Raw genomic sequence first — 107,134 nt, forward strand, 5'->3', positions numbered from 1 at the left:
TGCCCCTTCTCTCAGGCCCACAGCTGCTAAAGCCACCCAGCTCTGCTCCATTCCCGGTCTATTGCCCAGTCGTGTGTATTTCAGGTGAGCAAATATTGCCACTTGTTTGAGAGTTGGGTGCCTGCCCCTCTCAGAGGTTGCGTATTGCAGCCACTCGCAGGAAGGAGGTGTGAGGGCCATGGGAATTCCACTCAACACAGCTGGAGCTGTTCAGATCTCTGCGATCTTGTGCTTCATCCAGCCTCTTTATCCTTCACCTCACAGTTCTTCATCTCCCGTTTCTTACACTGAATTTCTTTACATGCACATCTTTTGGATAACCAGAGCACCCTACAGTGTTTATCATAGTTCAGAGGCTAATGCTGCATTAGGTGTCTTGCCCAAGTTGCTTTGCCATTTCAATAATTTACACTGTGTACAGTACACAGTAAAACAGAACATTGTTCCTCCAGGACCAAGGTGCTTCATAAACTGACTCACCTACACAAACTACAGGAGTGCAAACATTTAACAATGCCAGGAAAGCACAGGAACAACAAACAGTGAATGCTAGGGAAGGGACATAATGTGGCTTTGACCAGTTTCCACTGGGAGTAATGTATGTTAAGTGCAGTAAACTCATAATCTTAAATTGTAATAACTGAAAATATCAGGAAACTAGGGCTCGACCAAATGTTTGGGGACATGTTTGAGCTGATGGCATTCAGCTATGAATCCATTAGTAAATGAGTTACTGATGTGGGATGATTAGTCCTGAATCACAAACACCACTTCAGCTCATGTTATTCTGTCTCTATAGAGAATGCAGTTTCATGTGTGCCACCAAAGATCCCACCAGTTAGGCCAACAGACTCGTCATTCAACACAGTGCAGCTCACCTCTTTCTTCAGTTGGGAGCAGGACTGGGTGAGTGTTACGGGCGTGGAGATGGGGAGACAGGGCTGGGGAGACTGATTTAGTATGAATAGCTTGTTAAAGGTTTGCCTGCTCTAATAATAAGTCAGCTACAAGAGAAACATGTCAACACTCTGATTTTCTGTGAAGATCTTTAGTTACTACTGTGGACTAAGTTAACTGGTTTATTTCTAGCATTCACAATCTAGACCTATGTTTTTATTGTTGTTGTTGTTTTATTTGAACATTAATTGGCTGTTTCACACTGTTTTTATTTATTTATTTATCTATTTATTTTCATATCTGGAAACTAGAAATGGTTTTAGGAAGCTAAACATGATGCTCCAGCAGCAATCCTTATTTGCAGTTTGCTGATAGCACGTACCCTTCACTTCTATTTTGGAGTCAGGGCAAACAGAATATAAAAAATTTAAATAATAATAATAATATTAAAAATGTGCTAATAATTTGTTGGGGCTCTGTTGGTCACAAGCCTTTAGAATCTCCCTCCCCTGGATGGTGCCCTGGCTGAACTTAGGTTCATATGTAGCTGCTTCAATGTTTTCCATTTTGTTTTATGATGGTCTGTGGAAATTTTACAAGCTGTAGATGCACACCTGGACATCTGTGTCAACAGTGGGAACATCTTTAAGTAGGGGAATTCACTGGAAGTGGTAGTTTTATTCCTTTCAATTCTGTTCCATTCAAGAGGTATTAAACTTTTGAATCAGCCTAGACGCCTGAGAACTGACCGTCTGTATACATCTCCAAGGTGGTCAAAGGTTCTTAAAGTTTTCAGAGTGGTGTGGGTCAGGGTTTGAAGTTGAAACAGTGTTTGACTGTAGTGGTTGGTGCCTGCTTCATTTCAGACCCTAACATGAACACTGTTACTGTAATTGTTACTTGCTTAAAAACGGTGATGCCAATCCTAATCCGTACACCCATAGAAACGGGTCACACTGATTTTCATTTATAGCCTCTGTTTATTAATTCACTTCTGAGACTTGGACAATCTGGAGAAATGGAGAATCGATCTTATCACCTACTTGCCACTTTTGGAACATTGTTGTCTGCAATCCACATTTACAGAGGTGTGAACAGCCCATCACAGCATTAAAGTCTCACCTGGGCCTTAATGTGGAGAAAACAATTGAAGGACAAATTGACCATATGTTCCTCATGAGTGCACACTGATGGATAAATGATGGATCCTAACACCTTGACTCTGCTTGCTGCAGAGAATGAAGATGTGCGACAAGGGTGAAGGCTGGAGAATCACTGGAGTACAGATCAGTGCACTGAAGAATCCCTTCAGAAGCTTTTATATGTAGACATCCCTTTAGATCTCAGAACTGGGAGTCTGTCTGGCTGCAGGAAAGAGACCCTTGGCAAAAATCTCCACGTGTTTTCCTGCAAACAAAATGTCAGTATTTAAAAAACATAAAGTAATACACAGAACCGTGCTAAAGCTTAAAAATATGAAGTATAATATCAGCCAATATTAGAGTTAGAGGCTGGTTGTATTTAAATCTAACCACAAGTACGTAATCACAAACACATTAAATTATGTTTTTTGGGAGATTTTTCCCCCTACTTACTTTTCTTTCAGTTTTCCTTATATGTGAATGAGCTTGTATCCAGTCTCCTCCAATATCTCGTGAAAAATTGATTTACCAGTTTAATGGTTGTTGTTACCAAAATAACAATCTCATAATTGAAGGCTAGACTAATAAATGGAATTAGACAAAGAAAAGCAAATAACATATTAAAGAAATAGTGATCTAATAAGTCTGTTTATGTAATAGTGCTTTGCAGCATTTTCCCCAGCGTGCTCTCTCACAACCAGCTTGTTTCAGAGCTGTGTACAGAGTGGTGTGCGTTCCTGCCAGACGTAGTGTTAAAGGCACCCAGCTGGAGCATGGAAGTGCCTCAAGAGTCAATCAAAGGAGCCCACCGGCTTCTCTAGTGGGGGTTCTCCATGAAATAGATCCTGCACTACTGCAAATAGCTCTCACCCTTCCCAAATCAATCTGCTCCCTGAGCTCGTTTGCTTTTTGTGTGTTTGCTTGTTTGTTGGCTTGTTTGTTTGCCGTAATTCCTGTCGGTAGAGAGCGAGTGGAGGAGACATCGCACAGACCACCCCAGAGCTGTCGGGGGGCTGCAACCTGATCTGCTTTTCCACTGCTAGCCTGGAACCAAACAACACCTGATTATGCACATACACATTCCTGTACGGCAGAGAGAGAGAGATGTCAGGTAATGAGACCAGGACCGTCAAGTCAGTTAAAACTGAATATCACTTTAGTATTTATTACGGCAGGTTTGTCATATCACTAATGCTGTTTAAAACATGCATTTGGGACCATAGGTTTTGTTATGGTCTTGACAATGGTGTGTAATAAGCACTATGTAAACTCTGTGAGCAGAATGACACCTAGTGGTGGAAAAATAAAATACATGGAATTGTGCAACCTCTCACAAGTGAATGAGGGTGGATGCTTTACTAAAGTATATATATATATATATATATATATATATATATAAATGAATATTAAAGCTTTTTCCTGTGATCTACGGGATGTCACATATGTTCTCTTCCAAAAAACATTTTTTCTGCTTACATTCTGTGAACAATTCATAATGAAAGACCCCATAAAAACAATAAACAATAATGTTTATTGCCTTTTTGTCATATCCTGTGAGCTCACTCTTCAGGAGACTTGTTCATCTGTAGCCATTATGCTAAATGTTAATGTGCTTTATATTATTGTATTGAATTTGTGTTTTAATTGTTTTTAGAAGACAGCAGGGATACAGATATGAATACAGCAGTGATGTGGTCTCTCAATATTCAACTTGTCATGTTTGTTATATATTTAAGAAATCAGGGTTAATTCTTATTCATTCTAAATCAATTCTAATCACAGTTTATTTGTCACATACAAAGTTTTACATGGTAGAACTTGCAATGAAATTCTTTGACAACTGTCCACACATTCATTCATTCATTATCTGTAAGCGCTTATCCAGTTCAGGGTCGCGGTGGGTCCAGAGCCTACCTGGAATCATCGGGCGCAAGGCGGGAATACACCCTGAAGGGGGCGCCAGTCCTTCACAGGGCAACACACACACTCTCACACTTACGGACACTTTTGAGTCACAAATCCACCTACCATTGTGTGTTTTGGACTGTGGGAGGAAACCGGAGCACCCGGAGGAAACCCACGCAGACACGGGGAGAACACACCACACTCCTCACAGACAGTCACCCAGAGCAGAATCCAACCCACAACCTCCAGGACCCTGGAGCTATGTGACTGTGACACTACCTGCTGCACCACCGCCTGTCCACACATGTAAAAAAAAATAAATAGAAAATAGAAATAGAATAAAATATATAGACATTCTCAGAATAAATTACACTAAGCTAAAAAGAATTTAAGCTAAAACTGTACACCAAAGACACAAAAATATGATGTATAAAAATGTATAAATGTATAAAAAGTATTACAAACAAGTGAGCCGTGGGTATGGCATACAGATGAAGTTAATGGGCTGGTGCCGTTCGGCTACTTCCCTCCCTTCCTCTCTCTCTTTCCTACTTCAGTCCCCTGCTGTGATTAGACAAAGTTCTAATGAAAAAACTCAATACACAATAAATTACAACATACAGGAACTACTCCAAATACAGAGTGAACGTATTCCAGTCTAACAGCTGCTCCAGCAGCGCGTAACCATCAGAACCGACTACGGCTCTAGGTAAAGTGATACAGCTCATGAAGAAATAGAACTCCAGCTTTTTCCAATCTAGCTCAGCGCTCCACACAATGTGCCAACATCTGGACTTCATCATGCATATTTACACAATATGTGCATTATGAACCTTTTTGATCTCAGCATTTCTCCTCAATCTCTCCAACATTTAATGGACTGCCAAGCCTTACATCACAGACCAGGCTCAATCCACAGTAGTAAATCTTGGCAGAAGACTACAGGCCATGGGCCGTGCCTCTATTCCCCTGTGCTTAGATGTTCCTGAAGCATTTCCACCAGCTCACTTTCACTCTTCAGCGGCGACACTCCGGACAATCAGGAAAACGCCAGTTCACCACATGCCAAACCCTTCAGCTGTGAAGATGGAAGCTTTCAGCCTTATTACATTCTTTATAAACGAGGTTCTTGGCTTGAATCTAAAGTCCTAGGAAGACCTTTAATTGCTATGGAATCTTTTCATTATGTGGAGGGCCGTTCTTATGTGTTCTTCAGAGATTTTTTTTAAAGGGTCCACATCCTCCATATTTTTGTATTACACCATGTACTTTTCCTAAAATCCACAAGGTGGTGTTTTATTTTCCCAATTCAGCTTTAAATCCTTGTTCTAAATGATTAACCATGCCTTTTTTCTTACTGACTCTTTAAGGTAGATATGATGCAAGGGACATCAGTTCTAATGGGCTGCTAGGACAGTAAATTCAGGCTGAAAGCTTAGAAAACTTAAAGTAACATTCTTCCAGAAAGCTTTTCTTGTGCTCTTTATGTTTCAGTGTGTGTTTCCTACAGCAGCTTTTTGTCAGCTTCGATTCTGGAATTTCTACCCGCTTCCTACCAGGTTTTCAGACTGCATATTATACCATACATCAGTCACTGCATAGTTTAAGACATAGTTGCTTTGCCTTTTGCAGTGTAGCTCACCCCTACAAAGACCTGCTGTCAGTCAGATTGTACAAGGTGCCTGTTTCTGCTGATCTAGGAGCAGTGGAGTCAGCCTGCTCCTTATCTAAATAGTCCATGATATAAACCAAACTTCTCCTCACTTCACAAGCTCTGGTAATGGAATGGGGCTAGAGCCAATTTGTCTGCCTGCTTTTCCTCTCTCCTGAAGATGAACACTTATCAGCGGACCATGTGGCGTGGCTCACATCTTTAAGCCATTTCAAGAGAGAGCAGATAAAGCGGCTCATTCTGAGCTTACTGTGGCCCAGGGGGGACATGGCTGAGACCCCCTTCTCATCTACTGCAGATTCAGTAACAGACTTTAATTTCAAAATACTCTTAGCGATGGGTGGACCCCTGCAATTTTAAACAAAACACTGAACTAAGCCAGACTTTATATATTTCATTTTTTTATTCATTGATTGATTGTGGGGAGTGTTAGAAAAACATGAGGATTTTTACAAATGTATTTTTACAAAAAGGCTTTCAAATAGAAATCAAACACTTTCTTCATTATGATGCCAGATTAGAACCTCTAACATAAGCATGTTAGTGTCCAGTTCTGTAAAGAACCTTTAGAATAAATGAGGTTTATGAGCATGTGGACCATTTATAGGCTCTTGAGTCTGCCTTTTTGTATTGTGTTGAAATGGCAGCTTGGAAAGGGAGGGTTTTTCAACTGGTTGCAGTCTGAAGCTTCACAGCTAGATGAAACTAAATCTAACGCACTGAAGCTTTAATGTGAAAAGGCTCCAGTAAAAACCTTTTAAATTGTGAGACTTTTCTATAAACTTTTAACATAGTATTCATTCTTACAAATCTGAAAAATAGTCAAGCATTTCTTTAGGGCGCTAAAGCTCAGGTTTAATGCCACTCCCTGTAAATTACATCTGTGGTGGTCTTGCTCCTCATTATTTACTCAATAATGCAAAGTAATTCTGTTAATGCGTCCACTCCTGTAATACTAGCTTTAAAAAAAAAAAAAAAAGTGGTCACATGAAATGCTCGCAATCAGCTCAGAGCAGGGCACATGTTAATTCTGACTTGGGTTTCTGAGGTACGATCTATTTACGTGTATGCATGATGCTAGCGTGTGTTGTATGCGTGTCACTGTGCCCGCTGGGTTAAGTTAACTGCTCCATAATAGTGGCACCACACGTCAAACACAGTCTGCAGCAGCTGGATGCAATTGTGTAACCACTGGCCATCAGACAGCAGGCCCACCCCATAATACTGTAATGAGAGAGAAGAAAACACGTACAGCAGTGTTCACCAATTCAACACGACTCGTGATTATTCATATACACGTCTTTACAAAAAGTAATCTTCTTAAAATATTGCTATAGGAAATGCACTGTAATTAATGCATTGTTAAGTCAAAGACATGATTCACAGACTCTTCATTTACTGTGAACTCTTCTAACACCATCACAGAGGAAGTAAATATGCTCAGACTCTTAGGAAAAATGGACTTTTAAAAATAAAATAAAATACAAACAATAATTTTTCTATCTATTTTATTTGGTAATGTAAATATATTTGCTAATTACTAATATTAATCTTATAAATCCTAATTCTGACACTTTATTTCCCCTATAACTCACTGCTCTATCACTGGAGAAGATGGCTGTTTTTCCACTCTGATTCACCAACAGTTAAAACCATTGCTTTTTTTAAGTTGCTGTTCTTACAGTGGCTGTCTGAATATTTAGATATTTCCTAATATACTTTAATAGCTTTTGCCAACTTTTTCCTATGGTTGCTTCCCTGGACCCCCAGTGAAGTTCTTAGTCAAACCAAAGTTATGCTCTTGAGGACCACCCTTTAGTTCACAATGGTTTTAACTCTTGACCTGTTCATGGACAACTGGAACATTCTTCAGGAATGAAGCTGAAAGTCTACTCTGTTCTCTAAAACCTCCCATAAACTCTTTGTTGACGTTTAGATGTGGTGATGTGGAAGGCCATGAAGAACAATTAACTTTCTGAAACTACTCATGAATTTGTCTAGCAGTGAGGGCTTTGTTCTTCTGGAACACGCAAACATGATGAAGGGAGTTTGTGTACCGTAGTGTGCACCTGGTGCTATTATATAGACAAAGCCATCAGCAGACCTCACGATCCTCTCGAGATCTCTGCCCTCACAATGACACGTCTGTTTAGCTGTTTGTAAAATACATTGTGGGTTGCAGGCAAATCTTGGCTAAATACAAATGTAAACACGTCAGAGACAGAATCAGAACTGATCAGGCCACATTTTTCCATTTTTTTTTATCAGTCTGGGTTTATGGAATTATGTCTAACATTGGCAACATTTTCAAATTATATTTATTAAATTCAGAGTTGTTCAATTCAGAGTCTGTCAAAGTTTTGAAGTATTTGTTCTGACAGACTTCTACCCACTTACTGAACTATGCTAGAGTAAACATGATGTTATTTAGTCAATTAATAGAATTTCCAAGCTGTCTTTCAGTAATTTTTTGCCAAAACTGGAATTGTTTTGCCCTTTCCTGTCTAAATGGCCATTTATTTAGGTTACATTTTGAAGATCTGAAATTAAAACACATATAGGAGGAGCATAGGTTTAGTGTATACAATATTTAGAAGTGATTCCCTTAAAGGGCTCTCATAGAAAAGTGGGGTTTGTTAGCTCACTTTGGTCCAACTGAAATTCAAACTAAGATGCAATTATTAGATTCAGTGATAAAGCTGGTGTTTCTGTTATTTTGTCCACAACCTGCAGATAGAAATCTATGTATAACTACTTGCCTCAGGCCATAAAATAAAGAAAGAAAGAACCTGCAGAAGACATAGGAAGTAGAGCATTTATTTGTTTTTGTACTAAAATATACAAAACACTCACACCTGCCAATCCAGCGGCAACACAAAGTAACTGTTATAAGGATCCGGAGGAGCAAACATGGCTTCCTCTCCCAGATTACAAGAACAAATAGTGACAGAAAAGCTTCCATCTCATGCAAACTTGAAAACAGGCAAATGAGCCAGCTCAAAATGGCTCCTAATTCTGTGCTATGGTAAACCTTCATATGAGAGTGTGTATTGTTTAGCTAACTGTACTGGATAAAGAGAAAGCTCATAAATAGGCAAATCTCTGCACGCTGCCTCACTGCATTCGTTCCGTCCCACAGTGCACCTCCAAAGATGACGAGTGTATTTTACGGCCACATCTCATAGTGATATGAATGAAAACAAGATTTTATTGAAGTTAGTTCAGCATTTAAGACTGAATTTAAGTCTTTAAAATTCCAGTTCTGGAATGTAGTAAAAACCTCCACTGTGTTACATTCAGCATACAGCTCACATGAAGAAGAAAATATAGTAGTATAATACTGTTAAACCATGTGTTATAGCAGATATGAGACATGTTTTTCTGCGTTTAAAAGGGGTTTTCATTGGAACAAATCGTATGAAATCACTGTAACAGGCGGTGTGCTTTTTAAAGAACTCTAACATCAGTCTGTTACAGAGGATCGTACTGTGTGTCATTTCTGAAGTCTGGAGTCATAGAAACTATTATGTTTGGTCCCTTGCAAAACAATTCATCCCCTCCTTAAAATGTTTCCACTTCAGCATTTTTACCATGAGAAAAGCACAAAACTGTGGGTCTGAAAACTGTGTACCTGCCGTAGAGTCTTTAAGGAGAAGAGGGAGATACTCTAGAAGAAGTACTCTGTGGATGTTTCAGCCTAGTTCAAGTTATTTTTCAGTGCAGTGTTGAGAGTAAAGTCTTGAAGCATGGACTCACATACTGACCCCTAGGGTTTAATATATCACGAGTGATGTCAGGTATTGATCCCAATAACGCATCCCAAAGGTTCTGGCTGGTGCTTCACCACTCCAGAAAACACACTGCTCCACAGCCCCTCTGGTGCTTGGCTTTGGAAACAGTGACCTTAGACTCGCGCAGAGCTTCTATCACCGGTATTTTTTCTTAAAGAGGTTACACAAGTTGTCTGCGTGTGTAACTGAACAGCTCTGTGCCAGTTAAGGTAACTATGTTTACTCATTTGAAGTGAGGTTGGGACGTAGTGTTTTAATAACTTAAGAGGGCTGAATGCTTTCGTAAGGCACTGTATAAGAAAGGCTTTGTCTGTGTTTTTGGTCCTTTTCTCACATGGACTGTTGTGATATGAGACTGTAAATGTCCTTACAGTACTTGACTGGATTCAATGTATTTTACCAACTTTTGCATTGTTTTTAGTGTAAAATCTTCTCCTTTAGAACCAGCGTAAGAAAAAAAATGCATTTTCCAGTTTGATTACAAAACACGAGGCTCTGCAAACGTAGCCCTCAGATAAGTAAAGTTCATTTTCACACCCTTACTCCCAGATTTGTAACATCCCCCTGGTGCATTTCCTCGAATTAAGAACACGATGATAAATGAGGAGCAAACACTTGTGAATGAATGAAACCTTAACATGAAGGGCAGCCAGTGCTAGAGAGCAGCAATGAAACCCATAAAATACTGCCACGTACGGTTTCTGTGCTATTGGCCTTACAGCCAAACACCCCTTCATCATTAAGTGACCTCGGATGTGTCAAAGTCACAGACTAACAGGGCTTTAACACTGCTGCTGCTGCTCCTTGTACTTTGCAGTGCATTATCCTGGTTTTGTAATTTGGACCCTCTCCACCGACCCCCTTCTGTCCTGTCTCAGCAGAGTGCTGTGTTCTGATGTGTTTAGCTGTAGTTCTTTAAGGGGATAGCACCTCCTAGTGAGAGTCTGACACTGTCCTCCAACACTTGATCAGGTCCATGAGGTGACTAGGGGTCTTCGTCCATGTCGTCTAAGTTTGGAGCCATGATGAAGTGTTTAGGGTGGATGAGACTGTGCTCATCGGCGTATTCCTCCCAGCGTGCGTCATCGCTCTCGTGGGTGATGTAGCGCTCCCCTCGCCGCGTCTCAAACTCCCGCAGGTCCAGCCATGTCTGGTAGTCCTGGGAATACAGAGGAAACTACAGTGATACATTGGTCTGAAAATGGTAACTGAACTGCATTGATGTTGGCATTGATTATATTTTTTTCTCAAAAAACAAATTGGGCAATTTTTTAAACAAATGTATAAAATCTATAAAAATATTTTAGGAAAGGGGCGGCATGGTGGCGCAGCAGGTAGTGTCACAGTTGCACAGCTCCAGGGGCCTGGAGGTTGTGGGTTCGATTCCCGCTCCAGGTGACTGTGAGGAGTTGGTGTGTTCTCCCCGTGTCCGCATGGGTTTCCTCCGGGTGCTCCTGTTTCACATGTTGGTAGGTGGATTGGCAACTCAAAAAGTGACCGAATGTGTGTGTGTGTGTTGCCCTGTGAAGGACTAGCGCCCCCTCCAGGGTGTATTCCCGCCTTGCGCCCAATGATTCCAGGTAGGCTCTGGACCCACCGCGACCCTGAACTGGATAAGCGCTTACAGATAATGAATGAATGAATGAATTTTAGCAAAGGCAAGTTTATTTATAGAGAACCTTTCATACACAAATTCAAAGTGCTTTGGTTTAATGCTTTTTGGGTGATATAATCACATCTTTCTGAAGGTGGCAATTTCATCATAGGTTCTTGAATGTTTTAATAATTACAGTCTTTGGAACTCTTTGCCTCAATCTCTCCATCTCTGTTCTTCACTGTCTTCCTTTAAATCTCTGCTTAAAATTTTTCTCTTCTCTTTATTATTGTTCATTTTTTCTCTCTCTCTCTCTCTCTCTCTCTCTCCCTAACACTCTGTAAAGGGTCCTTGGGTTTGTGAAAGGCACTATATAAATTGAACAACTTATTATTATTATTATTATTATTATTATTATTATTATCATCATCATTTAAAATAATATTTAGTAATGCAGGTTCTCAAATGCTCCTAAACTTTGCACAAAGCCTTTATTCATTTATCGCTTATCCAGTTCAGAGTCGCAGTGGGTCCAGAGCCTACCAGGAATCATTGGCTGCAAGGTATGAACACACCCTGGAGGGGGGTGCCAGTTGTGATGACAGTGACCAGAAAATTTACAGGTGTCAGTGCATATGCACAAGCACAAAAAAGGCGCCAAGTGATATCATATCACTAAAATTCCAATACCCCACCGATAATAATAACTAAAAAAATCCACATGTCGGCAAATAATATATCAGCCACCGATATATAGTGCATCACTAAACATAATACAGAAATCTTCGTTTACATATTTATTTTTCATGTCATTTTCTTCACATAAGTTCACTGGCTACATTGAAGAGCAACTAAAATTTTACCTTTGTGACCCCTGATGCCTTTCCCTACCACCTTGAATATCCATACAGTGCACCACTGTAAATAAAACTCACCAAAATAGTCTAAATCTCAACATTTCAGTTATACAGAAGATCTAGGAGGCGTGCTGTAGAGACAGTGTATGCTGTGTTATCTGACCTGTAGCCATGGGTGACTGAGGGACTTGTCCACACTGTACCGCTTTCTCATCTTCACTTGGAGAAGGTTGTTGATAAGATCGGTTGCTGTGGGTTGAAAAAGGGCACATGTTATTAGTGGCCACACAGAAATCTAGAAAAGTTGAGATCAAAATGACTAAATGCATAAATCCATGAAGAACACTGAAAGGCTTTTATCAAAGCCTCTGAGTAAGTGTAAAAAAGGTCAAGACGATATCAAAATGTCACATGATAAACATGTTGCAGAAGGATCAAACGGTGACAGATACCACAAACTCAATTACGATAAATAGAATTTCCTGTCAAAACTCTGATAATATTTCACTTCACTGATTATGTCATGACCTTGAAAAACCTTAAGAAAGATGAACAAATGTGCTTTTTTAGTGGTGGGGTTCTGAGGGGGCACATTAGAGAGTGACTCATTAGAGCATAAAGGTCTGAGGCTGTGGTAATGTAAGCAGACTTGGGGGAGGGCAGCTAAACTTCCTGTCTAATACACATCTACTGTAAGGCTCTCTACTTCAAATATAGCCAAGCATGCACTGCAATTACACACTAACATTAATATTCCAAACACAGCGTCTAGACCACTTGTATATCATTAGACTTCTTTTATTTATTTATTTTTTTAACATAATATGTGAATCACAGTCATCTTCGGTTTGTATTCATAGTGGCCAAAACCTCAGTAAATGTATGTTCCCAGCATGCTGTCCAGCATAGATTCAAGTCTATGTTATAACACAGCAGAGAGTGTACTCTACCCAGAAACTCAAATTATAGGGTAAGCCACATTCTGTAAAATAATAAAATGCTAATCCCTTGTCTAGACTACAATTGTGATTGGGTAAAAAAGTGGCCTTCCTAATAGTTCCCTTGTTAAAAAACGCTACACTGCAAGTGTTTATAAGACACAATAAGATCATGTATAAATGCTTCAAAGAGCTCAGTAAAAAAGCTCTCCTAATGTATTTAATCTTCAATGAACCAATTCAAGCTGTTAGATATGATAACTGGAACCAGAGCTAGGCCTCAAAACTCAGACTACAGCACCTCTAAAACCTATAACACTTAATAACACCAACTTTTCCCTTCTATAAGACTCTAGAAAGTCACGAATATTTTCAGTCTTTTCAAGATTTTGTAACATCTGACTTGAGTCACTTAAGTATTTAGCACTTCCAGGCTCATAAAACTAGTCCTATCCACTGTAAAGGTCAAAGTTGTTGGCTGATTTTCACTTTCAGTGTAAAGTTAATATTCAGTACCTTCAGTATTCAGTGAAGGCCTAGCTAATGGAAGGGCTCATTCAGTTTCTGTCTAGATAACCCAAGATAAATCTTGATTGGATAACTATCTGTTTAATATTTGATGTATTTAACCTTTTCTAAAAACCTCAGTGAAATATGAGTAGGACTACAGTAACTGAAGTTGTTCCCTTACCTTCTGTGGAGATCTCCTTCCAGGGCATTGGTGGGTACATGAAGGCCGCGTTCTGGATCTGGTCATTAATGTCCTCATCTTCATTAAAGGGGAAGGTGCCGCTCAGGCTGACATAGATGATGACCCCCACTGACCACATGTCCAGGGAACGGTTATAGCCTTTACTGCGCAGGACCTCTGGAGCCAAATATGCTGGAGTGCCCACAACTGATCGCCGGAAGGACTTTTCACCGATGATTCGAGCAAAACCAAAGTCACACAATTTCACCTGAGGAAACAAGCGTCCAGATCAGGCTGAGCTCAGGTAGCTGCAGTCTTTTACAGGGCTTTATAACACAAAATCTAAAAGCATTTGCGTGCTCTGGTCTAGTTCCAGGTTTAGTTGATTTTTAATGCACAGTTACAGTTTATTAGCTGACTTCAACGTAGTTGTTATATTTTAGGTTTATTTCCCAATATTTTATGCTCCACAAATCGAACAGAACTTGTGCATTAATTGTTTCATTGTATAGGATGTGATAGTTTATGTTACATTCACCAGCACAACATGGCATTAGACCAGGGGTGTATTCCAGAAAGCAGGATTTCTCAGTTAGCCAGTTAATTTAAGCTCAAATTTGAGAACCTATCTGGCTAAACTGAGAGATCCTGATTTGTGGAATGTTCAAATGTCAGCATTAAAATGTAAACATAGTACAGTAAATATCCTTGCCTGAGGAAAGGGTTCTGCAGAGGCCAGGAGCACATTCTCTGGCTTTAGATCACAGTGAACAATATTTTTGAAGTGGAGATGTCTCAAAGCAACAAGTATCTGTTTAAAAAAATAGAAAGTTAAAAATGTAAACTAAGTGAAACCTAAATAAATATGTAGTTAATAAGCTCTATTTTATGTGCAGTTTTACACAATCACATACTTATAGGATTTATAAAAAAATCACATTTTATGGCACATGTTGAAAACACATGCTGGGGCAATCAAATTCACTCAAATTCACCATTTGTTTTCATTGAAACATACACCCATCAATACACAGTCAGGGGCCTCTTGGCCACATCTGAACTGCTCTGTGGCTGCTAATTGGTGGCTGCAGATCCATAGCTAATGGATGAGCTCCCGTTGCCCCAGCCCCTGAGGGGCCCCTGAGCTCTAATCTGTCCACAGACCCCAGCACTGGAACACAGAGCAGAGCTACAGCCTCCTGATGAGATCCAGAATACTCTGAACACAGCCTCACTCACAGTATTGCAAGAGAATAAACAAGTCAATAAAAAAAGGACAAAGACAGACTGTACTCTCAGAAAAGGAGAAATCTAGAAAGACACTCATGAGTTAGCATTAGAGTAGGATGTGAACCTGTGTGACCAGGAACTTGGTGATGCGTTCAGGGAGCCGGCTCTTCTCACTGGACAGGATCATCTCCAGCATGTCGCCGTGCAGCTTCTCCATGACAACGAACACCCGCTCCGGAGTCTCAAACATGCACTCCAGGTTCACAATACCAGGATGATGCAAGTTCTTCATGAAAAAAGGTGGATGGGCATTGTTGTTATATTAAATTGTGTCACAATTCGCTTTTTGGAGAATAAGATAAATATTATAGTGACCAGGATTAGATTACAATTAAAACAACATGTAACCCACAACCACTGTAGTTTACCATTACCCCAATGTCTAACTTCTCTTCTGCTTCACATAGATTATATATATAAAAAAATAAAATAAAAAAAATAATTGTGGCCAAATTTGAACACCCCCACCCCCCCCACACACACACTCACACTCACATGCAAAATATCTACAAAACATGCATATCGTGTATTTTAACATCTTCCTGTTAGAATGGAATATGTACTACTTATAATAATGCTACATAAAATGTATATGTATGTTACCACTTAGCATTAAACAGAATGTTTATAATAAATGTATTACTACAGTCTTATTAAAAATGTAAGATCTTACCTGTAAAATGGCTACTTCATTCCGCAGCTGACTCTCTTGTTTGGTAGGGAACCTCATTTTGTCGATTACCTTTATTGCCACGTCTCTGCCTGTCTTTCTGTGTTTTCCTTTTTTGACGAAAATTACAGTTATTTAACTGTTCAGAACAAGAAAATCAAGAGAATCATAAAAATTATGAGACAGAATAAAACTTAATGACTTTTTACTCAAACCGTACCTCCATATACGATACCAAACTGTCCTGATCCCAACACCTCATCAGCAAAGATCTGGTAAACAGAGCTGATATCCTGAAAACATGGGAGACAGACCAATGCTTTTAAATACTAACTTAACGAAGTTATCTTAATATCAGTTGCTTGTAGTGGTTTTCCTGAAGCTTAAACATGGCAAGGTACTTCCTCTTCTTAGTGAAGAGGTTGGTTAGTCTGATGCAACTTGTTGATGTTGACCGAGAGGTCTTTTACAGAAAATGTAGAAGTGAGGTTTATGGTAGGGCCAATAATAGCGGTACGCTCACTGTGGTAACCTGGGCAATGCTAACAGTAAACACACACTCACCACATTCTCCTGGATTTGACTGTTGGATACAGAAATGCTGATGGACAGTTCCTCTGTAGAAACACAAGAAAAGAACATTAATACAAATGCTCTTCTTCTTCAGCACCTGACAGTGTGTGCAGTTAGATTAAAGCAGACTAAATTACAGAATTAATTAAATTACTATGAACTGACTAATCATAAGTTACCGTAGTTTAAAAAAACAACATCTTCAACACTCTAGGAATGCTACTAGATATTAGAGCATTACTGTAAAAATGACTGCATTCAGTGAAGTCAGGAACCAGTGTTGAATAATTAGGTCTTATTCTCACCAAGGACCCTACAACTTATTACATAAGTACTGGATGCTGCAGTTTCACGCTAGAGATTGCAGTTCCAATACCCTACAACCCTTCTATAGCCAAAGTGTGGCATCAGGTATAGTGACTTTAGAAGGTACAGCTGCTTTAGAGAATCCTACTCTACTGGCTATGATTTTTACCACAAGGAGAACTGTGCACTTCAGAGTAATCAAAAAGGTAGCTTTCTGGATATTTATTTCTCATAGTAATGGTTGTCATGAGTGCTTTGAATTCAGGAATGGGAGCTTTATATTGGATTCTTGTTAAACTACTTAACTCTAGAAATAGCATGAAAATCTAACGAGTTACTGGAGCACAAAATGGCCGACTTGAGCATGCAGTTGTAATCTTCTTCTGTAGAACAAGCACTTTTAGTAGATATTTTTGTGTTCCCAGACCATAATACAGCTTCATGTCAGAAGAAGGCCATAGCACTGGAGAAAAGGACAGATATTGAATATAATGTGAAATAAAGCATGTATAATGTACTAATATTAATAGGGATGACTGATATCAAGCCTGGTGGAGGATTATTAATTTCAGGACTTTGACAAAGTTCCTCTGACCTAATGAGAAATTAAGTGTGTGTGGTTTCTTATCTGGCTCTGTTGAGTCTCTTTAATCTGGTGCATGTGTGGTGGTAATTTAAATGGCTGCATTATAGTAATAAGGAACATACTTGCCATCAGACAATAGTCAAATCCTGTAAATCTGGCTTGAACACAGTGCACAGGTGTTAGAGTCAGTAGGTTTGGTTCTGATAATCTTGCGCTCTGTAATTTTATGCAATTTGCCTGTGGAATGGAGACAATCATTCTGGAACAAGGACATCAGTAAATGTCATCTTATCGAGCTGGGGAATCTGATTTGAACATTTAGTAGAAAAGCCTCACGTTCTTTTGAAAAGGTTTCAGTTACTGTTTAAGCTTAACTTGCAAAAATTTAGTGAACATGAATTTGGTAATACTGCCTTCAATGTGTACTTTAAATGATTAACAAAATATCCTTGAAGATGTTTGAATAATAACAATAATTAAAAACATGAAATTATTTGAAAGGGATTTTTTGATCATTCTAGTGGAGAAACATCTTGGGAAAAAAGTGAACAATAAAAGGAGAGAAACATCAGACAACTGTGATCTCTGAGAAGTGTGATGCACAGCAGTGTGAGGAAATCAAGCATGGGTGTGCAGAATTATAGAGGACAGTGTAGTGAGCACCAACCTCTGAGGAACTTTGAAGAAAAGCTCTTCATCTGTGGCATTTATATTGGGCTATTTTAACCTGGGCTAATAATGAGTGATAAACAGAAAAGAGTAGCTCATCATTATATACCCCAGTCATTTAGTGTTTGTGCAGTCTCTCAGCTTAAAGGAAAACAGGTTCTTACCTGGAAATAATGGCTTTGGCAAAATTACTTTATAAAAAAAAAATGCAATGTATTATTATTGATATTCAGACATTGCATCTTTTATTTAAGGCCTGCTGTTTTTGTTCATTTAATTGCTCACTAATGTCAGTTTGTCATCACTCAAATGAATAGCCATATTTTGCATCTCTACTTAAGTTATATTCGCATTTTGAAACTCCTGAAAGGTATTAAATTTTATACTCCACAAAATACAGGAATAAAACATGTGTTGTGCCTGATTAAACCCTGAGTAATAGCCTTGTCAGTGGTTCTTTCTGTTTTGACATAGCAAGATTTCAACAGCTATTTCATATTTTCAGCTATTATAATTTGACCAATTAAACAGGCCCAGACTGTTTAACTGGTCAGACTTCAACAAGTAGTGTATTGGAACTAAAATTCCATTCCAGTACTGCAGCATGCCCAGGTGATCACAGATCTGAAGTGGGACACGTTCTGAAAGTGATTCATATTTCCACTTGTGAAATGTCCTTTTGTCCTTTTAGAAACTGTTCAAACGGTGAGTAATTCTCACCAAAACCTTGTTTAGCAGATTTTTAAAACCTCAAAAGCCATGAGTAAGCTCCAAGTGTGTGGAAGGTGGTACTCACTGTGGTCTTTGCCCTGAACAGCAGCAGAGCCCACACTCGGCTGAGGTGTGACTGGAACAGGCATGAGGGCTTGGCGGATGGCCTTCTCCCAGCCCTGAGCCACCTCCAGGCCCACCCCAGAGGCAGCCAGCACAGGGTTGTGAATGTGAAGGTGGGCACCACCAGTGTTCTCCCCCACATAGTAAACCATAGTAGCAGTGATAATCTCAAAGCAGTGTGGGTTACTTCCCAGTGCAAGGCTGCCAAAGTCCTGTGCTGTCTCCACCTGCAAGATCTCAGACAAAGGGATCTCCTGAAAGAGGAACAGAAGACAAAGCCAATCTGTTATTTACAGACATCCAACAAGAAATTCAGATGGGGGAAAAACATATATGAAATATTCAGGTGATTCAATTTCTTACAAATGCTATTAATGACATTTGTATTTATAAAAATAAAAGAGGACATTTCATACTATCATTTCAGCATGATTATAAAATGTCTCTGCAATTACTCTTTTAGCAGAAAAATAATATCAGCCTTTGTTTTCACTGTTTTGTCATATTCTGACATGAAACAAACAAAAAAGAGCAGACTCAAACCTGTTAAAACAAGTTAAAATATATTATTGTAATAACTTCAACTATGCCATGAATGTTATAGCTTTTTAATTACATACAACATATTACAATTAATATTACAGCATATTAACAATGAATAACCTCGTATTAACTGTCTTTCAATAATGATTAAATGTAACCACATGTAGAAACACAGCCTTGTCTTCAGTCTGTTGAAAATAAAGTAATATATATTAAAATATTAAATCATACAAAAGCAGTTTTATGGTGTTAGTGTAGACCACAGGCAAATGTGTATGTGCTGTTAAAATTTAGGCAGTATGCATTTGAATAAATAAGAAAGTGAGAACTTTCTTGCAGAGCATACCTTGAGGTCCTTGGAATACAGCTCCCTTTCTGATATCACCAAGTCCAGAGTCTTCATTCTACCTGAGAATGTGCTTCAGTCCAAGCTCATGTGTCTTATGGCCTCTTTGACATTTCAAAGTCAAATGAGACAAGCTTGCTCCTGACTGACTTTTTAAATGCCGCCCTCTTTTCAGCCCACAGTTCAGTCTCAAACGAAAGAGAGAAATGGTAGCTGTGACCAATAGTGGTCTTCTCTCAGCTTCAGATCAAGTGCTTGTGGTTAGAATGTGTACCATGTGACCAAGCCCACTGAAGTGCTCCATGATTACAAGGCAGCACACCAAAAGCCTTCACAACTGTGTGTGTGTGTGTGTGTAAATGAGCCTGAGTGTGTGTGCAAGCATGAGCCAGGCAGGCTCCAGCCAGAAACAAACAGCTTAAAGTGTGCAGGGGGTGGTCACTACACACTGAATGGGAGTGGTCTGCCTGAGGAGCATTTATCTGGAGACAAGAATGAAGCCCCCATACCCCATAAAAGAGGCAGAGAAACCAAAACTACAGGCCTTATGTCTTCAAAAGAACACACTATGACTTCCAAATGTCTGAGACAGAGGCAGTGTATGAGCTCGTGCCTGACATATGACCAAAGGCAAACATGCAATTAACTGTCATCTATTAACAGTGGGGCCATACACTGCGGTTTATCACTTGAAGCTATTATATATATATATATATATATATATATATATATATATATATATGATTTCATAGTATCTACAGAAAAAACCATAGTAGTTATGGCATAATATATAATATGTACAGAATAGTGAGTGAAAGTGGCTGTAGCGTGGAAAAGTGGTATATTCTTAAAAATTGCTTGAGTTTGATGTATAAAAACAACGAAAAACAGCCTGTTCTGAATCCACTGCTTTTTATGCTGAAACAATCAACATGTTTATGGATATATCCATCCTCATCTTTTCAGATAAAGACAGTATTCCACCTTTATGGAACACTGTTTCCATTCTGCTGCCATCCCGGTAAAACCTCTGGGTATTATTTCCATTCACACTAGATCACTTTGAATGGGAAGAGATCTATAAAACTAAGATTCACAATATGTTTCAAAATGCAAATCAAGAATATTTTGTGATATGGACACTTCATGGTTAACTATAGTATGATAACACTAGTGTTGAAGGGGTTAAACACAGAGAGTCTGTTTCAGTACCTCTGACAGATCTAATGACTACTGAGTTGAGTAAAGTGTGTAATCTTCAAAGGCCAGAGGAGTCGGAAATACCCAAAACACACAGGGTCCTGAATGGAGTTGTGAAACTTACATTGACTTGTTTCATACATTAATATGACTGACCTTTGAGAAGGGTAGAAGACTACAGTATCTGTTTGTAAGTATTGTGGCATTCTGTATCCACACAGACTCCTCCAGAAGGCAAACTTCCTTTTTGCTTTGGAAGGAATTTTTCATGTTGAAGAGTATGTATATTTATATTTCCTGATATATGAGGAGGAATTACCCAGCTTCTTATTACAAACTGTGAATACAATCAATTTGTATTCAACGTTTCATTTACTGCTCTTCACTGAAAACATTTTGGGGCACTGTAACTTGTTTTGTACTGTACTTGAGTACAACTGAAACTAAATACTTGTACACATTTTTATTGTAATATTTAGACCTTTATACAAATATTGGAAGAAGATTCCAATATCATTATAAATATAAATATTGTTAGTCTTTTGTTTTAAATTTAAATGTTTCACCAAACGTAAGTGTTAAATGATAATGGCTATTTTTGTGTGTCATTAATTAGTCACTTCATCACACACCAAGAATGTTGATGATAACATATTTACATTTTATGTTAAAAAACATAAAGCTATATATAAAATCTACTAACACACTGATGTTTACTGTTAGTAAGGTTTCATGCTTCATACATTAATTGAGTAAAAATAATAATATAGTACTTTTAGTTAAGTACAGAATTTCTGGATTTTGTCCACCTTTGATAACATCCAAGACTCCAATGCTCAAAAGTGTATTATGGCATAATGAATCACAATACAGTGTTCTCCCGGACTGTGCTCTGGTTTCCTCCCACAGTCTAAAAACACTGGCTACTCAAAATGAGTGTGTGTCGCGTCCCCTCCAGGGTATGTTCCTACCTTGTGCAAAGTGATTCTAGGTAGGCTCTGGAGGGAATCTGGGTGGAAGTGTGTAATCCATTTTTTTTAAAGCAAAAAACTTTAAGATGATGGAGACTATGGGGGGTTCAAGAGGTTGGCCATTGTGTATAGTTTGAGAGTGCTTGAAACTGAAACATTTTTCGACAGAATCGCATAAAACACTGTAAAATATATTTAATTTAGAATAGCATTTGTGTTTTGATACACTGTTCCTTGGAAAAATGAACACCTAACAAACATTTATGGGGCAATCTATTAATTGCAAATAAAAAAGTTATAACTAAGAGTTGTCCGACTCCTGATCCTTTTGTAAAAGACTGGACAAATCTCTCTCAGACTGAAAATTTCAGATTATGTAAAATTATGGTCACCTATTAACCATATCCATTACGATGAACTTTAAACAGACTAACAGACCAGATTTAATTGAGATACAGTATGAATGAGTACTCCCCCTCTAAGTCCCCCAGATTTTTTTTAAAGGTCTCATACCTCTTAAAGAAGGGAAGAGGTATAGAAAATAAAATATGAATATAGATATATAACTGAAACATGGATTTGTATCAGGTCAATGTTCACAGCTATATGTCTACACTGAAAAAAAAACAATAGAAAAAGAAAAAGAAATATTTAAATAGTAAAGCAAAAAGACAATAACGACACTTGTAAATGATGTGTAAATGAAGTGGTCTGCAAATCAGTCCTACACACTTCTCAACGCTTGTCTAGTGTGGGCTTTCTTTGAGTCTGGTTGCACTAGTGAGAAAGGTTAAAGACTCACTGGAGTTCCCTCATAAAACACACAGGGGGCTGCCCACAGAAGAGCATGTGTCCATCGCTCTGAAAATCTGATGGTTTTAGAAGTGCTTCTGTGTGGGTGCTGAGGTCTCTCTAACTGTCAAATGTAATCGTTATACCACAATATTAATAGATACTCCAACATTAATACAGACAAAACTGAATCAGTTCTTTTTCACCAGACATGGTCCAAACTGATGCTTTGCCATCACTTATACTCATGAGGAACTGCCTTAGGCACTGGTTTGTTATTTGTCTTTAACAAGGCTCTACAGGGAGATTCAAAAGCATATGTTTAAATCCAAAAGCTTACATTTATGAGATTTAAAAAGTGTAATTACTTGTAGCCAGCTAGATATTAAAGGGTTTAAGGCTAATTTGACAGAGTAGCACCACTTGTCCATTCTTGCCTTTACAAACACTCTACAAGTGTGCTGCTCGAAATCTGCACTATTCCAGTAGTATTCTGGCTGGGAACCAACAACTTTCAGAAGATTTTGACATTTTTTTATGTGATTGTTAGTTATCTTTAACTCCACCTTTTTACCGTTTAGCTGAACTCTATCACACAGGATGCCACCAGCACCAAAGGTGAGAACAAGCACATGCTTCCTTCAAGACAAGTGATGTCTACCACCAGCTATTTTTGTACTGCCACCATAGCAGTGTGACAAGACAGCAGCAGAGGAGAGTGCTGAATGTCTATAAGCTGATAGATGCCTATACTGGCTGGCACCAGGCCGTTGGATGGCTGAGGCTTCACATGGGATCAAACCAGCATTGTCCCCATGAACGCTTAAATTTCCTAGATACACTATATGACCAAAGGTTTCTGAACACGTGGTTATCCAACACATCTTCTAAACTGAAAAGTATTTATATGTAGTTATTCCACCTTTACTTTAATAGGAATGTTTTAGGCTAGAGGTAGGAATCTGATGGCATTCAGCCACAACAATACTAGGGAGTTCAGGTACTGGTATTGGATAACCTCAGTATCTTATAAATAAATATATAAATAAATATCCAATTAATAAAAATGATACTGAATAGTGCTATGTCACTCCAGGGAATGCGGTTCCACTGCTCCACAGCCCAGGTCTGGAAGCCTTTTTACCCTTTTAGCCAATGTATAAATGTATAGGAAATGTATAGTGTGTCAGTCTCAAAATTTAAAGGAACTTGTAAAATGGCAGTGTAATCCCATATTTGAATTTAATCTATGATTCTGGGGACATGTTCACAAACAGGTGGAACAGTGTTTGAGGGGAAGAAAAGGACTGTTGTTTGTATGTGGCTAAAGTTGAACTTTTTTGTAAGTTTTTATTCACTGTTTGAATTACCACATTACCACAGAAACTCGTTACCCAACGTCTTTAGATTTAGCATCGATGGGTCTGCATTTACTTTCATGTGGATAACAGTCTCCCAAATATAGTGTGTTCCACCTTAAGCAATCTGAAACAGCAAAAATATTTTTACAAACATGGAGCAGGAATTGAGCAATATTCACATCTTTGAAGTTCTATCCTCCATCTAAGCACCTCCAGATGCCGTTTCTCTGCCATGAGCAGAACGCAAAAGAACGCTAGCATGCCAGACCAAGACGGTTCCATTATTTTTTTTTTACCTATTTATTCACACTGGGGCTTTGTAAACACATTAGCCCAGCCTCCAGCGCACAAACAGATTTGAGAGCTCTGAATTTCATAAAAAGTGTTTTTTGATAAAAAAAATTATCTCCCACATATCCTCACTTTTAATCTCAAAATGAAAGTGAAACACTTAATAGATCTCTTATCATTTGCCAAGCTACTTCTGAATATTCATTTACACAGAGCATCAGACAAAGCGATTTCAAAATGAAAGTGTAAAATTGCATTTTTTTGCTCTTTTTCTTCTTCATAATGCAACTGAATTTGCATTCAGCATTGTATCTTAATACCATGGACTTCACAGACTTAAATGTGTCATACTACACCCTTTTTCTACAAGTTCACCAAGGACTTAATGACATGTCACTTGCTTTGATTAAAAGACCATAAGGATCAATCCACACTGTAGTGTTCTCCCCTGTCTTAACAGCCCTCTTCAGAGCTACCTGTTTCAGCGCCTGTTTCTTTACATGAGAATAAGCCAGTTTTTAGGCCAAAAACCAGTACCCAGGCGCGAGGGAGAAGAAACACTGGTTTTCTGGCATTTTTGCTTGGTTCACTTTATTCTCCATTCTTGTTTTTGCCATATTTAGTCAGTACTCGTATTTCTGCAATTACAGTGTTTAACTGGGTCATTACATTTCACAGTTTGTGGGTTGGTAATACATTTAAAAAGTGATGTTTTCATAATATAAGTTTACAGCTGTGTTTACCCAGAATGAAATTAAACAGAGCAATAACTCAATTTCTGACATTTACTGTGTGTTCATACATGACCCGAGAAGAAAGTATAATGGACCATTTTGTACCTTTTTAGAATTGGGTCAAAAACCAATTTAATCTGAACCAGAACCAGAAGGGAAGATATGTGAATCTGTTGACCTCTCACACTCAAACATGGAATTCTTTGCAATAGAAATGGTTTTAATTACGGTGATATGATTTTAAACACATTATGCTGCAAATTATGCATACTGAAATATCTGATATGTCAGTGACTGACATTTGTTGCAGGCACTGCCCCCAGTTAAGTATTTCCTCTAGGACTTATTTTCTGATCATTGTTCTAATGGAAATTCTTCAATCTTATTGACTGAAATTAAGAAATATATTGTATTATTAATATTGGCCGTATCATCCAGTCCGATTGTCCTAATTTCTAATCACTCAGTTAGAAACACAGATTACTGCTTTCATCATAGAATGTAAAAACAGCTCAAATCTAATGACTCATGAACAAAACTGTTCTTTTAAAAATACTCTGGTGATTTGGGACAATAGTTTACAGTGAATGAAATATCTGCCTAAATCAAGCTCCTCTGTAGCATGAACCACTAGTAAGTTATGAATCATTGTCCCTGACTTTTTAATTAAGAATTCAAACAATTCTAGTCAATTCTGCCAATTTCATAAAATAATAATACAGCCAGGCTGATTAAAGAAACAAGTTATCATAAGAAAGTAACAGGATTTCTGTAGTTTTTAAATATAAATAGGGTCACCTCCACCCTGTGATTATTATTAAGAATTAAATCAGCTGGATCCTACTGATTTGTATCAATCTAGAACAAAATGAAAGGTTTAAATTGGATGTTTGATTTATTTAAAAGTTTAGTAAAATTAATCGTGACTTGCCATCCCTGCTCTAACTCACCAGGTAGCTCTAGAGTTTACTGACCCCAAGTCTAATAATCCTACATTTTTTTCCCTTTAGTCATGTATAAACACAGTGAGCTGCAAAAGTCGACTTTTGCTCAGGTTCACGTTATTCGGTTTAATCACGGCTGTAAAGTTTTCAGAGCCATTTTCCTGAGGTCTTTTGAGGGGGATGCATTCGCAATTTTTGACCAAGGACTTTCCCTTTCAATCCCCCTCAAATCAAGCCTTGATTGTAAAGTTTACTCAAATCAGACAAACAATTTTCTTCCTAAGAAGCAAAACTGTAATCAGATAGACTGTTAGTTCAGTTATGGGAATTATCTGAATTTCACTCGTATCAGAGGCTGCAGTACATTGGTGCTAGAATGTCCTTAGATGCACTGTGACTATCAGCTTTGTCAGTGTTGACAGGTCTTCCACTCTGACTACAGTGAGATTTTACATCATATAATGTGAAACCAGAGCGGCGGAGGAGGGGACATTTCATGCCATTGACCACAAGGGCGGACCAAAAAAAGCAAGAGCAGGCTTCTACTGACCTAAGACTCATTTGAGCAATTAACATTTGACTTGTTTACCACATAATGAACCAAAGAAAAAATGTCCCTTTCACTCACCTTGTAGAACTTGGCTCCTGAGTCATTCTGGAACAGTGTCAGGCTTTTGCTGTCCAGCCTCCAGTAGTGTCTCTTTCTCTGAGAGAACAAAGACATTTAAAAAGTTTTCTTTCTAGCAACTACTTTAAAGAGCTTCAACAAATTAATGTGGTTTAATAAAGGTTTTAGTTCTTTCTTATCCTCTATTATCCTGTCCCAGAACAAAATGACATCTCCAGAAAAGCAGTTTAACAGTCACCATTAACTGTCAATCATTGATAAAGCAACACAATTTAATTTTATGTCATGCTGGATGATTTTTAATTGTTAACTGTTATGAATTTTAATTATATAGAAAAAAGAAAACTGGAGATACAATATTTTGTTGTAACACTAATATTACCACTTCAGTTCACTTGAGTAAGCAGACAAATTGTGGGAGATCTTACCAGGTTGTCTCGACTGGTGTAGTGCACCATCCAGCCCTCCCTCACCACAGTGGAGCTTCTCCTCTTGGTGTGTTTGATGGACTGAACCACGCGCATCAGTGGAATATTAGTGCTAGTGGATGGACTGAAAGAAGACCAAAGACATCAGAGTGAATTAGAATAATATGAACTGATTCAAGGACAGACTTACTGTCATTTTAAATTTAATACATTTTAGACAAATTAGTTCTCACTCTCAGCAAAGTATTATACACGGGCTAACCTGTCAAACATCATGTCCAGACTAATTTATGTGATTTATTAATATTTAGATTTTCTGACGACCTTTTATGCTTTTTACTGGGCAATGCGGCAAAAGAAATAACTTCATGAAACTTTAAGACGTTACAATATGCAATAAATATTTAAATATTTCGTTTTTTTATTCAAAAAAGTAAAAAAATAACAAAAACAATAGTTCCCTAACGTACAAATTACCATGTTTTACTTATTATATATTATATTATATTATATTATATTATATTATATTATATAAATATATGTATTTTGTCCTGTTTTACAGATACCACTATACCACACATTATATAATCTCAAAGGGCTATTGTTGTAGATCACACGGCAAAAGCAAGCACAAATGTTAACCCTTTACTATGAGTCATTATACATAAAGTTACATAAAGAACTTTAAAGACTTATATAACCATTGGTTGTCTTAGTTCACAGTATAAACTATTATGACCTCTAACGCTAATTGAAATAAACGTCTGTAGATGTTTATGCAGGTGTACCTCATTTGTAATGAAAGGCTTATGTCAGTGTCATGCAGGTTTATGAACAATGACATACAGTGAGTTACTATATAAACATGCTGAATTTTACATCTTGAATTTTCAGGCCTGGGCGGGTGTTATTTAAACCTTTACATCATTCAGAAGAGTGTGTACAGACCTGATCTGAGGAGTTTTGGCTGCTTCCTCGTCTTTCTCCTGGTCTGTGAAGGGGTAGCCCTGGAAAATCTTGTCATCGGGAGTTGTGGGTTCCTCAGAGTCATCCAGGACTCTGCTGTTATCACTGTTCACATCACTGCTATCCACTTCCATAGTGGTGTCTGAATCTGGACCTGGACTAGCTGGCTCTGAGAGAACAGATATATTTCATATGTACATATTTATATAGAGTCTGAGTTGTGACACACACATAGACACCAAATACACACAATATGACCAGGACACACACTCATGCAACATTTTTTCTGAAATTAACAGTATTAATAAGATGTTTGTCTCTACACTTCTGGAAGACAAACTATATGCTGGAACATTGCTGTGAGGATTTATGGCATTAGTGAAGCCAGGTACTGATGTTGATGATTAGCTCTGGATTACAAACACTTTTCTTACTCAACCTAGGCATATCGAGAAGTTATTGCAATTTCAACTGCTTCACAATGCATTGCCAGGTGGTGTTAAACCTCTCTGGCTGAATCTTAGAACTGAGCACAGTGACCAGAGCTCATGTGCAGCTTTTCTAGATCATCCCAATTTGTTTCATGCTTCACTATGGAGATTAAATAAGCCGTATGCGCCCAGATATTCATCTGTGTCCACAATGGGTGCGTATTAAAGTAGCTAAATCCACTAATTATTAAGGATGTCGCCAAAATATTGACTTTATAGTGTGCCAGTAAAAAGCTAATGTCATACCTCCATTGAAGACCACTTCCCCAAGACAGTCTTTTGGTACCTTAGATGCACATCGCTTGTGGCAGTTGAATTTACAGTCTGAGGGGGCAAAAAATGCAAACACAATGAGACTGTTTTACTTTTCACAAGTGAGACCTGCATGCGAGGTCTTCATGACATTTTACAACAGAAACAACATGTCCTCAACAATGGTATATTTAATAAACTATAATATAATTCCTGTTCAGGGAAGGACCTTTCCATAGCGTGGCAGCATGTTACTGTTACTTATCCACTGTAACTATACTGACATTCAAAAGATTAGAATCAATATTTTTAATAATATTACAGTAATCTGTTTGTAGACAAGGGCCTATAATGATTGAATTTCACAGGTTTCACCAGGAATAACAAAGAGGTTTAACAAACATGTGAAGGACACCAAAATCCCCATTTGAACTCACTTGTGTACAACTGGCCTACATTTCTATTTAAACGACGGTGTGTGGGGGCTCACCTTTGCACTGCATGCCCTGGCGGAAGAGGCCTTTGAGCAGGCGTTTGCAGTACTGGCAAATGGTGGGCCGGGTGTAGGTGTGGATGACGAATGTATGGGGCACTTTGACCCTCCCAAGCACCATCTTCTCCATCCAGATGGGCCTTCCGCTCCAAGAGGGGATCCGCTTACCTGCTTCCTGATGAGAGCGCTGCTGTTTTGGGGTAAAGAGGGTGAAGAGGAGAGAAGAAAAAGACTTAATAGATTGAAAATTCAAGGTTTTGTCATGTCACTCCTGGATTACAAATTACTGTTCAAACACTTCATTAATAATAAGGAATGAGGGAGGAAATATCATCGCTGTCCAAAGAAAAACATTTCAATTTTTGTTGATTTTTTTATTTTTAATTACAACATCATTGTATCTTAGATGCACCAAAATTACATGGACTTAAATCTTTTCACTTTGATTTACACTGAAATTGACTGTTTTTAGCACATGTTTTTATTCAGACAAAGATGAGATATGGGTTATATATTGTTTGATTTGTATGGGTTGTATAGGCCACATTTTCTCAGAATTACAAAGAGAAACCTTTACAATCTGAAGATTATCAATTTATTACAGAGCATTTCCTGTGTTGTTAAACTCGTGTTCTGGATTATTTGTTATAAGGTTCATATAAGAAGCTACACTTACTGTTAAAATCCAAACATAACATCTTTCAGCTTTGTTGCATTGCTGTTCTAATTGTTTGCGCTTCAAAACTACCCACGTAGCTTTCATATAACCTGACTCAACCCTTAAGAAGAAAAAAACCTCCACCCTAGCGCTGTCTATGCACACACAGTCTGGGCACAACAACACAGAGAGGAATCCACAGAGGCTTGATTTGATTAACTTAATTCCATTTCCAATGACCTTTCATAAGGGTGAACACAACAGAACATGCTCGCCTCTGGGTTTATTCCAGACAGATAGTTGCACAAGGTTTGAATCCTGGCCAGTTATGAAAAGCTCACATTTCTTATCATCTTGCAGGTTATGGTACACAGATCAACCATAACATTATGGCCACCTCCTTATTTCTATACTCTCTCTCCATTCTCTCAGTGCCACTGACCATACATGAGCACTTTGTAGTTCTACAATTACAGACTTTCTTCAATGGTCAAGGCCACTGCATAGTAGGTATTATTTGGCTGGTATAAGTGGATCAGACACGGCAGAGATGCTATATATCCCCTTAATGTTACTGCTGGACTGAGTACAGTCTAAAAAACAAACGAATCCAACAAACAGCGTCCAGTGACCGCTGATGGATTAGAGGACATCCAAGGCAAACTGTGCAGCAGCAGATGAGCTACTGTCTCTGACTTCACCTCCCCAAGGTGGCCCCACAACGTATGTGTGTTTAATAGATTGGATAGTAAGTGGACACGGTGTTTAAAAACTTCAGCAGCCCTGCTGTGTCTGATCCACTCCTACCAACACAACACACAAACCCACCACCGTGTCAGTGTCACTGCAGTGCTGAGAATTATCCACCAGCCCACAATTACCTGCTTTGTGATGGATTTTGGCGGTCCTAACCACTGAAGAACAGAGTGACAAGGAGTAAACAATGCATGCAGAGCAACAGGTGCACTATACTCTCTGATTATAGAACTGCAAAGTGCTTCTTTATTGGTCATTGGAGCTGAGAGAATGGACAGTGAGTGTAGAAACAAGGAGGTGGTAAGAATGTAATGGTAGTTTAGTGTACATCTGTGCAAGAAAGGGGGCTTTTAATATGTGCTGTTTAGACACTAAAGAAAGAATGGCTCTAGGACTGTAATCACACAAATTCCAGCATTGAGAGACTGCCAATTAACTACACTATGTAACATAATATATTGTACACTAAGAGTGAATTATATCCTGTAATTCAGAATGCATGCCATCAGCATCCTAAATCCAAGTACTCCAGTTTAGGGGAGCCAAAATAGGCAATGAAGCTAGCTGAATTTCCTGGAAAGAAAAGGAAAGCATACTCAGATGTGTATTAATTCCTACAGCAGTTAGCCTACACCAACTGCGCAGGGTCAGGTTCATAAGTTTATAATATGATTTGCAACGCTTAGAGTAGTGCCAACAGTCAGGCTTTAATCACTATTTCAGTTTCGGAGCAAATTCAGATGAAACACAGACCTCTCACTTTGCGCAGGCCAAGCATTTCTCTATTCATTACACTATATACTAAGTAGCCCTGCTGAGACTAGGCAAAGAGAACATATGATACTTTGATTAGAAAAAAATATGGACAAGCTCTAAAGATTAGTTAGTTTTATACTGAGTGAATTGTTAAATGTCCTACATGTATCTCTCAAACATACCTTGCATGTTTAAGGGTAAAATCCTATCTCAAAACTATTACAGGCATCAGAATATATTTGTAACCCTTTCACCACAAAGGTCTCGGTTAACCAGCTAAATATTACTTAACAGGAACACTGTGCAAATCTGATTGTGTGCCGAAGTATCGCTGCAAAAACCAAGGCCACCTCACCTCCTCCAGGTTGACCACAGTGTGCTCTGTGGGCAGGGCCCTAGGGACAGACAGCGAGGGGCCGGGCAGAGACACATTTGACAACCGTCTCTTCCTCACTCCGCTGCAGTTGTTAGGAATCTTAAAGGCACACCTCTTGTGATAGTTCAGCCCGCAGCCTGAGAATACAAGAACAGTTCATATACAGCTGAGTCAAGATTTGTGCAGCCATGCTCAAAAACCATCATCATCATCATCATCTTTTCTGCTTAATCCATCAGGGTCGCGGTGACAACAGGGTGAGCAAAGAAGCCCAGACCTCTCTGTCCCCTGCTCCTGAGGGATTCCCAGGCATTCCCAGGCCAGTATAATAACTCCAGCGTGTCCTGAGTCTACCCCGGGGGCCTCCTTGCAGTTGGTCGTGCCTGGTATACCTCCAGTGGGAGGCATCCACGAGGCCTCCTCATCAGATGCCCAAACCACCTCAACTGACTCCTCTCAATGCGAAGGAGAAGTGACTCTACTCCGAGCTCCTCCCTAATCACTGAGCTCCTCACCCGAACACGGAGAGTACGCCCAGCAACCCATCGGAGAAAGCTCATTTCAGCTGTTTGTATCTGCAATCTCGTTCTTATGGTCATTACCCAGAGCTCATGACCACAGGTGAGAGTGGGTACGTAGACTGACCGGTAAATTGAGAGCTTTGCTTTATGGCTCAGCTCTCTCTTCATCACTGGTACAGTGATCGCATTACTGCAGACGCTGCACCTAACCTACGGTCAACCACACGATCCCTCTTCCCATTACTAGTGGACAAAACCCAAATATCCCTTAAAAATGTTCACAAATGAAAATAAATGCACATCATCTAGAGTTTGCTAATGAGTCTATGACTTTTTCATATGGCTCTATACATTCATAACAGGCGAGAATGGACATGCATGAAAATTGTTTTCCCACACTTAACGACATAATTAATATCATTTAGATCTTCTACAGCTCTATGTTTCCATAGTAAACAATAAACAAAAGGAAAACAATCATAACAACAGATGAAACAAAACATTAGAAACACCATGTATGTTCTAAGAAACAATGGGTAGAGCTATAATATTCCACCTTTGAAGTACTGCTCACTGTAATGCTGGAATAAAGCCGAGTGATTCAGTACTGTACGCGCAAACAGCCTGATATCACTCTTCTTAGTAACAAGCAGTATACAGTGATCTAAGAAGTCAATAATGGAGTGGGCTTGAATGAGTTGTGTCTTTTGTTCTTTAGTCTTTGTTATCCTATTCGTCCACTAGAGGGCTCCATACCTAGTGTTCTCTATGAAGACTATCACAATCTCCAGTGATCACACGATGGAGTGGCTTAGGAAAAAAACGGCAGGGCTTTTAGATCACATTCAAAACAATTTAGATACGGCTTTAGTGAGATTAAGTCAGTATATTAAATATATATTTCATAAGCTGCTTTGCTGGCATATTCAGCAGACTCTCCAGGGAGAGAGAGCATGATGCAGCAGGCTGTATCCATCAGTGCTGCTTATTATTACTGCAACAGCATGCTCTTCACTTTGCTGCCTTTGAAGGCCATGTCCAACACTTGGCATACAGACACTGGGCTTCATTCAGTAAGCCCATGATTTCAGCTTCAAAAGCTGGCTGGACAGACGAGTGGACAGGAGGCCAGTGCAGCAGGACAGCGCGTGTCTGAGTGTGTGTCCTCTGCCAGAAACACTGAATCGGGGTGTTGAGCGCATGGGCTGGGAAACACTTGATGCTTGTCCTTTGGTTTGCAGACAGCCTGTGATCTGAGGTCTGTGTGGCACACATCAGACTGCACTGTTCTTGTGTATGAACATGTTATCTGTAAACACATTTCAGGGTAAAAGTGACAGGCCTTGTTTGGGCCTTAAATGGGGGTATGGCCAAATATCAAAGGCCCCATTTCAAAAGTAATCAACCAGATTAACATTATGAATACAGCTTCAGCTTTACTGCATGTCCATTACATTTATATCGGTGTTCAGTTTACTAACTTGCCAGTGAAGTAGAATGTTCAGGTTCTTTATAATCATGAGATACAGGGACTTGTGCCAAACCACCTGGTTCATAAGAAATCAACACAGTTGGTAGCATTTAACCATTTGTCTTACAATTCATATTTTAACCTCATTTGTTATTGTGTTAATTGAGTGTGTTCTTTACCTTCACATTTGAGGCCCTGGCGGACGAGGCCCCACAGCATTTCCCCACAGTAGTCACAGAAGGTGGGGGCCTTGTATGAGTGGACATAGAGAGCATGAGGCCGGATCTGGAAGTCTTCCACTGTAGCCTGAGCTGCAATTAAAATGCAACTTAAAACAGAAACCAACCAAAAGGATGGACCAGAAGCCCAGACAGAACTAAACCAAACGACACATGAATGAAACACAAAAGAGAAACAGAACACACAGAAAACTATTTAAGGATTAAAATGTCAGCGATGTGAGAGAAGTTAGATTCTGATTTGATGCTTTGATTCTGATACTGCATTTTCACTTCAGAAATGGTTAGACACAAGTAGTAAATCCCAGCTGAAAACACTAGCAGGTCAGAAAGGATCATTAGAAAATAAATGACTGAAGAGATGCTTTACACATTGTTGACATCTTGAATGAAAAAACATTTTTTTGAAATGCAGATTATTCTTAGCTGTGTGTAAAATCCCCAGCAGAACTGCTGCAGTGCTGCCAGGCCGACCCAAAATTAGATGTGGGCCTTTTATGAGAATTTGACTTTGATACTGAAACCTAAGTAAAATAAATTCATACAGTATATTCATTCATTGTCTGTAAGCGCTTATCCAGTTCAGTGTCACGGTGGGTTCAGAGTGAACCCGGAATCACTGGAAATAAGGCAGGAACACACCCTGTAGGGGGCGCCAGTCCTTCACAGGGCGACACACACATTCACACATTCACTCACACACCTACACCTACAGACACTTTTGATTCGCCAGTCCACCTACCAACGTGTGTGTTTTTGGACTGTGGGATGAAAGCGAAGCACCCGGAAGAAACCTACCCGGACACAGGAAGAACACACCAAACTGACAGTCGCCTGGAGCGGGACTTGAACCCACAAACCCAGGACCCTAGAGCTGTGTGACTGTGACACTACCTGCTGCAGTATACTGTATGTTTATTGAAAAAAATAATTACTCTGCACACCTGCCAGTTTGCAGGTTGTGATTCTTGTCGGCCCAATACATCTAACAATGTTGCATATGAGTTTTGCCATATTTGTTGGCTGTCTTCACCACCAAAACAGGCCCACAGCTTTCTTCTGAAAGCAACATTTCAGTGCTTTGTGCAAGTCTAGGTAGACTCTGAACGACCAATGGAAGTATTTAGAAAGTAGATGTAGCCAATAAACGTCCAGGCATAAATACCATAAATATTTATTTGTTTGTTTTATTTATGTAAATATGCTAATGTTGCAGAAACATTTTCAGATCATTTAAAATATTCACTGCTGTTGTAAACCATTATTAATAAGGTTTATGTTTTCAGGGTTGGCACGTCCTGGGGTTGTGGGTCCTAGAGTAGTATCTTGTCATGGGGCCCAAAATCCCTGGCAGCACCCCTCTGCACACAGTGTAATATAACATTCACACCACCCACTCACAGTCCGTTTTCTGCCCAGAGGCCTTGGCAGCACTTCTCTGTGATAATGCATATGTGACACAGCTGAGGGCTAAACCACAAACAGTACAGTACAATAGATACAAGCCTCTTCTTTAGCTTGAGTCAGACAAAGTGATTCACAGATGTGATTCAGAGCAGAGTGGAAGACTTTTACAGTGCTGAACAGATATCAAAGTGATTCTTCCAGATAAAAGTGATCTTTTCTGGGTGATTCATCAGGTATACTATAAATCAGCGGCTGATTATAGGAAATTCTAAAACTGGAAGTTCTTCCTGGACATACATTAATCCTTTTTTTTCTTTGTTCTTTGTAGTGTAGTTTCGGTCCCATAAACCATCTCAAGCATTTGATACACTGTAATACAAAGGTCTGGTGATAAATGGGAGATCTGGACAGCAAAGAAAGTATCATGAAGGTGCTAATAAATTACAGAGCTTCTAGAACTGGTTCTATAATCATTTCATACTCAGTATAAGTGTCACCTAACACCGTATAAACTTTCTACAAGCGTTCTACAATAATATCTCTGCTTCCTTCATGACAATAGATCAATCAAGCACATATCCAATGTCAGGGGAAACACCAGAGGGCTTTGTACTGAAGTCTATCTCCAGCTCCTCAATGTGACAACTTTTGTGACTCATTTATTTACACTTAATGTTGACCTCAATATTTATTATATATATTATTATTATTGTTATCATATATGGAGTCTCCTGGAAAATATTGCAGTTACAACAAATGGACAGACTGTGGCGCCGGGCTTTATAGAGATTGAGTGAGAGCTGATATTGCACAAGAGTAAAATGCTTAAGAGCCTGAACCTCAGAGATATGACAAACCTCTTTTCTAGCAATCTTCGTCCCACCCTCACAATGGGTCTGAGCAGTGTCAAGGCAATAGATAAATCAGGAGTATGAATACTGATGAATGTCAGTACATCTCTTCACTGTGTCTGCATATCTCAACACTGAATATGACCCTCAAAAAAGAGAAGTAGGTAAAGAAAATTAATCTTGCTTTACATTCACTGAAGCAAAAGCCATTTTCAGGGTTGAAACTTCAGAGTAAAATCAGACCTTCTGAAGAAAACATCCCAGAGCACTGTCTGTACTTTTATTATTACTTTTCTGGCTGTTAAGGCATTTTCAAAAGTGTTAAAGTGAATAAAAATGTTCAATTGTATATTGACCCTTAAAAGCCAAACCCAGTAAAAGTCTCCCTCAAAAATGTATTTCATTTTTTTTATCTTTTGTTTTTATGTCCTTAAAATGTGTGTCTCCATAAATCATTTTGTAATAATTAATTTGAATAATTACACACATTTTAATCACTAAAGAGCATAAGCCTGCTCCTCATTGGACAGAATATTATGTAGTCTTGGGTTTAGCATAGCAAACATCTACCAATATAAAATAATACAGAAAGATATATTCTGACAAAATGTATTCAGAACTATTTTAAATGATGTAAATCATGTCATCACAGGAGTGAGACTGCGACAGTGGCCACGTACAGTTCATATTTTTTAGTTTACCATTCATTTTGCACTATGGATTTCCAAGACCCTGTGTGAAAGTGACAGAATGTGCACGAGAAGCCTGCTTCCAGGGCCCTCCTCCAACCGACTCTGCTGCAGTGATGAAAAACCCAGAGTAACTACAGAAAGGCAGACAGACGGAATACAATTTGACCTGTAAAGTTTAATGGCAATGGCCTTTTAGCCCTAATAACTCTGGCTGACACATGCCACAGTCTCATTGCTGAATCTCTGGTCACAGAAACAGGACTGAACACTGAGACTGCAGACTGACACCTGCACTTTCATTATCCCAGAGACAGCTGTACAAGCGGAACAGCTTTTGTAGTGGAAAATCATTTCTAATGTCATTTCTTCAGATAAAACTAATCTCATCTGGATGATTCATTCCGGCATAAATCCATGGCTGATTGGGTCAAATTTAAAAGCTTTCTGACAGTTTCCTGGACACACAACAGTTCCTATAATCTGGCCCAGAAGACTCGTCTAGAAACCAATGTGTCATTTTTATATCGTATGAAATGTTGACTTTCCTGGGCCTGAAGAGACAAGCTGTGATTGATTGTTTGGTGCTTGTTTTAATGTTCAATTCTGGTGACAAACGGAAGCTCTCCCTTATGTTATCTTCTTTATTTTCTTTTATTCCCTCACGGAAAAAGCTGTTACTGTTCTATCTTCTTTTTAAGAGTATCCACTATTAAACCTCTCATACAGGGACCAGCTGTGGCCTAAAGGTTAGAGAAGCAGGAAAGGTCACGGGTTCAATTCCCTGGACCAGCAGGCACAATGGTGCAGTGGGAGTGAAAGAACAGAGTAAACATAAACTTAAATATTCACACACCACTGTTAAATGGTGTAGCCTTTTATACAAGCCCTATATTCACTGTGAAAGTACATACTGCTGTGTCATCCGTGGCAGCGAACACACATACAATCACTAGGGGCAGTGAACTCATACCTGGAGCTAGAGGTGGGCGATACCGGGAGTTTTGGTATCGATTCGATACCAAGTAAATACAGGGCCAGTATCGGCGATATTGATACCGATATCGCTCGTCTTCACCACGTGCACCCATATGGCATTATTTTTGTGCCACAATTCTGCACACGCGTGCAGATATTTCGAGCGAGTAAGAAGGTTTCTGCGTGCGCCCGGATATTTTTGAGTGAGCAAGAAGGTTTCTGCGCGTGCGATGTCTCTGACCTCATTGTTTTTTTTTGATGTGTGTGTGTATGTGTGTGTAAAACTCAGGAGGGTTGCTCAGGTGGGTTGATTTAAACCTGCCTTCCTCTCTCTACATGAACAGTTATTGAACTGTAGTATTAAGCTTCCTCTAGAAAGTTATTTACTGGTCTCCGGCCTGTATGTCCTTCCCACTTGGCGGTCAAGCCATCCAATCAGAAATGACCTTTGTCATTTGATGTTTCTTATTGGCTGAAACTGAGGCACATTGTAATGGCTGTAAGTGTGGAGCGAGCGCGCGGGTCAGAGACATCGCGTGTAGGACAGGAGAGCAAGATGTGTAGGTAGTAGCGTGCATTCAAGAAACCTCCTTGCTCACTTAAAATATCCACACGCGTTCATGAAAACCTTCTTGCTCGCTCAAAAATATCTGCGTGTGTATGCAGAATTTTGGCACAAAAATAACGACATACACCCACAGACTTTAGGGGGAGAGAAAAAAGCTTGAGTATCGATCATTTTCCACGAGTATTGATCAATACCAATACCAGCATTGGTATTGATATTATCGATATTTGGATCGATCCGCCCACCTCTACCTGGAGCAGCAGGCAGCCACTTGAGTGAGTGTTTAAGATTAGCAAATTGTAGCTTTAGCAATTTAGCATTAGTGTAAATAGCAGACATCTAAGTTAAACCGTATCTACGCGTCGTCTCCCCACATTCACCCACCTACTCTCCGTTATTCCACCCACCCCCCACCTCCCGTCATACAGCCAGTGCCTGTGTTACTGCTCCAGCCAGTCATTTATTACTGTTATCACTGTTTCTTTTTTATTTTTAGTAATGCTACATGTGGTTTTTTTTTACTAATTTGAGAGTGTTGTAAACATATATCAGTGCAAAAAGGGTGACTTTCGGGGTGGGGGCTGGAATGCATTAATTGCTTTTCCATTATTTTAAATGGGGAAAATTGACTCGAGAAACAAACTTTTCTACTTATGAACTGGGTCACGGAACAGATCAAGTTCGTAGGTAGAGGTTCCACTGTAATACAGGATCTAGTCTATAGGCTTCCCAGAGTAGCAGAGGCTGTTGCTGCAGCAAAGAAGGACAAACTTCCTTTTAATTCCCCTTTTTTCAAGAGGAATGTTGAATGGGCCGGTTTGCAAAAATGTTTGTCCATAGACATGTACGTAGAATATATTTATTCTAAACATTGATATCATAAGCAGTATTAAAGTAAGCATTTACGTTATTGTTTAGCATTGAATTATGTCTATTGTAGACATGAGGTACCCAAGCACTTAGGTGGTGGAACATTCCTAACAATAACACGACTGACACATCACGTTATTAAAGATGACCAGTACAATAAACTGTAGATATTGCTGTTTTGGTTTTTTTTTTTTCATGTTTTTACTTAATTTTGTTCTTGGAAAGGCGAATAAAAACAGGAAAGATCCTTATTTTTTCCCCAAAATTTCCCTTAGTTGCCAAAATAGGCAGAGAAATCTTTAGCTCGGTTACACACTTGGGAGCAGGCTCCAAAAAGAGACAAAGATTCTTTAGCTTGATCAAATCAGCACGGTGCGAGAGAGAGGGAGTGCTCCTCTTCAGAGATCAAAGCTCTAAAGTGGAGCGCTGGAGCTGCCAGCGAGTCACATGCCAGGCAGCAGTACAGAGCGCTGGCGCAAACTCATAATGAGGCATTCATAAAAACACCACATAGGCTACATTATGTAAAAACCATGACCCTAATGTCTCAGAACTCATCAAATGCTCATGAAGTGCCCAAGAACTGCCAACACACATTAATGACCAGTAATGTGGATAATGGGGGAAGGCAATACAAAGTTTGACCAAAAGGACGGCCCAGACCCTACAAAATATATAACAATGTGGTTAGGCAACACATGATCTTTTCTGTTTAATTTCTATGGCCGCTTCTTCAAAAGATGCGTTGAAAGAACATCCCGGATGAAATTTAAGTCATACCAAAACAAGTTGAACACATTTGAAAGCACTTAAAAGGATAGGAACAAGACAGTGTGCTGCAGGAGCCAGTGTGGAGGGTTATGAGGGACAAGAGCAGGCCATGCTGGATGTCCTGCAGGGCCAGCGTTCTCTGACCCTGCAGAGAGCCACTCGCACATCCCTGCTTTTCTCCACAGTAGAACAACTACCGTCACTTACAGCAACAAAAACAAGCTCTCTGCCTTTGAGCCCAGCGCCAAGCCAAAGCTGCCTCCCCTCTCGCTTGCTGTGTGGCCTGTTTTCCTTCAAACATGCTTTATTACCACAGCCAGCGCATGAATCCAGGCCCAGTCCAAAAAACAGTTGTGTAGCACAATACCTCTGCATGTCCAGCTACAATGATTGGACTATGGTGCACTTTGGTAAAACTACTGGGCATTTAACACACACTGTCCATTAGGAAAGTGCTCCTCACTGTCTCCACTTCACACATACTCAAAACATTTAATGGAGGTTAATATAGCAACATTTATTTTTAAAATGTATTCTGTTGGACACTCTGTAGGTTTTAAATACAACAAATTTACTCTGATCTCTTAATAATCCAATTTGATAAAGTTTTCTTTAGGATACAGTTCAAAATGCTAGGAATTTTCAATATTTTTTAATGATTTCAAGTAATTCATTTCAGTTTGGATTCTCTGGAAAGTCTCATATAAACATCTAGAATTATCTCTGACTTTGTCATGACTGCATTTGTTTATATTTTTCATTTGTTCTCTTTTAAACCTGAAATATAAAAAATGATGTATTTTACTGAATATCATTCATTCATTCATTATCTGTAACCGCTTATCCAATTCAGGGTCGCGGTGAGTCCGGAGCCTGGCCAAAATCACTGGGCGTGAGGTAGGAACACACCATGGAAGGGGAAGCCAGTCCTTAAAAGGGTGACACACAATCACATATTCACACACACCTACGGACACTTTTGAGTCGCCAATCCACCGACCAACGTGTGTTTTTGGACTGTGGGAGGAAACCGGAGCACCCGGAGGAAACCCATGCGGACACAGGGAGAACACACCAAACTCCTCACACAGTCACCCGGAGTGGGACTCAAACCCACACCCTCCCTAGAGCTGTGTGACTGCGACACCACCTGCTGCACCACAATGTCATTGTAATCTGTAATCCCAGAATTTCACATCTGCTCCTTCAGATCAAATCATCACAATGCCATAATGCATTTTTACATCTTTAGCGTTGAATGATGTAGTGTTGACTCTTGTGAGCGAGAGTTTGCTGGGTTTGATGGTATTGCACAGGTCTAGCACTAGAACCAATACACAATCCTGGTTTGTGTTTAGTATTCTCGAATTGTGTGAGGAGGATATGTAAGGCAGGTGTGCTGGATTACTCCCTGTGGAGACAGCACAGACAGGAAAATCAGCACTCACAGAGCAGCACAGTGTGCAGGATGCAAAAGCCATTCAGGACAGGAACAATGAGGTCCATAACCGCCCTTAACACCAAGAGCCTACTGTACATGCAAAATGCCGTTTTCACCCGACTTTAACATTTTCATTTTCAAAAGTGTTTGGAGTTTTATTTAAGAGTTTTACAATATACTGGTTTAGTGCTTATGTTACCTTTGCAGTTCTTGTCAAAAAAACAGAGCAATAACCCCCTGGGTCTGCATGTCTAAATGTAAATATCTCAACACATGGAGTGTTTTCTATTAACGTGAAGCCCAGCTGAAATTGATTGTGAACGGTGGCCCTAAGGGATCTCACATGTCAGTGTTCACAGTCATTTAGAACCTAGCAACCCAAGCTTTAACTAATGGTTTACTGACAGGGAACATGTGGTATATGTGTTGTGTGCTGTATCCTCGACAGTCCATACATTCAAGAACTTTGGTCTAGTATGGTCAAGTCTAATCTCTGAAATTTCTAACAGAATGGACTCATTAGACCTGGCCAGCTGTTTGAACTCATGCACACGAAACAGGAGTTCCCTAGTGTGTGTGTTTTTAAAGACACAGATTAGCTAATAGTCAAATTTACACAATTCTGCCCGTACCACAAACGCAGTCACCGAAACAAAGACATATTTAGTGTTTTCAAAGATTATGTACTAGAGCCATGAGACTATAGAAGTGAACAAGTAATGAAAGTTTACATCTGTTTGGAAACCATGCAGTGAGAGGGTCTTAGTACTTGCCTTAAGTTTCACAATTACATTTTGACTTCTGAGTTCAATACAGTGCTATCTCATTAGGTCCCGTCTTATGTCAGACAGCTTGTCCCTCAAAAAGCCTCAACGGCAAATGTTGCATGTTTTAACCAAGGAAAATGCTTTGGTTGCTTCCAAAATTTGTGGGAAAATATATATTAAAGAATTAACTTAAAATTTCCTGATTTCAAGGTAAGTTGCTACAGCTAACAGTTATTTATTTGGCTCCTTTCTGATTGGCTGTGCACACACACATGCACATTTGTTATAAGACTGATAAGAAACACGTTCAATTGAAAGAAAAGGTTTTGTGACTTTTTTAAAAAGACATGCAAGAGTCTTCTGTTGGTGTTTTTCAATTGCATTGAACCTACACGACTCGGCTTGGCTCTTTTGTTTTCCACGGGGCCAAACCTGGCACCAGGTCCCTGGAACAAGGTTCTTTTTTAGCCCCTCCTCCTTACGGTTCCATCTGAGCAGAGTGATGTGTAAACTGAACTGTGATGTGTAAACCCTATAGAGCACTGATTGGCCTGAGAGCCCTGTCAATCACCACAAAATGCAGAGCTCTAGCAAAAAACTCGACGTTGTTAAATCATATAAAATCAAACAAAGTTACAGCAGCTTTCACATTAGCTTTTATCTGACAACAGCAGCTCACAACATTACCCCCGAGTTGTTTTGAAGAGGTTCAAATGCTCCTTTGGTCAAAAGCTGGACGTGCAACAATGAAAACTGATCTGTTAGAACTGGGGCATGGAACAATATTCAGTCCAAAAAACAAAAACAGCCCGCAAATACACAACGTCTAACGTTACCGCCGGCATTGTTGTGGTTTTCAAAGAATGCGGTTCCTGTTAGAGACGTGGTTTTGAGATGTCACCACCTCCATTTCGCGGGGGAGCTGTGCTAGTGGAAAAGTGACCATCTAAAACAAGTCGAGCCGTGTCGAGCCAATCCCATGCATTGGAAAAGCATCATTTGTGGCACTTGGTAGCTCCTAAGACACATATTAGTGTGTGCTTGTCAACAAATCAGGTTTTGACACCTGACTGTCAAACACAGTAGACCCTGATGTCAGTCAAATTGCACTGTCCTTTCCAAGCAGGGGGTTCTCTGTCTGTGAGTAACCAAACACACCAGACTCTAGGCAAACCTTTGGATTTGGTAAACTACATTATGAATTTGGTTTCTGAACGAATCAGTGCATCAGTGCCCAGGACTCACCTGAGAGAACCACTTCAATCAGATCTCCTTCATGGATGTCCTCGGCTGATATGAGTCGCTGCAGGATGTTGTCAGAGTTGAGGTCATGGCGAAAAAGCAGAATCTTGTCGTACATACCAAAGAATCCACATTCTGGGAACTGCAGACAGGAAGGAGAAGTTTGTTAACAATATCAGACTTCTGTATCCATACCAGGAGGATACTAGGAAGGTTCTAGGAAGGTATCTCACACTCTATGCACTTCTAGTGAACAGTTCTTAAAAGGGGAATTTTTACCATAAACAATTCCCTTTTGCAATATTTTATAAGATTGCATCAGGAAGTATCTAATATTATTGTGTTCATGTATCCTATTGGGAAAGGTTACAATTTTTCTAGCCTTTTTCCCCATATTTTACAACCATTCAAAAGTTTGGTTCCCTATTATCTGACAGTTTCTGAAATCAATATGTAAAGCAATTAAAGATGACTTCCAAGTTTCACAATTTCAGACATGCAGAATTACGATAAGCTGAGCACACACACACACACACACACACACACACACACACACACGCTGCACTGTTTTTGTGGAACAGTTCCCCTTATGAAGAGATTACCCAAGCTAGGAGGCATGCAGTGCAGAGAGCCTGGTGTTAAATACCCAGAATATTCGTTGTGAGGAGAAGGACTGAAAAACATCTGTTGAAAGCAAGCCCTCAGTGATGAGTCACCCCACTGTTCACCACTTCCTCAGGCTACACTTCTCTCTCCTCTTAACAGAACACACGCTACTGATCCACTGCACCTATGGCCAGAGACAAGGCTCAACAGGCATGTATTAAACACGTGCATAGTAAACTCAGCCATTCTGCATTCTGATTGTGTTTTATGCCAAGGAAAACAGATCATTTTATTATGTAGACTGCACAATTGTTGCTATTCATTAGGGTATATATTATATATAAGTTTCCTTTATCTCTTAAGGTGAGAGTAACAAAAAAATAACAGCTGGATTTCAAGTTGCTCTGGCACTCTATTTCCTCCTCTGTAGTATAGGGGACAGAAACAAGCATGAGCTAGGACATGTTGCAGTTAAAATCATTTAAAATGGTGATTTATTCATTCTTTCATTCATTCTTTGTCTGTAACATCTTTTTTCAATTCAGGGTTCAGAGCCTAAAAGGAATCACTAGCTGTAAGGTGGGAACAAACCCCGGAGGGGGCAATGGTGATTTAAATGTATGCAAGTCAAATAATAATATATAATAATAACTGTATATGAAATAATGTCCATGACTGTGTTTTATTGTAATCTGTGCTAATATCTTCTGATCTAAGCCAACTAACAGGCAACTAACACTGGCCAACAGGACACTTATTGATGTGGGGAGAAGGAGGGCCATCCTGATCCTACCCAGCCAATGTGAGCAAAGCCAATTGGGCTCTCTTGGAATCCTGTTTGGATTTATTTAAATGTTATTCAATCAGACCTTTCTAGGTATTTGTCTTTCTCTGTTTAAAGTAGTTTGAGCTTTTCAGATCTCAGGGAATAATATAAAGAAAAATGTCACTTTCAGTGTAGACACAAGCAACAAATGAATTAGACAAATAATCACTGCTGGAGAGAGGCTGACGATGTGTGAAATGGCTGTACAACTCCAGTTCACTTCAGTTCTGTGGATGCAGCTTAGTGCTTGAATGTAAATGTTTCTTTTTGGAACTTTCCTGATGATTTTTTCAATTTTTTTTAAATAAAGCTAATTGAAAGTAAAAGCTAGTATACACATTATATTCATTCATTCATTTTCTGTAACCATTTCAGTTCAGTGTTCAGTGCAGTCACACAGCTCCAGGAACCTGGAGGTTGTGGGTTCGATTCCCGCTCCGGGTGACTGTCTGTGAGGAGTTGGTGTGTTCTCCCCGTGTCCGCGTGGGTTTCCTCCGGGTGCTCCGGTTTCCTCCCACAGTCCAAAAACACACGTTGCAGGTGGATTGGTGACTCGAAAGCGTCCATAGGTGTGAGTGTGTGTGTCTGTGTTGCCCTGTGAAGGACTGGTGTATTCCCGCCTTGCGCCCGATGATTCCAGGTAGGCTCTGGACCCCCTGCGACCCTAAATTGGATAAGCGGTTACAGATAATGGATGGATGGATGGATGTTCAGTGCAGTGGACTTGTATATTCATGATAAAGAAACTTCTCAACACAGTACACAAACATATATATATTAAGAATGTTGAGTCAACGTACAGCCAATTCTCTTATTTTGTTGTTGTTTTAAAAATGATGGCGATCATGGGTCAAGCATGTAAAGGAGATCACACCCTTCTTAGAACAGAGCAGAGTGAGAATCAAAAGTCTCATGTGTGATCCCTGCCAAGATGTGACCACAACCACCGATACTTAGTCATTTCCTCTTCTCAAGAGTCACCAGAAATCCCACCTGTCAGAACAGCTTTACACAACACCATACAGACACCAACTGAAGCAGCCCTCAGGTTAAACAGCACCGCAGATCTATTCTATTCAAGTTCCTCAATAAATATGCCTCGAGTTCTACAAAATATTACTACCATAAAAATGCAATGGTAATTAAGCTAAGAGTCACTGAAAATGGTCCGCCACAACACTGAAATATAAGGTGATTCAGATTGTTGAGGGGTGCTTTATACATAAGCGTCAATCAAGGTGTGACAATGTCTCCAGTGTGATGTAGCCTAGCTAACCATTTTATTTACTTTACAAAACACCAGTAAGTCTGCAAGTGTTTTTGATTTTATACATACTATTCAAGGTAAAATAATAGTAAATATACTATGAGGAGAATAAGAATATTCCTTATTTGATAATACGTTTACACTCATACTTTCAACTTCGTGTATATGTGTATGTGCAGGGCGTGACAGACTGAAACAAAAAATATGAGTTATTTTAAAATGTATAATGGCATCATTATTTAAAAGGAACCAAGATGTCTTCGCTTAGTGAAATTATACAGCTCCGATATGAAGGTATATCATTACCACCCACCACCCCCTTAACCCCTAATAAGGTGCTAGTGCTAATGTCTTTCATCCTGACTGTAAAATCAAATCTATAATATCCCCATCACTAAAGTCCCTCTTTATTATGCTGATTTGTATGAAAATCAGGGATGACTAATTTCCTACACTGACAGCTGCTTTTCATGTGTAGTCCTGAATATAAGGACCGTGGGCTTGAAAGTGTTCAGGGAGGAAGAGAGGCAGAGAAAGGAATGTATGGCCAACTATGTTGATCAAAGCCGGATTCTGATGAAGGCTCCTGACAGGGCACGCCATGCTGCCAATAAACAGGTCTGGAAAAAAACGTCATCCACAGCTGTTTCCCTGCTGAGTCCCAACACACAATGCCCTGTGAACAATACAGCCTGCAATGCCAGGGCCAATGAGGCTCACGGGCACTAGCTTACGCAGCCCCCCCAGTGTCACCTGCACCTTGACTGACCACAGCGCAGCTGGGTGCCGACACAAGAGCAGGACAGGCCAGCGAAAAAAAAAACAATCCGAATCTACATTTCATCACACCATACAACAGATGTGTAAAGATACTGGCATTCACAATAACATACAACACTGAGCAAAAGTCATCCTTCCGTTATCACACTCATTCATTCATTGCCTGAAATCGCTTATCTAGTTCAGGGTCGCGGTGGGGCCGGAGCCTACCCGGAATCACTGGCTGCAAGGTGGGAAAACACCCTGGATGGGGTGCCAGTCCTTCAAAGTGTGACACACGCTCACCCATTCATTCATTCATTGAGAAGTCAATTCACCTACCAAATGTTTTTATGACTATGGGAGAAAACCCACGCGAGCACAGGGAGAACACACCAAACTCCTCAACTGTCCGGAGCGGGACTTGAACCCACAACCTCCCTAGAGTTGTGTGACTTCTGTGCCTTTTTCAAATGCACTCATGAACTAGAAGTTGGTTGCATTGTTTTTTTCTCCACAATCTAAAACATCAGTGTTGGCGAGGCCTGGAATTGTCTACTGATCTAAGAACACCACCGTTTTTGTTTGATTTGCAAAATTGACTGTATTTATGTCTGTTTAGCACTAATGACTTCTTGAGAACTAATGACTTCAGTCTGGGTCAGTAGGCCAAGTTTTATATCACAAATATATTTACAGCATACTGTTTATTTTAATTCTCATCGCAAATGTCACAGGGGAACCACTGGTCTGGAGTCTGTTCCTCCCATTTGGTTTCTGGTTCCACAGAGTGTGACGTGTCCCCTTGCTTAGGGGCAAGGCTGCGCTTCTCCTGATTGGTTGGAGGTTTCCTTACCAGAGAAGTTACTTTAGAGATACTTGGGGATCTACGAACCATAGTTCCCCTTCACAGCATAATGTCTCTTAATTTCCTTTTAAAATAATAAATAGTGGTAGAGGAATTAATGGGTAAGTAATTGGTGATTCAGAAGCAACATATTTATTGTACAGTATTCACCAACTACCTAAAAAAGTCATACATTCCATTAGGCAATGAAATACTGCTTTGCTTAAGTAGTCCTCGTGGGCTTTGTGTTTTTAAAGGCACAAATTGCAAAACAACTTTAAAAATGGCCGATTCATGTTTAAGACTATACCCCTGCAGCCAGGGCCCGTCTTATGCCTCGATGTGCTAAATCATGAACACATTCGTCTGTGTCCTGGCTTACACAACTCCATTTGACACAGAACGGCCCTGGGCCTAATCTGCGTGACTTGAATCCCATTATCTTCAGCAGATGAATGTACATCCCCCTATTGACTGAGAAGTCTAGCTCAGGCTGCTGTGGCTGTGCAGGGCTGAGGACGCTGGAGGAGCATGAACACAGCAACAATGGCTCCACTGTTGGCACCCTGCTCCTGGCTTTCATGTACACATGGAGTTTAGGAGAACAAAGAGATCGAATTCCAGACAGGGAGCCCCCAAGGCTGTTGACTGAGATGCTTCTGAAGAGAAGACTCACTTTATGATGCTGGAGCGCCTCTGAACTCAGTGTTCTTCTGTCAGGATTTTCATTTCTCTGAACTGGTGTAACACTAGCAGCAGTGGGGAAAATCATATGTGGGCCTCAGAATCCTGTGCTCTCACTGAGCATTAGAGGAGGGATCACAGGAGGAAATCGCTGGGGTTACTGTTTGTCTGTTAATTAAGTATAGTATCCAGCAGAAAACGTCTTGATCCTACTGGAACCAAATTACTTTATCCATTATGATTCTTTACCTATTCCCTACATGCTTCATAGCAAATATTTTGTTTAATAGGACACTGAACGACCTGGTCTTTGACAGATATAAAGCCATATGTGTTAGCTATTTTTTTACCTCATATTTTGTGTGATAAATGAACAAATGAAACAAATCAGTACTATTAGCCACAGTGGCAACATAAATAACATATTTACTCTGCCAAACTGCCATTCTGAATTCATAAATGAATAAAGATGTTGTATGTATGGGGCGGCACGGTGGCGCAGCCACACAGCTCCAGGGACCTGGTGGTTGTGGGTTCAATTACTGCTCCGTGTGACTGTCTGTGAGGAGTTTGTGTGTTCTCCCCGTGTCCGCATGGGTTTGCTCCAGGTGACTGTGTGAGGAGTGTGGTGTGTTCTCCCTGTGTCTGTGTGGGTTTCCTCCGGGTGACTGTCTGTGAGGAGTGTGGTGTGTTCTCCCTGTGTCTGTGTGGGTTTCCTCCGGGTGACTGTCTGTGAGGAGTGTGGTGTGTTCTCTCTGTGTCCGCGTGGGTTTCCTCCGGGTGACTGTCTGTGAGGAGTTTGTGTGTTCTCCCCGTGTCCGCGTGGGTTTGCTCCAGGTGACTGTGTGAGGAGTGTGGTGTGTTCTCCCTGTGTCCGCGTGGGTTTCCTAGGGGTGACTGTCTGTGAGGAGTGTGGTGTGTTCTCCCTGTGTCCGCGTGGGTTTGCTCCAGGTGACTGTCTGTGAGGAGTGTGGTGTGTTCTCCCTGTGTCCGCGTGGGTTTCCTAGGGGTGACTGTCTGTGAGGAGTGTGGTGTGTTCTCCCTGTGTCCGCGTGGGTTTCCTCCAGGTGACTGTCTGTGAGGAGTGTGGTGTGTTTTCCCTGTGTCTGCGTGGGTTTCCTCCGGGTGACTGTCTGTGAGGAGTTTGTGTGTTCTCCCCGTGTCCGCGTGGGTTTGCTCCAGGTGACTGTGTGAGGAGTGTGGTGTGTTCTCTCTGTGTCTGTGTGGGTTTCCTCCGGGTGACTGTCTGTGAGGAGTGTGGTGTGTTCTCTCTGTGTCCGTGTGGGTTTCCTCCAGGTGACTGTCTGTGAGGAGTGTGGTGTGTTCTCTCTGTGTCCGCGTGGGTTTCCTCCGGGTGACTGTCTGTGAGGAGTGTGGTGTGTTCTCCCCGTGTCTGCGTGGGTTTCCTCCGGGTGACTGTCTGTGAGGAGTGTGCTGTGTTCTCCCTGTGTCTGTGTGGGTTTCCTCCAGGTGACTGTCTGTGAGGAGTGTGGTGTGTGCTCCCTGTGTCCGCGTGGGTTTCCTCTAGGTGACTGTCTGTGAGGTGTGTGGTGTGTTCTGCCTGTGTCCGCATGGGTTTCCTCCCACAGTCCAAAAACACATGTTGGTAGGTGGATTGGCGACTCAAAAGTGTCCGTGTATGTGTGAGTGTGTGTGTTGCCCTGTGAGTGACTGGCGCCCCCTCCAGTGTGTATTCCTGCCTTGCGCCCAATGATTTCAGGTAGGCTCTGGACCCACTGCGACCCTGAACTAAATAAGCGCTTACAGATAATGAATGAATGTTGTATGTATTTAAGAAATAACTGGGTCTTTAACTCAGTGAGCCATACATATTATTTATATATTATTTATATATGATTCTGTAAACAGGTAGCAGCATTTAAATGTAAAAAATCATAAATTTGCCAAAATCAAAATCAAAATTTCCCTGATTGCATATTAGGAACAACAATTTGCCGGTTATTTCTTGGTACAGTTGTCACTGTACATCTATAGTTAAGCATTTAAACTGAATTAACTTTTTTGCTTTTATTTGACATCACTTTCAACCAGAATGATTTTCACCACTGTGATTTTTCCTTTGTTTGTTTTAATCATTTTCAGCTAATTACCACGGCAGAAATACATTGTTACAAAATATCCTGTCCTGTGCCCACTGATGAAGGACAACTGGACGACCAACAGATGAGCTAACCACAAGGGACAATGTTTAAAAACTCAAGCAACACCGCTGTTTGATTCACTCATACTAGCTCAACACACACTCACACACCACCACCACCACCACGTCAGTGCCACTGCAGTGCTGAGAATGATCTACCTGCTCTGTAGGGGTACTGACTATTGAAGCACACACTACAGAGTACTGACTGTAGAAATAAGGATGTGGTGGTAATGTAAGTCCTTTGTATAGAATTTTTCATGTTAAAGACAATTATAGATGTGTTCTCTGTAAAAAAAAATGACCTCATTTTTATCAGATTTTGTTTTTTATTTTTAGTCATTTTTGAATTGTAAGAGGTGGTATCAGAATAGGAACTGTCAAATAAGAAACCATATCCAATTCTAGAGATCACTAGAGTTCAGCAGATGTGAGGTAATGTACAGTAGAGCAGCAGGAAGGTGATTTTTCAGCACTGCATTGACTGATGAAGGTTTTGTGAAGGAAGCAGAGTGAAACCAAAACAGACCCCCCCCCTCCCCAGACCCCTTGAACGGCTGAGTCCAGACAGTTTCAAAAGAGCAAAGCTGCTTCCACACGTTAACCTCTGTCATAGTGCAGCAAGGATTTACAGCCTGGGCCTGACAGTGCATGCATTTGGAAGGCATCCTTCCTGTGTGAGATTTCAGTGCAAGGCTTTCCTCTGGCTCTCCTGCTGCTGCCTGGCCTGGACCCTGCACTTCCACAGTGGGCAGCAGGCACCTCCTGTTGGCACCGTCCACTCTTCCTTCACTCTTCACATGTTTCCCATACCAGTGCCTCAGCAGCTGGTGCCCAGGTCTGAGGCTGAGTGCAGACCAGAGCTATGCCATGAGCCACTCCACTACCAGGAAGCAACAAGGAAGCTGTAAAAACCAGCCAAACTGAGTTAACAGTTTGTACACACAGAGGGTACAGAGAAGCATGGACACCGGCACAAGTAAAGTAATGAAGAGGATACTGTAGGTTACAGCTAGGCCGGGTTTATTTTGCAACATTTTGCAGACACCGGCTCCTCCATGTTTCCTACCATCTGTATTCCACGTTTCATCTTCATTAACAGACTGTATTCAGCTGAGAAGAGTCATTGGAACAGTGCTGTGAGCATTTGATTGCATTCCATGACAAGAGCATTATTAAGGTCATATACACCACTACAACTCATCCTCGGTACTGGGGCTCCATCGTGCCAGAGAATGTAGTGTGTCTGCCCCACAACCCAGTCCTATGGGGGGAGTTTATACCTCTTTAGGTGACACATGCCACTGGCCATGGTGACTGTAGGGTTAGGTGCTGTTTATTAGCAATGCTTTCCTATGGAAATTACACAAGCAGTGTGTGTACAGATGAATACCTTACAATACTTCTGAAAGTGTGAAAGTAAAATGTAAAATTAAGCTGGAAAGTGAGTTGTTGCTTAGTAAATAACAGCAAGGGACTGTGCCTCAGGAACTAATCGTTGCATAATGAGTATCATATCTGCAGTACACAGTCTAATAATACATTAGACAAGAGCAAATAGTTACATCCTGGAGCATTACAGGCAGAGGACTCAATTTAAGAGGTATAAAGTCTTACAAAATCATGCAATTCAGAAATGATGAAACTTAAAGTGATCTAAAAATGATCTGTGCTTATGACTGAGAGTTGAGTAGAATTCTATACTTCCTTTGTATTAAAACTAAGAAGTGTATTATTAATTTAGTATTTTATAAGAATTGGCACAATACACTAAAAACGGGAAAGATCTGTTTCACAGATGGTGCTCAGAAAGCCAAAACTCCTTTCAACATTCTTAGAGTCACTTGAGGCAACTGTACACATTTCTCTTATGAGACAACAGCTCTGAAAGGAAAGGGAAGAGGTTCAACACACTAGTATGACAAATATGTCTATGAAGGCCACTTATCAAGCCTGTGGCTCAGAAAAAAAGTATTGTGTTATAATCTCAACTGCCTAACGGACACTTTATCACCTAAAGAAATACCTTAAATGCAAGTGGGGCATTTTAGCAATGAAAAAAATATACTAGCAGCAGGTATATACTGATCATTTTGGATGCAGTTTGATGCAAAGGTCTGCCTCTGCACTACTAGATGTTTAGTGGATTTTCTAATGGGAAATCTATACATAAAAAAGTGTTCATTCATTTTCACTCAGTTGACAAGGAGTGTTCTAACATTTGCTTTATACGTCTCATTATCTTCATCCTGTTTTTATGAGTCTTGAGTGGGTACTGCATTTTCTAGTGATGTGAACTCAAAAAGGTTTTCGAGAATTAAATGGCACTAACGCCTCGCAACAGGACAGCTGTACAGCAGCTCTGTAATCTCTGTGGCTCTAGCCTGAGCCTGAGGAGGCTGTGGGCCGGTGCAGCGCATTACATAAAACTATTTGCTCACCATCGGTCTGCCTCAGCCAAGCAAAACACAGCGCAGCTGGAGCATAGGGACCAGGAGCGGCCAACTCTGCAACCCATCTGCACCATCATTAGCCTTCATATGGTTCACATTTCACCCAAGCTGCCAGTCTACTTATGAGCCCGACCAAAATCTCTTTTGCTCGCTCGCTCTCTCTCTCGGCTGCTTGCTCCCTCCCCTCTGCAGCCCTCAGCCACCAGGCTAATCTCCACTTCGAGAAAAACCAAGCAGAACATCCATCAAACTACAATTCCAGCTCAGGCTTCTCTTGATCTTCTTAAAACACATTTACTTAAAAATTTGCTGCACTTTACTGGATTTTGCTCCAGTGCAAAAAAAAAAAAAAGCTTTAAGCTCCCTTCCTTCTGTTTTTTCCCCCATTGTGGGTAGTATTCAAATGGTTTCAGAATTCACTTGCCTGCGTTCATTGCCCATTAACGTTAGACATTAACAATTTTCAGACGGTTAGTTGTATACAGTATACTAGCCAATGTAAACAATCTGCATTTTGTTTTATCACAGAGTGAAAAGGCCTGTCACAATTATTATATAATTGACTGATAACAAATATTGGAATAATTGATTGCAATTATTTAAGCTGACCACAGTGATTTAAGACAACCTCATTTAGCCTCTATTCACATGTTCATATTGTAACAAACAGAATGAGAATTGTGGCTGAGGAAAATACATGTAAATAAAAGAAAGTTGAAAGCACATTTATTGAGGCGAATTGGAGTCTAAACATGGATATGCCTGGGTGTTATGGACAAAATGTTATCTCAATAATATTTCTAAATTGATCCATAACGATAATCATAGTAATATATAATTGTCACTGTTTTAATGCAAATCCTTCTAAACATTTTGTGTGAATAAACCATGGATTTAATGTAAATGCTTTAATTATTTCAAATGTTCAAATATTTATCACCACAATTACCCAAATTCACAAGGAAAGATTTCACTGGACTAAAAAAGGTAAATTTTATTATCCTGTTCAGATAATGAAAAACTGCACAGAGAGACCCTATCGTGATTCTCTTACTTTAAAATAAAACAAAAAGCTAGCTCTGCTCTGGAAAATGTTATATTTAATTGTGTCTAAACAAAAGAAGAGCCATTTCTTGGATACACTTTTTCACTATAACTGTAAATAAACATATGTTAAAGCGGTCTGTCATATTTATGCCCTTGTTTATGTTGCTGTTGTTAGCTGATGCTAACTGGCTAATTAGATCTTTGGCCACTCACACTCACAGTCACTCCACTGTACCTCACGTAGCCATTTACAAATACTTTAATGATATTACTAAAGTATTTGCACTGTATCATGTCCTCTACACAATATCAGGTGTCATATTTTAGTAGTTTGCTATCTGCTAATTTAGCTCATAAGCTAAAGCTTCACTGCTGAAAAACACACTAGTTATCCACACATACGTCACCATGAATCAGTTTGTAGTCCCACTCATAGTCAGGCCGACCCATAATTTTTACCTGCAGTTTCCTCAGAGTAGTGATGTCACGATACCAGAAATTCATAAGTCTGTACCAATACCACTAAAATTCCACAATTCTCAATAACAATATCAATATATGTGTCTTGGAACGCTGAGTGCCTAAGCTACATAGGGATCATATTTTAATTGAATTTTTAATTTTTGTAAACCTTTTGCCAGTATTCATTACACAAACATGAGGATTACTAATGAACGGTTTAAAGGAAAGACTCAAATTTGACCCGTTTTGAAGGGGACAGCCTAAGGTATTTGCTGGTATACGTTGTGTGCGAGTCGCTTCTGGGCTCTTCAGGCTTCGTGACACAGCACTTTTGTTTGGTTGTCTGATGCAAACGCTAAATATTTCCATACGTAACATTTATTTTTCAAACAGTCGCAACGGACCTTATTTTCCTGCCAACAACATTCCTCGTGTTCGTGCTGTACTTTTAGCTTTTTTCAGCTTATTAGCGTGGAGGCTTATGGTGACCTCATGTGGTCTGGGAGATCTGTGAAGCCTTCGGTACCTCTGGTACCACAGGAAACAAGAACCATATCGTTTTCAGAATTTAGGCATCGACTTGGTACCGAAGTATCAGTTCTTCTGACATCTCTACCTCACAGACCGCATACGTTCGCACTCCACACTGCTCAAGAGGTAAGATAATTAACTTTACAGGTGAAGAGATTCAATAGGCTAAAGCCAAATGCTGAATATTATGTGTTCTAATGACGGTTTCCATTTAACACATTCTAAGTGAAAATATTAAAGGCTCTATCAAATAATGTTATGAATGACTTGCCTATCGCTATTGCTATTGTTTTATCACCCAGGCCTATGCATGGAACACCTTAAAAACCACTGTGTAATCCAAGACAAGTGTGAAAGGGGTCTTCGTACTTAAAGCCAGACATACTGACCTCCTCTACTTGGTGATAGACAAGAATTTTTCACTAGTCATAGCCATGTAGGCCAAAGAGATGTGGTCTGTGTTCTTTCTTTTGAGAACCATTCAGACTTCCTTTCTAAGCAGCTATCAGCTCAGAGGATCACTTAAGTCAACGGGCAGACAGGAAAAGCAAGGCTAACAAAAACACCTCCAAACACAGAATTGTCAATCTGTCCAAACTATGGCGATCGATAGTAGTACCGCCACAGCTCAGGAGGCTGAGAAAGGCCAGGCCTCCATATGGTTTTCATTGTAGTAACCTGCCGCTATTAACATAATGGGAGGAAATCTCTCCATTTTCGAGTGCTAACAGTGGCTCCATTGTTGTGTCTCCGTGACATCTGGGCATTTTTTTTCTGCTGGGAGAACTTGTGTCATAAAGCGCAAGACTGTAAAAAAGAACCTGACGAAAGAACCAAGGACGAACTCTTGACTCCTCTTGTTCGATTCTGGACGACAAGGGGTCAGAACCTGACACAGTGCCAGGCATCTGCTTGTGCTTAAACATATGTCATGGAGCAAATCCTTTATGTACACTCTGTGTCTGCCTGAGAGACTCCAAACGGAAAGATTTACATACAACTTTGAGAACAAGCTGCTGAGTCAACAGAGGGGTCAACGTGGCTACTGCTGTGCTGTAAAATATACAAATGTCTCCACTGGAAGAGTGTTAATGACATTTCCAATTTTGCCTGGAATGGTAACGGTGAGCTCATCACTGCATCTCTGAGACACATTTGGGTTTATTTTTACTGGGCTCCAGGGCATCCAGGATCATATGCTACAGAATGTACTGCCTCTGTTTTCTATCCTGTCATCAGGTGTTATTTATGATAAGACACAGTGGGTGATCTACTTCATTTAAGCCCAAGGAGCCTCTGGGAGGTCCAGTTCACACCTCACGCTGGGTAGTAAAGGTTTACATTGATACCTGCATTGTATCAACATTGACAGATGTTTGCTTTAAATTTGCCGCTATGGGCAAGTTTGGATTTCACCAAGATTTCAACCTGATAATTTTATAATGTATTTATTGCACATGGGAAAGGCAGACTGTAAAGATACAGAAGCAATTGTTATATTTCTATTTGGGTCTTTTCTCAGTTTTTACATTCACTTTATATTGTAAAGAATTTAGATTTTTGTTTTAGTTCAATATTCCCACTGTAATATGTGTTGCAAATAGTGCAGTGGAAATTAATATATTAACACACGTCAACACCCACAGGAACAAACACACAAACATACACACACTCCACATTTGAAACATGAGCTGCGCTGTTAATACTGTTAATTTTCTCTATTAAAGCTTGTGAGTCCAATGCTAAAGTTCTCCCTGAAAAGTTTTCTCAGAAGATAAAAAGATTCCTATTCAAATATCACCCAAACTACACTGTGATATTACAATAAAAAAGAGAAAGATTTTCTGTAGCCAGTTTGCCATTAATATCACACTATACATTTATCTCCCTCCCAAAAAAATACAACGAAGTGCTGGCATTTTAACTTTATTTTTTTATATTTGCAAACTGATAGATTTGATTTGTATAAAAATAATTCCATTGTGTTGAACTTACATTGATTTTGTTACATTTAACATTTATATTTACCTTAAACTTCAATCTTAAGAAAGGACAATGAGATTAATTCTGCATTTAATTTTTTATTTTTTTCCTAATAGATCACCAGCACTATATAAAATTACAGGCAAAGTTTGGAAAACACTCATGCATTATTTGGGGGGGAAAAAAAGCTATTGTTGACTAGACACACACACTCATCTGGAACATCTGAAATAATGCAAAGAATCTTGATCAGTAAGAATGTTTATTTGCATATTGCAGGCTCCAGCAGTACTGATATACCAAATGTAAATAATCACAATAATTTAACTGAGCCATTTAACTAAGGGTGTAGGGTGCATCCCTAAAGTATAACACTTTCACATCTGTCCAAGAAGTTAATAAATTGTCATTCCTCCTTTGATTACACTTAGAATGAGGATCTGAATCTAAGAATTTAATGGTCTGTGAAAGCAGGGTCCTAAATATTGAACTAGGGAATGGTGGTTTTATTAAGAGTTAAATACCTAAACCGCATCAGCAGTTACATTGTAATCTGACTGACAGAAACACTGTTGTGCCACAATGGTAAACAGACCAAGAAATGTCAAACAAAAACCTTGTTTTATTTCTTAATTTGATAATGGGTGATACGCAGGAACTGAGTAACTGTATCTGGTCATATTGTTGGAGACGTAAATCATGACCTCAGTATATAGATTATTTTTGCTGAATTCAGGAAACAGCCTTTGTGGATGAAACAATGAGGAGTTTTGTGAAGTCACTGGACCAAATGAATTTGGCAGGATTCATAAATCTGCAAAAAGCAGTGTTATTGTATCACACGGCAGCAGCAGCAGCTCAAAGATAAATAACCCCACACCCTACAATGAAATGTTCTAAATATCACAGATTAGCAGATAACAAAAAAGATAAATTCACATTTAAGAGTTCATTTATGTTACACTGTTACATTTATTCTTTATATTTAGTTCATTCATTTATACTAATTTAATTTTGTGAGTTAATTTATATTATGTTATTACCCATTTTAGGATGCCTTTCTCAGAGTTCAGATAAGACTCAGAATAAGGGAGCTCTTAAAGTAATAGCAAAAGAAATCTGGCAAAAACCTCATTTAAACAAATCTCCCTTTCATCAAGTGTAATCAGTTATGTTTGTCGCATTGCATAATTTTCTAATTTCGTTTGGTACATAAGTAAAATAAATTAATGTTAAAGTCCCTACCAGGCCTTGGACACAGAACAATGTACTCGGTCCTGATATCAGTCCTGATTGGCAAATAATCTAATGCTGATGTTTCAAATGTGATAATCACAATCCAACACTTGTTTTATTCACATTCACTGTTAACTGCAAAAAATAACTGAGCAGTGAGTATGCTGTTAAACCTTGCTTGTTTACTTCAATAACATTAATGAAATTTAGATTGAAATGTTGAAAATATTTTATGTGATTTTTTTTTCACATTATTGTTTTACACTGTCAGTTTTCCCTCTAAACATGCATCTTTGTTTTTCACAGCAGGGACAACACAACACTTCCCTTTTCACGCTTCATTGCTCACTAGCAGCTCAACACCATGACACCACATTTCACAAACAGAGTTAGTAATGTCATATTTAATCTAATAGTTACAAAAATATATGTTAGAAAATATGTTATTTGACTAAATAAATAAATAAGCATTTGTTTTCATGATGAATGCCCACTCGTGTCTATGTAATATAATTTTTTTTTTCTTTTTACTTCTGACATTGTGGCAATTTATTACAGTACATTTGTCCATTTTGTACATTTGTCCATTGTGAATCTTTTGTACAATACAAATGGACACATGCAGTAAATTAAGTTATATCATTGCATAGTTTGAGGGATGTGTGATGTTTTAGACACGTAGTTTGTGGAAATGGGCACAACTATTCAATTAACCAACTAATTATGAATGTTCTGAAAATCACTTAATACATTCAGGCAATTCATTGTATGCAAATAAGTTTTGTACCCTTACTCATTCTTATTCATTTTTATAAATTACTCAACTAATTTACACTGTAAAACAGAAACACATAGCTATAGAAAAGAAAAGAATACGGACTGCTGCGGGGTGTTTCAGCAAGGCAAATGAATGAGATTCCTAATGCATGTCACTTGTAATAATTCCACTGTAAAGGTGTCAACATTTTGTTTTGTTCAATAAGTAAGTGTAATTTTTGTATGAATTTCCATGTTCTACAAATACAAACAAACACAAAAAGCTACAGGTTAACTTTAAGTCACTACTGTAGTATTAGGTTGATCATATTTGTATTGCTTACAGTTGAACACTAAATTAAATAATATTAAATTACCACTATTCAAATTTGACTTAACTGTTTATTCCTAATTGTTTGCACAGTGCTAAGAAGCAGACATTTTATTACAATACGTGATTATTGCCGTGGCTCCAGCAAAACACTGGTGTAAGGGTATGCATGAATTTCACTTTAGGTCCAAATGTTGCTTTAAGGAAAACCCCGATCCTCCCGCCTACATGGAGTTCTTTGCCAGCAAACTCCCTCCATGCACACAGCCATGTCCCATTCATGCTGCCAGGGAAGCTCATATCCACGTGGCTGTGGTGCAGGCTATGATTCTTACACACACACACACACACACACACACGAATACACACACACACACACACACACGAATACACACACACACACACACACACACGAATACACACACACACACACACACACACACACACACACACACACACACACACAAACTCAAAAGCAGCTTTGAACTTAAACAGTGGGTAATCACCCGATTCACTGTTAGACTCAGACACACACACACACACACACACACACACACACGTTTGTTTTCATGTATTATAGGGCCATTATACAGATTTCAATTTATTCTGTGGAGATTTACTTTATTCGTAGGTACTACTACTGTAACCCTAACTACGTCATCTTAAAATGTAAGGATGGCAACCATTTACCTCATAATATGAATGTGTGGACACATTTTGGTCCCCACAACATATTCCTGGCACACACACACATATACAGCCTGCTGCTGGCTTCTGATGAGTCACACTGCCATGATGCATGATTTCTGACTTGTGGGAGTGAGTTTTTCAAACTGCTCCTCCATGCACTCAGGCAGGAACAACAAAAAAGTGAAACTGCAGATGGTAGAGATTAAGCCCCTCTCTTCACAAGAGAGCACTTCCCCTTGCTACTCAGCCCTCTTAGCAAAGGATCTGCAGACGAACATGGCCTCCACTTTGCACTTTGACATATTCACTAATGTGTGAAACAGAACTAATCCTGACCCTCACTCACTCTAATAAAATGCTCAGAGGCTTTGCTGAAAATGTATTAATATAGAGTTTCTGAGTCAACAAAATCCTTTCTGTAGATTACTATGAAATGTTACTCTTGCACACACACACAAAACCTGCCTTTTCCATCCAGCCCAAGCTACAGGCTTAAACCAAATCTGCATTCAGAAACCCACTCCATCATTCCCTCAAAAACAGGTTTTAGTGTGGACCTTGGTTTCTAGGAAATGTCAAGGTGAATTTTTTTAGTAACCATATATCCCACTAGACAGACAAATGAAATATTGTTTCTTCCATAGGAGTAAGCAGATGCTTGCTATATGGGTCTTTGGGGTAGGGCTGGGGGAATTTATTTCCTGTTCATTTCACAGTTAGTTTTGGCCAGTAGGATTATTACACTCTAATTTCCATGCTTGCTTCTTTCTCTCTCTCTCTCTCTCTCTCTCTCTCTCATTTTTAATGTTCTCCACATTTCTCACTCCCTCCTGACTTCTTTGCAGCCTGCTTCCAAGTGCCTGTTACCCTGGTTACATTTTAATGTTGACAACTATCCTCCCGGTGAATCTGTGGGCGAGGAATGCTTAAGTTTCTCTCACAAAACAGAAGGCAGATCACCCCCCCCCCCCACGTTTTCCTGTAAGCCAGATCAATCTGATAGCAATTTCCATGGAAACCAAAATGGCTGGAGGTAATAATGTAATAAATATTCCTTAAAAATTCCACACAATGTCGACAGACTGTGGGCTCCATTTCTAGGCAGTGGAGTAGCTTACGTGTCAATACAATTCATTAGGCCTGTCATAACCTGGATGGTTTCATATAGTGAATAATAACAAGCTAGGAATAATACTGAAATAAATACACTTAGATTAGCAAATGTTGTAAAAATACAAACAAGCGGAGAAATTCCAAAATGTGTTTCCTTAATTTTCAGTTAAAATTTTGTTTTCTTGAGTAGACCGAGTGGTGTTTGAATTTCAGAAGATTACTGCCATGGCAAACACACAAAGAAATAAATTAAACTTACACTTCCCTGAAAATTTGTATTATTTGTTAAAGCTTGTCAATAGCACCATGTAAAATGTGCTCAAATATGTAGTTATCAAATGTTAATACCAAAGTAAAATAAAATGAATGTGACATTTTTAAAGGTGATGCTGAGACAGGCAACTGATTTTCCATTGCACTTGCTCATTTAGGGTATGACCACACTTACAATGCTGCCCATACTGACCAAGGGCTAACTCTCCTTGCTAACACCTGCAGAAGGAAACTAAATAACACATAAGAGACTAAGGAACAAGCATAAACATTAATAAAAGGAAGAAAAATAAGATACAGTGTATCTAAAACAGACATATCTAAAAATGCCAGATTTCCTTATTAACTGTTAGAGAAGCCACAAATGCGTCATAGGAGCCATGATATCAAGTGCTGCTGTCTCCCTCTATTTCTCTCTGCTCCTGTGTGTGCCACTTAACCTCCATGGCCAGGAACACCTCAGCAATAACTCTCCAGTCATCAGTGATTGCTCTCGTAACTTAATTACTTAATCTCACCCAAAATTGTAATCATTCTGCAGTGGCACACGTGACTTTCAAACGCAGGTTCGTCTGCTTGTGCAGTCTTTACTCAGGCAACTGAAATCACTGCCCTATCCCACACTGAGATGGTCTGTTAACTTGCTTGTATGAAAGACATTAATATTCGTCCATGCAGTCTTTCCAGCTGCTCTGGCGTTCCAAGACCGGGCACAAGGGTTTAACATTCATAAAAGCGCTTTCTGACAGATTGTGAGAATTTTATGCTTTTTTCCAGTAGCTTTGCCAGAAAAGCTACAAAATTTCCTCATCTCAGCTAGCTTTATCATACCTCCTGACACACAGCGAGATGAGGGGGCTGTTAAGTGCAGAGCCAAAATACATTCCTGTCACCATTCAAATTTACACTGAATTGACGCAGACCACGCAATGGTTACTTCACAGCAACAGTTCTGGAGCCAGTGAGATATTCATGGTATTTTTACAGTGCTTCTTCGACAGCAGTACATTTCCATTAACTCTTTGGAGTGATTGTTGTGATAAGAAAATCACCCAACACTTCAGACAAAAAAAAGGATTCTTGGTTTTGAATGTATCTTTGTACTTCCACATGCTTCAACAAAAACAAGCCCAGGGCACAGTGACAGACCAGGACAAGCCACTCATGAAGATGGCAACAGTAAAGAGAGCAGACGTGCTGAAGAAAGAAGCACTCTGGCTTATTCCAGTTAGTACAGAATAGGCATTTAAGGAGCATTTAAGGTCATTAAGTAAATCTAATGTATAGAAAAACGATGCTGGCCTTTTACAGTTAATTCTAACTCTATTTTGCTGGCTTCAAATGTTGGATTTGATAGGACCTCAGCTCTTGGAAATGTGAGGAATGCTGCTTGCATGTCAATGTTAGCGTGCTGAACTTTTGTCCTGTGACTGCTCCCTCTGTGGCAGCACAGCAGAGCCAGGGCGACACCAAAACAGGAAGTGCTTCACTATCAGATGTTTATTCCTCTCATCATGAGCTACAATGTCCATCAAACACCAGGCACAAAGCACGAAGAGGCTAAGCACTACACAGCTTGAGACAGTCAGCTCAGTTTACAGACATCCTGCCTGCCTTTTTGAGAATGGATGTGTTATCTATTTCAGTGAAAAAAGTGATTTATTTTCACTAGATAACCGTATGAATGGTTAGAACCCGGTGCCTACTGTATCCATTTCCCATAAGGCAGTGGACATAACCCCACTTCAGGCATCATCCATAAGCAATGTAGCATAGCAGATCTCTGCTTTTAGTCCCTCTGTGTATCAGAAGGGCACAGGACTGATGTATGTCCAAGTCGTGTGGTTTGTGCGTCCAGCAGAAAGTCAGAGGCAGCCTCATGTGGTTTGCTTAGTGCCCTTCCATGACAGTGAGTGCAGTTCATTTGAAAAAATAAATCTGAGAACCAAAAGTTCATCCAGGAGCTGACACGTTACCGATGAAACATTGTGGTCAGATCCAGTTCAACTCAAAAAGCCCTGTCATTTGGAAGTTCTCAAAACATTTTTCTTTCAAAGCGGAATGATCACATTTTTCTCTGTTATTACTTCAGGTTTTGAATTTGTTTGAAATGGCTCAGGCTCAGCTGACCATTTAGCTCTTATCGCAGACAAGATATTACAGAAACCATTAAAAGGACTTACAGCTCCAAACGGTATGTGCCTTTGGAACACTTTGCCATGAAGGGCATTTTCTGAAAAGTACAACAGCAGGTGGAAAATTACAAGACAGTTTTTTTGCTACATAACACCACAGCCATTAGCAGTGTAAACAAAGATTACGCTGGTGCCTATGTCTCTCTGATATATAGTGTGTTCATTCTTATTTTGAAAATGACCTTTTGTAAAACTGGTACTGCAGAAAGGCAATGAAGCCTCTGAAGAAACATAATGCTTTTGATCGTGTGTTTGGGCTGCCTCATGATAACAGGCACATTTAATTAACTAAACCTTTGTGCATTACATATGCTTCTAGTTGACAAGGTGGCTATAGAAACTTACAATTCACAAATCCACATATTTAAACATTTCTGTGGACAAATGGGAAAAAAACCCACTTGAATCTAGTGCTGCTAGATTACATTTACTATTGTTTCTTTCACACAACATGACAAGACCCACATATTTTGAACATCTAACAAGCTCTAAGTCACCCTATGAAAGACTGATGCCCCCTCCAGGGTGCCTTCCCGCCTTGCGCCCAGTGGTTCCGGGTGGGCACCGGACCCGCCCACGACTGAACTGGATAAACTGTTTCAGACAATGAATGAATGAATGAATGAACAAACTCTAAGTGAGGGAGGTGAATGACTAACAGTTCTAAACTGTTAACAAAAACATCTTTGTGCAACCACAGAGGCGTACAATTGGTCAGCAGCCATCAGAAAATATTTATCAACTTCACACAAAACTCTCAAATGATATTCAGATATGTGACATGTGAACTTCAGAGACCTTTAACACTGAAGTGACAATATGATTCATTTCCCAAATGGTAGGTGAGATGGAAAACTTTTATATACATACACAATGAATGATTGAATTAATTTTCATTAATTCTGTAAGCGCTTATCCAGTTCAGGGTCACTGTAGGTCCGGAGCCTACCTGGAATCACAGGGCGCAAGGCAGGAATACACTCTGGAGGGGGTGCCAGGCCTTTACAGGGCAACACATACTCACACATTCATACCTGGACAATTTTGAGTAACCTCCCAATCAGTAGCTTAGGAAACCGGAGCACCCAGAGGAAACCCACGCAGACTCTGGGAAAACACACCAAATTCCTTACAGACAGTCACCCAGAGCAGGACTGAACGCACAAACCCTGATTTTTTTTCTTCCAATATATTTTATCTCTATTTTACCATTATCACAATTTTTAACACCACATTTCCTATCACCCCAACTGTAAAAATAACCATATTTGTACATTTCTGTTCTATGAAAAAAATTCAAATTTACCCACTCTGATAAACACTCTGCATATTCTGATTCTAAATTATCCTTAAATTCTAAAATATCAGGATTCTCCTTAAACCACTGCTGCAATAGGTCTGTCAAAATAAGAACACATGGATACAGAGCCAACTCCTTCTTATGTTAGATGAATGACTCTGTTATTAATAAACATCTGGTTCCCAAATGTAGTAGCTCAAAAAATCATAGTAACGGAACCACCAATCAAGCAAGCAAGCAAGCCAGTGATCTCATTTTTGCAAGCATGAAAATATGAATTTGTTGAACTGTAAAGGTCAGAGAGGATGTTTGTAATATCGGCAGATGAACGTATGGCTTGAAATGTACTGTTGAATCATTTACTTTTCCTGGCTGCCCTCCAGTCTCGTAAATGTAATGCCTCAAGGGACAAGAAAAATCACCCAAAGGCATGTCTAATGAGATAGCAGAATATAAAACACTTTCCCTGCGCCGAGCTGACTGGACCAGCTCTAAGCAGGAGTGTGTGTGTGTGTGTGTGTGTGTGTGTGTGTGTGTGCGTGCGTGCACACTCGTATGTGTAAAGATGGCCAGGACGATGGGAGAAGTCAGAGTCATATTTTCCACTGATATCAAAGCCATATGATCCTGCCGGGCTGGATCTCAGCAGATGGGGTTTTTACCTCATCCCATGGGTTTTTGAGGGAAAGGATACAACAGCTCACAATAACATGAGCTGGGCACCACTGCTAGGTTTTTACGCTTCAACTGCAACTGTATGGTCAGCTGTATGGTCTGTATGTACATGAAAATCACACTTTGGGCCTACTGACATGAACATTTTGCCACAGGTAGGAATAATGACTTTAACCCTATTAAACTGAGCATCACATTCTCACTGTTATTCCAGTCTTAAAAAATGGACATAGAGAGGCATATAAGAAGGTACTTGGATGAGCATTATTGATTAGGTTCTGCTGTTACACAAGGCCAGGGTTCTGGGGTTTTGGGTTAAACCCCGCCTCGGGAGACTGTCTATGAGGCATTTGGTGTGTTCTCCTCGTGGCTGCATGGGTTTCCACTGGGTAATCTGGTTTCCTCCCATCATCCAAAAACAAACATTGGTAGATGAATTGACTATTCAAGCGTGAGTAAATGTGTGAATTTGTGATGCTCTGTGATGGACAGATGCTTTATCCAGTGTGTGTTCCTGGCTCTAGACCCACTGCAACACTGAACACGATCAAGCACTTACAGAATATCAATGAATGTAGAAGTGGATGAAATTGGCGAAGTTTTTATCACTATACGTTTCTTGATTTTGGTCGTTATAATTGAATTGTGATATAAACAATATATAAGCCACAGAAAAACTAGCAAAAAAAGACAAGAAACATGGCATCACTATGAAACATAAATCTCTTGGCTTTGTCAATATTAATATTCATTCATTCATTCATTCATTATCTGTAAGCGCTTATCCAATTCAGGGTCGCGGTGGGAGCCTACCTGGAATCATTGGGCGCAAGGCGGGGAATACACCCTGGAGGGGGTGCCAGTCCTTCACAGGGCAACACAGACACACACACACACACACATTCACTCACACACACACACGGACACTTTGGAGTCACCAATCCACCTACCAACATGTATTTTTGGACCGTGGGAGGAAATCGGAGCACCCAGAGGAAACCCACGCAGACACAGGGAGAACACACCAACTCCTCACAGACCGGAGCGGGAATCGAACCCATAACCTCCAGGTCCCTGGAGCTGTGTGACTGCGACACTACCTGCTGCACCACCGTGCTGCCCTAATATTAATATTTTTAAACTAAATTTAAAATTGTTTGCAATGGCCTGACCTGAGGTTTTGCACTTAATTCTGTCGAAATGTAGATTTGAACAACCTCCATGTCTCGCATTTCAACTAAACAGCTGTTAGTTTCAGAGAGACACTACAATCAGCCTATACAATTTTAGCACAGACTCAGTTCAGCAGTGCGCATACAGAAGTACTAGGCTGTACTACTTTCAACTTTTAAAAATAAACCAATGACTTCCTATGTAAAGATTTGGCTGGAAAAGAGAGCCTGCTCCCTGCCACTCTGTGAAATTCCTGTCATCATGCCAACACGAAACATATCAATATTGGATTTTTCCCCCAAGCTCGTCTGAAGATAACAAGCTAGCAGGCATCGACAGACCTCATAAAGAACAACAGCATTACACTGGCCTGAAGGAATGTGAACTTGACCTTAAATGCACCAAAGTAGAAGAACACAAAGCCTGGCAGTCTGTGCTAGTAATGCAGTGTGTCTGCTTATGTAGCAGATTAATATGGAGCCGTGCAAGGTTACAGTGTGTCTCTTATCAGAGAGCAGGAGCGCATCTTGTGCTGATAAAGGGTCATGTCAGCACATGACTGCCAGGCAGCACTAGCTGAGAACAATGGCGCGCTTTGGCGGGAGCTATTCAGTCTGATCTAGTTTTTAAAGGTTGGAACTGGGTTAGTTAAGTGTATTACACAAGAAAAGCCATTTAAGTGCTTTGGTGCAAAACCTTCTTAAACCACATGTTGCTTTGATTGTTTAAAAGATCCATAAAGAGAACCTGCAGCGGGTGAAAAGATGTCTATCTGACTGTACCATTAATTTTGTTTTTAACTGAAGCCTGCATCAACACCCACACCTGGGCTGCTTTGTTTGTGTCTGTGTATTTCCCGTAGTGGATGTGAACAGATTTAGAACTGATGGAATGAAAATGTGGTCTTTAATCAGTGGCTAATGCCTCTCATTGCTTATCCCCTAAAGCGACTTCCTGATGATTAGAGCACAGGCCAGACATTAGGCTATTAGTCTCACGCTTTTACATAAATTAATATAATGGAAATCATGCAGGTAGCCTGCATTTCATTAAAAAACATAAGAAAACTATATAAAACGATGCTTCATTCAGCCAGGGGTTTAACAGGGGGTTGTCCAGTTTTATACCTTCTGTATAAATTAATTGTTAAAATCTAATTTGATATGTCAATTAGAATTTGATATTAAATTGTCCATCCTAAAAAAATGTCCTAACTATAATTTTTCACTGCAAAGGTGATAGGAGCCAGTCAATGGCCCTTAGTTCTAAATCGCATAAATCTTTTTACATTAAATGGTTATGAATACATTCAGATGCTTTAGAGTACAACGAAATGACTGTATATAAATTGTGGTTATCAGGAGCTCTTGTTCCTCTCATAACCACTGTAAAGAAACATGAAGTGGAAGCTTTCTCTACAAGCTCCACATCAAATCATTATTAACAGCTGTTTACACTGTAGTCTAAAGTACCATTTAAAAACATTTCAAAGGTTTGACTTCTTTAATGGATATCATCACCAATATTAACTGATTACCATTTTAAATGATGTCTTGAACTGTTCAAAATCAAAATCATTCCACATTTGCTTAAATAACACAGCAAACAAAAGCAATGTTATCTCAAATAGCCAATATCACAGTAATTCTTTTTTCGTAACGACTAATGAAAACGATACATTTACAGCTCCAATAAGATACTATACAACTTCATGTGCAGCTATAGCTGGTGCCCATGACTAACTAGAATCCTGGGGGCAGGGGTAGTGCTGTCCTCCTCCCTCAGTCCACAGCTGAGGTGCCCTTGAGCAAGGTACCTAACTCCCAAATGCTCCCCAGGTGCTGGAGATGGCTGCCAGCTGTGCTGGCTTTGTGCTCACTGCCCCTAGTGCACTAGTTTGTGTGTGTGTGTGTGTTCACTGCCGCGGATGTCTAAAATGTTGTATGTTGCACAATGACCATTAATAAATGCACATTCGAAACACACATACACAGTAGCATAGTGAGTAACACTGATGGGTTGTCTGCAGAAGATTGGGGTTTGATTACCTGCTCAGACTCTATGCTTGGGCAAAACTATATTTACCTACCTATGTAAAGTTATAAAACTGTAAGTCACTCTGATAAAAGAATCAGAAAATGCCATAAATGTAAATGGAAAACTGAATGTGATTCATTACTAAATTGTTCCTTTCATTCTAAAGTGAGCAGAACCTCATTTTGGTGAGACGTTCTTATGTTCTGTACCTTTTGGTCGATGATGGAGCAGACCAGGTCTTTGACAGCGTTGAGAGACAGGTCATGGGGCTCCAGGTTGACCGTTTCTCGGGTGAGTCCGATCTGCAGGAGGAAGGACACTCCATGGAGGGATCCTCTGGAGAGAGTGGGGCTAGGGGCACTGTGGCTGCCATTGGACAATCGGCCATAGAGGGCCACCGGTGGACTGGGGGAGGGCGAGGGTGTGGGGGGCGTGGGTGGGTGCTGAGAGTGGAGGTAGGCTTTAGGGAAGGGCGTCAGAGGAGTGGAGCTGCTACAGGCAGACATTGGCTTCTCCTCCTGCGGTTGAGATGACTGCTGTGTAAAACTGGAGGCGACAAGCTTAAAATCCGTGGCTTTCAACACCACAGTTTTTCTGAGTCAGCTGGTGCTTTATGCAGACATCTGATCTTTATACGGTGCATCAACAGTGTCTCAACTGCTGCAGGCTTACACAGGCCTTAGCAAATGCTGAAAATCTCAGTTCTTCTCACCTTTCTTTGTTTGCTGTTTCCCCAGCTACAATAATAGTTTGATGATGTAGGGAGCATGCTCCAGAGCTGGTGCCTCACACCTCAGGGTCTCAGCTGCTCTGCGGCGTACATACTGGACTGATTCATGTCCCCAGCTTGAGCCTTGATAGAGCGACAGTCATCCTAGGGCTGGTTTAAGTCTTCAACAGCCATTCCATACAATAAGCTCTATTTAAAAACAGATAGCATCAAAGCATTTAATCATGAGAAAAGTTTGTATGTGCAGCTGAAGAGTTTAAAAATTAATTACAGAGCTCTTTCATACACGTTCCCCCAAGATAGATGCTATAAACTTAGATGAAATGTCAAATTGCAGCTGTCTGAAAGCAAAACCTAGTATCTACAAAATGTATATATAATTTAATTTATGATTTTCAAGGTAATTATGGAACACTTTCGTTTATATTTCCATACAGAACAGCTGTTACTTTTATTTTAGATGCTGGTGGGGCATGTTAAAATATGTTAATCACTACCCTCTTAATTAAAGATATAAATATTTGTTTACTTTTTCCATAATTGGTCATTCTTCAAAAAAAGGCAAAAAAACTAATTTTATCCAAAATTGTTCTGAACAGATGTTTGCCATTTTGTAATGAATGTAAAAATGTGTAATTACAGCTGTTAGCAACAGATAGCAAAATGAACAAAGTTACCAGGTTGTTTACAAGCTGCTAAAAGCCTGATTAATAACAATAAAGCATTAATGTGTAACAAGAACCTCTTGATGTTTCAGGAGAAAAACTTCATAAATACGTCATAAAGGTTCATCAAGGTGCATAAGGAATCAACAGTGGAGGAAAGGCTCTTTGTTTACCTCTGAAAGATCGACTATTCACACTCAGTGTTTTCTGCTGCAGCGGTTCTAAGCTACAGCTAACATCTGGAACCACAGCCATTCCACATCTGGAGAGGATCCTCCCACTTTTGATCGCGGAGCTGGCAGAGGACCACGAATGCCAGCAAAACAAGTTATACAATGGCTTTGTTTGCGCTCAGTAAAGAGTGCACAATGAAATAAACTCCACTAACTAGAGCTGGGTCAATCCCAGCACACAAACCCTGCACACTGACAAGCTAGGATCCCTCCATCTGAAGAAAATGCGTAGTTTTCTAAACAAGTGGACGGCGAAGAGAAAAAGTGGAACCCGCGCGCTCAGTGGAAAACAGAGAAACGGCGTTTAGTTCTCGGAACTTCTGCAAGAACAAATGAGTATAAAACCATTAAATCATGAACTGTACCTCCTTCAGAACGCGGGTCCTGGACTTGTGTGGCTTTTGAAAACTTTTCCTTGGTTTGCTCCAGGTGGCGGAGAGTAAGAGGGAGTGAGAGAGAGAGAGAGAAAGCTACTTCACGCGCATCTTGTTCTGTCCTCAATGGCGACGACTCCCTGCATCTCCGCGGAAAGAGCAGATACAGAAGACGAAGAACGCCGTTTAAGAGAAAGATTCGGAGTCTATAAAGGCGCTAGGTTTGAGTTTTTTCTGCTAATGCAGCCCGCGCATGCCTGTCCCGAGCGCTGTTTCCGTTATGTGAACATTGTCCGTCAGCGGAGAGCGTTTCAGCGACATCTACTGACAAAACCCATATACTACAGTCAATAAAGGAGAAGTACACCCCCAGACTGCCTGTTCCCTTATTTCATACTCGGCCCACATCTTGCCTTAAGCCCTCAAATCTTATTTGAATCGCATTTTCTTGATAGATACAGCATGAAAAGAGAATTTAGACTCAGCTCACGTCCTTTAAATGTACAGTAACCCGTCAGAATTGTTTCTGAATACGTTGTCCATGTTTTCTACAACATTTACCATATAGGTGCACTTTGTAGTTCTGCAATTACAGACTTCAGTGCTTCTGTTTTTATACATATTTTTCTGTGGTCAGGGCTCCCACAGAGCACAGAGTATGATTTGGTGGTGGATCATTCTCAGTGCCACAGTGATACTGACATGGCGGTGATGAGTGTTCTACTGGTACAAGTAGATCAGACACAGCAGTGCTGTTGGAGTTTTTTAAGCACTGCACCCACCCATTGTCCACTCTATTAGACAGTTACCTTTTGGTCCACCTTGACGATGTCAGAGATGGCAAACTAACTGTTGGCTGTCCTCTTTCTAGTCCTTCTTCAGTGGTGACAGCATGCCGTTGGCTGGATACTTTTAGTTGGTGGACTATTCTCAGTCCAGCAGTGACAACGAGTGCTTTATAAATTCCAACAGCACTGCTGTGTCTGAAACATTCCTACCAGCAAAACATACACTAACATGCCTCAGTGTCAATGTAGTGCTTAGAATGTTCCACCAGCCAAATCATGTCTCAGAAAAAAAGATCACTGTGTAGATAGCCTCAGGGGTACATTTCAGTAACTTTAGTTAGGGAATCTAATTGGACCATTCATTATCTATAAGCGCTTATCCAGTTCAGGGTCACAGTGGGTCCAGAGCCTACCTGGAATTGGGCGTAAGGCTGGAATACACCCTGGAGGGGGCGCCAATCCTTCACAGGGCAACACACACAGTCGCACATTCACGCACACCTATGGACAATTTGAGTCACCAATCCACCTACCAACGTGTGTTTTTGGACCGTGGGAGGAAACCCACACGGACACAGGGAGAACACACCAACTCCTCACAGACAGTCACCCGGAGCAGGAATCTAACCCACAACCTCCAGGTCCCTAGAGCGGTGTGACTGCGCCACCGTGCCGCCCCTAATTGGACCATATTATATATTAATTGTACATTTTACAGTTGTCATTTCATACACCACATTTCATCTCCAGGACTTATATGATCTTCTTTTATATAACACTGTTCTATTTACATTTTACAGCATTTAGCAGACTCTCTTATCCAGAGCGACTCACAAAAGTGCTTAGTGTTCAGACAGAATGTGTATCGTAGCTAGTACAAATAGGTTAGAGTCCAATCTCCCTCTGAGCTCAGACTCTTGTCAGAACAATGGCCAGTGCTGATACCTAGAAGGAACAAAACGTAGTAAGTGCAATACACAATACAATCTAGTCAGTGCTCAAACCTAGAAGGACAAACTAGTCAGTGTTCATACCCAGAAAGAAAGGAGTTAAGTGCAATATAAGTGAAAAAAAAACGTGTTATGGTGTGCACTTAGATCTTTATGTAAAGAAAGATTACAAATATTTGCTTTTGCTTCTGAAGAATACAGTTTACTGTAACTTTATGGAACACGACTGTACTTTAAAACCACTGTTGGACCTTTTACACTGTGCCTTTTGTGACCATAATGTACCTGCACCGTTGATTTTTTTCTAAGCATGTACCTGCTCTGTGTTGGTTCTGTGGGAGAACTGACAATTGAAAAACGGGGCGAAAGTGAGAAAGAGTATACAAAGCAACAGATGGACAAATATAAAGGGTCAATTTGATGTTTAATTTATTTTCTATAACCTTTTCAGCCTGTTCAGTGTCATAATGCGTCCTGAGGCTACCCAGAATCATTGGGTGCAAGTGAGGAACACACACTGGATAGGGTACAAGTCCATCACAGGGCACCACACACTCATACACTCACTGTCAAATTCACATAGCTAAATCGCCTACCATGTGTTTTTGGACTGTGGGAAAAAAACTGGAGATCCTGAAGTCATATATTATTTTTTAACAACATATAACTATATTTAAAACTGTAATAAGTATAAGAATTAAATGCTAACATGTATATAATGCTAAAAACATTTTAAATGAAAGCAAATTATCTTGCATGGACATGTTTTCTTTATTTTAGCAAAATAAAATTACAGGCAATAAATAGCAGTTAATACTGTGGAAAGGAAGGATCAATCTTGTTAGCCCATGACATAAGGCCTCCACTGATGTCTTTCACAGATATTGGCTCCACTTCTGATCCAGACATCACATTCAGGACCTGCACAGCCTTTTGAGAATCGTTCCCCAGTTTACACACCACAAAGACTGGCAAAGACGAAAGAAAAACAACAAAAAAACGTGTGGTTAGTTCAGTCTCTGCCCCTATAGCCCTTTATTCACAATGCAAAAAGCAGTTCCAATGGGTGGGGATATGATTTTTTTCCATTTGTGGTTCTGAAAACTAGTGGGAAATGTGCTAGTAGCGGAGTTTTTTAATGCTAGGCCCATTACCCAGCATCTACCTTATTTCAAGCCATGGCATTAAGTAATCTTATCTTAATCGAAACAATCTAGTTTAAATAGAGCTTCTCATCTCTAATAAAAACACACCTCATACAAGAGCTTGATTATGGAACAGGAGGCCAGCTGTTTCTGATGACCAGGCTATTTCTGTGTTGGAAAATGACTGCTTAGCAACGCCATCACCTCCATCCTCATTGGTCATCCAAGAAAAGCAAGTAGTCTGGTAAATGCAACGTTACAAAAGCCTAATTAGCCTGAGGAAACTCAGATTACCCCTCTTTTGTTCCCCAAGTTCATAGCTGGCCCAGATACCCTGCGCTAGGTGGCTGTAGGCATTTGGAGCACAGAGGAAACGCATACTGTATACACAAGATAGGATCATTTAACACACAAGGCTCAATGCACATCACCTTGCACCAACAGGCTCATTTGAGCAGAGAGAAGCACAACAAGCAGAACAGAGACAGAGCAGGAGTAGCATTAGGCGATACCACTGAACACATCTTTTTTATATTAAGCCTGACATTAAACGTCAGCACTGGGGTTTGAATATAGGTTCCTCCCATAATCATCCTTCAAAATACAACTATTTTGACTTAACTGCAGTACAAGTTTCATGAGACAAATTAACCCTCCTCAGTGATCCAAGGTGGAAACAAACTGAAATTTCTCTTCTTACATTTCATTTATTAGTTTTCATTATAAGATAAATGTATTATGTTTTGGCATTGTCATATTACCAAACCTTCATAAATTATTCATCATATAAAACATAAATGATAACATTTTAGCCATTTTATGAAACACTTTTTTAATTTGACCCAAATATAAAGCAAAATCTTCATCATCTCCGCTTAATCCATTTCAGTGTTGTAATGGCAGCAGGGCAAACAAAGAAGCCCCACCATCTCTGTCCCCCACAGCTTCCACCAGCTCCTCCTGGGGGTCCTCAGGCATTCCCAGCCCAACCAGGAGATATAATCCCTTCAGCGCTTCCTGGGTGTTTAGTCCATACAATCCTTTTTGGGGTGAGCCTGACATTTTCAATTGGATCAAACAGCTTAAAGGCTCTAAACGCTGTGGACATTTATCAGCCTGTTAAATACAAGTATGTAAGCAGCTGAGTAAGTGACAATAACGATGTGACTGAGGGAGTTACAAACTACGCCAATGTGATGTTTTGCATCTTAAACACGTACTGCAAAACATTTGTTCATTACCTGGTACTTCTGACTCCCCAGTTATCTGCTGTTTTAGCTCAAGGATCTTCTCCTTCAGCAGACTAACATCATCAGTCTTGCGCTCCTCTAAACTGGAAAGTGGAATGTCTTTTGAAAAGAACATACACAAATACACAAGATATTTTATATATTGACAAATCAGAGCCGAAGAAAATATGGAATCACCCCACTCAGATTAAAAATTTGTAGGAAATAAACACATCACAGATATGACACAGAAGAAGCATGCCCCAAAGAACTTATTTGAATAAATGGCAAATTTCTTTCCAGATCCAGTAGAGGTACAAATAAACGTAAATAAATAATTAACTAAAATACAACGTGAGAAAACATACTGATTGAAGTTGTTAGGCAGCAAATATCCACCTCCACCTTTGGCCGCACATCAAGTAGGAGATGAGGAGTGGCACTGTCCACAATGGATTTATACTCCTGCAGTTAACAATGGTTATGTTTTTTTAAGTGGTCTGAGATTGCAATGGAAACATTCTTTGGTTGTTTAGATGTGTAATGAATAAATGATTGTAAGAAAAGAAACAAATTCTAGTGTCATACATGATGTACGCTTACATATTTCATACCTGCACAGAGATTCTCTGTTCTGAGGTCAGGAGGTTCAGTCTTCGACACTACAAAAGGAGAGAGTGCTCGATTGTAAACATGCTCATCCTTCAACATAAGTCAGGAAAGTGTGCACTTCAAAGAGGGACTTAGGGATACAGAAAAGGACTGGTATAAGTCCACCCTATATGCTGACCATTGCTCTGACTTACAATTACACATCCTGTAAGGGTCACAGTGACCTCTTGTGGACGTTTATTGATTATGCAAACAGAGAGGTAATGAGTATGTTCAAAGCCCAACAGAATAAAGCAGTGGTGGTGAACAGAGTACAACAGATTTTCCTGCTGTAATTTAGCTACTAAACTAATACTGTACTTAACTGAATCTGGTGTGTTTACGCAGAAAGATCATGTACCTTCCATTAAGCACTGGTGTGTTTACCTGTATGATCATTCCTAATGACAATATTGTTTTGGAATGATATAATATTGATAATGATAAATAAAGTCACATTAATGTCAGCTAAGAATAGTTATTGGTAATTCAGTTTATTTGCATTGTAGGTCAATATTAAGTATGCTCCATTATAAAATACTCGGTAAAGTTACACTGGATTAAACATGTTTCTAGGGACACTATAATCAAATGTTTGTGGACATCTACTCAGTCAATATTTCTTTTAAAAATTAATGCTATCATTAGGTAGATTCTCCATTTTTATTGCATTAACAGCTTCTACTCTTTGGGGAAGGCTTTGAACTCGATGTTGCAAATTTCTAGCCTTGGGAACTTTGGTGAGGTCAGAGACTGATGTTGGACAATAAGTTGTGGATAATAAACTCGGCTCCAGCTCATCCCATATATATTGACTGAAAATCCACTCCTCCAGAGAAAACTCAACTGATCCACAGAAAAATGCCCCAATGGTGGGGGCTTTATTATCCCTCTAGTCCAAACTTGGCATTGAGAATAGTGACTTTAAACTCATATGCAGCTGCTCCATAGCATTAAATTTCAGTTGACATCTTCCTACAAAATTATTCAAGCAGTGTACTCAGTTGAAGACAATGGTCAGCAATGGACAGTAAAAACTAAATGGTAAATAAACAAAAAAAAAAAGCTGGCATGTTTACCACTGGGCTGCATCGCTCCTTTTTTAACAACACTCTACAAACATTTGGGAACCAAGGAGACTAATTGCAGTAGTTTTAATGAAAAAAGCTTTTACCATTCACTCTGAGATGTTCTTTTTAATCCCAATCATGTCACTGGCCTGGTTCCAAAAAAACCTAATTAAATTTTTTATAGCATTACACAACTTTAACAGTCTTTGCTTGCTCTGTCCCAACTATTTTGGAACACGTTGCTGGCATCAAATTCAAATGGGAAAGTCATTTTCAAGAGAAGTACTGGAAACTACTTTGTGATTCTCACCTTATCTGTCGCAGCTGAGCCACAGAATTTCTCATAGTCCTGCAGCTCTGTTACTGTGGGTTTCTCTCCACACACAGCACAGCCTGCCTGCCTGGCTCTCAGCTTTATGGAACGAAAACGGCCCTCCTGACCATCAAACATCAGCAGCTGCTGCTTAAATGAAGCTGTATCAGTCAAAGAATCATTTTAAAATACTGTGCAAAAAAATAAATAAATAAATAAATAGTGAAATACAAATCACTCATTTTTATATAATAACAGTAACAGAAATACACATTATTAAATTATTTAATTACAGAAAAAAACATAAATATTTTAACTTATGAACTTTTGCTCCAAATTTAATTTCTGAAATATATATTAAAAAAAAAAAAAAAAAAAAACCTGGGACAGGAGTATGTTTCATCACCATTTGTTTTATTTGTGCTTAACTGTTTGGGGGGTTGAAGACACAGCTGATTTTTTTGTCAAACTTCCATTATACAGTCTTCAGATGAATAACTATCCTTGTTTTTTGCTGACAAACTTGGCATCTTCAAGAATGGAGGATATAATGCATTGTATAGGGTGGATATCTGGAAACCACTCATTCACCCTAGGCAACTCAGAGTTGATGCGGAAGCATCGTTACATCTCCATTCAAGTTTTTGGAATATTACACCACATTTGTAGTAGCCTAAAACTGTCACTGTCCCATCCCTTTTGAAGGGTACCCAGGTGTACATTTACAAGAAAAACATTGTTTTTATTTTGTGTTTGCTCTAGTTTATATTGAATTATTGGTCCAAGACAGTTTACAATTTTCCTGTATTTATTGGCATTTCACATGTAATCCCAACCTGGGTTTAAATGATTATTACATGGGTATTCAATAAAGGATACATCCTTGCCCTGAGGCGATCTTCAGAACCTCTAAAGCTTGAAGACAGCCCATGATTCCCGGAACTGAGTGGAAAAAGCACATGTGTCTTATATAGTAGAGGTTAAGCCTTAGGTTTAAAAACTCAGAGCACCTATAATTATCTATGGCAAACATTGGCAAGAATAAACATTTGACATAAACCTAGTTTATTTATACACATACATATTTACTCCACACAAGGGGCCAGTCTTCCAAACACACACTAAAAAGGGCTTTCAGTGGAGAATCCTGATAGGCAGTGTGCAGATATTTTAACTGGTATCTGCTCAATGTAATGGGATCTTTAACAGTAGAAGGATTGTAACTTATAAAATCAGTGAAAATACGTTACAGATTAGTTTCAACAACTGTAACAATAAAGTGGACTACAACATGTCAGATATGCCGGGTGGCTCAAACTACTTAGAAAGACAGTTTAAAAGTAATGAGAATCTTGAAATAATTGTATTCAGCACGAAGCCCCTTGCTTTTCTACAACTGTCTTATCAGATGAGAGTAAAAATAATTTTAGACTCACCCACTCCTAACACTCCTCCATCAGAGCAGTTGGTAACAGTCTCGGGCGGAGGAGGAATAGGATATAAACATCTGTAGCATGGCCCTCCTCTGTAGTTGTACACAGTGAGCTACAAACAAAAAGGAAAATACCAAGTGTTGAGACTTGTATTCAGTATATATTTGTGTGAAATTGATATTCACACAAATGTTTGCAGTGCTAATACACACCGATGTGGTTGTTGGATTCATTTTGATCTGAGAAGCAGCCTTACCTGTCCCTCCATTCTTAAGGCGCTAGCAGACACTAAAGGCTTGCCACTCAGAACACAAGCGTCATTGACAAGGTATCGTGTGGGCACGTTATCTGAACAGTCAGCCACAATGTCATACATGAACGACAAATAGTTAAGGTCATTACAAAAGGATTCAGCCATTTAAAAGATATTTTAAGACACATGCACATTAAAGGATACTGTTGAATGAGTGGTATGGCATTCTCAGAAGAGAGCTGGAGATGATATGGCACACACTGCACTGTATGATTCAACCTGTTAGAACAGTTAAGTGAACTCCAAGCACATATTACAAACTGCTAGGAAATGCTGTGTCTAAATATTTACTCACACTCAGTCTAATTATTAACTTCAGTTATTATTGCAATCACTGATTACAGAGGTTCCCTTTTTCCTCACACACCATGTATAATATCCAATGAAAATAATTGCCAAAAGAATCAAACAATTTTGAGCAGCTGTCCTCAGCTTAAAATCACTATGTCCAAAGTCAAGTGTTGACTAGAGGTGTAACATTCCCTAAGCGTTGGGATACAGAGCAAAACTACATGCTCTAGAGTAATGGAGTTCCATCCAGCTCCATTTGGAGTGGTGTTTCTAATACAGAACAAAACAATCCAACAGCCCTACTGGACCTATTCTTATAGCTGAGTGCAATCAAATTCTGAATGTGTGTCTCAGTTTTATGAAAATGTAGTAAATACATCCAATTCGCTTTAGGTTGTTCTCTTTAAATAATGACATGGTACATATTTAGTGTAAAATTAACAAATACCTGCTTAGGGCCTGTGCTGCAGACTGGGTTTTGGGCAGTCCCTGAGTGTGCTCTGTATGCAGCACCTGTCTGTGTAGATTACTCAGCTCCACCTCATCATAATCCAACAGCCCCAAACGTCCTGAAAACATAAAAAAATAATAATCACGCCTTCAGCTAGGATACACTGGCCTAATGACATTACCATGACCAATATAGCCATACATGTTTGCAGTAGTTCCCAAAGTTGGGGGCAAATTAATACATACATAATGCCTTGTAATAATTTTACTGTAAAGTGAAATGATTTATGAATATATTATTGCATTGTTCAATAAGTTGCAGTTTTTTATGAATTAAAATGTTTAAAAAAAATTCCAGTGGAGTGTGAAGGGCTTCAAAATATTGTTTTCTACAAAAGGGAGCACTGGCTTAGAGATTCAAGCGTAGCGTCGCAGTCACACAGCTCCGGGGGTCTGAAGGTTGTGAGTTCGGCTCTGGGTGACTGTCTGTTAGGAGTTTGGTGTGTTCTCCCTGTGTTCGCATGGGTTTCTTCCAGGTGTGGCAGTTTTCTCCCATAGTCCAAAAACATACGATTGATGACTCAAAAGTGTCCACAGGAGTGTGTGCATGTGTGTGTCACCTCCAGGGTGCGGACCCACCACAACCCTGAACTGGATAAGCGGCTACAGACAATGAATAAATGAAATATGTAGTGTCATGCCTGGCATAGTCAGTGGTACCTGCCATTGTCTTACAACACAACGTTGTTTTCATTACTTTAATCTGACTTGAAGATACCTCTAGTATGGTTAATGTTAATACAATGTTTATGTCTGCAACAATTTACCTGGATGTATAGTAATGTCATGCTCACCCATTTCTGTAATATTCATTTATTCAGTTATTTTATTAGGTGGTGCTGTAGTTTGCGTTTAAGATCCAGTTTCATAAAGATTCTTTTTTTTTAATGTGGGTTTTGCATTTACCAAAACATAAATGCTCTATGATTAATATTGTTAAACCTTATCTTCAGACAGCAGCAGCGAATACTCAGTCAGTTTTGTTGTTGAGACATTCTATCAATTTGAAACCAAACATTTAAGAGAAGAGTGGTATTGTGGAACCTACCTATTCCAGCTGCAGCGAGGTACTGAGCTACAGGACAACCTAAACCTCCACATCCCACCACCAGAACAGAGGTGTTTGAAAGACTGATTTGACCTGAATAGACAAGAAATGAAATAACTGGAGTGATTCGTCTAATTAGGTGAAAAAATGGATTCAGCCCATGTTCATTTTAAACTAGTTACCTTTAACACCAAGCTCTGGCAGCAAAAGCTGCCTGCTGTATCTCAATATGTCCTCATTGGTTAAGGCTGTTTTTTTCAGAGGGGTCAAAACAGACACTTGGTCTTGTATGTCTGCTACTAAAGGGTTAGCCTGCTGGAACAAACAGAGAAGAGAAGGGCAGCTTTTCAGAACACGGGGTTGCAAACAGAAAACTATAGTTTTTAAGGAAATGTAAGATGGCAAATAGGAAAATTAATTTATTTACATTACATTTTTAAGGAAATGTAATGTGGCAAAAGAAAGGAACAGTACCAGCTTCTTGGCAAAAGAGTGCAAACTAGCTTTTCAGAAAAGCGTGTGTACAGAGCTCGTGTTCATGCTGAGCGAGTGAATGCAGCTCAGACCTTTTGAATTTGTTCGACTCTCTTTTTTAAAGCAGCGATTTCTGTGTCTTTTTCCAGCAGCTGTTTCTTCAGGTTTAAAACCTCGTCCTCCATAACGAAGAGTAAAAGTTAAATGTAATCGGACTGAAATGAAAAGTGCAAAACTCTAAGATCCCCTGTTACTCCTAACTGCACTACAGACCCACGCGCAGCAGTTCCTGTTTTGCATACGTCATCAAACACGTCTTAGAGGTCATGTGCCTTAACCAACCAATCACGGAGCAGAATAATGTCCCCTTTTATTCACTCTTTTTTTTCAAATATATATTTGAAAAAAAAAAAAGAATATATATATATATATATATATATATATATATATATTTAATTTTTTTATTTTTTTTTTATTTTAATTTTTTTCAAAAATACTTGTTTCATTTTTTGTTTGTTTGTTTTTTTTACCAGAAAACTTCTGAATATGGGGTTTAGTCTAAATGTTAATCATTCATTTATTCATTATCTGTAACCCTTATCCAGTTCAGGGTCGCGGTGGGTCCAGAGCCTACCTGGAATCATTGGGTGGGAATACACCCTGGAGGGAGCGCCAGTCCTTCACAGGGCAACACACACACTCACCCATTCACTCACACCTACAGGCACTTTTGAGTGTCTGTACCTAACAACGTGTGTTTTTGGACTGTGGGAGGAAACCGGAGCACCCAGAGGAAACCCACGCAGACACAGGAAGAACACACCGAACTCCTCACAGACAGTCACCCGGAGCGGGACTCGAACTCACTACCTCCAGGTCCATGGAGCTGTGTGACTGTGACACTAAAAATTATTATTAAACTAAAAAAATTATAAAAACAAACGTATAACATATTGCCTCTTGCGGAATAACTGTTTCTATATACTCATTCTTACATTGTCCGTAAGCGCTTATCCAGTTCAGGGTCGCAGTGGGTTTGGAGCCTACCTGGAATCAATGGACCCAAGGCAGGAACACACCCTGGACGGTGTGACAGTACTTCACAGGGTGAAACGCACATTGACTCACACACTCACACCTATGGACAATTTTGAGTAGCCAATCCATGGAGGAAAACCGGAGCACCCAGAGAAAACTCAGGCAAACATGGGGAGAACACACTAAACTCCTCACAGACAGTCACCTGGAACGGGGCGCTGTCCCTATGTAGTAAACACAAAATGAGCAAATCATTTAAATACTATGTTTAAACTCTTAAAAATATTTTGCTGTGTAAATTAAATGTATAAAATGTTTATTTAACTTTATATTTAATAAAGTAATGATTTTTATATTGAAGGTCTCTTTTAAACTCTTTTGATGAATAATATGGGGTATTATAACCACATTAATTTATGATTATTGGAACTTTAAAGTTCTTAAAGATTGACTAGATTAGAATGATTGATTAATCAAGATATAGACTGATTAATCTATACAGACAGCCATAGCAGAATGCAGTATTTGAAAGTATTTGAAGAACTATGATCAGTCTGTTTTAACCAATCACATTTATCCCTGCCTGTAGACTGGTAACCAATTACATTCCTTTCATTAATTAATTAATTAATTCATCCAGCTCAGGGTCACTGTGGGTCCAGAGCCTACCTGGAATCATTGGGCGCAAGGCAAGTATACACCCTGGAGGGGGCCCAATTACATTCCTTCTGCCTCAAAATCAGCACTGCCTCCAGAACCATTTTGAAAAGAGATTTTTCATGTGTTGACTCACTGTCCAGTCTGTTAGACACACCTAACTTGTTGGTCCACAAGGTAGATGTAAAGTCAGAGGCAGTAGTCCTCTAGTCCTTTATCAGCGCACATAGGGCATTGTTAGCTGGATATTTTTGGTTGGTGGTTGGCAGTGACACTGAGGGCTTTAAAACCTCCAGCAGTACCGCTGTGTCTGAGCCACTCGTACCAACAGTAACACATCACAACCACATCAGTGTCACTGCAGCCCAGAACCCAAATTGTACGAGCTCTGTGGTGGCCCTGTGTGGGTCCTGAAAGGGAGCAAACAATGTGTACAGAGCCACAGACAACAAAGTGCTTCTGTTGAGTTGAGAGAATGCACACAAGGAGTTGGTCATAGTGTTATGGTTGATCAGTGTAAATTGCATAAAAGTACTAATAATATTTACCTAATCCCACTGTCGACTAAGAAAATGGCTTGTTCAAATCATTTTGCTTTAGTAACAAATTTTATAACGACTAGATTTTTATTTGTTTCTTCTCAGTTCAATTAAAGTTACATTAAACTCTACCTTTGAGTTAGAGGTCAGAGGTTCTTGAACTTTTTTATATATGTGTCTTCATGTATTTATTTATTTATTTATTTATTTATTAAGCAGTAAAAATATGTCCCAATTCATAATTTCAGACTGTGAATTTAAAAAAAAATGTTGAGGAAATATTGCACGCTCAGTCATATGGTTTGCTCATTTGAAAGTATCTGGTCTCAGTTGATAGTAGCTGGTGCTCATTCACTAGTATTTCTATTTGGAATTAAAGCATTACCTCTGATTTCATTTTATGGACTGCTTACTTGATAATATCTGAGGTTCATTAAATAGTATAAGGTTTTCATGCAATACCTGATCATTTCTGGTTCTCCCTCGGTATATGGTGCTCACATGATATTATTTTGGGGTCACTTGATAGTTTGAAGTGATCACACGATAACACCTGATTGTTATTTGATAGTATTTGGACCCATTTGATAGTTTCTGGTTTTTGTTGAATATTAAAACGCCTGGGTGCTTTCTCAGTAGAATCTATGTCTAACTTAAAAAGTATCTGGTGCTGACTCAATAGTACCTACTGTTGTTAGAGTATCTGGTGCTCACTTGATAATGCTCATTTGAAAGTACCTTGAGATCTCTTGGTCCCGGTGCTCACAAGATAGTATCTGGGGTTCAACTTTATTTTCCTGACATTCATTTAGGGGCTGTGTAAAATGTATTTAGCTTTAGTTGGTTGAGTATAGTGAGTTTTAAAGTGTTTCTGAGCTGTGTTAAGTGAATGAATGTGTGCTCTTGGGGTTTACGGATCCCTCCCTCGAGTCCCTCACATGATCCAGAGCTGAGAGAGAGAGAGAGAGAGAGAGAGAGAGAGAGGAAGGAGACGTGCGTAAAGCAGCCTGCGGAGACACGACCGCCTCGAGACGAGTCCGCTATGCGCTCTTTAACTTTATTCGGCGTCTTTTTGACGTTCGTGGGCTTTGTCGGAGCCCAGACACCGTGGATTCAAAAGAAGGTACATTTATTTACCTTTATATTATGGTGAGGGTAATGTATATGGAGTGTATGTGTGTAGTTCCCCAACTACTCTCTCTCTCTCTCTCTCTCTCTCCCTCCCTCCCTCAGAGACATTATAGTAGATGATTTAGTGATGGTGGTAGTGTAATAGGGAATGTTCTATCAAGAACATCTGTAAGTTTTTTTTTTTTACAGCAACAAACCAAAGGGACGAACCAGTTTCAACACTGCTTTATTTCATTAGTCATGCAGTGTTGTGTAATTGAATTGTGGTCTATGGCGATGTATCAAGTAATGTTTTCAAATGTACAGCAACATAGATCCTTGACTGTAGCTTAATACACATTCCAGAATCATTATTACCTTTTTGGCTGCATTTTCGAGGTAAATTTGAGGTAAATCACACGTTTGATGTGATCAATGTGATCACCAGCATCTCAGGTGGCTAAGACATCATCTACAGAGCACAGACCGCATTTTTGTTTAGTCTCTCTCTCTCTCTCCCCCTCCCTCCCTCCTCGCCTTGTTGCCATGGTAGCGCACTCCTCTTCATCAATCCCCCAATGGAGATCTTGATATTTATAGATCTGGAAGAGATTCCCATTGACTCTTTCTCAAAGAATCCCAGGAGAGTTTATCAGATTGGCAATGTGCCCTTTAAAGTGTAATGTAATCCATGACTAAGGCAAACTCTCTGTGTTTGTGTGAAATCAGTCTTGTTACAGGAGCTCTATCTCTCTTTCATATCTGGACTGTTCAAACTTTGCTTTAGCCCTTTATCTTTCACTGTCTTTGTGCCTACACCTACTCTGTATTCAGGATCTCAGTGAGAAGATGTAATTAAAGTGGTGGACTCAGACGTAACGCAGGCCAGGGCCATCAGCAGCCCAAGTGCAATTTTCTCGGTTATTATCTTCCCTGAGATTATGTTTTGTTTATGTTGTGTGATTATGTGTAGCAGAACAGGCTTGGTTCATTGGTCCATAGCCATTTTGCATCCTGTTCTAGAAGTACTCCAGGGGACGGCATTCCTTATGGGTGGGGCTGACCTACTGTAGGTACAATATTTTTCACGTCATATATGGTTTATGAACCAAATTGACAGTAATTGTTGCCTATAGAATCTGTATTAATATTTACATTGTACACTGAAACTTGTTTTAAAAAGTGTAAATTGAGTTTTTTTATAATTAGTGACATGCTTAATGATCATTGTACAACTGTACAATAACATTTGACTGGACCTTGTTCTGACAAGCATCTGAGCTCAGAGGGAACCTGGACACTAACCTATTTGTACTCGCTAGGATACACATTCTGTCTGAACACAAAGCACTTTTGTGTGTCGCACTGGATAAGAGCGTCTGCTAAATGCTATAAATATAAATGTAAATGTGCTTGTAGGTTTAGAACCTGGAGTGAATTAGTGAAAACAGAAAACCAAATTGAACTTTGAGACCAAACAAGAGACAATCAATAAGACTTCCATGTACCCTTTATGTTTCACAGCAGGGATATCTACAGAGTCTACTGATCATTTCTAGTGCAATATGACGTTTTTCCCAGTCACTACCTCACAACTAAACATTAATGTATCTATATGTGTCAGATTTTCCTGAGACTGTATCATTTCCTCAGTTTCGATCATTCTTTCCTCAGTCCAATTTCCATAAGCTGCGAAATTACCAAACTTGTTTTGAATACCTAGTTTTTTGGCATTTATATAAATCCCCCATGTCTGTCTGTAGTTGTTTATTCCACCATTCATACTCAATTTAAGGAGCATATTAGCACTGACCTTTTTTTTCGCACATAAATATTTGCCAATGGTATATCATTCTGAAAGGCACGGTAACATAAGGAGCCTGTTTAATTCTGAGGAATAAAGAGTGTTTGGACAATGGTAATGAAATGTAATATTAATATTAGACCAAATAATGTAATGGATGAAAGTGGGCAATGGAAATACAAATGGACTCTGTAAAGCAGTATTCACAACATGATTGGAGGCCATTGAGCCTGGCAGAATGCGAGCTCTCTTCTGTGAATAACTACCAGATGCTACTTCCCTGTACTTAATGCTCTGGAAATTTCAGTTGCCTTGTGTGGTCACACTTGACCACATAATTACTCACCAGGCAAATGCAATGTATAATTTCCCTTACAAACATGAACCAACATGCTCTCTCTAAACACTGTTGTTAACTATCACAGCCATATGTCCTTTCTGACAACTTACCATGCCTCATCTAAATACAGAAAGTGGAAGTGAAAAGAGAAACATTTGTCTTTCTCAACACAGTGGTAGAAATGAGGAATATGTTTACTAGTAAATTTAGAAAAAGATTTTAAGGCAGATTTCTGCTGCAAATGTTCACTGGTAATAACTTCCTATTTCCTATATGATTATATGCCCTGTGTGTATTGCATTTGTGATTGGTTTAATGCTTTAAATTTTATAGGAAGGTCTTTGCAAATCAGCAGTGGTTAGTAACATTAGTAAAAATGAAACTACATTAGAAATACATTAGAAAGAATTAGCAACGTTGAATCTTAGTATGTATAAATCTATTTTATAAAACTATTTTAGTTTTAACCTTAGGAGATTTACTGAGCTGACTGAGCTCTCTACTAAAGCTAACATGCTGTTCTACAGGAAACAGTGACATGTTGCAGCACCTTTCCGTTTCTGTTAGATTTCCCAGGAAATTGCATCACATTAAAAGGGCTTGAGATTAATCATTGGGTTGAATCATTTAACCATAGAGGTGTTAAAAGTGTTTGGCCATTAATGTGGCTCAAATAACCTAAACAAAGAAGCCTGCCTACACTGGGCACAAGGCAGGAATATACCCTGACACCCTGGCGATAGTCCACCACAGGACACCACACACTCAACCAGCAAACCCATGTAGACACAGTGAGAACACCATCAACTCCTCACAGAAAGTGAAATGAGATGAAGTGAAGATGTGCTAGCAACATTGCGTGTATTGCCACCAGGCCACTCAGTAAAATACATTTGGATGCCTAATGAAATTGGAATCATGTTTGCTTGAGGGAATATATAGTCATTGGACATTATGTACAAATATATGTACAAATAAATCATTCTGGCATTATTGAATTGTTAGACATACTCCCCTACTACTCATGTATACAGTGTATTACTGGGATATTCAGTCAAGTACCTGAAATTATAATGACTAACCTTTAGATTGTGGGTTCCCACTCCAGGTGAATGTCTGTGAGGAGTTTGGTGTGTTTTGCCTGTGTCCATGTGGGTTTCCTCCAGGTGCTTCTGTTTCCTCCCATGGTCCAAAAACACATGTTGGTAGGTGGATTGGCTAACCAAAAGTGTCTGTAGGTGTGAGTGTGTGAGTGAATGTGTGTGTGTGTGTGTGTGTGTCACCCTGTGAAGGACTGGCGCCCCTCCAGGGTGTGTTCCAGGGTAGGCTTCGGACCCAATACAAACATGAACTGGATAAGTTGTTACACTGTCTCCACTGTGTGTTCATGTACTGTCCCTTTAAAACCATGCTACCAAGCTGTAGTCACATGATTCTGCCTCTATTTGCCACATGGAGGCAATCTAAACGCTCAAGCAACTAGTACCAAAGAAAAACACAAGTAAAAAAAAAGAAAAAAAAAAAACGTTTCAGTGAACAAAGCACAATCACACACCAAATATAAACAGTGCTCTGAAAACAAGACACGAACAAGCTCCCAGCGACATTAGAAAAAATATCCCAACTTTAATACTGGAGCATATTTACAGTACCAGCCTCGTCACTGAACTATGAGGGTCAAAAATACAAAAACAATATAATCGTTCATTAATTGTAATCGTGGTCAAATGTACAATTAATCGTGATATTGATTTGTGTTCATATCGCCCAGATCTATTCACGCATATGTGAATTGAGCCTTTTTTACTTTATTACATCTTCCCAAACAACACTTATCAACACTGAATAATGCTGGCCTTGCACCAAACTACTTTTCAAGCTTGGAATAAGAATTTGGAATAAAATCACTTCAGTCTTGCTAGACTTGGAGCGCGCCCATCATTTTGATTGTTTGGTGTAAGGTGGTCAAGACAGCTGTTTAACTTTCTAGTCTTTTTCTGGTCTTGACCTTCAGAAAACATCAAGTGTGTTTAAGATGATTACATGTTTTTAGTCTTTGCTCATGTAAATAGTGACCCTGTGGCTAAAAATGTTCTTTATATGCGAGAGGCTGCCAGAATTTTCAAATCTTCTAGTGTTTGTTTAGCATAAGATGAACTGTAAAAACTTCTTATTTAAAGATGAGCTGTAAAAGATATTCTCTCTCTCTCTCTCTCTCTCTCTCTCTCTCTCTCTCTCTTTCTCTCTCTCTCTCTCTCTCTGTCTCTCTATCTCTCTCTCTCTCTTTCTTTCTCTCTCTCGCTCTCTCTCTCTCTCTCTCTCTCTCTCTCTCTCTCTCTCTCTCTCTCTCTCTCTCTCTCTAGTTGTATCACAAAGCCAGTACCCTGAGCTCCGAAGAACTGCTCAATGTTATGGGCAACACAAAAATTGACCGGATGTGGGATAAGGACCTGAAGCCCATGCTGGTGGTGCGTTACCCAGGTTCTGCAGGAAGCCAGGCAGTACGGCAGGTGTGTGTTTGTGTGTGGTAGTCAATAAATGAGATGGTAACACTACTTTAAGGTCTGCTTCTTTCAAATTACTTTTAGCAGCAAACAGTAATGCCATTAATGATTAACATTACTCAGGCAATAATTATCAGAATTTACATTGGACAGACATGGCAGAAAACACTAGTAAAAGTCACTTTTCAGTTTTAAGTGTATTCTGTTTTCAAGAGAAATTATAAATTAATGGCGTAACTGCAGTTGATAGTTTAAAGAAAGCCATCTGAGCATTATTTTTTAAGTGTTTCCAATGAGTGTAATATGGACTGAAAGAACGTGATGGTATTTGAATACCATCTCTCTCTTTCTCTCTCTCTCTCTCTCTCTCTCTCTCTCTCTCTCTCTTTCTCTCTCTCCCCCCCCCCTCTCTCTCTCCCCTCTCTCTCTCTCTCTCTCTCTCTTTCTCTCTCTCTCTCTCTCACCCCCCCCTCTCCCCCCCCTCTCTCTCCCCCCACTCTCTCTCTCTCTCTCTCTCTCTCTCTCTCTCTCTCTCTCTCTCACCCCTCCCCCCCCTCTCTCTCTCCCACCTCTCTCTCTCTCTCCCACCTCTCTCTCTCTCTCCAGCAAATAAAGTCTACTCTAGGGTCACTGAATGCTGGCTGGGATGTGACAGAGGATCACTTCCAAGGCCACACACCATACGGACAGATGCCATTCACAAACATAATCGCCACCCTCAACCCTGCTGCTAAACGACAGCTAGTGCTGGCCTGCCACTACGACTCCAAGTACTTTCCTCCTCAGTGGCATGGGAGGGAATTCCTCGGGGCCACTGACTCAGCTGTACCCTGCTCCATGATGTTAGAGCTAGCCAGAGCTCTGGACACTGACCTGAAAACTCTAAAGGTGAGGGAGATGGACACTGTCATAACAGACTTTTTATCTCAGAAATGGTAACATTTTAAAACATTAACTCTGTTTTAGCTTCTTCAGGAGCCCTTGTCTAGGATGGGCAGCATGTTAGATGCAGGGTCATCCATGATAAGGCCTCTGAGAGAATAATTGGACTAACTCACTGTGTTGGTTGGGGTGACCCACTCATTACATGTGATGCAAGGCATACAAATGTATATTAGCCAACATATCGTAACTCTTTGTTTATTAGTTGGCCTCGATTTAGCCCCTCAACTAACCCCCCGGAGCATTTTAAAATGCAAGATAAAACACATTTAAATTGAAATGCAGGAGGTTACAAATGTATGGATCCATCATACCTGATAAATGCTGGTTATTATTTAGAAATTGAAATAAATAATGCATGTGTCCATTGTTTATTTCCTCAACTGTGCAGTTTCTGCCATTGGCCCCTATTTCAGGGTGGAGATTGTTGATCAGGAAGCAAATGCAAACAGGATGCTTTGACGGCCCTGCTATTCTTCTTACTGTGGTGTAGGTCTCTGATATCCCTGAGCTTCATCTGAGCCATGCATTCCCAACACACACATCCAGACACACCCTGTTACCAATTTCAGAATAGCTGCTGCCGTCTGCATTCCCATGGTTCCCTAAGATGACCTGCCATGAATTTCTCTTGAGTGTAACAAGTCCACCCTTATGAAGTACAGCAGAGTAAGGATTTCTCAGGCTCTGAGATATTCATTCATTCATTCATTCATTCATTATCTGTAAGCGCTTATCCAGTTCAGGGTTGCGGTGGGTCCAGAGCCTACCTGGAATCATTGGGCGCAAGGCGGGAACACACCCTGGAGGGGGCGCCAGTCCTTCACAGGGCAACACAGACACACAGATACACATTCACTCACACACTCACACCTACGAACACTTTTGAGTCTCCAACCCACCTACCAACGTGTGTTTTTGGACTGTGAGAGGAAACCAGAGCACCCAGAGGAAACCCACGCGGACACAGGGAGAACACACCAACTCCTGTTTTATTCAGCAAAAAAAAAAAAAAAACAAATATAACTCTTCTTACGAGGTATAATTAAATTGCACACATATATAATATTTTACTGTGATTCGATCTCTCAGAGTAAAATCTCATACCTCTCTTTTTTCAGCAAGATCAGTCCATCCACATCTTTATACAGTGGGATGCAGTAATAGTACCGCAGTGCATTACCAAAACATATTTGAGAATTTAGTCATTCATTCATTATCTGTAACCACTTATCCAGTTCAGGGTCGGGGTGGGTCCGGAGCCTACCCGGAATCACTGGGCGCAAGGCAGGAACACACCATCGAGGGGGACACCAGTCCTTCACAGGGCAACACACACTCACACCTACAGACCTTTTTGAGTCACCAATCCACCAACCAACGTGTGTTTTTTGACCGTTAGAGGAAACCAGAGCACCCAGAGGAAACCCACGCAGACACGGGGAAAACACCAAACTCCTAACAGTCAATCACCTGGAGTGTGACTTGAACCCACAAACTCCAGGACCCAGGAGCTGTGTGACTGCCGCCCAAGTTGTGCATACAAATTAAATTAATATAGTGCAGCAGGTATTGTTGACGTCACACAGTTACAGGACAATGGGGATTCAACCCAAGCTCAGAATGATTGCCTGTGAGAAATTTGGTGTGTTCTCCCTGTGTCTGCATGGGTTTCCTCCCATGGTCCAAAAACACACATTGGTAGGTGGATTGGTGACTCAAAAGTGTCCGTAGGTGTGAGTGTGTGCTGCCCTGTGAGGGTGCCCCCTCCAGGGTTTGTTCCTGCCTTGCGCCCAGGAATTCTGGGTAGGCTCCGGACCCACCATGACCCTGAACAGGAAAAGAGGTTACAGACAATGAATAAATGACTAAACTCTCAAATATGTTTTTGTAATGCACTGCAGAACTATTACTGCATCCCACTGTATAAAGATGTGGATGGACTGATCTTGCTGAAAAAAGAGTGGTATGAGATTTGGTACCTTTACCATTTGTACCTTTAGTGACCAGTAATGTACCTCTACCATATCTTTTTTTTCTGAGAGTGTAGGTGTGGGTGTGTGGTGCTCTGTGAAGGACTGGTGCCCCCTCTAGGGTGTGTTCCTGCCTTGCACCCAGTGACTCTGGGTAGGCTCCAGACCCATTGCATCCCTGAACTGAATAAGGTGTTTCAGACAATGAATGATGTATTTAAAAAACAAAAGTGATTCATTACCATACAACAAACTTATCAGGTATCACTGAATTGCCAGGTTTAGTGCTTTCTCTAACTTCACCAACTCATCTGTTATTTTTCAGTCCTTTTGTGATCTGAATAACAGGTCTGAACTCTGCAGTTCTGTGTTACTCCAGCATTGGGATTTGCCGGATATATAAGTGGCAGTTACTGTCTTTGGAGGGCAAAGGGGAATGTTTATCTGACAGCATGACAATGAGCCTGACTTCACTGGAGAAACCACAAGAATTCTGATGTGTCATCAGGAGAGAAGGGAAGAGAGGAATACAAAAATAGGATGCCCACAGAAGGCCAGCCAACCAACAATTTCCACATAATTAAGCTACATTTATATAAAACACAGTGGTTAAACCTCCATTAAAGAAACAGTTGTTTTCTGCAGTTGATTCATTCTTACATTATACAACAGCCATTATCAGATATACAGGTTGTAACTGAATTAGCCTTGATATATATACGCCAGAGGGAGTAAAACTCAATTTGCTGAAATGTATGGCATTCCTATCAGTTAATTTGCATGCATGCAGATGCAATATCACATGTTCACCAGAAGATGTCAGTGTGAGCTTATATGGGCTGTGTGTTTTTCTCAGGACTCGGACTCAGACTTGTCTCTGCAGCTGCTGTTCTTTGATGGAGAAGAGGCTCTGTTTCAGTGGACCTCCACTGACTCACTGTACGGCTCTCGACACCTGGCTAGCAAGATGGAGAGCACTGCCCATCCCCAGGGGGCTACAGACACCAACAAGCTACATGCCATTGTACGGTTCTCTTTCTTACAAATACGCACACTGTAACACACACAGCTGTTCTTGTAGACACAAACAAAAGACTTGTTTGTACATGTTGATTAATTCATGTTATGTTAGAAACATTAGACATGAGACATGATGAAATCCCTTCCCCGTTTTTAAGATTCGTTGTCCCATCATAGCTACGAATAGGATTTTCTGAAACATTGTTAAAGGCACATTTTGAAAAGCTTTTGGCCTCCAGGTTTGGGTGCTAATGAATACAGACATTGCCACAAGAATACATAGGTTTTGCAATCCACGATAACGGTTTGCACCCCCGGTTTTGAAAATGAAAATTCCTATGCCCCCCCAAAAAATGATTTGACAAAAGTTTCTTCAGTTGAATCATGTTTCTATTTAGAACCATGAGTAATATTGCTGTATTAGGGACACCATTCCTTAGATGAATAGAGAGTGTTACAGTAATCTAGGGTGACCAGATCTGAGATGGTGAAAAAGAGGACACGTCTAGGTGGGTGGCGGGGGTGGACGACTACTGACGTGCAGACTGACCAATTAAATGTTTACAGTGAAGGTTATCGACCAATAACCGTAGCTCTACAGCCAGACCGTCCAATCAGAAGATTTTAGATTACTTCGCCAGATTTTAGCCTTCTCACTCAAGCGAACCAATCGGAGTAGGGGAGGGCGGGACTAGTTTGTGAACGAAACGCTTCTCGAAATTCTATGTAAAAAATCCCAGACGTTTGTGAAATTCCCCCGGACATTTCTTTAAGACTAAAAAAGAGGACATGTCTGAGTAAAAGAGGACGTCTGGTGGGTCTTTTCAAGGGGGTTTATGGCTGCTATATTGCGGATATTGAGGGAAAATCCAGGAAAACCGTGAAAGATGAATAGCGAAAAGTATTTTTTTATTATTATTTACATGTATTGGCCTGTAGGTGACAACATATATCATTTACAAGTATTTCTTACGTACAATACATGTATTGTTCATGTCCACATCTGAGTGTAATTTACTGACGCTAAATCACAGCTTAGGAATTACTCTATTAAAGAAACTGGTAGGATATCACATGTAGTTCCAGCTGAAAAAACATTATAGAATGACTGTTTAATGCAAAGGGTGGGTTTTAAAAGTAAAATATATATATAATTCCTCTACTTAGCGGAAATTCGTTTTTCTTGGTGGTCTTGGAACGCATCCCCCGCGAAAAACGAGGGATCACTGTATATGAGTTCTGTGTAGCATGTTTTTGAAAATGATGGACGATGTGTTGGACGTGGTTTTATTGCACAATTTTGAAAACGTCTCTAAATAATTTTAAAAAAGAACTTTGTGGTCCTATTCGTAGCTATGATGGGACAATGAATCTTTAAAACGGGGAAGGGATTTTATCATGTCTCATGTCACAAAGTTCTTTTTTAGTTTTTAAAATTATTTAGAGACGTTTTCAAAATTGTGCAAAAGAACCACGTCCAACACACCGTCCGTCATTCCTGAAGAACCCTTTCTTCATACAGAAATAACCTCTCTCAGTGCAAATGGTCGTGAACTCATGGTTATAAATAGAACAATTGTGTTTGTGCTAAAAACCCTTTATGTTGAAATTCCTATGGAAATTTTGTGTTTGCCATGTGTTTAAAAAAGACTGAAAAAGCATGTGCCCATAGATGTTTAAGCGAAAGTATGTATTAATAACTGTTTTTTTTTTTTGGCCCTTATTATTAATAACTATGTTAAATATATTCTTTTTTTTACTGCTGTTACTCACTTGCCTGTTGCAGACTGCAGAGCAGTGATTATTATGTTAATTACACTTTGTACCTTGCACATCTAAGACACTCAGGCCTCCGTGTGGAGTCTTCTTCCCATGAGGCAGTGCTGCGGACTGTGGGCAACACATGACATCATGTCTTTTCTCAAAGACTGGTGGGAAACAGAGGCTTTGAAAGCTTATCTAAAAGAGCGAAACACACCAACGCTGTTTAGGAAAGGTTTTCTTTACCCTCTCTCATGCTCTTTCTGTCTCTCTTCTGCTTTCTTTCATTTTCTTTTTTTTTCTTTCTTTCTGCCCACTTCCTCTGTGTCTCGCCCTTTTCCTTTTTCGTAAACAGGATCTTTTTGTCCTCTTGGATTTGATCGGTGGTCCCATGCCCCGCTTTGGTAACCAGTTCTCCAATACTGCCAGATGGCTCTCCAGACTCCAAAATATTGGTGAACTATTTATTTCCAATTTAATGCTCTTGCTCTTTTTTCCTGTGCCTCCTACTCTCCCCAATAACACCCACCCCCCAATCTGACAGAGTGTCCTATTCTCTCCCAATCCTCCTCCTGTCCTTCATACTTAAAGCAGATGTTATGGATCATGGAGGAGGTTTTATAGCTGTACATGGAGACTGGAACCCTCTGCAATTTTAAACAAATGTAAAAAATTATACAATGCCCGTAGAATGAATTGGGCCATTTCAGGTTGTTATTAAGCTTAATGTTTATCATTGTTTGTTCATAAACTCAATTGAACCATAGTGTTTGACATAATGCTTTATCTTTTCGATTATTTTTCACTTATATTTCACAATGAACTGACTAATGAATGGAGCCTAATTCCTTTCCCTTGACATATCTTATCTGCATTCCGTGTGGTCATTACAGACTTGGCCGTACATTAACTGTTGTATCTGATTGTGTCCAGAGAGGCGCCTGCATGCACTAGATCAGCTGAAGGATCATCCTAATGTGGTCCAATACTTCTGGCCTGGTCTGCCTGTGGGTCCAGTTCAGGATGACCACATGCCTTTCCTCAGCAGAGGTAATAAAGCGACACCAGTTTGGTTTCACAGCCTTCCTTTTAACAGAAACAACAGAGGTCACATTCAGAACAAAAGCTGCTTGTCACAAAAACCTACTGTATGGAAGAATGATGTCATGTCCAAGAAAGGTCATGAGAAAGTCCTCTGGGGTTTTCTTGGCACTTTTATTTAGTATTTGGATATACACCATCAACTGTAACACTATTAACACTTCCTTGTCTTTACACTTGTCCAATTTTACAGCTCCACTTGCCATATAGGAGCACTTTGTAGTTCTAAACTTGCAGGCTGTAGTCCATATGTTCATCTGCGTACTTCATTAGCCTACTTTCACCTTGGTCAGGACCATCACTGTATCATTCTCAGTGCTGCAGTTAAGAGGATATCCAGCACAAACTTGGCAAGGTGTAGCAACAAGATAAGTGTGTCTAATATAGCGGAGAGTGACCAGCCTGGGTCTGATGCAGTCATGCCAATGCAATACAGGTTACCAGTCATTTGTGCAAACTTTAACTTGCTGGTAGTCTCGTATTGCCAGACTCTCTAGGGAGCCGCCTGATACTGCAGGAAAAGGAATTTGACTGATGCCCAAAGGACCAATCACAAGTCTGCTATTATGGTATGACAAGCAGAAGGAGGCAGAGAGCCAATCAGAATTCAACTGGAAGAGTCCTGACAGTGAGGCCAACTTAATGCACTGAAATGATCAGACTCTCCATCAACATGTGGGCTATGAGACTAGCTGGAAATATTAATGTAACTTACTTACATTTTTTAATCAATAACATAATAATTCTAATAACATGGATATTAGGGAGTACATTTTAATTGGATAAAATTTATATGCTGTCAATGTGCTGCAAACTGGTGATGAGAGCAGTTATTGAAAACGGTTTATTAACTGTTTATTAAAGTTATAATACTTTTATGCTGTTCCCCAGTGTTTTAAATACTAATTAGGTATGACTGATTTTAGTCTCTGTCATCATTACTTCAGAAAGCAGCCCCTCATACCACAGTGCAACATCCCCTCATAGTTCAATGTCACCTGAGCAAAGAAAATGTGCTTTTTTATCAGCCTTATATATTCCCCATTACAACTGTTACAACAGGACCCATGCACAAACAGTGTATCGTGTACAAATGTGCTTTTTACATGATGGTTTATTGTAGGAGCCAGTTTGAAAGGAAAGAAAAGTTTCTGAGGGAGACGAGTGGCACTGCAGTCCAAGCATTAACCCTATGGTATCATGCTTCAACCCTCCCAGGCCGGAAGTCCAAGAAAGTACAATTGGCCTCTTCTCCCACAATCAGTCAGCATCCTGCTAGCCAGTGCAGGTGTATATTATCTAAGATAACATATCTGGGCAGTTGTTGCTGTCCTGCGAGCACATCTCTCTCATGGTGTCGTATTAGCAATTTTGCTTGTGTCACCCTCACAGCTTGGTAGATTATTGTGACTAAGGTAGTCAATGACCAAATGGTGTAAATATTATGTAAAATAAAAAAAACTTAAACTCACTGACTCACAGAATTCTCCATATGCTTACAGGGGTCCATGTCTTACATCTTATCCCCACCCCATTCCCTTCTGTGTGGCATACCTTTGATGACAATGAGGACAATCTGGACCGTGCCACAATCGAAAACCTCAACAAGATCCTGCAGGTTTTTGTGCTGGAGTATCTTAAAGCGGAAGGCCAAAGTCCTCAGACCCCATAACGTCCTGCTACCTTAAAGTTAGTAGACTAATATCAACAAATTGACTCTGTGCTCTTTGTAATTTATGTATATTACACTGAAAGCTCATTGTGTTGTACTAGAGGATAAAATATGATTCCTGAGATAATGATCCTTTAATATTTATTCAGAAAATTTCAGTGGTGTACTGTTGTTACACAATTGTAAGACATTTCACTGCACATGTATTTAATTGCTATTACATGATACATTTTAATGGTGTATTAATTGTGTCTATAAATATTCTTGCTGCCAACTGATGATGGATTTATGTTGTAATATAACCAGAATGCATACTGTGTGCCTATATCTGTGCCAGAGAAAGAAGTATTCCTAATTCTGTGATCTGTGCCTCAGTCCATGGAAAAATACCATGTGTGGTTTTTTTTAAAAAGTCTTTAAGTAGAACCCTTTGTGTAAAGACCCATTTTCTAAATGGACATATCCTGAGCCATTAAAGCTCTGAAACACAACCTTTGTCTTATTTTCTGAAACTAACAGTAGTATATTAGACAAAAAATATATTAAATGTGTGTTTTGATATCATTCTAAAAATGTTTAATAACAGCAATATATTCAAAACAGAAACATTGAACCCTTTCAAGCCTGACACTTGAAATAATGATACAATAAAACACATTATGTGGCCCTTTAACTAAAAATCCTAATGTAGTTTTGGCTCATAAACATTTTGAGTGCATAATTTTTAGGCATTTACCAATATATTTTTTCTTTAATTGGTCTTTCATCTAGTTCACTGCATCAGTTAAAAAGTTCTTTAGACTTCTTTACAATTTTAATTTAATATTTATTTTAATTTTAATATTGATTGATTTGAATTAAATAATGAATAGCAGTTGATTGTCTATGTTCTTCAGATCTTGGAAAACATAACATTGAGCCGATGAAAAACACGGCTGCAGAGGTCCTTGACCTATTAGTACATTCTCTTCTTCTCTCTGACCTTTTTACATTTCATATACTGGTGATAATAAAAACACCTAAACCACAAAGGCTATTTTTTCCATATTTAGAGGAACTACAGCTGTTTCTGTTTCTGTCTGAACCTTGGTTTGAGGTACGAAGTCATTCTACAGACCTCCCATTCTCACCTGTATCATCATCCTCTTCCTCTGAATCTGAATCGCAAAACCTATGTCGACAACTAGGCCAACACATTTTGTACACACATTTTACTTGGTAAAATGGTCTAAATGTGTTTTGCTGCTGTAAAGAACAGATTTAATTTTCTAAATATTTATTATAATTAATTAGCATTTGAAAGGCAGAATACACTACATCTGTGAAAGGGAACAAAAATGCTTAGATTTACTGCAAGTAATATCTTACAAATCACACCTGGAAGTGCTTCATTTTAGCAAAAAGTAGTCTTGAGATTTTCTCCTGTGTTTTCTTGAAAATAGCAACACTTTTTAATGGTTTGGTAAATGCATGGAAAGGCTTCCTCTTCATTCACAGTTCAGTAGAGAACCCTTGCCCCAAAAGAATGGAAGTTTGTTTCACTGTTTCTCTTCATTAGATGATGAAAGAGCCACCTTCGAAGATCATGTGCCATATTTGATAAGTTTGGTTAGTGAGTTTTGGTTACCTTTGATATATGTCGTATAGGAATTTAGATTTGACCTGGCCCACAGATGACACAGAACCACATTTGAATTTAAAGAGCCATTCCAAGATGTAGTCAAACACACTATTGACCTACAAAGTGAACTCAAACTAATGCTAGTATTTCATAACTTTTTAGTTTTTATTAATGTATAAGTATATATTTCCTAAAATATGAGACCGGGAATATTTTTAGCCAATTTTAGATTCAGTATATATTTTATATTAGAGTTAATAACCATTTACAAACTGATACATGGTGTCAAGTGAGGTCTTAAACGCTTATGTAGTGTCTGTGTAGAATTTGTAGAAGATTTAAGAACTGTAAAATGGTTGTAATGTTAGATTGGATGGCTTCCATCTTGATATGAATGTACATTGGTTATACAAGGAAGCTAAGTGGGGTAACATTCCTGTATCAGTCTCCAGAGTGGACAATTCCTGGAAACCTCATATTATCTGTCTCAGTAAACAGTTATGTTTTTGTGGAGTACCCCCCCCCCCACCCCACTCCCCACCACGGAGCCTTTTAAAATGCAAAACACAACACGTTTAAATTGAAATGCATGAGGTTACAAATGTATGGATCCATCATACCTGATAAATGCTGGTTATTATTTAGAAATTGAAATAAATAATGCATGTGTCCATTGTTTATTTCCTCAACTGTGCAGTTTCTGCCATTGGCCCCTATTTCAGGGTGGAGATTGTTGATCAGGAAGCAAATGCAAACAGGATGCTTTGACGGCCCTGCTATTCTTCTTACTGTGGTGTAGGTCTCTGATATCCCTGAGCTTCATCTGAGCCATGCATTCCCAACACACACATCCAGACACACCCTGTTACCAATTTCAGAATAGCTGCTGCCGTCTGCATTCCCATGGTTCCCTAAGATGACCTGCCATGAATTTCACTTGAGTGTAACAAGTCCACCCTTATGAAGTACAGCAGAGTAAGGATTTCTCAGGCCCTGAGATATGACCTGTTTTATTAGCAAAAGAAAGAAAGAAAGATAAAAGTCTCTTCTTACAAGGTATAATTAAATTGCACATCCATATATAATGTTTTACTGTGGTTTGAGTAAAATCTCATAACACTCTTTTTTTCAGCAAGATCAGTGGGATATACAGTGGGATGCATTAATAGTACCGCAATGCATTACAAAAACATATTGGAAAGTTTATTGGTGTCAAAATGAAATCTATAAAGATGTGGAAATAAAGTGGTAAGTCATATACAGTCCTCACAGGTTCTGCACAAGTGGGTGAGCAAAATGATACAGATCTACCATCTTAGGTTGTGAGGATTCGGTTCATTTTTTACCTTTCCTTACAGGGAAAGACTCTGCAAATCAGTAGATAGTCACCCAGACTTATTAAAATGTTCATTTAATCATTTCATTCATTCATCATTCATTGTCTGAAACCACCGGAATCAGTGGGTGCAAGACAGAAACACCCGCTGGAGAGGGCACAAGTCCTTTGCAGGGCGACACACACATTCACTCACTAAGGACACTTTTGAGTCGCTAGTCCACCTACCAACGTGTGTTTTGAACAGGATCATCTGGAGGAAACCCATGCCGACATGGGGAGAACACACCAAACCCCTCACAGAAAGTCACCCGGAGCAGGACTGTTACTTGGGATTCTAGCCCCAAGTGAGCAAGCCGAGATGACAATAGCAAAAAAGGAACACACCCTGGATGGGGCACCAGTCCATCGCAGGGCACCACAAACCCACCTTTTCTCACATCTTCGGATGTTGAGTATCCAATTCTCCTAGGAACATGTGTTTTTGGACTGTGAGTAACCAGAAGAAACTCACACAGACCCAGGCAGAACACACCAAACACTAGCCCAAGAACCTGGAGCTCTGTGACAGCGATGCTACCTTCAACCCAACTGAACACCTATAGGAGTATCCTTTGAGCCATTAACATCACAACTGCAAGTAAAAGAAATATCTTTTGTACAAATGATGTTTCGTTGATCAGCGGACTTCTAGAATCTATTCCCAGACTCACTCGAGTCTGACCTAGTGAGTTATGTTTGCCAACACTTTATAAAATATTTTATTTAGGGGTTTCCTTCAAATTGATCACCCATCTTGCACGCACAATAGTTTATTTGTTCTATAAAAGAGGCTTAAATATCTCACAACATGAATATGGATCCCATACTACAGTGAGGCTAAGTTGATTTCACACTGCTTCTTGTGAAACCCAAAGCTGTGCCAGAATTGAAACTTGATTTCTTGTGCACCTGTCCTGGATGTAAAGACTCTCTCAGATTACCCTGAGTTTCTGCTCTTTGGCATTTAACAGTCTCAAGCATTTTGGGAATATACTCAATGAGAGTTTAAGAGTGTGCTTCGGTTTTTCACTGAAATGTGTAGGGTAGAAAATTTGCTTTCAAAGCTCAGTCTTAAAGGAGATGTTCATGATTTTAATCTGAATTTTTATCAAATTCAAATCAAATCAAATTTATTTGTATAGCACTTTTTACAACTGATGTTATCCCAAAGCAGCTTCACAGAATCCCAGTAAGAAAAAGTTTTGGCATGAAATGTAAAAATGTAAATAATGTAAAAGTGTAAAAATCCCCCAGGTGAGCGAGGCCAGGGGCGACAGTGGCAAGGAAAAACTCCCTCAGCTGAAGAACAAACCTTGGGAGGAACCAAGGCTCATAAGTTGTGACCTATCCTCCTCTGGTCAATCTACTGGTAATAATAGGAGTATGTGAGAACTTCAGTGTGGGGGCAGCTCCAAGGCACTTGGTGGTGGCTGGAGCATGGGGAGCTGGACTGAGGCGTGGAGGAGGAGCTCAACAATCATCCATCAGTGTCCAGCTGGACAGGTGGGCGGTCATTTACTTGGAAAAAGGTAAAGGGATGGAATTAGTTTTAATCTGTTTGTGTTTGTAAAGCAGAAAATGTGTACATTTCTAGAGTGTGGCTAATGACTCCAGCAGATCTGACTATGACAGCTTTAACTAAAAATAGAGACCCAGAAGGTCACACAGACAGAGGAGCATCCTGAAACACTGGCATCCCTCCACTCCACCGTCAACAAACCTGAGTGATGAAGTGTCTCAGTTTACTATAATTCCTTGTGTCCATGGACCCCCTGGATCTGCAAAAAGCTAAACTAAACAAATTAGTTTTTAGCCTAGATTTAAAGATTGCAACAGTGTCTGAGTCTGGAACATTTTCTGGAAGATCATTCCAGAGTTGGGGGGCTTTATAAGGAAAAGCTCTTTCCCCAGCTGAGACCTTCTGAATTCTGGGAAGGTTGTTTCCTTATCATTTGCTAGCTATCTAGCCTGCATGCTGGAAACAGATCTGATGTGAATATAAAGCCCTAGTGTAGTTAAAGAGTTAAAAAATAAACATATGGGCTCAGTCTGGCATGCTAGACATTCTCTCTCTCTCTGCTCACTATATCTGGAAGTGCTTAGTTGCCAGAGAGAACGCCAAATGTTGAAAATCATAAAAGAGACAAGGATATTGCTATATCCCTGCTCCATAAGTGGGTAATATTTCCGTATTTTGATGTTTCAGATTACTTAAGGTGGAACTGGCTAAATCCATGAAAGAAATCTCAGAGTGAAAATGATAATTAAAATAGACATGTTAAACTTAAGCCACATAGAAACAGCAAGCTTTCTTTCTTTAAATGCTCCATTCCACCTTAAATGATGCAGAGATTCTGAATGTAAACAAACCAGAGAGACCAGCTCATTGAAATTGCCTTGGAATTGCCTCCTGGGGTTGTGGCTTGGAGACCTGCTCTAGGTGACTCTCTGTGAGGAGTTGGTGTGTTCTCCCAGTGTCTGTGTTGGTTTCCTCCAGGTGCTCCAGTTTCCTCCCATAGTCCAAAAACACATGTTAGTAGGTGGATTAGTGACTCAAAAGTGTCCGTAGGTGTGAGTGAAATTGTAAGTATTTCGCCCTGTGTAGTACTGACACCCCCTACAGGGTGTGTTCCCTCCTCGTGCCCAGTGATTCTGGGCTGGACCCACCATGACTGGACTCAGCGGTTACAGACAACAAATGAATGAATGAAGGATCCAAATCTTCAATTCAGTGTTGTTGTGGGGTATTTTCTGACAGTAGAAAGATGGGCTGAAAGGCTTGTGGGCATTTGAAGATCCAAGACCAGAGCAGACCTTTATTTTCTCCTGTCTCTCATTTATCTAGATCTCATGATGACAGGGTTGGTGGTCTGCAAGGTGTTGCACTGTTGGTAGGAGCCCCAATTTCTCTGAGTGTTTTAATACTCTTAATTACTCCAGTTTGGGAAGATCGCGTTGCTGCACGTTGTTTTTTCATTAAGCATATTGTCGCTATCCCCCCAAAAAAACATGTATCTTCAAAATAGTATGTTTAAAGTGGATGGAAAAACCATCAAATGAAGTCAATATAAAAAGCTTTTATTCCAAGTCATTTTGGAGCTTTTCTATTGGTCTATTGGAGGTATTCTTTTTTCTTCTTGACACCAACAATATATTTCATTCATTTGTGAAAACTGTGTACACTTTTAAATCAGTATAAAGTAACACATTGTTTTTTTAATGGTTTCAATTGTTTTATCTATAGATGACATGCTAAAGGCAGGTATGATTTGCATCATTTTGGGTTATGACAGATCCTGAATCTTTCACTATCACATTAAACCCACATCAACACAGTTAAAATTAGTGAAAGGCTTTAGTTATGCAGGGCTCCTGAAGGCCTTATATTTTTGCTCTGCCTCTGCTTTGATGTGATTAAGGTTCAGACTCCCTTAAGGACTGATATTCCCCTCTGTCATTATAATAATTTGAATCTGCAAGTTGCTGCCTGAGTCCGTTCATTCTCTGTCAGTCCCTAATCTTTCTCAGTACCCTTGTGTGTGCTGGGTGTGCACTGAACTTAATACAATTCACCTGCAATTATGCCAGCAATTACCCTATGATTGAATGTTACAAACAGAAATTATCCCTATCTCCTGGTTCCTGAAGAGGAAAACAATCATTTTGGTCTATGTTATTGTCCTCTGCAAAAATTAGACATGTTGTTAGAAATTTCTGTTATACTTCAATGTTGGAATGTTTGTGGTTAACTACAACCAGAAACAAATGGGTTGTTATTCATTAAGGCACATATTTGAAGAATTATAACGATACACACAAATATGCATATTCTTATTTATACAAACTATATATATAAGGCTGGGACAGGGTAGTTTTAAACTAAAACATATTTAAATAATTAATTGAACAAAACTTCTGTCTGTGACATATTTGTATCAGTGCATCTAGGAAAGCCCTGGTGATCTATGAGCCAGGATGGGTTGATGCGAAGGGTCATAATCCCTTGATTAAATAGTCAGTTTGGTTTAAATGCCAGAGGGAAGGTGTAATAAAAGAGTTTCAGTTTCAGTGTACATTGATTGCGATATGTGAAGAGGTGTAATTGCAGATCCACTCTAGTTTCCTCTGCAGCTGTTAGACAGGACTGTGGGTGTTTGGGGTTACACTTATACTTGATGAGGCATGGTTTGTTTTTAAGTGGAGACAGGAGTGGATCCCACACAAATGCACCTGTTTCTTTAGGCTCACACCTGTGAAAAAAAGGCCTTTAAATGTGTGTGGGTGTGTCTAGGCCTGTCCTGACAAGGATACTACTACAATAGGCCAATCCATATTTACCCTGAGGAGTTCAACAACACTGTGTGTGAATTAATGTTTGTGTGTGTAAATGTTGTGCTCAGGCTTGCAATGTGTCCAAAAGCCAGACAATTGTCAAAATACTGCTCCATTTTAGCATTTAAATGGAGCGTTCATGTCTGGAAATGCTGCTGTTTCCTTAGGCTTTGAACTGCACGCTTTTTTTAACTCATGTAGATCATTAGGTTTGACATTCAGATATTCTGAACTGTTTATTTTTGTTGATTTTATTTCATGGTTAAAAAAAAATATATTGTGGGTTTTGTTTTTTGTGGCTTGTGTGTTTTTCCCCCTAAGAGGGCATCAGTGAGTCAGAACACACTAACTTCATTATATTGTTGAGCTTGATCCTCACTGTTCCAAAACTCAATCATTATTATTCATTCATTCATTCATTCATTCATTATCTGTAACCGCTTATCCAGTTCAGGGTCGCAGTGGGTCCAGAGCCTACCTGGAATCATTGGGCACAAGGTGGGAATACACCCTGGAGTGGGCATCAGTCCTTCACAGGGCAACACACACATTAACTCACACCTGCAGACACTTCTGAGTCACCAGTTCACCTACTAATGCATGTTTTTGGACTGTGGGAGGAAACCCACGCAGACACGGGGAGAACACACCAAACTCCGCACAGACAGTCACCCAGAGCGGGACTCAAACCCACAACCTCCAGGTCCCTGGAGCTATCTGACTGCTGCACCACAGTGCCGCCCTCACCATTACTAGCTATTAGGAAAATTTATATATTCATTAACTGTCCAATGTCCATTTGTCCAACTGTCCAATGTGATTAACTGACAAAAGCACAAATAAAATATTATTAATATTTTCACTGACCAACTTGATTGTGATTTGTAAATATAAACCAATTTAGAAACTGATGTCTCAAACTCACTTTAAATAAATAAATAAATTTTGGCAGAGCAGTGTTTAACTTTTGGAAACTAAGGACACACACTGTTGCAGTTTTGGCAAGTGGATTTTTTGCTATTATCCCCACGTATAAGATTTTAACATCTTAACACTTCATGGTCATTTTTGTATAATTAAGCAATAATACACAATAGGGAGTGCTACATGACATGACATATTGTCACTGGTGTGCTGCAGTTGTAGGAACAAGGGGCAGTGAAGAAAAAGACTTGCCTTGATTCGAGTTGAACACAGTCACAGACACCACACAGTGTTTTCCTGTTTTTTATTTCCTTGTGATTTTCTTTGGTCTACATATGAGAAAGCTCTAACAGGTCCACAGCACCACAGCTATTTACTCTGTTCAAAACAGGGCATGCGAATGGAAAGTGAACTAGTTCTCCACTGACTAAAAAAGTCCAGGCCATTATTATATAACAATGGCACTCCTGGAACGTCTCTCAGCCAATCACCCTGCAGGATCGGAAATACTTTTGTCATAATTTTACTCATTACGATGCACCGTTGATTTTCCATAGGACACATATCTAGATTAAACATAGGACCCTCAAGCACAAGCATTGTGTTTCTACAAAGACATAAAGACTTAGCACAGGCAGAATGAGGACTAACCGTCTGTTGCTGAAATAACCATGGACTTCCTAGAAAAAAAAGAAGCCTTAATGTCAATATATATCTCTCCAATATACCTACATCGCTGGTATTGTTACAAATATTTAAATCACCCATACAGTGATGCACCTTTTGCTTGTAACATTCTTAATGTTATATTTCTTTATATAGTCTTTCATTACTATAAACTCAATGTCTGACTTTCAGGTGGTATTACTTGATGCAGCAGTGGGATGTGTTAAGTGACAACAGCTATATTTATCACAGTAACATGACAGATTTATGTAAAGTAGATGGTGAAAGACATACATTCTTTGCAATCTTGCAGTGAGGAATGCTCTTTCAGAACTCTTAAAAAATATTTTATGAGGTTTGGCACAAAGTCACAAGCCACAAAACATTTTTACTCACAAAACAACAAAGACTTTGGGGCTGGGGGTAGGGCTTAAATATTCTATAACCCTTCAATTATTTTGCCCCATCCAAAATGTTTGGGGTTTACTGCAGGTATCCAATTCATATACAGTCCTGTTCAAATACAGTTTGTTAATTACATTAAAAACAATTTAATTGTAATTTGTGAAATTGTAATTGTAAAAACATTTCAAGAAAATTAAAAATGACAGATTCTTGTCAGATTGCATTTACAAAATGTCCCACATTTTCTGGAAAATGTGAAAGGTTAGGGTTGCTTTTTCAACAGAAGATTTATTAGAAGAATATTGCAGGAAAAAAAGCAAAGTTTCTTTTCATACCCATGTATTCATTGTCTGTAAATGCTTATCCAGTTCAGGGTTGGGGTGGGTCAGGAGCCTACCCAGGATCACTGGGCACAAGGCAGGAACACACCCTGGAGGGGGCGCCAGTCCCTCACAGGGTGACACATTCACACCTATAGAATGTGTGTTTTTAGACCTTGGGAGGAAACC

At 39.7% G+C, this 107,134-nt stretch overlaps 3 protein-coding genes across 6 annotated transcripts; 1 reads left to right on the forward strand and 2 right to left on the reverse strand.

Annotated features, from left to right (window-relative positions):
- Positions 1–8,434: 8,434 nt before the first annotated feature.
- Positions 8,435–70,892, reverse strand: prkd3 (protein kinase D3). 2 transcript variants are annotated; one of them, XM_066670026.1, is made up of 19 exons: positions 70,615–70,892; positions 68,831–69,540; positions 43,220–43,358; positions 33,573–33,704; positions 31,381–31,538; positions 28,853–29,042; positions 28,357–28,434; positions 27,602–27,788; positions 26,654–26,777; positions 26,226–26,303; positions 18,378–18,669; positions 16,012–16,064; positions 15,668–15,740; positions 15,451–15,557; positions 14,842–15,003; positions 14,200–14,298; positions 13,488–13,755; positions 12,022–12,107; positions 8,435–10,566 (listed from the first exon to the last, which is right to left on the reverse strand). In XM_066670026.1, exons 2-19 carry the CDS (start codon positions 69,125–69,127, stop codon positions 10,393–10,395), a joined length of 2,697 nt encoding a protein of 898 aa, XP_066526123.1. In that variant the 5' UTR covers positions 69,128–69,540; positions 70,615–70,892; the 3' UTR covers positions 8,435–10,392. The 2 variants fall into 2 exon arrangements, with proteins under 2 accessions (XP_066526123.1, XP_066526122.1); XM_066670025.1 differs by having other exon boundaries at positions 28,853–29,045.
- A 1,903-nt stretch (positions 70,893–72,795) lies between these two features.
- mocs3 (molybdenum cofactor synthesis 3) lies at positions 72,796–81,165 on the reverse strand. 3 transcript variants are annotated; one of them, XR_010804191.1, is made up of 14 exons: positions 80,931–81,165; positions 80,547–80,679; positions 80,365–80,457; positions 79,255–79,375; positions 78,656–78,734; positions 78,459–78,572; positions 78,206–78,314; positions 77,649–77,711; positions 76,767–76,930; positions 75,350–75,397; positions 75,104–75,200; positions 74,748–74,855; positions 73,615–73,747; positions 73,192–73,329 (listed from the first exon to the last, which is right to left on the reverse strand). XR_010804191.1 is itself a non-coding variant. In XM_066680881.1 (13 exons), the coding sequence occupies exons 1-13, from the start codon at positions 81,021–81,023 to the stop codon at positions 73,172–73,174; spliced, it is 1,377 nt and encodes a 458-aa protein (XP_066536978.1). In that variant the 5' UTR covers positions 81,024–81,026; the 3' UTR covers positions 72,796–73,171. The 3 variants fall into 3 exon arrangements, 2 of the variants coding, with proteins under 2 accessions (XP_066536978.1, XP_066536964.1); XM_066680881.1 differs by lacking the exon at positions 73,615–73,747 and having other exon boundaries at positions 72,796–73,329; positions 80,547–80,676; positions 80,931–81,026; XM_066680867.1 differs by lacking the exon at positions 73,615–73,747 and having other exon boundaries at positions 72,799–73,329.
- Positions 81,166–84,039: 2,874 nt separating this feature from the next.
- On the forward strand, positions 84,040–97,810 carry qpct (glutaminyl-peptide cyclotransferase). The gene is made up of 7 exons (XM_066680894.1): positions 84,040–84,195; positions 88,690–88,836; positions 89,437–89,718; positions 92,602–92,769; positions 94,882–94,981; positions 95,460–95,576; positions 97,130–97,810. The coding sequence occupies exons 1-7, from the start codon at positions 84,115–84,117 to the stop codon at positions 97,297–97,299; spliced, it is 1,065 nt and encodes a 354-aa protein (XP_066536991.1). The 5' UTR covers positions 84,040–84,114; the 3' UTR covers positions 97,300–97,810.
- The last annotated feature ends 9,324 nt before the right edge of the window (positions 97,811–107,134 follow it).

This window comes from Hoplias malabaricus, chromosome 1, assembly GCF_029633855.1.
Source record: "Hoplias malabaricus isolate fHopMal1 chromosome 1, fHopMal1.hap1, whole genome shotgun sequence".
NCBI classification, from domain to species: Eukaryota; Metazoa; Chordata; class Actinopteri; order Characiformes; family Erythrinidae; genus Hoplias; species Hoplias malabaricus.

What these genes read in the sequence shown, in the direction of transcription:
- prkd3 (XM_066670025.1), bottom strand. Translation starts at nt 69,127, where the DNA reads ATGTCTGCCTGTAGCAGCTCCACTCCTCTGACGCCCTTCCCTAAAGCC. An exon ending in GCTCCATCATCGACCAAAAG is followed by an intron (nt 43,359 to 68,830) that starts GTACAGAACATA and finishes TCCTGTCTGCAG; the next exon opens with TTCCCAGAATGTGGATTCTT. An exon ending in GTTTGGTATCGTATATGGAG is followed by an intron (nt 15,558 to 15,667) that starts GTACGGTTTGAG and finishes TCGTCAAAAAAG; the next exon opens with GAAAACACAGAAAGACAGGC.
- qpct (XM_066680894.1), top strand. Translation starts at nt 84,115, where the DNA reads ATGCGCTCTTTAACTTTATTCGGCGTCTTTTTGACGTTCGTGGGCTTT. An exon ending in CTGACCTGAAAACTCTAAAG is followed by an intron (nt 89,719 to 92,601) that starts GTGAGGGAGATG and finishes TGTTTTTCTCAG; the next exon opens with GACTCGGACTCAGACTTGTC. An exon ending in CTCCAGACTCCAAAATATTG is followed by an intron (nt 94,982 to 95,459) that starts GTGAACTATTTA and finishes GATTGTGTCCAG; the next exon opens with AGAGGCGCCTGCATGCACTA.
- mocs3 (XM_066680867.1), bottom strand. Translation starts at nt 81,023, where the DNA reads ATGGAGGACGAGGTTTTAAACCTGAAGAAACAGCTGCTGGAAAAAGAC. An exon ending in CCTCGCTGCAGCTGGAATAG is followed by an intron (nt 79,376 to 80,364) that starts GTAGGTTCCACA and finishes TTATGTTTTCAG; the next exon opens with GACGTTTGGGGCTGTTGGAT. An exon ending in TACCACTCATTCAACAGTAT is followed by an intron (nt 78,573 to 78,655) that starts CCTTTAATGTGC and finishes TCGTTCATGTAT; the next exon opens with GACATTGTGGCTGACTGTTC.